Here is a 144,179-nt window from a genome sequence, read left to right on the forward strand (position 1 = left end):
AATGACAAAGCCAGGAGGCTTTTTATACAGAATGGGAGTGATGTATGAGAAAATTAATATATCTGAGAGATAAGGGACCAATAAAAGCAGAGCAAGTGGGGAAATCCTTTGTTTACTTAGTGTCTGGTGTTGAGGCAGAGGTGTCCAATAGTTGAAAATTAATTGCAACAGTGGCACCCAGTTACCAGAGTTAGCAGTTGGCAGGTTTTTCGATTCCAAGTGTCTCCCGAGTGCAGTATTTCTTTGAGAGGGTGGAAAAACACCCAACAACAACACCGTCCAGAGAATTCCAACTTAATTCGCAGGTTCCCCGCCCCCCACAAAAAAATAAACAATCAAGACCACTTTTACAGTATAAACACGCCAATTCATTCATTTTACTGATGGTTGCAAATATGAATTTCATTCTCGTGGGGAGGGTGAACAAAAGGGTGTGGAAATTAAGAAAATAGCTATTTATAGAAAACAAAAAAAGGGGGGGCTCAGACAGAAAAAGAATCAGTGCTGACACTTTTGATGAGCAGTCCCAAGGTGTCAGAAGGTTACCTGTGCAGTAGCAGCAGCAGGAGGAGGCATGCTGGGAAGCCTCGCTTAGCATCGCGACTTCGGTTCCGCATATCCGGACTTCCTTTTAATGCTTGCCGAAAAACAAAGAGCCCGGTAATTTCATACTGTATTTATTTAATAACTAAAATTCACAAATAAAAAGGTACTTGCAAAGTCCATATCATTGCGTCGTCCCAATTCTCCTCCATTTTACTGCTTTCAGACCCATAGGCATAAAAAAAATGGGCTTGGACTTTTTTTTTTTTAATTATAACTGTTGTATGATTGGTCAGTTGGAGCTGAAGCACCAATGGAGAAGATGCTTTATGGAGATGAGAGTACACCCCCCGGCCTTCCCACACACATTTTGGAGGAACGGAGGGAGATGTGCCAGCGCCTGGATTCCTCTGCTCCTATTTTCCCCACCCAGAGCAATCTTTGCGTTATTATATTTCTTCTTTCAAAGTCACTGACTGTAGCCTCTTTTACATTCCCCCCCTCTTCTGTCCCTGCAGGACTGCGTACACGATGGACATTGTTCGTTTCTTACTCCTCTAGGCCACGAGCCAGCGGCAAGCAGGTCCTGTCGCAGCTCAGTGCTAGATGTCGAATGGGTGTCTTTTCATTTCAGGTAGGTTTGTGTGTCTTTTCAGAAGGCTGCCATTCATTTCACTTCCTTTCATTTCTCTCTTGAGCTGCTGAAGAAGGCTACTCGTACTCCAGGAACTGTTTGTGATAGAACAGCAAATATCTGCAGGAAGATGACAAAAAGAGGAAGGACAAGGCACCATTTTAATGCTGTCTGCAGCAGCTGACTGACTGACATTCCCATACAGCTCTCTCTCTTTCTCTCTCTCAGCCATGTTAAAAGCAGGACTACTTCTCACAAGGCAGGAATTATTCCAGGGAGGCAGGACCGCTAGCTCTCTTTCGTGGTCATACTGTGAATCTCTAAATAATTTAAAGCCAATGACTCATCATGGTATGTGCCCATTCTAGTCTGGATCTGCACTAGACTGCTTAATGCAGAGACTGGTCTAGTTTGGTACCCAGAAAGGAGGCCTACAGGACGAGGTCAGAGCTACACAAATGATGATGCTAAGCCAGTAGGGGGCACCCAGATGGTTAACATTGTGGCCATCAGGCTTCTGGTCTCTACAGTTAAGTTTCACTCTGGATAAATAACCAGCATTTCTCAAACCTCTAACATTTCTGAATTAAAAACCAGCTCAAGGATTCACTTTGAGAGCTACCGAGAGAGTAAAAAATGCCTTTCTTCGGAGGAGACCGTTCCCTTCCCAAGATTTCAAATGAATTCTTTTTTTAAACTTGCAAGCTCACACATCTACCCTTTAAGTAAGCAGTGGGGAGAAAATGTCAGGTGTAATTAAGAAAACAAGAACAGGATGATGGGATCAATCTTATCATAGCCAAGAGCGTGGAATGCCAGAAGCGGAGGCAACTCCGGATTTCAAACTGTCATGCTTCTCCACACCCCCAATCCACCCCCCAAAATAGAATGCAGCTCTATAGTGATAAAGAACATCACAATATATTGCAGCCTTAACAACACCTAGCTATGGATGGTGGCAAGAATCATATGCCAAACCAGTTATAGGCCCTGGATGTGACATGGAGAGTGGCAACCCCTGGGTGTCTTGTACAGAGGGCTTTGTATGTCACAGGTCTGCAAAGTGCAGCTTTCAGCTTTAATTTTTTAAAAAGCCAAACACACACAAAAATACAATGTCTATTGACATCAGCTGCAAAGACAAGCTTGCAAACATATGTGATCAATGTGCATTAGAATCTTATAAACAAAAGGAGGCGGTGTATGACTTTTGGCAGCTGGGGGCGTGGCTTCTGCATTCTTGACTAATTGCAGAGTTTATATATAGGGACCTTTATTAGGTTCCCCGAGCACAACCTTTTAAGTTCTGTCAAGTATGCAGTCTGGATTCTGCTGGACAAAACAAGCTCAACCCAAGACAACATATGTAAGGGAAAGGTGCTAGAATCCCCGCTGCCTGTCCCTTGTGAATGTATCCAAAAGGTCAGTCTGAAATCTGACTTGCACATGTTCCTCTCCATTTCTCCTCATCTGGAGTCTGCTGCACTTTACACTTCATGAACGTACCGAAAAGGAAATGATTGAAACTGGCATTTTATGGCTTAAACAGGAGGCTGCCCTCCTCTGTGTTTTGCTCAAAACGTACCCTTCGCTGTCTAGTACATCCTTAATGCTAGCCTTGGTGATGATGGCGTCGTCACATTTGAACCACTGGTCCTTGTGTTGCCGGATGAAGCTGGTATAGTGCCCGCTCTCCAGGGTTCCTTGGTGATTAACTACTGCAAACAAGGAATACCTGGGGGCAAAACAAGTTGGGAGAAAGCAATTAGGTCAAGAGGAAATGCAGCAGCTATTTCAATCAATGTTACTTGAGTCTTTATAAAATACTTGCAAAAGCGGGGCATATCCATAAGGGTGCTTCCTGTGCTCTGCACCCAGAACTTTGGGAAATGCCAACAGTGTTTAAAACCAAAACTATAAGAACAACTATTAATAAGGGATATGATATGGAATGTAACTCTCAAAAGTCTCCTTGTAAGCAATACATATTAGAAGACTTCAGCACTGACTTGTTAATCCATGCAAAATTAGGTCACACAGCACTCACTCTCTACAGTGGCCAACTGAATGACTCTGGGAAACGCAGAAAACAGGACATGGAGGCACAAGGTCTCCATTGTGTAAGGGGTCTGGGTCTTCAACTATGGGCTGAAGTAAATGGACTCAAGCATCTCACCCTCTGCAGTTACCAGAAATGGGAGCTGCTGCAGAGATTCTCTTATGACGCAAGGAGTTTTACTTGGGCCTAGAATTCCACAATAATATACCAAATCATCTCCAGAGAGAAGGCCAAGCTATTGTCAGACTAAGCTATGTGCTTGTCTGGTTTCACATCCCGGACTGCCTACCTGGCTGAAAATCAGCATTTTGCTCACCTGGCTGCACTGGACCCACCAACATTGATGCCTGGATTGCTCCCAACATATAGCAATTAAGAGGAATATTGCCCCTAAAGAATGAGGTGCTATTTCTTGCTATGGCTTCTAACGAACATTAATAAACTGACGCGGCACATATTTTAAGTTAATTATTTTTCACAGCCCCCCCCCCCACGCTATGAGAGGCAACCTGTGAGGTGAATTCTAAGCAAGACATATAATGCTTATTTGTAATAAGGTTCTCCAAAGAGCACAACCTCACATCCTGTATCAAAAGCATTCACCTCTTTGCATTGTTGATAATGGGCTTAAAATGAGTTGGTTCCGAGTGGGATTAACATTGGCTACAATGCACAGCTAGGTAAGCACAGAGGCCAAGATTCATTTTACACAAAGAAGTATAACGATGCACCCAGCTTAGCCTGTCACTTGCAGATACCAGTCTCTCCTGCTGCTATCTACCCATTTACACTGCTTTCCTTTCACCTTTTAAATCTGGGAATAGCAGTTGCATTGCTCTGGTGGCTAACAGTGCAAACCCTTGCTTTAAAGGAGTAGGCCAGTCATTGGGCTAGTGCATGGGTAGACAAACTAAGGCCCGAAGGCCAGATCAGGCCCAATTGCCTTCTGGATCCGGCCCGCGGATGATCCGGGAATTGTCGCGTGGATCGCCAGTGCACGGGTTCTTTCCCTCTTCCTCACACAGCGCCACCGCCGCCTCCTCCCTCCCTCCTCCTGGCTTCTCCCCGCCCTGCCTAGAGGAGGAAGGGGCCTGGGCTTTGTTGGTGCCAGCAGCAGTAACGCTCAAGGGGCCACTATTTTAAGCAGCCCCTCTCTGGAGCCCTTTTGCGCACTGCTCACCGTCCCTCTGCTGCCGCCAGCCCCTGCCGCTCGCAAGACACAGGTAAGAAGCCACCGGGGCTCGTGGGGCTCTTACATCATTTTTTATTTTTCCCCCAAAATATAGTCCGCCCCCCCCACAAGGTCTGAGGGACAGTGGACCAGCCCCCTGCTGAAAAAGTTTGCTGACCCCTGGGCTAGTGGGTAGGCAATGGTGGTAGAGGCAGATACAGTACAGATGCTAAAATTGGATAGCTGACCGAAGGATTTGGAGCAGACTGTGGGATTTGGTAGCTGGCAATGGCAGAGGAGGCAAACGGAAGAGGAACAGAAGCAAACTGAAGCATAAGACCTAGCTCTTGGATTTTTATTATCAGGGCTGGTATATAATACTACATGCTCAACAGACCCACGCCTTTCTACACCTCTGCAGGACACAGAACAGATTTCTATTCCACTTCAACCAATTTAGTCCATCTCATCCAAGAGGGAGAGCCACAGAATTCAATACTACTTACTTATTATCATTGTTTAGACTATCTGCCGGCTGCTGGTACTGCCCATTCATTCTGCTCTCTTTACTACAGCAAAAAACAAAAACACACACAAATATTCAGAATCATTTAAAAAGACAAAGGGTTGTAAATAGTTCCTTGGTTTCTCTCAACAGAGTAGATTCCAAACATTGATTTGTATTTATAAGGCGTACATCATATAAGAGGGTTAAAAAAATCTTTGTTCATACTTATGAAGATGCTTCTCAGAAGGAGGAGGCAGGGGGCTTAATATAAACTGCCATCTGGAACTGGCATCACCTACCCATGTAGCAACAGAACTTGGTGTTTGCAGTACTAATAAAAAAACACCTATTGTGACTGGTGGGCTGTGTGGGAGGGTTTGTGTACTGCAGGGACCTGTACACCTCTCTCCACCTCTCCCTCTCTCCCCTCTCCCTCTCTCCCTCTCTCTGTGTGTGTGTGTGTGTGTGTGTGTTTGTGTGCGTGTGTGTTACACCTTTCTGTATGATCTCTGCCATTGAGGGTTGCACAACTTAGGGTCGAGGGCATTGTGCTACATATGGGCAATACTTTACTCCCACCCCCGGAATGAATGAGAAATCATTTCCCTATACAGGCAGCCGCCCCCTGTTTATGCGGGGGTTCCGTTCCAAGGTACTGCACACGTTGGTGAAATCACATATAATTGAAACCCATTGAAAAAGCCTGCAAACACTCAGCTACGCCCCCACCCCGCCCCTGTTCTGCCCTTTTAGTGATGTTTCACAGACATCTTTATGACGTTTCTGGGTCACTTCCAGGTTCACTGCAATGTGCGTATACTGTGTGTATTGAATGTGCATAAACAGGGGGGCTCCCTATACAGAGGAAACAAAGGAGCACTACCAGGGTGGGAATCAAGTCTACTCCTGGGCCCACAGTGATCTCAGCCAATCAGAATAAAGCCGCCTCTTAATCGGCAGGGCAGGGGGAGAAATCATAATGTGCCCATATGCTTCCAACGCTTGCTCTGCTCACCAAAGCTTTCGCCTTACAAAACTGAGATGGATAGTGAAGGCTAAGACCCTAGAACAGCCTTTGCCTACCTGGTGACCTCTAGATTATAGTTCCCATCCGCCCCAGCCAGTATGTTGACTTATAAACCACTTGCTGATGGAGAAGATGGGACACACTAAAAAGGCTAACACTGCTTCAAAAAAGAAAGAAAAAATCAAAACTTTTACAGACAGGGGATAGAAATTCATGCCACTGTCCCATGGTAGTTTTCAAAGGGACAATACCAGATTTCAGGCTGCCTATGTAAAAACTAATCAACGTAATGATTTTATTTTTATTAAAAAAGCAAGCACAGGCAAGTGAAATGCACCTGACATATAACGAACCGTCTGATGAGGATATGTGTGTCTGGAAGCTAAAATGCTTGAGGCCAAAGTACAGCCTTTTTTTACAGGTCATGTCCCCTTCTTATCTTTGAGGGAAGGGGAAGGACTGCTCCATATCCAGAATGTGGACTGGAGTCACATGGAAGCGTCCTGAAGTTAAATTCTAAAAAGCACACAGTGGGTTTCCCCCAGGGCATTTGGGAAGATCTGTAGATGTTGGATTACAATTCCCATCAGGACAAGCCAGCATGGCAAAGGTCATGGATGATGGGAGCTGCATCTGGCGGTCCACACACTAGCCACCCTTGTGGTCAATATAGGCCTCAATAGGTTCCCAGGGTGCTCTGTTATTACCATAGAATCACGGAGTTGGATGTGGTTTGTACTGTCTGGAAATGACAGATGCTGTAAGGGTGGAAAATATAGTTTTGACCAATTTACACTCATGTATATTTCTTCTTTTATGATAGGTAAAAGCAGTGCAGCGGGATGGCCAATGGATGGCTCTATCCACTCCAAACATGCCTCTCTCATTATCCAATCACAATGATGTCCTATATTTGATGCTTTGCTAAAGAAAGGAGCCCTGGGAAGCCCTTTGTGTTCAGATCATCCATGACAGATTTCATGACAATCTAAGACTAAGGATACTTCTGTGTAAATCCCAAAACTGAAAGGAAGAGAAAATTAATCCAATTCTTCACTGAAAAGAAAACCTTAATTGCATTAGCTCTCTTTACACTGCTGAACCACACTTGCTCTTGTTCATTAGCATATTTTATGTTTTCGACTATGGCAATTGGATTACTCTGTTTCACCAGTGAAACTGATTAATAAAGCTCCCTGTGTAAGGGGTGGAGAAACCAATAATTTCGAACTTACGATAGATATGTTAGCTAACATGTGAAATCTTATTTTTGTAAAATAGGAATAGGAACCCAAAGACTGATGTGAACTTAAGTATCGAAACACTGACTAGTTTTAAAATGCAAGGTTTCTACCCACTTCTGCAGGAAATGGCTTTGAAATTGTCAGTAGTAGACAACAAGTGTCAGCTGCCACTAAAAAGAGTTTAACTTTCACTTCCTATGGGCAAGTATATTTTGACGTGTCTAACAACTTATTAGCCTGAGCTTGTATGGCAGGAGTAATTTGTGAACATGCCTCTCCCTAAAGTATTCCAGCAAACAGAAGCATCAAGGAAGAGAGAATATATCTTAGTTAATTAGGATTAAAGCTAAACCAGGTATTCCACAAGTGGAAGTTTAGGTACTGATATTTTATTTAAATGACCTGAATGACATCTATGCCTTAAGGAAACGGGGGGGGGGGGGGAGCTGAATGAGACTCCTTTCAGTTCAGGAGTACTTTCACTTAATCAAGTTTTGAAATAAGTTTAAATTTCACCACCATAAAAACCCCAGTAACCAAATCGTGCTGCAACTAGTTTCCAACCGGAAAGCGACATTTACTCATTTCTTTCTGCGTGCTTTTCCACAGAAGGGGTTCCCAAACTCTTTTTAAGCCGTCTCCCCACACAAGAATGCATTCTCACAAGAACAGGCCCTGGAACATACCTGGAGGCCATGAAAGGCGTCATGTCCAGCTCCAGCGGAAAGGAGACATATGTAGTGATCTTTCGTCTCAGTTTGGCTGAGTGTTCAAACCGCTAGAATAAAGAAATTAAGCATGACTTATGTAAGCACATCTCACTGGATAGTATCATTTCTTTCTACCCAAGTCAATCCAGCGGACAGTAGGAGTAAACTACTGAAAAGGTGAGATCAAATGAGCAAGCTGCATTCTATTAGCATCATGTTTCTGTAGTCTCTTTCCAGCAGGAATTGTGACGGATGATAACAAAACACAACGGCCTATGTACAATTCAAGGCTGTGCAACAAAGCGTACAGACTTGCAATACACAACCTTTAGCATGCAAGGAAAGATGATACATCTTTAAGATCTCAATCATTAGGTCAATAATGACAATAATTTGAATTTATCGTTTATCAAGTGCCAGGGCCAGCAATCCAAGTTTCACCCATTCAACAAGCTGGTAAGAAGTCTTTCACTGTAATCAAGCATCTGTTTCATCTCAGATACACAGGTCGAGGAGATGAGAGCCAGTGGCGAAGCTGCATGCTCTGGCACCGGGGGCGGAGAGCAGGCGGGGGCATGGCTGGTGTGTGTCCCGGGGGCGTGGTGCCCGGCACGGTGGGGGGTGCACGGCGCGTGTCCGAGGGGGCGGCCGCAATAGTACCCCCCTCCCCGATAGTGCCGGGGGCGATGCGCTCCCCCTGCCCCTCCGCCAGTGACAAGAGCAGCACCGGCTTCATAATACGAGTCTTGGGAATAGAACAGACGGTTGGTCTGCCATTCACACGTTTGTGTAGATGCTTTTCCCGTTATGAATATTAATGAGCAGGTGGGATTACTGCAATGATCTTTGCTTTTGAAAATTCTACAGAAAGATCAGCTGGTCCAGAGTGAGGCAGCAGGAGTCTTGTTGAGTATCAGCCCTTGGGAACAAGCAACACTCAAGTGACCTGCAACTGCTTTGGTTTCCAATTTGTTTCTGGGTACAATTCAAAATCCTAGATTTTAAAGCCTTGAACTGGACAAAGGATACTTAAAAGGATCAGCTACTCCCTTATGACTCTGCTCACTCTAAGATCTGCAGGGGAAGCCCTTTTCCACACCCCAACAACAGCAAAGGCATGTTTGGCTGGAACACACGGGAGGGTCTTCTGTGTGACTGTGCCCAAATTATGGAATTCTCTTCCCTGAAAAGTTCAGTTGGCTCCTTCTCTCTTGACCTTCTGCTGTCTGCTCAAGGTTATTTTATTCTGAAAGGCATTCAACCTATTGGGTTGAGTAGTTTTAATAAGCTGATCTGGTTCTTTAGGTTTTCATCAATTGTTCCCATCTCTGATTTTGAAAGTTTAATTGCTATCGGGAAGTTTTTAATTCTTGATGTTTTACTATGTTTTTACATATGCTGCTCAGAGTGTAGATGGACGGGGTATAATAAATAAAATAAAATAATAGTGTTCCTGTGGATACTGCAATGGGAAAGCAGAGTATATAGTTCTAAATAAATAAATAAATGGCACCATTTGATTTTTGACAGGGGTTGAATTTTAATAGACAATAGCCCAGGTGCTACCCAGTGTGTCTGTATTGGCTTATAATTAAAGGCTTACTTCAGTATCAGGAAGGGAAAAACCGCAGCCAAAAAAGGGAAAGAAAAACAAAGAATACTCCATACTGAAGTGCCACATCCTGACAAGAAATAAACAGAAAAGGAAGGTGGAAAGAGACAAGGAGAGATTAATTTCTGAGACAATGGGAAGTGTGATAAGCGCCACACTTTCATCATCATTTAAGCAGAATGCCACAGAAGAATGAGTGCAGGGAGCAAAAAGATGAATGAATTGTTCTTTAAGAAGGTGGCACCTCTCTCCATTTCTCGGAACTCCTGTCCTATTTACACTCTTTGTTAATTATTCTCAGCTTACAGCACCATAACAATTCCCTAGCAACAGATCAGGCTGTTTAAAAAAGAAGAATCACATGGACTAGATATCCTTTTGCACTTCTCCTCATCTTTTTTCACAGCATTATTAACACTGTCAGAACATATGCCCCTCATAATGACTTTGTTATCATTAGTTAAGCTACAAATAACTTACAGTTTCATAATTAAACAGCTGGTGGAATTTAGCAAAATTACTTTCACCAGTGTCTGAATGCTGTTTCGATGCACGAAATATTAAATCTTAATTTTGGAAAGGATGGCACAATAGCTTGTGGCAAGAGATCCTCCTCTGCTATTCAGCACAGATCTACGAATACGGTTTCAGTTTGAAACCAGACTTCTCTGTACTTTGGGTCAAGCGGGAACTAGGTGTCTGCACAACTATGAATACACCTGAAAGTGCAAAAAATTAAAATACAAAGGCAGGTTCCCTACTGTGGAATCTGCTATCACAAGCATTTCCTCTTAATCCTATGACAAAATCAGGACATTCTTATTACAGTATTGGGAAATGCTGGCAAGCTACTTGAGGCCCATCACAGGTCTGTTAAGAATGTTTTAAAAGCATATACCTTGCGAGGTGTACATTAAATGCTTAACAGACCAACATCCTTGTCAACACCCAATTCTGCATGAATGTCATTTCCATAAATCACACAATGAAAGGCAGAGAGCATAGTTCCAGTAGCAAAAACCTCTGCCCGGTAGGGTCCTTTGGATCTGAGACTGGACCAAAAGTGGTTACTCCACTCCAGGGATTTTACAGCCAGCTGCTGGAAACCTTTGATTACAGCAGTCAAAAGATGCAGCTCTTTTGACCCAGCAACAACAGAAGGCCAGATTCCAACAATGCTGCACGTCCAATTTTCCACCTGTTCTTGGAGAGGGCTCTGAGACTTGAGCTTGCAGAGTCTTGGATGGACTAGACTTTTATATCAGATCAGTGGTTCTCAAAACTTTTTTTCCTAGGCCACTCTTTTAGAATAAAGATTTGCTTGCTCCACACGGAATGTTTTATTAGAGATACATTGGAAAACACAACTAGGATTCTCCTCAGTTGCACCTGCTCTCATTTTGAAAACATATCTATCCATACTCTGCAAATAAAAAAAAATTTTTTGGATACCATATACTGTACTACACCGAAATGCTTAAATGTCTGATTGTCCTTGAATTTTCCCACACTTGCCATCCTCTCCTGCCACATCCACTGAGAACTATTGCCTTAGATCTTGAGGTTCTTACATGTAGACTCATATGTCTTTGGCACATCCCAAAAATCTATCAAGCCTATAAGGGCAGGATTCTCTATCTGAAATCATGATTTGGTAACTTACTTTGAGATGAAAACAGGCCACAATGGGTAATTTCTTCATAGTGAGTTGTTTGGTAGATTCCTGGTAGCTATGGCAACCACTACATTTGATTTTGGCACTGCTTCCTAGATGTTCTGGCCTCGTAAACCTAAACAAATATTTTAAGAAAAGAGTGAACGACCAGCACCAGTAAATCATTTCTATTGCACCTCGAGTTTCCACTTACATCTGAAGCACAATCGCAGGCACGTTTATTCAGAAGTAGGTCCTACCAGATTAACTGGCTTACTCACAAGTAAGAATGCATAGGACTGTCAATATGGATGCTTACAGCAAATGGGCCACCGTGATCAAAGAAAGGCTAGCACTTGGTCATCCATAAAAAGAATAGGTAGCACTTTCAGCTCTTGGTTTCTCAGCAATTTTCCAAAAAGCCCTCAAATCCTGTTCCCCAGTACGTAACTGGCTCTTGGCATATGACCTGCTACTAAGACTAGTGTTTTAGAAAGAATTGGGGGAAATTATTGATATCAAAGACCTTTGTACAACCTTATGAAAAGGTTTATTTATGGAGACATTTACCCACACTGCTAACACTCATGAAACCACAATTTTAAAACCACATGGATTCAGTTTTGGTTCAGCCTCCAATTTGGATGTTTATCACCATGTGGCTACCATGAGGAAGGGGAGACCAGCCGTTGGTCATCCGCAAAAACTGGCTTTGATGCTTCTTACATGGCTTGGTCTATTTTTTCTCCTTGCCCATTACTGCAATAACTGTGATGCAAAGCTAATGATGGAATAGCTTGTGTTCTGTTACATGGCAAAACTACGGGATTCTATCCCAACTCCCAGCCCTGCAAAAGAGACAAGTGTTTGAGAAGGGGTGCTCTGGAAGAAGAGATAATGCATATAAGCATGGGAAATTGTTTCAAAATTTCATCTCGAGCTTCTTTTTCATGGTCTAATCTACAAACCCAAGACAACATGCTTGCAATTTTTTCCACTTACTCACAGTGCAATAAACAGAGAACTAAACCAATCTGTTTACAAATACAGTTGCTCAAGGAGTCTGTAGTTACTAAAACACAATCTTGACAATTCCTACATGGGTGTTGATTACATCTGGGTTTTTTTCCTTTAGACTTTCCACTCAATGACCTTCTTCTTAAAACAACCTTTGCCTTCTCACATCTATAAAGTCTCCACTACTTAATTTCCTTCATCTGGTTTCTGTGATGTTTAAAACACCCTGTGACAAACATGATAAAATTACATTCACAAAGCCTTCTTCCTTATCCAGAAAGAAGCCATCTGTATCTCATATGTACGCAAACTCTTTCCTAAAGAGATGCAACAATTACCTTTCTTTTAATCTAAGTATATTTTAAAATATGCTTAGTATTACCAAACTTTATCCGGGTTAGCGCCATCGGCTAATGGCGGATTCCCTCCGAGCTCCGGAGGGAATCGGCTCCGCAGGAGTTGGGTCCTGCCGCGGCGGCGACGCGGGGACCCTCAGAAATCACAGGCGGTGAAGCCTGTGAACTTGGTGACTCGGTGGGCACCATTTGCGCCCCCCGACCCGCGAAGGAGCCTTTTTAAAGGCTTCGGAATGGGGGACGGGGTGAGCGGCGCGGTGCTGAGAGTCGACTGCTTCTCCTGCGGAGTGAAGCCGCATGCCATGGTCGGAGAGCGCTGACTTCTTCTTGTGAACAATTGGACTTTAAAAGCAACAACCCGTGAGTAGCACGGAAATTGGATTTACAAAGAAAAAAATTTTTTTGAATTAGGCACGATCGGGGAAGGCGCAAACAGGAAGTCCGTCTCCCCGTCTTGTAAATAATCTTAAGTAAGGATCAGCTAACTAAGGTCGAGAGAATTTTTTTCTTGTTTGTTGGATAAAAGACATTAATTTCACGATTTGGCAGTATAAGTAATTTTACTGGAGGATAAGAGCTAATTTTGGGAGCTGAAGTGCCACCCCCCCGGACCCGGGAGTGATCCGCGAGAGAGCCTGTTGAAGAGGTATTGAAGAGTTTGACAGCTGTCAAATTAGCTGTCAAAGCTGAAAAAGAGAACTTTGTTTCTGTTGTCTCTGTTGGTTATATCTGTTACAATTTGGTTATAATTTGTTGAAAATAAGGAAGAACTGATACAAACTAACTTGACTTTTGGATTTGAACTGGAATGAATATTAAGTAACCAAAATCCCTCTAGAGGGGGTTTTGGGACATTACAAGAATGGCCGAAGGAGGGAAAATACAAGCTAAATTGGACAGAGTTTTTGTTCTCTTGGGAAAGTTACATGGCCAAATTGATGTTTTGGCTACAAATGTTGCAACTCTGGACTTAACAGTAAATAAATTCATTGAATTTGATAAGGACTTGACTCAGGAAGTTTATGCAGCTGGACAAGAAGAGAAACTTGAGAACTTTGAGAGTGTGGAGAAAGAGATATATGTTGTTCCTGAGGAAAAGGAAGGAGGAGCTGTAATGCTGCAGATGACAAAGGAGAGCCAGAGGCCTGACATGATGGCTACAAAGGAAAATAAGAACTTGATGTTGAAAATCTGGTTTGAATTGGAGATTGAAGAATGGAGAGATCTCCTTATGTGGAGATCTGAAGATCCAAGGATTACAAATCTGATTAAGGTGGAAGTTGGAGCTTTGGGGACATTTGGACTTGAAAGGAGTAAGAAACAAGATTCAGGCTTCACTTTTAAGTATGGAGGTCTGGCTGGAAGAAATATGGATCCCATTTGGCTAGAGCTTCTCCGAGATCTGGTGTTTAATATTAAGGACTATCAAAAAAACCGGCAGAGAGGAATTGAGAGAGAATTAAGAGCCTCGGACGTGAGATCTCCAGGCTGATAGTAGATCAAGACTGATGGACATCTGTTGGGGATTGAAACCGGGAAAGGGGGGGGATGGAGTTTGGGGATCCAAAGGGTGCATAATTACAATCTGTTTTTGCTTTTATTTTGTTTTGCTATTTGTATGAAAATTGGGGAAGTCGTGGAAGGGAATTTGGGTCGACTTTAGAAAAAAGTTTTAAGAATGAGAATTGATGTATAAATATTGATGTTTATAAGGTAAAATTGGCTTTTTTAAAATGAACTAAACAGAAAAAGGTTAAAAATTGGGGATAAGAACTTGTTGAACTAACAATTTGAATTGGAATATAAGAAGGGGTGGTGTGGGGAAGTCAGGGAAATATGTTATAGAAAAATAAGGATTGTAAACTTTATGTGTTTTTAACTTTTTTTGTTTTTTGTTTTTTGATTTTTTTAATGTATTAAAGTGGAAAATTTCAATAAATATCTTTTAAAACAACAACAACAAACTTTATCTACCTTGTCTGGAATTTAGAATCATAGAATCATAGAGTTGGAAGAGACCACAAGGGCCATCGAGTCCAACCCCCTGCTGAAATTTTAATTCCCGACCTCATAACCAGGCTACTTTGGTTGTTACTTTTCCTGACTCATTCTTTAAAGAAGCACATATAATATATAATAATAATAATAATAATAATAATTTATACCCCGCCCATCTGGCTGGATTCCCCCAGCCACTCTGGGCAGCTTCCAAGAGAATATTAAACTACAATAGTCTATTAAACATTAAAAGCTTCCCTAAACAGGGCTGCCTTCAGATGTCTTCTAAAAGTCTAGTAGTTGTTTTTCTCTTTGACATCTGGTGGAAGGGCGTTCCACAGGGTGGGTGCCACTACCGAGAAGGCCCTCTGCCTGGTTCCCTGAAACTTGGTTTCTCACACAAGCCTTTATAATGTCCAAACTGTAAGACACCACTCAGATGCAGTCCCGTCTCTCAATGAAACAGTGGGGGGGGGGATTATTCGTTTGTTTTTGTTTTTATTATATATTTTGTGTTTTTTATCTTGTATTTTTATGTTGTGAACCACCCTGAGATCTATGGGTGAAAGGCAGTATACAAATTTAATAAAAAGCCTGCATCTGCAATGTATCATTTCAGACTAGAGAGGGGGCCTCTCACACTGAATGTTCCTCCTTCCCTTTATATGTCAAGATGACCAGGCTAGAGCCCCTTTCTATATGGGTGGATTTATTTATTTTTAACTCTTCTGATTTTGCAACTGCGACAAGGTGCACTTAAAGCCTGAAACACCTTCTCTAAACTGATCACTTGTACGTCTGTTCTGAAGTAACTGTCCCAAATAATGAAATGTGTTCACCCAATCCACCGTGGAACTTGAGAATGAGGTTAACCCATGAACCTGCAGCAAACGACTTGATGGATATAATAAAATTACCATTTTTAGGCAACGTGCTAGTGCAGTTTTGAGGTAACACATGATTTAGTGCTATGTGAAGGAGTATCGAAAAGCCTGAGCAAAGCATTGGGCTTGCAAGCTCCTCCCTCATTTCTCCTCTTCCTGCACAGCTGAGAGGACAACTTCTGATGAGTTTTCAAAGATGTTGGCTTAGTGTTTCATGTGATTCAAGCCTCCTGGTTAATAACAAACAAGTCAGTATGATAACTTATGGTATGACGGTAGCATCTAACCTCTGTCTGTTTTAACCCATGATTCCTGGTTCATGGGTAACAATGAGATCTTTGAAATGGAAAGTGATCTCAGTAGCTGTCCTTCTGGCTGCACAGGAGGAGGTGGCAGGAAGGTTTCCATGTGCAAGCCTGGCACTTCCCTCGGACTTACTAAGGCATGTCTACATAGAGCTAAGCAGTGGTTTCATGTTATGCATGAACCAGTCTTATGGAACTTGCTTTGTCCAAAAGTTACCAGGTGTACTCAGCTGAACATTAAGAAACACATTACTTTGAAGGTAAGCAGGTATAGAATGCCAAGGTTTTTAGTTTTACCCAGCTAGAACTTGGTATTCCTTGCATTCTCTAGCCCAGAGGTTTTCAACCTTTTTGAGTCCATGGTTCCCTTGACTAACTGCCTTCTTTATGCGGCACCCCTGTGGGGCTCAGGAGCCCAGTTATGTCAGCCTTTGCATGCAGAGTTGGCAGCCTCTCACCCTTTTTCAAACACCCTCCCTTGTGGAGCGTTCCCTCAGCCTCCTCTCTACCTGGGAACCCTCCGGGCAACCGCTGCTGCCACCCCTGGTCTCTGAGCTGCCCCCCTCCCAATAGAAAGGTGCCTCCTCATGCTGCCCCACAGGGGCCTGGGCAGAGGATGCCCCCAGCGTTAGTGGCCCAACAGAGACTGGCCAAAGGTGAATGTGAGGCCAGGACCTCAACTTGGGAGGTAGCAGTGGCAGCAGCAGGGCTGCTACAACAAACAGCTGTGCAAGCCTTTGAGAGGCAGAGATCTGAGTGGGCATTAGAGGAGAGAGGGAAGGAAAGAGGGACAGAGGCCAGTGTTGCCCACAGCACCCCTGACCATCATTCAAGGCACCCCAGGGTGCCACGGCACACTGGATGAAAACCACTGCTCTAGCCAATGCTGAAGTGGCTTCATGTGAAGCCTAATGATGATGTGGCCAGCATCACAATGCTGTTATAAAAGTATTTGGTGCGGGTGCATTTGGAATACTGTGTACAGCATTGGTCACCCATTCTCAAAAGGATACTGGAAAAGGGGGGGGGAGTAACTAACATGACTAGGAGTTTGAGAACCTCCTTCTAAGCAACGACTAAAGCATTTGGGGAGGGGGGTTAAGTTTGGGAAAAATTATTAAGATGGGGCATAATAGAATGTGTGCAATTATTTATTTAAAAAATTAAGGAAGTGCTCCTCTATATAACAAAGTTCTGATGTCCACTGCCATAGGACGTGGTAATGATAGTGGCATAGATACCTGTTTAAAAGGGCAGATGATCTCTTAAAAGGTATAGATATGGTTTTAAGTCATGACAACTAAATAGAATCTCACATGTTCAGATGCAGTGTACCTCTGAATAGCAGATGCCAGGGGAATACAATGGGGAAAGCTGTTGCCTTCAAGCCTGCTTTCCAGAGGCATCCCAACAGCCATTGTTGGGCATTGGATACTGGACTAGATGGAGCCTAAATCTTATCCAGAAGGCCTGTTCTTATGTTCTTAGCTATTATGAAGGAGGAGAACTGAGGACCAAGTATTTCATAGAACTGACTAATCTGATGACTTGTTTTGGAATGTGCACTTGAGAATCCTGACGAGTGAGCAGGGACCTGGAGAAGGGGAAAGTATGGATATTTGTTTGCTAACACAAGTAGTGAATAAAGCAGAAAATCACCATCATACAGCAGTGGAGCATCTCTTTGGAGTGACTTTCCTGTAGCTACAGCAGAGAACTGCTTAGTGATGTCTTGATGCGGAAAGCCTAAACAGAAGGACTTCTGCAGCATTCAACCCGAGCTATGAATAATAATATGATGTCAGGACTAAGCCAAGGAGATATATGGAAACACCTCCTCACTCTCATTATTGAAATGGAAAGCTGCGGAACACAGTGGGAAGAATTTCCTGGATTGTAACCATGCTGAACTTGCTAAGACATGTAAGGCTCCTCTGACCCACCACCTTATTTGGAGATCAAGAAACTCCATGCAGTATTGCCTACAAATTCATGTATGTTGCTGGACAAATTCTTTGGCAAGGACCTTTTGAATCTCCTTGAGCAGTAGGTGGCTTCTCAAAAAGGGATGGAGAATAGCTGATTAACAAATTCTATAGTCTAGGCCTGGATTAATTTCTCAGCTCCATTGTTCAATGGTACAATCATCAGGATGGCTGGAATAGTGTGGCTACTCTGAAACCAGAACAAAACTTGCTTCTTGCTGGACTCTCCTCATATGCTGGTCTTCGTTACATTTACATGTACAGAGAAGCAGCTTATGTCAGGCAAGGTGAAGCAATGTTTTCTTTTTCCGTAACAAAGCAATCAATGGGCAGCATCCAAAAAGGTAGGTGAAGTTATGGGTCCTGCTGGTTTTATCCTCTTCATACATTTCATAGTTCTTTATGAATGACTTGGCAATCCTAAAGGAAGGAATAAACTAGGATGGTTCTTCCTCTTTTAATTGTTCTGGAAGCTGTCAGCTGCAACGCTGGACTGCATTGTTGAGCTAAAATCTAAAGACTATCTTGGTAGACAGATTTTGCTGCTCCCTTCTTCAATACATTTCAAGCTTTTCCCAATAACTGTAGTTGATCATTACTACTAGACTTTAAGGCTATCGGAATGACAGAAACATTGCTTGCAAGCAATATGGACTTATTTATTTTGATAGGCTTCTGGTTGTTCCAAAGAGGGCTATGGAATATGAGTCCTATCTTTTCTCTCCCGCAGTCATCTACACTTTGAGCTTCTATTATCACATGACTGCAGAATTGGGACTATTGAAAGGCTTGTTTGCCTTAGTGATATTGACTGACTACCTTCTCTAATTTTGTTCACAGAATATTGATTTCTTTTACAGGTTGATATATACAGTGGTACCTTGGGTTACATACGCTTCAGGTTACAGACTCCGCTAACCCAGAAATAGTACTTCAGGTTAAGAACTTTGCTTCAGGATGAGAACAGAAATCGTGCCGCCGCAGCGCGGCAGGCCCCATTAGCTAAAGTGGTGCTTCAGGTTAAGAGCAGTTTCAGGTTAAGAACGGACCTGCGGAACGAATTAAGTACGTAACCAGAGGTACCACTGTATGTTGTTATAACATTATTAGCCACATGTTGCCTGTTATTGCTTAAGTTCATCCAGAATAGTGGCAGGAATCCTCTCGCCAATGGGCCTCATAGAGCTCACCAAGCCTTCCCCAGTGGCCCAACTTTCTGGTGGTGTCTGTGTCATAATGAATGCAGAATCAAGCAGGCACAACCCATGATTCATTCCTCTGTAGTGCTGGGTAGAGAGGTATAAATTTTCTGCTTGGTCCAGAGCTGCTATGGAATGAAAAATTCCTCCTCCTTGCTCATCACATGAGAGAGGGAGGTAAATAAGGTGAAGGTTAAAAAAGGTAATTAACACCCTACTTCACAGCTGATCTGCACGTATCAGCTGGGGGGTGGGGGGTTGGTATGTCCATGTGCAAGCACCCACTTTGGCCACTCTCAGCACTGACAGGTGCCCCCCACCCAAGGGTGGGCCATGGTTGAAAGATGCCCATGGACTGAAAAATGTTCCCTACCCCAGCTTTGAGGGCAAGATGGCAGAAATATACACCCTATATCTGGCTGACTTTGCCCCCCCCCCCTTTTAGGGTTGATTCCTACCTAGGAATTGGAAAACCCACTTCCATTAAATCTTTGTAATTAGAGGTGGGAAGGGAACCCTGCATTTGCTATTACATCACCCACCACACACACCCTGCTTTCCCTAGCTGACAGAATTAAAAATCCTGTTCCATTTATAGAAATGTGCTTTTTTGGTGGGGAGGAGGAGATTCTGTGTATTTCCTCACATACGATCTCTGTGAGGATCAAGTTCCTTCAGCCTGGCCATTTATCAAATGTAAGGCAATTTAACATAAATAATTTTCTTTTGCCATAAAAATCTTAAAACTCAGTTTTCCCCACTGCGTGCAGTATCACAATGAACTCTGTCATTTGGACCTCTGCTCTTTAGTGGTGAATTAGCTGCCTGGAAACTTCTCTCGTATCTAGCTGTTCCACACTACAAGAACTGAAGAAGAGGTACAGAAGAGAAAAGGAAGGAGACAGTACTAGATTCTTTGCCCAAAGGCTACTGGGAAAACTGGCTGTTTTGCCCACCTATTCCTCCTCCCCAGTATCATAAACCCCTCCCTGTCCCTTGAGAGACTCTGTTTCTGTCCCGACAACAAGAATGTAAAGGAGTGGTTGGAAGTCTTGTGGGGAGCAGGAGCAATATTCCTATGTCAAGGTGTGCCCCTGATTCTCAGATATAGTGAAGTCCATAGTTCAACAGAATCTACATTAAAAATGTCTGGAAGAGGAGAGATCAAGCTCTAAGTCTCCTTTAGCCATCTGCATCTCTGCCGATTATTCCAAGAGGAGCATATTTTGTGCCAAATGAAGCCATATTTTCCGCAGTTTATACTTACAACAATGTGTGATCAGCAGTGCTGAAGCCTATCCACGGGGAAACTAACTAGTGGTCATCAGGTGGGACCACTTGAGTCTTGGTTACCTACCAGTTTGTCAGTTTATGCTACATGCTTAGATTTGTCCTGGTTTCTTTTTCTGCAAGTGAACCGAACTGCTCTGCAAGATGATTCAGCAGTTAATAACTGCAGCTGAGGTGCTGTTTTGCTCCTTGGCCATTTGCCCGAAAACTGCTGGTCTGCAGACAGCAGGAGGGGGAGTTAAGATTGCTCCTTGCTAAAGGCCGTCTGCCACAGTTTGTACCTTCGCAAGCAGTCTGTGAGGGTCGTGGTTCCTGACACGTGGCTCTCCCCATTCACCACACTGCCATCGCTGCCTGGGCTCAGAGGCCAAAACGGGGTAGAAGAACCTGGCAAGTCCAAACTGATGTCCCAGAATGGGTCTATCGTCGTGGAAACACCACTAGGGAGGAAGAGGAGAGACTGCAATCAAATGGATAAACTAAGCAACAGTTTGGGCAAAAATGATACATAGGAATGGTTGGCACATCCATTTTTTAAGCAGTAAAGGACTTTGAATGATTCACATGACAAAAGTGAATGTGAATGAGCACACATATGATAAAAAATATTAACAATCCTGTAAGTCAATGGATTCTGAAAAATTGTTCCTTCTTAAAAGTATGTATCATTTGATACTGACATACAAGAATGTGTTCAACAAGACAATTAAACTGTAAAAATTAGGCGACTCTAATCTCAAAATTGAATGTGTGGAACAGCCCTTACTTCAAGGCTTTGTTTACTTGGGAGGGGGGTGGGGGTAGGGAGAGATAGTACTTCACCTCTGGAGGGTGCTCAGACTACAGAAAGCACCTCCATCAAAACAGCTTCTTTTATTGTCAACTTTCTTTAAATGGACCTTTAAGAACATATTAAAGGGCATAGAATTTTGTGGAATTTACAGCAATAGCCACTCCATGAGATATACTGGCAGTGGGAATACGATCACTTAGAACAAGTAGTCCACGGGGTTTAGTGGTACAGAATTCTGGCAGTTCCAGTCTGGACCCCAGGGCGGTAGGGGGCGGGCGAGAAGAGATCTTCTTTCTTTAAACTAGAGGAGTGTGAAGCACACATTCTTTCATAAAAGAGAGTTGGCTATGTCATCTTGTGTTTTCCATGTTCATCATTTCAACATCAAGTGACAGAAAGGTAGCCGTGTTGGTCTGCCATAGTCAAAACAAAATTTTTTTTCCCTTCCAGTAGCACCTTAAAGACCAACTAAGTTAGTTCTTGGTATGAGCTTTCGTGTGCATGCATTTCGTGTGCATGCACACTTCTGAAGAAGTGTGCATGCACACGAAAGCTCATACCAAGAACTAACTTAGTTGGTCTTTAAGGTGCTACTGGAAGGAAAAAAAATTTTTGTTTTAACATCAAGTGAGTTATTCTGTATCTTAAAATGAGATTAATTAACTCATTATACTTACTGGCAGACTTGACAAGTGACATCGGACTGTAGTCCACCTGTGAAAATTTGGTCTATGATGCAGTTACAGTGGTTGGGGTTGTTGGCTTTCTTCCCATTATCGTCACCTGAACAAAATAAAATAAAATGGAACAGACTTTGAAACAAATGCCTACGTAATGTATATAGGCAGGTGTGCATAAAGGGCTCCACATACCAGCAATAGCACGTATAGAAAGTTCTTAGCCTCTTTGCTATTATAGAAAGCCAAGGTGAAAGGAAATGGGTGCATGCAGAATATGGAAAGAAAGGAAAAAACCCACCAAGTGTGAAAGTTACCTCTATATTATTGTTCCTGTTGCACTGAGTTCAATCAATGCAGAGTGGAGAGTCAGTTAATCCAAAATGTACTCTGACAGAGCCCATAGTAGTGTGGGAGGATAATCTATTATTATTAACCAGAAGAATGGCTTGACTTGGCCTAATTCAAGCACTGATTTCAGAATAGGCCGCACTGCCGAGGTGGTTAGTGAAAATGACTACTTAACCCCACTTAAGAGGACCAGTGAGCGACAAATGTACTTCTAGAAACAACAAGCATTTCCTCACAAAATGGTCATTTCCACTTAAGAAAACCACACATGCAATCATATACGCACTACCTAAGTGAAATTGCCAAAGTACGGCTAAGCAAGAAAAGAAAGCATCAGCAGCTTTAAACATAGTATAAATTCTGTAGAATAATTGGTTACCCTACCGTGTTCAATAAGCTAAAGGCAAGTTCTAATGTAAGAGCCAAGGCTAAGTTTCTTATTTCATGTTCTAGTCAAGTGGGATTCTTTCAACCACAGATAAGAGCAAAGTATCATCTAATCACTGTTAAAGCCAGGAGGGGTAAGGGATATGTTTAAACTGACTTAAACTGCAGGTAAACCTAGTCAGGTGCAAAGCTTGACCAAGAGATGAACTTTGTTAACAATCCTAGATCATCAGGGAACCAATCTAGCCATAACTATTACCTGTGACACAGTATCTACAAACTGGCATTAAGGTAGCTTTATTGGAGAGAGGAAAAAAGACAATACCATGACCCACTTCCAATCTCTTATATAGTTTGAAAAAGCATATCTCCTCTGGCTGCAAGTGGGTTGCAATATATTAAACCAGAAATAACCAGTTGAAAGCACTAAGCAGGTAAACAGATTTTTAAAAATAGACTTATCTTCAAATTCTATCAGAGTAACCCACTGCCACCAAAGTCAACCACAGTGAATACTCCATTAGCCAACATTAAAAATGCATCTACATAAGACACAATAGCAGGAAGACAAAATCAAGTTTTGTAAGAAGATATTTTTGCATTAGGCTGATTTAGGATGGATAGAGTTAAACTCTCTGCTTGACAATGGGCTATATTTTGCTTTTAACCTTTTTTTAAAAGTATTGTTACCTGCCCCCATATCATTGGAACTGGGGAAGCTAGAAATCCCACTGATTTGTAAGAAGGGCCAAGACCAGCTTGGAATACATTGTTTTTAGTGGTGAATTACTAAATTTGCACAGCATTTAACAAGTGAACTATTTTACTATGGAACAACTGTCAATCAAAAGGGATTTAACTTTCAGCCAGAAGACACAGTCCGCTGAATTCTTATTAACACACAATAGGTTCTCTGTTCATTTTTAAAAAGAAGTCATGCAAAGTTACATTGCTGACTCAGTTGTGGAGTGGAATAGAAAGAAAAAAGCTTCGCAGTATCACCTTGCTGCTTTGATTTCTCTTGTTTTGTAATGATTTTATATAATTTTAAAATTTAATTATTGCTTCTATTAATTATCTAAGAGGATCACTTTGATTCTGCTTCAGTGCAAAGAAACAAGACTTAATCCTTGCATCTGAAAAGCATTTCCTTCTTTTTAGGATTTCTGGTTCTCAGACAGAAGCCAACAAATGGCCTCTTCACATTTTCACTGTCCATCAGGCAACATCCCTGCTGGATATGCTTAATAGACAGCCATTTCTGCCCACAGGAGGATAAGATTGCTCCCTTTTCAATTACCCAAGTCAATTAGGTTCAGCAACTAGGGGGTCTCAAAAGACTATTTTGTAAGCTTGTTCACAGCAACACAGAAAGGTATTACCCACTCACTGGGCTTCCCATGGCATCTGGCAAGAAAGGGGGGGAAATGAAATTACCACCTACTTGCACCTGTCAATATGTAAAGCAGCAGCAACAGCAAAAAGGTGTATTATTCAACTGAAAGAAAATTATCACTTAAAGGAAAATGCTGCTCCATATGCCCTAATATAGGGGTCAGCAACCTTTTTCAGCCATGGGCCGGTCCACCGTCCCTCAGACCATGTGGTGGGCCGGACTATATTTTAGAAAAAATAATAATGAACGAATTCCTATGCCCCACAAATAACCCAGAGATGCATTTTAAATAAAAGCACACATTCTACTCATGTAAAAACACCAGGCAGGCCCCACAAATAACCCAGAGATGCATTTTAAATAAAAGGACACATTCTACTCAAGTAAAAACACGCTGATTCCTGGACCATCTGCAGGCCGAATTGAGAAGGTGACTGGGCCGCATCCGGCCCACGGGCCTTAGGTTGCCTACCCATGCCCTAATATATCTACAAAGGTAAAAACTGAAGAGGTTCAACTATGTGAGGTAGACCGGTTTTAAAAGCTCTATGTGCCCCACATGATGTGGCCAGATGGATCCAACTGAAAATTGTATTATTACATCTGCAATTAAAGTGTAAAAAGGGAAATGCTTCTCATATACTAGATGGAGAAGGAAACCTGGTTAGTGCTGAAATTGCTCTCATTTGAGAAGAGGCCATAATGGGAAAAACTGCCAGGAGAAAGCCTTACCTTTGCAGTGTCGATGTAGCACATCTAACGCAGCAATGAGGAACTCGTGTGCATCCTGTTGCTCGTACCCTGCTAAATGCCGTGCATGCGTCCATACCAGGTGCAATAACCTATATGGAATGTGAGGAGATCGGTGCCCAGAGTAGAACTGCTCGGGAAAAGAATATAACAAATGGTCAAATATTTTTCATTGGGATGGTTTGAATGCAATAATAAAGCATTGTTTAGTGGTATGAGAATGTGCCTAGCATCTGTCCAAGCCTTTTTGCAGCTGAAAAGGTAAGTTCAGAAGCTTTCACTTCCATCTTTGATTAACTATTGTATTCAATGGTAAGCGAGTTCAGAATTTTAACCTCTGTGTCCGTATCTAACCCACCATCCCAAGCAATTTACCACCATATCAGAAATGTTTTAGGTTACCTAAACCATTTCTGATATAGTATCTTATTTCATCCCTGTAACAAATACAATCTTGGGTTTCTTTATCACATGGATATGCAATGTCAAGTCAGAGCTAGCCTTTACTCTGCATTTTTTTATCTGGTACAGAATTCATGGCTGCCCTAGAACTAAGGGCAAGGTTGAAGAAAGTACCCAATCAAATAAGCAATGAAGAGCTCTGCAAGAGAGTTCCATCTTCATGGGAAAAGGCAGCTGGCAAGGCATTTCTCCCCCCCCCCAAAAAAAAACTGCAGACATTACTCCAATGGGTGGGTAATATCCGCTGATGGTTTGGGGGCGTGGCATTCAAATCTATGTTGACTGTGCGCACCAATGCCCCATGACAGAATGCTGTGCACAGCCAATGTAGAAGCATCAAACCATCCCCATCCCAATCATCAGCTGATGAGTTGTGGTTAAACCCTGCTCAGTTTGGTTGTACAGGTCAGTTCTTTGATCAGGAAGGGTCTTGCACAGTAACACTGCTAAAATGGAGCACAACCCCTTCATTTTTAGCAGGGGTTTCAATGCAAACATCTACAAAGATGATGAAAGGGCTTGCACTGAATCCCCTGGTAAAATGAAGTTGTTGTCCTTTTTAAAAACAACAACATCAACAACAACAACAACTCTGCTTTAGGTGTGCCATGCTGCCTTCGGGCTTTCAAAGTGTCAAATCACCTGGCACCACATCAGGTGATTGACATGTGGGCAATCCTACCACCTGTCAAATTTAGCCTGCAGGGCCAATCCTGATAAGGGTCTGGCCCATGCAGTCAAAAAGGTTCCCCATCCATTTTACAGCCTTCAAGCCATAAAATTAATACATCTGCAACTGACATACAGCATGCACACCTTTCTACATTATTCAAGTTTTCTTGTGGTGAATGTGGTTCTGTTCATTACTGGGACTGTAAATTATGTTCTTATTGTTGTGCACCGCCCTGGGATCTTTGGATAAAGGGTAGCATATAAATTGAATTACTACTACTACTACTACTACTAATAATAATAATAGCAGGCAGTAGACATCTTGCTCAGCCATCTTTAGAGAGGGATAGATGGGGAAGTAACAGCTTGTTGTATATAACCTTATATGCAATTCAATTAAGAAGGAAAGTTTGTTTTCTTGCACAGCTACCCGTATTTTTGGCATGAAACTACACTGCAGCAATGCAACAATGCACAAGCACTTTTTTTCATAAGAGGATCAATAGGCAACTCTGAGATGCCAACGAGAATGTCACCAAGGGACTAGAGCCCGGGTGTGGTAACTGAAATCTGCTGACACTGCTGCTGTGACAACATAATTCAGGGAACTGCAGCAATAAAATTTGTCACTTCTTACAATTAGCCTTGGCACTATCCGGTCACTCTACCCAGTAGCACTTTCCATAATTACTTCACTGCAGCTACCCTTTTTATATTATTTAGTGCTTCATTAGGATGAAAAGGAATCTGAAGAAGCAGCCTGCGCTAACCACTGGCTATTACCATGCAGAGGATGAAAATGTACCTAACCTGTATCTGAGCACAAGCCATGCTGTAGGTGCAGCAATAGTGCCTCTACATTCCTTTAGGGCCCCCCCCCCCGCCCCAGGACTTCAGCTTGGATGCAGTTCTTCATGTACAATATTTTCAATGAATAACAGTAAGCAGACAAAGAGGCAAAAATAGATTCTACCCTTTGATGTGGAAAAGCAGTTCAATACTAGAAAAGAGAGCCAAATGAAAGGTGAAAAGAGAGTGGGGATGGGTGCCAAAGAACTGCTAACACACACACATATAGCACACCAAGATTTTTATCCCAAGGTAATCAAGCAATAACCTGGTAAGCTTGTGTGTAGCAAGAGCCCAACACTGTCTCACCATATAAACTACAGAGTACAGCGTGCCCAGCAGGATTAAGACCTTGGAAGATTCTATACTCCAATCTTAGGCTTAATTTCTCAAAGCTTCCTTTTAGGAATCACTGTTTACATCTATCATCTTTATCCAGTCTCCATTTTCAGAATGGCAGCTGCCTAAAGAGGACATTTCTCTCTCTTGTGTGTTGCTTGTCAGCGTGGCTGCAGCGTCAAACAGCAGTGGAGGGCTGTGGAAATGCCCTGCATTTAGGAGAGAGGGTTTCACCTTCTCACCTTGGCTATGGTTTAGGGATATATCTGACTAAGAAACATGGTGAAGCAGGGAGCCAAAGTTTCTTGGCATAACCACACAAATATGGATGGAAAATAAGCCGAAAAGTCTTCCACACTGCCATCAAATGCTTGTATTTATTCTAGTTCCTCATACATCTTTATTTCAGAGACGGACTGTCAAAAAAGAACATTTTGAACTAACTAAAGCTCCCTTGGGAACAAGCCACTAAATTAATTTATTTGGTGACAAGAGGCTGCAGGAAAAGGGCACTACATGATTTCTGTTTCATTTGATTTGATGAACAAATTCTACATTATTATTATTTGTTTAGGCTGCCCTATGTTACAGATAGCCTTCTTTAAAAGTTTCTGAATGAGGCCTTGTGCGGTCACAGAAACCCATGCGTGTACCTGCACACTGAGGCCACAAAGAGCAGCCATGGTTAAGCAGTATGTCTGAATATGAAAGACATGGTTAAGGATGGGCAGCAATCTGAGGTGCAAAAAGTCCATTTCTAACTGTACACCAAGATGTCCTATGAAAAGAAACACCACATTTCCAGAACTGCATTCTTGTATTAGAAGACTAAATCACCCATCATCTACATACATGCACACTCATAAATATATTCATATTTCTCTCCTATGGCAAGAAGCTAATGAAACAATACTTAGATGTTCTAAGTATTCATCGCAATGTAAACCCTATTCAGTTTTTATGCAATTCTAACCATATTAACACTCTACCACAATAGACAGACAACACAACAGAACAGCTCCATTTGGCATTCACTTCCTTGATTGTCACCTGGCAGCAGCCATTCTATCAGGCTGCAGGCACACCAAGAGATGAGAAGAAGGTTTACTTCATAGGCTCTGCTGAGACACCAGCTATATTTGGCTCTTCAGCTCCCTGAAAAGCTTTCATTCCATCTCATCATTTGTAAGAACTACTCTTTAAGAACTATTGCCTTGCCTAAGATTTCTTTTTTCCTTTTCCCTCCTCATCCCCTTTTCTTTTTATGTCATGTCTTTTAGATTGCCAGCCTGCAGGCAAGGACTATCTTGCTTTTGTTAATTGTGTGTAAGCTGCTCTGGAAGTCTTTTCAGCTGAAGAGAGAAGTAGAAATGTTTTAAATAAATAATGGTAAAATATGGTTTAGCATGATTTCTGAACTGACAAACTCTGCTTTGTGATCAGCTAGTAAAACAAATTACAAACCATGTTTTCAAATGCGTTTTTGAATTAAGATTTGTGCTATTTGTTTTCTACATGGGTGCTATTTCTTATTCTTCCTTTTTGCATCTTATCTTACTCTGTGCACTTGTAATTATGTACTTTTTATCTTTCAATAAAGTATATATTTTAAAAAGAATTACGATTTATGCTAACCAGTTTGTTAAATCAGTAGACAAACTATAGCGATGGCCACTGACTGCACTGCCTCAAGAGGTTACAAAGCTTAAACCACAGTTTAGGTCCGCAACTATAACTAAAGCAACCCGCAGTTTGTCTTAGAACCTAATCTGAACCCAAAATTTAAAAAGTAATGTTGCCGTGTGTTACAAATGTGTCTATGTACAAGTTATAAGCGGAAAGGATGACTCACCTCCTGAAAAAGTGTAGACATTTCACAGACCAGACATGAGCTGGGGCTTTGCATTTCACATTTGTGTCTGTCAGAGAGGAAGAAATCTCGCAGTAGTGGAGTGTGGGTAAGTGCTTGGACAATACAGTTCATAAAACATGTGTTCCCAAGATTGATTAGCCCTCTTAGACCTATTAAAACAAGCAAAAAGGGGAGATTTTGTTAATTGTTCTGGTTTACAAAATTGTAGTTTGCTTAAGTTAACTGATTTTTAAAATCGCCACATTCAACACACAGCTGCAAATCATGATTTTTTAAGAATCAAGGCTGATGATGTACCCAGTGATATGGTCCATTCCACAAGGGAGAATTTGTTTCCTCCTCTTTGAAAGTGACTTTTAATGCTCTTATAATCAAGTCTTTGAGATACAGCAAGCAAGACATCTATATAAAACAAAACATTTCACAAAATGTGTATGCCTCATGTATCACGGCTACACGCACAGTTACGCACATTAAAATACTTTCAAATACTGTAAAACCTGAAAAACATTATTGCAGCTATATCTTGCACTGGGCTAATTAATCTAGAAACAGACTCTCCTGCTAAAAATGAGCTGATAAAAAGAAGGTACACGTTTGCTTTGCCCCTCACTGTTGTGCAAAAGAGTGGATGCTACCCAATGTGAACAATAATGAAAGTGAAGCTTTGGTCCCTCTACAAATAGCTGGAGACAGTCTACGAAGAGGCAACAAGGCTACACGGTTCTACAGGAGGCTTACTGCTGTGCTCCCATCCTTAACCCCCACTGGCACCAGCACTATGAACTTGATGCAGAACAAATTGCATCTTATATTGAAGTGATGGGTTTATTTGCTTTTTGAAATTTTGTCAGTCCTCTGCCTCCCGGCTCAAGAACCCTGTCCCCTTTCTTTCTTACACTTACACTTACACTTACACACACACACACACACACACACACACACACCAGGAAGCAGTTGTGCCCCCTCCCACCATTAACACCCAAAAGAAACAAAAACAGTAAAACTACAAACTGCTTGAATTGCTAGAAGAATATGTATCAGTTTGCTGCCGTGAGAGGATCACCAAGAACATTCAGTGGCTGCAGGCATAAGGCTATATTATGTTATTGAACTGCATCCGTAGGTATCCACTGGCTTATTGTGGAGTAGGTGATGTGAGCGGTGGATTACACCCAATAGTATCTTGGAACTGCAGTCATATCTTGTAAATCCAACCATGCTTATAGAAATGGAGATCACCAAGTGGATGTCAAATCCTGGCATAAACATATCAAACATATATTCACTTGTTCTGCTTTTTTAAAAGGACCATGGCAATATTCAGTTGTGAACAGTTGTAGTTGAGAAATGGAACTTGCCACCTTCTCTAGTGTGGAAGTGCTTTCCTATACCTTGCAGCTGGGTTAAGAGACAGGGTATCAAAGAGATCAATTCAAATCCAGAACTTTGCCCTCCGACTGCCTCTGTCCTGTGATACCCAGAAAGTTTCAAGAAAGGGAAGCTGGTACCCACATAACAAAGGGAATGGTGTGTTTGGATTTCATCTATATCTACAACTCGCTCTTTAAGAAGGAAGGAAGGAAGGAAGGAAGGAAGGAAGGAAGGAAGGAAGGAAGGAAAAATGAACGGCAATTTCTCTCTCATACAACTTTATGTATTATTATATCTGTGTCAATTCTATGTATTTTGAACTATTGATCAAAGTACTGCAAGAACTCTGGCTAATGCCTCCACCTTGAATTGACAATCCTTGCTTACGTAATGCAACAGCTCTAGTGAGCTTAGTTTTTGCTTCTAGAGTGGAGATTATGATGCTGCAGGTTCACAAATGTCTACCAGCCCATGAGGATACAATGTGATAGCACTGCTGAGATTGTTCAAAATACTAAAGGCTCTTGCAATACACAATAATGTGTTTGAAGAGCCCTTTAGCTTTCTTCACAAGGAGGGTGTGTAGCTTGTTGCTAGGTTACTGCAGACTGAAGACAGCAAATCACCGTGCTGGATTGTATACAGAGCATCAGTCGATGGATACTCAAATCTTCCCCAAAGATTGCCATTAGCAGAATATTGCCATCCTCTCCAACCTAACTGACAAGACACTACTTCATCCCCAAAGACCAGCCATTACCTAGTATAACCTCTTGTACAATGGTTTATTCTTCACTGTGGTTTATGGTACAAACATTGCAAATGCAGGTATATTTTAGTTCGTGTGTGTTGTGTGCCTTTGAAACAAAGAAGGTCCGAGGTATAGTATATAGTGAAGAAAAAATCTCTGCATGCATGCACAAATAAGTAAATTTATGAAGGGTGTGATGCACAGAACTGTCTAGTACAACAAGTTTCATGTAATAAAAAGAGCTGGGGGAAGGCAATACTGCAGAATTCTATTTCTGTAACAATTCCAAATTCTTCAACCAGAAAATAAACAAGCCAATTAAAAATTATTTATCCAAATCTGGCACATTTGCAGGAGTAGTAAAAAGGACATACAAACCAAATGATTGATGCAAAATGAGAAAGTCAGTGTAAACCCTATCCACATTCTCCCAGCCTTTGCTAGAGGTAGCTAGACCTTTGTGCATATGTAGTATGTGGCAACAGCACAACAACCCTGACTCCTATGACCCACCTACAAAGACAGTGAGGCTTCAGAGCCTGTCCTTTTCCCTTTCTGCCATACAGACGGCTTAATCACTTCCTGTTTTTATAGCATCTTCTGCCCTAATCTTGTTCTTGCAAAGGAGAAAAGGGCAAATTAGAAGCAGCAGCTTCAAGAAACAGGAAGTGATGGCATGATGTGGAAGAGGACTGTAGGTTAAAAGTCAAATAAGGCCAACCTTGAGGTGAGAGAGAGAAAGAGCATGTTTTATGCGTGTCTGAAAGCCCATGAAATCATCATATTTTCGGTACTCAGGAAACAGCACATATTTACATGTTTTCTCCATAAGCGCTTAAAAATAAGACAAGACTAAAGTTGACTTTCAAGAAACCACAAGCCCACTTTCATTTATCACCACCAAGATTTCTAAATCTCCCTTGACAAGTCATTTCCCATGATTACACAAACAAACACAGTACCGTACAGAAGAATATTGGAGTAGAGCCTTAATGTAAAATGTACTTCTTACGTATTTTGAAGTGTTGTAAAGTGCTCTTAAGTAAAGCTTGTACTGATAGTTTTTGGCACATATTTATTGAACATTGCTTTATTATACATGCTGGTGGCTACATCTGCTTTAGTACTGGTTGATCTCCTTGGTATCATTTCATTTAAATTTACACGTTTAGTTTGCCCCACATCTAATTTAAGTTCATAATATTCAATTTTTTAAATTCTCACAATAACTTTGTGAGGGAAGGCACAAAAGGCGGCAACACTTTTGCCCCTGCCCCGACAAGCAACTGCCGATGTGCAGGTCCTTTCGGACCCAGAAGAGGGCGGAACAGGGACATTAACGGGGCGGGGCAGGCTTATTTGCGCCCCACCGATGCTCACAGGGCCAGGAACGGAACCCCTGCACAAAATGTTCGCTGCTTGTGTTATTATTCAGTTACAGCATAATAAGTTAACCCTAAGCAATACAGATGTGCCCAAGATGCCACCCGATGAATCCATGGCTTAGCTGCTGTTTCAGTGAAGGCCACCTAGATCTAGGCTCTGCTGCTGCCCACTGAAATGCATTGCTTCAAACATGCTGTGATAGAAGGTCCACAGTTACAATCTGATCGCCGTGGCAACGGTTGACCTGCTTTCAGAAGTTCTTCTGGTGTTCATTTTTGTTTGTTTGTTTGTTTGTGGGATGGCAGGGAGGAACCTAGGGTTCTGATGGAGGTTCTTGTGGTCACATGGCAGTCCGATAGACTGGTCACAATGTAGCCTGTAGCACACAGAAAAACAGTAGAAGCTTTAGACACCATCTTATCTCATCAGTTCATATTTAAAGAAGAATCTAGAATTAAAGGTTGTATCCAACTAAGCTGTTCTAAGTAAACCCACTGAAAGTAATGGAACTAAGTCGACAATTTCCATTCATTTCAATGAGTCTGTTCAGAGCATGACTAATGTTGGATCCTATCCTAAATCTTGAACTTACTTGGGAAGGAGTTCAAACCTGGATTACAATAAGGAATCAGTAAGTGGAGGAGGCACAGCACACACTTTGAGACCTCACCTGAGAAGAAAACATATATTCAGTTAAGTTTAATATTACACAGCAGAACAACTGACTTCTTAAAATGACTACCATCCTTACCTTGGGGAAGAAATAGTCAAAATTCATGCTGGCAGCCAGTTGTGGGAATGGCAGAAACTCTCCTTACATAGAACTCCTGAAGCAGAAAGAAAGGAAGCCAAAGCAAAACTTGGTAATTAAACAAAATGCAAGTGTGTGTTGGTGCAGCACCAGTCTGTGCAATATACTTACGCCATTAAACTAACCACACTGTGCAGCCTATCACAGTAACCGTCAGAGGATTTTAAAGATGATATTTGATGTCCCCTGCAGCCTGAGTAGACAAAACCATGTAAATAAGCTTGCTATACACCACCCATGAGAGTGCCATAACTGGAAACTGTAATTCCAGATGCAAGTTATGAGGAAGTCAGTCTTTGTTTGCTGCCATTGTTCTCAGTCACAGGTATCCTCTAGTGATGCTAAGAGGGCTGAAACATTCTGTGCAGGTAGTGGAAGGCACTGAGTGGGTTATGATCAGGGCTTAAACAATTTCTATGGGCTGGATTCAACTGAATAGCTGTGCTAAATGGGAGCCAGAAAAACCAGTTATGCTGGCACAACGGGGCCTCCTCCCGAATTGGCTGGTGGGAATCAGAACTCCCCCCCCCCACCAGAACAGTGTACAGGGGGAAGAGAGGGGAGATAATTCTGTCTGGCAAACAGAAATACTTGCATTGCACTGGCAGAACAATTTAAATAGTGTGACACTGAATTCCACCCAATTAGTTCACAAACTAATACATTTCTATGTTCTCAGGTTGTCCCCCAAGTATGCAAAAAGAGGAAGCCATCAATGTTAGAAAACACTTTTTCACAATACATAAGCCTGGGAAGAGTATTCAATGCACCTTAAAACTGAAGGACTTCTGTTCTCAGATTTCAAAGCTAGTTCAAGAAAATCAGATTTCACAATCTGGGCTATAGCTGACTATAATAGTCACATAACTGCCTGCGCATTCACCTTTGCTACCTTATTTTAGCTGGCAATAGATCACTTAACACACTGAAGACAGGTACATGTTTTATGGCAGTCTGGTTCAAGTACAATCATCATCACCACTTGTAGTCCATCCAATATGATTCCACAACAGAGTAATGACTGCTTACCATTTCCATTTCTTTATACACTATCAGGGCTGGTCTCCACAAAATGCTTGCTGGTGCTTGTGTGCATCTCTGCAGTTGTAAATTAATTACCATGTATCTGTAAATGTTCTGATTTACGGAGTTATTCATGCAATAGTCTGGAAGAGCATCATTTTTAGTCACTTGAATACATCCTTCACTTGTTGGCAAGATGCAATTCTGTGCTTCTGTAAAGGATTCAAAAGTTTCGGCCATACACCAAATCAGACCACTGGTCTATCCAAGTCATTACTGTCTACTCTGACTCACGATGATTCTCCAGGGTGTCAGGCAGTGGCCTTTCCAAACTCTGCCAGCTGGGGACTGGACCTAGGACCTTTTGTATACAATGGAGATACTCTAGCCCTTGAATTATGGCTACCTCTGCAAATTCATTATTTGTTTAGTTTCACACAGGACCATCAGTCCGGAGACTTAAAAAGCTCAAGCTATTTCCTCCAGGGAATGCAAGGTGTATTTAGTGATGTACTAAAGGCTGTAATTATAGGTCTGTTTACCTTATTAACACCACCATTTTGCTCCACTTGTGCAAGTATGCCCAGTTTCATAAATTTCCCATAGTTGAGATAAGCAGGGCAGTAAGTACGAAACATGACACCTCCCTGGCACAGTCCTGAGTACAACATAGCAAGGGGAGGGGAACGTGTTTGTGGGTTTTAATTGAAATAAATTGAACAAAAAAAGGTATGCTGTTTTATAAAAATTCCTCATGCAATTGATTCTATTTCTCAACACCCATTTTTTGTTTATAAAGATTTGTGTTGAACTGGTGGGTCCACAAATTCACTTGTCATGCTGGTGAGCTTACACTGTGTTTTACAGCACCATCAAAGATCATTATGCCAAAGACAAAACTTTGCCCTCGGGGTCATGGCAACCTGAATTTTGGCTGGATACCAAGGTCAGCCAAACTTTGTGCATCCCTGGTAAACAGTTTAGATTTTAAAATGTTCCCAAAAAACTACAGTCAATGTTAGAATAGTAATTAGCACATAAGCTTCTCATGGGTTTATACAATTTAGGACTGTATTATGGAAAATAAGGCCTATCGTAAAAAATAATTTCACAGCTGACTTTGGTGCATAAGGCCCTGACAAAATATAACATTGCATTACTAATTCCCTTTGTGTTCAATCAATTTTATTCTTCCTCCTCTGCATTATTCTGTTTAAATAACACTCAGAATTGGCATGACATCCAAACATATAGACATTACATGGCAACATGAACCAGAGGAGAGCAAGAACAGCTATATTCAGACTGGTAGGTATTAAGCATTTTGGACAGCTCCTTCTTCACTGATATCCACAATCACACAAGAAATCCACCAATGCATTGCCTCCATATTTCTCTCTTGTGGTCAGACATTTTCACCTTCTTCTTCCTTGGTTATAGTACAGACCTGATGTTCATGATGACTTAACCATGGTTAAACAACTGGAAGTGAGCTGTGGGGGTCACAGTTTTTTCTTAATCACTACAACCACCACTAGGGACGCAGGTGGCGCTGTGGGTTAAACCACAGAGCCTAGGACTTGCCGATCAGAAGATTGGTGGTTCGAATCCCTGCGATGGGGTGAGCTCCCGTTGCTCGGTCCCTGCTCCTGCCAACCTAGCAGTTCGAAAGCACATCAAAGTGTAAGTAGATAAACAGGTACCGCTTCAGCGGGAAGGTAAACGGGGTTTCCGTGTGCTGCTCTGGTTCGCCAGAAGCAGCTTAGTCATGCTGGCCACATGACTCAGAAGCTGTACGCCGGCTCCCTCGGCCAATAAAGCGAGATGAGCGCCGCAACCCCAGAGTCGGTCACGACTGGACCTAATGGTCAGGGGTCCCTTTACCTTTACCTTTTACAACCACCGCTGGCCTTAATCAACCTTTACCAATAAAGTACACAGTTGAATGAAGTAATGAACAACTCCACCATTCTTCGCAACAACGCAACAAGGCTAAAAAGATGGTTACACTTTGGCTGATAAAATATTAAAGGTCCTAAAATCTGTAGAAAGTGGCTTGGAGATACAGCAGGCATTAAGTTCCCATATTCCAGCCCATACAAAGCCTTCTGCTAGAAACAGTGGAGACAGTTAAAGTTTGCAGCCCTCAGCAGCATTGTAAATCAATACTAGAGGAGCTCTGCAGTGACCTTGCATCTAACTGTGCGCCTTCATTTAAAATCAATCCCAAGGCAGTTTAACAGCACTGGACTGAGCCTGCAGGGTGAGCCTGCAAAAGCAGTCAGCTAGACAACACGGTTTCATAACGTTGCTTAGGCTGTTCGCAACAAAAAATGTGTAAAAGAATAAGCTTCTTCACCTTCCTCAGTAAATCTGAGAAATAAAAAGTATACCAAGTATTTAAGGCTCCATTCCATGCCTCCATGCTTCAGAAGCATTCCTGATGGACACCAAGGGCACAGGATTTGCATTTTTGTCTCGGATAGCCAGGAGATGAGGATGCAGCATGCAATTCAAGAGACAAGACCCAGGATCCCTTGCAGCGCTGCCACTCCAGAACCATGCTGGCCTTTGCAACTCAAAGGTGCCCCCAAAATCCATGTAATATTGCAAGGAAGCCTGTGAGCACACTGGTTAGAGATGATTCAGTTTGAAACTGGGATCTTCAGCATACAAATTGTGTGCTATGCCACTAAATTACAGCCAGTGTTAGAAATCCCCCAGGTGCCAATGTGTTTTGCGACCGTCACAGTTCCAATTGCGACCATATGGTGATCTCTGGATGCCAGATTGGCAACTGACATCTCCCTCTGGCTTCTCCCTCCAGCTTTCTTAAGCAGGTATACAGAACAGCTTATTTATTGCATGTATAGTCCACCTTTTTCTCCAAGAAGTACATGGTTCACGCCCTTCCTCAGTTAATCCCTACAATGACCCTGTGATGTAGATTAGGAGGCTGTGACTGGCCAAGGTCACTCAGGGGGCGTCATGACTGAGTGGGGATTTGAACCCTGATCTCCCAGGTCCAAGTCCAACATTCTAACCACTACACCACACTGGCTTCCTGGGGCAGCTCTATAAATTAAGCAGGTAAATAAGTATGTGGAAAGCAAAATGTCACTTAGAGAAGAATGTGAAATAATTTTGAGGAGGCTTGAATTTGTTTTATTTGGGATTGTTTTATTTGATGTTTTAATTTGTTCTAAGCTGCTTTTGAATTCTTTTCTTTAAAATATAAAGCGGTATAGAAATGAAATTAATAATAATAATAAATCTCATTGCAAAAAAGGGGGGCCTAGACATTCCATTGTTGCAACCATAACCTAGGTTTAAAGTGCAATTTGGTGCTTAGCTTATATATTGACGATTTTCTAACACTGGAACTGAGAGGGTTGATACTGGTTTTTTAAAAACCCACAAAGATGGAGTGGGGAGTCTGCAAGCTTTGATAAAGGGAACCGTTTTGGCAGAAACACAAACAAATAATGACTTGCCCCTGGAAAAAAAAATCAGGTTAAAATATTAAATGTGCAAGAATAGTTGAGGAATATGTTGTGCTTCTATTATTACACTGAAACACACTGGAGAGTGAATCTAGAGCGAAGAAAGATTCGTGGCTAGTTCCTTTATCCTGATAGTGTGCAATTGGCAGTAGCAAGGTTAAGAATAATGGCAGGGTCAATGCAGAGGTAATTAGGGTAATCCAGTCCTTTCTCTGACAACAAGCAGCAACAAGGCACTTATTTAGGGAGGGAATACTTAGGTGATTATTAAGAACTTCAAGTGCCACTGAAAACACTGATCACTGTAAAGTGCTTCACTAAGAACCCACAAGATGCTCAAGGAAATCTGAGCACAGGAGTCACTCTTCAAGGCAAAGGGTTAGTTCAGAATCACAACTGAAGTGCTAGAACATTTTGTTACCTAGAAAGCTAGATGGAGACAAACCCTTCCACAACAGTGCCAGAAGTAACCACCCCGAAAGCCAAAAAGGCATGTCAAAAGATACAAAAAGTGCCTTTGCTAGAAATCAGGCACTTCCAAACCAGTCTTGAATTGGCAGGTGGCCTCACCTGTACATGTGCAAATAAGACTGTAGTGGTTGCAGACAGATTAACACAACTATGACACAAAATGAGCAAGATCTACGACAAAATATACTGGAACTGGGAGAAAGGGTTAACTAGAAGGCGGAGTCAACACAATGACTTTTTCCCCTCTTTGGCAGTGGGAAGAACTTTACTTCAGGATGAGAACAGAAATTGCGTCTCAGCGGCAGGCCCCATTAGCTAAAGTGGTACCTCAGGTTAAGTACAGTTTCAGGTTAAGAACAGACCTCCAGAACTAATTAAGTTCTTAACCCGAGGTACCACTGTTCCTGCTAATGGGGACTGGGAAACATTGCCTTGAGTCCCCAGTTTTAGGAAAAGAATGAGGAGCCTGTGTTACTCAAGGTAAGAGAGAGATAAGAGAGAGCCAGTTGGCCTTCTGGATGTCTAGCTTTATTTTATTTAATCCATTTCTATACTGCTTTATATTTAAATAATAATAATCTCAAAGTGGTTTACAATCCAGTTGAAAACATAAAATAGAACATTACGAATTATTAAAATAAAGTATTGCACATAAAGATCAAATACAAAATACACATTTAAAGCAGTATGATTAGCAGAAAAAACTTAGAAATGTCACAGAAAAAAAATCAAAGACAAAAATACAGTGAAACTACACAAAACAGCATTATTAGCGACAAAGTAACTCAAATAAGAACTGCACCCATGCTTCCTTCACCTGAGTAACCTCTCCCAAATACATCCTTAGCAATTTCCCACATACAAACCTCATTCTCAAGAGTTCCTGCCAACCATACAGATAACACAGCTAATCCCCAGCCAACCATTTGTTGCAAAGCATATGTCTGGTCTACAAAAATCCCTAGCAGCATTAAACATAATTTACAACTATCTCTTTCACCCACCTCCATTTAGGGCTATATCATACAAACAGCAACTTAAATCACTCCCTCCCAGATATGGCCTCACTCTATACCTCAGCTACTACAGTCAAGTGAGGCCAATATGCATTGAAAAGTGTGGTGCAAAGTTGGGGAGAGGAAAGGGTCTCCACTACCCTTAACAACAATGGGAATGGGGGTGGGCTGGAGGAAAATCCCAACTCCTCCTCCTCCTCAACTCCAGAAAGCGTGTGCTCTTCTATGCTGCCATCTGAACAGGACTGGTGAGCTAGTTCCTAATTATTGCTGCGTTCAGACTATGTACTAGCTTGCTTCTTTTACTGACAGCTCTATCTGATACTTCCATGGAACCATTTTGCTTGTTTCAACAATGCTACCTATATGCTCCAACCTGCTAGTATAGAGAATATTACATGATTCAAAATTCTTCCTGGTGCAGCACAGAGCTCTTCTTTTTCTCTGAAGTTCCCTGGGTGTGGTGGCTGCTTTCTGTTTTCTCGCCTATTGTTACTTATTTGTATAAACACGTTGCTTTTCCTTCCATGGGGCCAGAATGGTTTGTCTTGTCTTCTCATACTGAATGAGGTTACAAGGGGTGACTGTTTCAGACAGCAATTTAATTTATCATCCAAAAGACCTATGGTTTACAAAACCGTATTATTCTGTTCTATAAAATACATCAATCTAAACTGGAAAAGGAGGTAGGGAATTCATCTACGGAATTCATATCTAGAGAAAAGCATATTTGAAGTAGAATCTGGAGCCATCCACTCTCAGGCCTGACCCTTGGTTTCTCAAGATGGGTAGCTTAATCAGCTGTGCAGGTTATGAGCAGGTGTCCACACATTAAGCAGTCCTGTTGCAGTAGCAAACAACAAGAATTTCCCCATCTGTTCAGGGCTGAACAAGACTACGATAAACTTGCTGAACTATGCAAACCTGGAAAGCAACCTAAAACTAAATCCTAAACCCCAAAACCTGGATTATGCTGCACTATACACTCTAACCCAGGCATGGGGAATCTTTGGCCCTCCTTATGTTGCTGGACTGCAACACCCATCATCCCTGACCATTGGCCATGCTTGCTGGGGCTGATGGAAGTTGTAGTTCAGCAACATTATGGAGGGCCAAAGATTCCCCACACCCGCTCTAACCTCAAACATGTAAAGCACAAGAAGCAGATAAAGAAGCTTCCATAGAAATCCCTTGTGTACCGTACTGCCAAAAATCACTAGGTTATCAAAATTCCCAGCACAGTACAGATTGTCCTATGTGTGTGCCTACATAGAGCAAGCCTACAACTAGTATTCAAACGGTTTATCCTCTTCTTTAACATCCTGGCCCCCAGCTTCTTTACTCCATGCTGGAGCAACTCACAAGCTGCATGGAAAGGCCTCAAGGTGTCAGCGTAGCTGTCACTTAACTTGGCGTCCATGTGTAAATGCTGCAAAGAGCACCATAGCTCAGCTTAGGAATGGTTTGGGTGTTGCTCAAAGAGGGACACAAATCAAAACACTGCATGCCTTGGAGGCCTGCACCCTGCGTAACAAAAAATTCCAGTGTCAAAGACAGCTATACAACTGCATAAAGACCGTAATGGTAACTGCTACTATAAACTATTATCTATGTAACTGATCAGCCAGCACTTCTGAGCCTTTTGACCAAATGTGGTAAGGCTGGCCTAGCTAGTAACACCTTGTAGCTCATAAGCCTATGTAAGGGCCCAGCTGCAGAAACTGTGGGCAAGTTATCATACTGGAGTTGACGTTGCAACATGAACACTCGACTGTAGGGCTGGTCAGTGTTAGATTTGCAACACTGCAATGTATCACCAACCAAACATTGTGCTTTGGCGATAAACCACAATGTTGAAGCAAGCTGCACACTTGCCTCAGCTAGAGATGCACAGGGTGAAACTGCCTCAGCTCTCACCGCGGGAACTGAGGCACTTTAACCCCAGCGCCTTGCAGGCTGGGGAACAATGCAGCTGGCCCCAACCTGCTGCTCAGATGGAGGGAGGGTCGGAAAGGCTCCTGCCCCCAGGTGAGCGAGCCCCGATGTCCTTGCCACTCACATGCAAGCTATAGGGACCACGGGGCTCCTTTCTGAGGCTCACTTGCCCCCCACTCCCCAAAGATGGACCAGGCAGTGACAGCTAAGTGCACAGAACTCGCCAGGCTCCGTGTGTTTGACTGCCTTTGCCCGTGCGGGGGTGCTGCCTCTTTTCTCCTGGGGTGGTCATTTACCCAGGGAGGAAAGATGCAGCCCACCCTTCCAGGTGAAGTTCACAAGGTGAGGCTGCTGGCAAGCACTGGGCCTGGCAGCAGCATCAGAGAGCCCTTGCACTGCCTGGCTGAGGCCACCTGACCCTGAATGAGGGAAGCATGTGCCAGCCTGGGCAAGGCAGGGGGAAAGATCTAATGGAGTCTGCACCTCCCCAGCTGCGCAGCTACAATCCTGCTCCTGACGCGGGCAAGCAGGAGCTGGATCCAGGCTCTCTCAGCTGCAGGCAGTGGGGGGAGCACTTTAACAGAGGGTCAGGGGCTTGGTAAAACTGCTTGGCTGAAGCAAGGGCAGTACGCACTCCTCAGCCAAGCAGTTTAAAGAGGCAGAGGGAAGAACAAGTTGTATTGTGCCTCGCCGATATATCGCCCAGGCCTACTCTAGTGAGTAGAAGAGACCACTGAAGGGTTGCCTGCAATACACACAAAGGTTCTTGAAAGTCAGCCATGGAAAAGCTGATGCATGCAACTTGGCAGGTGCTCTGTGGGCTGCATCAAATCACTCTGTATGGAGGCTGCCATTTAAGACAAGTGGGCTGGCATGTCCCCACTTGCCACACAGAGCATACTTTTTCCCCCACCAAAAAAACACCACCACAAACCTTTCATTTGGCAGTTCACAGCGGCCCAAATGGCTGACTGCATGTAAAAAGGCAAAGGTAAAGGACCCCTAACAGTTAAGTCCAGTCGCGAACGATTCTGGGGTTGCAGCGCTCATCTTGCTTTACTGGCTGAGGGAGCCACAGACAGTTTTTCCGGGTCATGTGGCCATCATGACTAAGCCGCTTCTGGTGAAACCAGAGCAGTGCATGGAAACACTGTTTATCTTCCCGCTAAAGCGGTACCTATTTATTTACTTGCACTTTGACGTGCTTTCAAACTGCTAGGTTGGCAGGAGCTGGGACTGAGCAATGGGAGCTCACCCTGTCGCAAGGATTCGAACCACCAACCTTCCAATCGGCAAGCCCTAGGCTCAGTGGTTTAGACCACAGCGCCACCCGCGTCCCTTAGGATGTGCATGTAGGACCTTCCTAAAAAGTAACTTACAACAATCTGCAGACCATCACTTCTTCATACACATTAGCCACAGTTTGGGCATATCTGCACACAACTGATGAGTAGAAATACCTGTTACTGACTCAGCTAAGTACTGTGCTGGGAGGAGAAGCAGCGGTTTCAGAGGAGTGAGGCTACAGAGTATATGCAAGCACACCCTAAGTCTTTTAATTCTCATCTAAATATATGAGAAGTGGGGGGACAACAACAACGACCGAATAATATGAACTGTCTAGGAGATGAGATGCTTCAACTAGATTCTGAGGTACAGAGTAATCCTTTACTTGAGATATACCTTTCCTCCCACCCACATTGAACAAGTGACTCATTAAAAATCATAATAAAAGGCAGGTGTGGTACAGTTAACATTGTCCTGGGTGCACAGATAATTGAAGACACACAGAGAGCTCTGTGACTCACTGATTTATCACACAGTTGTTTCACCAGTTAAGTGAAAATATCTGCGTCAAAAAGTTGGCTTTATAACCGATGGCCATATGTAACTGCCAAGATTCTTTCAGTGATGCCTTAGCTCTGGAGGAGGGAGGAGATCTTCAGAAAGCTTCCCAAGCAGTTTCCAGAATGCATGAGTACCACCACCACCACCACCACATGTGCGGCTTCCAAAATCCCCCATAATATCTAGTAAGATCCATCCCTTTAGGAATATTTTAGTTAGGTTAACAGTCATGTATCAATATTTCATTTGTTTTAAAAGAAAGTAAGTACAGCTAAAGGCATCAAGCATATGCCTCTAGGAAGAAAATAATTGGAACAGATTGCAGATTAAATTATACCCCATTGTAACATACAAAGACACTCCTCCTCACTTTCAAATCCCCAAGTTAGCTGCTAGGGGTTATATGATTAAGTTGTTTTCTATGTGAAGTATATGCATAAGTTTTCTTATAAAGGGTAAATGCTGTTGTGGCTGAATAAATCAGACTTTCTCACAAACAAATTTCATGAAGTTTAAATCTCACTCGGTCTTCAGGCCTTCAGCCAAAGCAAAATTCCCTTCAGCAGGACATTTTTTACTTCAGTGAATCTGATGCTTGTAATCTTCAATTTCATGCTCTGCAAAATGTGTATGAGTAAATCAAGTTTGCTGGTCCTTTCTGAGTAGGATTTCTTCTACTCAGATTAGACATCCAAAAGTGAAAGAAGCTAAAGAGATCTCATCAACCACTTGATTCCAACAATATGAGACATGCACTCCTGAAGAGAATTTAGTGTATTTTTAAAGGATTAAGATTGGCATAAATCGAGACATCCAACCATATTATACAGAGAGGGAAAACCTTCTTGCCCCCAAGGGCCAGGAGCTGTGGGGAGAAAGTTGCGGTTGGTATATGCCAGCGGACTTTGAGGAATGTAAACCTTAACAGGGAGGAAGCAAATTCAACAGGAGAAATTGGCCAAGAGTGCAGCATGGGTACTTCCACAGGTTGAACTGGAGATTTCTGTGGGTCACACATGGCCCATGGGTTGCCGAGATGTATATTGTAAACCTAGAGCAGCAATTTAAAAAGGATCATCAACTGAACCCTTCAAGCAGACCACTTACTGTGTAGTATTTCTGCCAGACAGCAATTGCTCTCAGCAGTAGAGGTGGATGGTGGCATTAACTCTCTTTTTCAACATTGCAAGGCTATTCTGAACAATTTGAAACATTAACATCTCCCACATTCCACTGTCAACGTTCAATAACGTCTGCCATTGGTTTGTGGGTTTGCTGGTGCTGGCCTTTAAAACCTTGAATGGCTTAGAACCAAATTATATCAGAAACTGCTTAGTCCCATATGAACACTCTTACCTGTCTTGGAGGTCTTGCTCTATCCCATGTACTTGTGAGAACAGGTATGCAAGCACAAGAGATGGGGCCTTTTTGGTGGTTACAGAGAGGCTGTGGCATTCCTACTTCTTGGTGGGGTAGGAGACCTGTGGCCCTATACAATATACCGTATTTTTCGTTCTATAGGGCGCACCGGCCCATAGGACGCACCTCATTTTTGGGGGGGGGGAATGAATAAAAAAAAATTATCCCCCCCCCAGCCGCGGCTGCTGCCCCAAGCCTTGCGAACACTCACCCGAAGCATGGGGAGCCCTCTGGAGGGCTCCCCGTGCTTCGAGTGACAGGCTGCCGCCCCAGGCCTCGCGCGCCCGTCGGGACCTCCCGCCGGGCGCGCAAGGCTTGCGGACACTCGCCCGAAGCACGGAGAGCCCTCTGGAGGGCTCCCCGTGCTTCGGGTGACAGGCTGCCGCCCCAAGCCTCGCGCGCCCGTCGGGACCTCCCGCCGGGCGCGCAAGGCTTGCGGACACTCGCCCGAAGCACGGGGAGCCCTCTGGAGGGCTCCCCGTGCTTCGGGTGACAGGCTGCCGCCCCAAGCCTCGCGCGCCCGTCGGGACCTCCCGCTGGGCGCGCAAGGCTTGCGGACACTCGCCCGAAGCACGGGGAGCCCTCGGGAGGACTCCCCGTGCTTCGGGTGACAGGCTGCCGCCCCAAGCCTCGCGCACCCGTCGGGACCTCCCGCCGGGCGCGCAAGGCTTGCGGACACTCGCCGGGGCTGCAGGCTGCTGCCCGCAAGCCTTGTGAGCCCGCGGGAACTCCCGCCGGGCTTGCAAGGCTTGCGGATAGCTTCCTGAAGCCTGGAGAGCGAGAGGGGTCGGTGCGCACCGATGCCTCTCGCTCTCCAGGCTTCAGCGAAAGCCTGCATTCGCACCATAGGACGCACACACATTTCCCCTTCATTTTTGGAGGGGAAAAAGTGCGTCCTATGGTGCGAAAAATACGGTATACTATACTGTGGCCCTATACTATACAATAGCACATGGCGCCGAGCCAAAAGGGTGCAAAATAATAAAAAATAATTTATTGTGAAAATAATAAATATATGGGGGGCACTTAATTTTGTCTTTGCTCAGGGCACCATATTACCAAAGTCCACCCCATTGGATGGCACAGAGCACATGCTTTCTGTGCAGGTGGTTGCACATTGAATCTCCAGTAACTTCAATTAATAGGGCCTAGTATCAAGTGATGGGAAAGATCCCTGCCTTACGCCCTATAGAGTTGCTACCAGTCAAAGTGGATGGTACTGGGTTAGATGGAGAAAGAATGGAACGTCATAGGCTGTTTCCTACATTCTAAAAATGGTTCATACATGAGTCATCACAAAATAAAAATCTGTCGCAAGATCCAGAACTAAATTACATTGTATAAGCAAGTGGATGCTACACTATTTGTTTTCCTAGGGAGCAGCTTACTTCCCGGGAGTAAGGAAAAGAAGATGCAACAAAAAGGAGAGCAGTTTTCATTCTGAGTACATTGCAACTACAGAATTAAGGTATGCATTGTGATTAGCAAACGTATTTATTTCAAAAAGCATTTTGAAATATGTACTTCTGGACTAGATTTTGCAGACTGAACATTCATCCATGAGAAGGTACACCAGAATGTCTTTATTCATTTAACTAGATTTCAAACGGAATCACAGATATATTTTGTGGGGTTTTAAATAAACATGATTGTTACTTGTGTTCCAAGCTTTAGGGGATGTGATGAACAAATGAATGTGATGAACAAAAAAATTGCAGCAACAGAATTTATAAGTTCATTTATGTAAAAGAACTACAGATATTCTCAGGACCTGGATATCACATTATTTATGTATGCCCCCTTTCTATGCTCTCAAGAACTCAGCTTCCAAAAATGCCCAAATCCAAAACTGGAAGTGGGAAACAAAGCCACTGCTGCTCACATTCTGTATAAAGGAAAAACCAAGTCTCAAAACCAAACCAATCCAGTATGTGCTCAAATAAAGAAATAATTCAAAACTTCCACAAAAGCCAATGGTTACATAAGCATAACTCTCTTGACTAAAATACAAACAAATGTTATGAGTGTGTTTTGCATTCCTAAACAGTAAAATCCTGATAACAAGCATGCATTGGAGGCTAAATCAGATATAGGAAAACAGGTAGCCAAGAGCAAAAAAATGAACCAGTAAAACTGTAAACCAACAAGCAAGCATTCTGTCTCTTTTTACATTACACAGTTCTAAATGCCATAATATAAGGAATGCTGGAAGTTCTTCATAAAACAGGGGTGGGAGAGGAAGCAAACATTCAGAACAGCAACAGATCCTATATAACTTAGCATCTATGCCACAAACTTTTTGAAGAGTTAATTTCTGAACTTCTGATTTATCATCCAATCCCCTAAATGGAAATCTGTAAGTAGCGTCACTAAGGCGCATGATCACACCAGACATATGAACATCATTAGGTATTGAAAACCTAAGCGAACTGCATCCAAATCACCAGATTAGACACATCCCGTTAGGCAGCAAATCTGGGAGCTTTGATTTGACTAAAATTTAACATCAACCACAGATTTCTAGAAGCAACAAACCTCTTAGAACTCTGAAGCAGCTGTGTGATTCTTCTTTCACAGATGGCTGGTACAATTGAGCCTCCTGGAGCAGGCTGCTTTCAGAAAAGCTTTCTGGCCATTTATATACATGCCTTTTTCTTCTCTTTTTTGGAGGAAAAAAATACACATCAAGGTTTTAAATTCTCTCATTATTACTGTATTAGTCAAAGATGACAAGCAAAGGCCCAAGTATTAGAAAGACCGAAGAGATAGTGGTAACTGAAAGCACAAAACTACCTTTCTGCCTTTTTTTAAAGTAAAATGTTACGGTGCTGTCAACTTCAAAAAGAGAAGTGTTTAGATCTTTGTATCTGCTGTAAAAAAAACTGGTCTATTTTAAAACATTCTCGGCGAATAAAAGGAAGGTGTTTTTTTCTGTTAGTTGATTCTACTGGAAAAACTTGAAGTATTTACTGGTATAGGGCTTTAAATGTGAATTTTACATTTATTTTATAACCAAAAGTCCCCTGTGAGAGGGTGATTTTGCTAATACTGCTGTAAGACAGTTTATGCAAGGAACTCAAACTGTTTTCAGAAATATGAATAAGCCTGCAGTTTGGTCTGGAAAATATCGGTCTTAATTATCCTTACATCATATGTGTAGATATAAAATATAAATTTCAGCAATCTGAAAGCAAATCAGTTAATTAAAAAGCTTAATTAGGGAACAGCTCTAATTATTCATTTCCCAGTAAATTTAAGCTATACTACGCAAATTAAAAATATTTAGGCAGTATTTTATGCCACTCTTGACTCAACATGTGTATTCTAAGTCAAAACTGGAGTTAGCAAAAACCACTTTCAACCATGCTTGTTAAGACTGCCACTTCAGTAAAAAAAAAAACCAACACTTAGCCCACCCCTTTTAAAATTTGTAACCAAACTGATGGTTCGTTACTCTAGTTCACCTCTGAGCTAGATATTGGAAAGCAAAATAAACAGGCAAAAAAGTAGCACATTTTCTACTTTTAAAAGTAGGCAGTCTTCCACATCTTCCCCACATCTCTACTTAGGCCCTTGTGTACAGAAGCTCATGCATAGTTTATACAATACTGAAAGATGAAGCAGTGTTTCTGGTTGCTGCCTAGAGAACCAGAAGTAATTTCCAGGCCACTGTTCTGCACCCCCCCCCCCCGCCTGTGCCACCTTTATGCTGAAGAACTATTGCAATATTTATTCCACTCATGCTTCACTCTCAGGTCATGCGGCCCGAGTGTCACACAGCTGCAAAAGCCACCTGCCACTGTTGTGTTGCCATTGTCTGTGGCACCTCCCCCAGATCTCATCATTCTTCCTGAAAAGGATTTGAATTCCTTCCCTTTTCGTCCTCTCTCTCTCTCTCTCCTTCTTTTTTGGGCTAAAGTAAAACAACAACAACTAAAAGTTTCTTCTCGCTGCCTTTTTAAAATTATTTTTTTCTGGCAACAATGCAAATGGGAATCCCAGGTGGCTCTAGCTAATTACCCATGTGCTTTGGGAACCTAATGCCACCTATTGTTAATGCAGTAGAGTCTTCAGCCACAAAGTCACTTCATATGCTAATCAGAGGCAGGCTGATCCCTAGCTAATACCTCAGTCTGTTGAGGAGCACTGATCTTATGGAGGAGAGGGAGGGAGGGAGGGAGATGGTACAAAAATGTAAGTTGTGCTAGGAGACCAACAAGAAACTGAATTTTCCTCCCTCCTTCCACTGCTTCTATCACTACTGCTGTAAATTAGTTTGAACGTTGAAAGAAAACAGGAAGAAAAATAATAATTCCGTTTCAATCAACTTTAGAAAACATTCAAGAGTGATCCAGTCAAAACATTTTCTGTCTTCCGATTCAGAGTATGCAGAGGCTGTCTGGTATGCCACAACAGAACAATTAAGCCTTAGACTGGAAGCCAGGGTTCATTCAGAGCCATGTCTATAAAGCTTGTTTTATATCAGCTAACCAGCTATGTTTTGTTGCTTTATGCTGTGCTCCTCACTTGCGCGATTTTTGCTTATGTGTGCAGGGACCCGGAACATAACCTCTGCGTAAGTGGGGGTGGGGGGAGATGCCTGTATTTCCTCTACGCAAGCAAAGATAAAAGTACACCATGTGTGGAAACAACCTGTCTATACTATCACCAAATGTTTATAGAAGCCACAGAATACTATGGCTTCCAATCATTAACATGCAGGGAAAAGATACCTTGCTAGTACTTCACAAGAATGTACATACAGTGGTACCTCGGGTTACATACGCTTCAGGTTACAGACTCCGCTAACCCAGAAATATTGCTTCGGGTTAAGAGCTTTGCTTCAGGATGAGAAAAGAAATTGTGCTCCGGCGGCGCGGCAGCAGCAGGAAGCTCCATTAGCTAAAGTGGTGCTTCAGGTTAAGAACAGTTTCAGGTTAAGTACGGACCTCCAGAACGAATTAAGTACTTAACCCGAGATACCACTGTATTTGTTTCCTCCCCATACTTGTAAGGCGGTCCCTGCCTGTTTAGAGGCTTATCTAGTCCAGCTTCCTTTCCCTACAACAGGGGTTTTCAACCCTGGGATGTCTTGAATGATGGTCAGGGTGCCATGGGCAACGCTGGCCTCTGTCCCTCTTTTCTTCCCCCTCTCCTCTTATGCCCTCCCAAAGGCTTGCACAGCTGATCCTTGCAGCAGCCCTGGCTACAAGCTCCCCAGGTGAATGGTGCCTCTGGGGCTGGCCAGAGGTGCTGGTTGCCAGGAGCTGAGGCAGCCTCGGAGTAAGCAAGTAAGCGGGTGAGGGAGCCCAGCCAGCCAGCCCACTAGCCCTTGCTGCTGGGAATGGAAAGACTAATGGGAGGCCAGGCAGGAAGGCACTGTTCTCGCCTTTCTTGTGCTTGCTGTGTGCAATGCCTGCCTGGGAGCTGAGTGTCCACCGCTGCCATTGCTGCTTCCCAAGGTAAGGTGCTGGCCTCACAATCACTTTCTCCAGTATCTGTCAGGCCGCTAAGGCTGAGGGCATCCTCCTCCCAGGCCCCTGGGGGGCAGTGTGAGAAGACACCTCTCTTTGGGGTGGGTGGGGAAGCTCAGAGACCAGGGGTGGTGGTGGCTGCTGCCCAGGACTCCCAAGGAGAGGGGAGAGGAGGCTGAGGTAACACTCAACAAGGAAGGGTGTTCGAAAAAGGGTGCGGGGCTGCTGGCTCTGCAGGCAAGGGGTGACATAACTGGCTCCTGAGTCCCACAGGGGTGGCGCAGAAAGAATGTAGTTGGTCAAGGGAGCCATGGACTCAAAAAGGTTGAAAACCTCTGCTCTAGAAGAATTAGCTAGAGACCTCTAGTAAGTCCAGAGGCAAGGCATGCGGACAACAGCCCTCTCTCACAGCTCCCTAGAAACTGGTGCAGAGGTATCTGAACCAGAAAACAGCAAGCAGTCGTGACCATAGCATTATCCTTCATGAATCTGTTCAAACCGCTTAAAAAACCATCTAAGCTACTTGTAGCCACCACATCATCTAAAATCAAATTCTGTAAGGTAACTACGGTTGGCATTCATCCGTCTCAGGAGACAATGGAAGAGTGCACCTTTGGGGAGTGAAGTCAAACCGTTGGGAGTGTTACAGGGCCTGGTGTGGCTGTAGAGACTGATACAAGACAGGCATGTTTTGTTGCAGCTAGAGCAAATGAAGGTATCCGGTTGTGCTGGTGCAGGTTTACCAAGGTGTCTCTTCTTTCTGCACTCCTCCCAGCGGTCTTTCCTCCTCTGGTCACTGTTGCAGATACACAACCTGACTGATCATCTGCAGGCACTGCCGTCATCTGCAAGGGGATTCCCACATGGTGAAGTTAATGTTGCCAGACTTCATGTCACATTTGCGGACATCTTTGAAACACAGAGCTGGTCTGCCAACAGGCCTGGTGCCTGAAGCCAGCCTCCCACAGAGCATGTCTTCCATTTGGGTAAATGACCAAGCCAGCGTAGACGTCACTGAGACAGGAGTGCAAACATGCTAGGAATGTGAGCTTGGGAGAGCACATCTTTGTTTGAGACTGTGTCCTGCCATGTGATGCCCCAAATCTTCCTGACACAGCACATGTGGAAGGCTTACAGGCGTCACTCCTGGCAGGTGTGAGCTGCCCACGTCTCAGTACCATAAAGCAATGTGCTCAACACAGAAGCCTGGTAGACATTCATCTGGGTATTGATCATTAGCATCCCATTCTCCCATACCCTTTTGGAGAGGCAAGCTGTTGCTGTAGCCGCCTTGCCAATACACTTGAGCAACTCAGCGTAGATAACTACGCATCAACCACACAGCTACGCATTATGTGAAATACATATTTTTGTCTCTACTGAAACTCCTCCCCTGCCCTTTAATTTCATTGGAGGACCCCACGTTCTAATGTTAAAAGAAAAAAGCCTTCTCCTTACTCACTTTTCCCCACATCATGCATAATGATATAATTCTTGATAATGTCCCCTCTTACTAGCCTTTCTTTCTAAACCAAACAACAACAACCTCCAAACCACAGGAGAGGTACTTCAGATTTGTGAACAGTGTGTCAGCCTTCTCTGAATATTCTCTCATTCTACAAATTCTAAGATTTTAACATCTTACAATGTGACAACCAGAACTGTATGCCAACCATGGTCACATCTGTATAAAGCCATAAATTAGAATTTTATTTCTGAACCATTTTTCTAACTTTCCCAAGCATAAAATTTACCACCCACGCCACTTGCCACACATCAGTTCTCATTTTCATGCCATTCACCACAACCAATATATATTTCCAGTTAACTCGTGAAAAACTGTGTTAACAGCAAGTTTGGCCATCTTACTGTACTCCCTGAACCCCAGATCATTTAAAAGGCAATGGCCCCGATACAGATGTCTGGGAAACCTCACTTCTTACTACACATTGTGAGACTTGTCCATTTTTCCTACTCCCTACTCTCTGCTTTCTGTTCTTTAACAGTTACGAAACCATAAGAGGACCCATCCTCTTATCCACAACTGCTAAGTTTATTCAGAAGCCTTTGCGTGAGAGACTTTGTCAAAAGCTTTTTGAAAGTTCAAGGACTGTACAGTCTTTGGCCTGGATCACTCCTATCCACATGCTTGTTGACACTTTCAAAGAACAGTAAAAGGTTACTGAGAAGCTCTTACCTTTACTCATGTAAATAAGCATCAATTTGCAGGAAACAGGCATACAGAATTTGAAAGAAAGGTTAAAGGAAGTCCAGTATTTTGAATTTTCTGTTTCAAAGGTGTAAACCTTTGTGAGCCATTTTGACCAATAGGAAGTATAGAAATGAACTGTAACAATAAAAGAATGCTCTGAAGAGGGAGGAGTGTGCATGAAATAGGGCAGGTAGATTGCCAGAGGAGTGTTCCTGAGATAATCTACCCACACCAACCAGTACATGCATAAAACTTGATGATGAGGTGTACTATCAATGTCACAAGCACTAAACAACAAGCCACCCGGAGTACATTTATGCAACCTCATTCCTTATGACATTTAATCTTTATAACTTCCTGATTTCTTTTAAGCATTTCCTAATAATATTTAAATTTTCTTGGTTTGCAGTGATAGCAATCTCTGATAAGATAAAACAAAAAAATTTTTTTCCTTCCAGTAGCACCTTAAAGACCAACTAAGTTAGTTCTTGGTATGAGCTTTCGTGTGCATGCACACTTCTTCAGATACACTAGTATCTGTGCATGCACACGAAAGCTCATACCAAGAACTAACTTAGTTGGTCTTTAAGGTGCTACTGGAAGGAAACAATTTTTTTTGTTTTGACTATGGCAGACCAACACGGCTACCTTTCTGTATCTGGTAAGATACTTTGCATTTTCATTGCAACAAAATATTGAGAAATGCAATTTCCTCTGGGGTTCTGTTGCTCTTGTGGACAGTAACTGGATTGTCTGCAATATATGAACAATTACACTTCAAACCTCCCTCTTCACAAAATAAAAGGATTGTGATCATTTCTTACATTGCCTCTTCAGTCTGTAACAATTACTATACTTTCAGCTGATGGGGGGGGAAATCAGACTTGCAATACTGGGATATTCAAAAATTCAGATTTAAGAAACACTTATGCACAGAGCCTGCAACTAAGCAGGACATAGGAATTCAGCTCTTGGATAAAGAATAGGGGAAACCTGTTATACAAAATGGGCTTTGTTAACAGTTTCAAGTAATAAAAAGTTGATCATGTAATTTCCTGTTCATAAGAACCTGGCCTAAGTAGCATATACATCTAGAACAAAAATCCCAAAACAGAAGGGAAAGTAAATAAATAATAATGGAGAAGGGAAGGGAAGAGAGATGATGCCATAAGATTAGGTATGAAGATAAGAATCCCAGGCTTCTCTTCAGATACAAGAGTGCATAAAATAAAATCATAAATGTTTAAATATCTGTGTAGCACAGTATTCTTAATCACTTTGACGAATATAATTCACAGGTAGTGTAATCAATCAAAATTTTAAGCTAATCAATGTATTACTGGACATTTCGAAACGGCAAACTTTCTTCCAAATTGAACAATAGGGCATGCAGATATTTTTAAGAAGCTGATAGACCAAACATGACAGACGTAAACAAACTGTCTATAGCTTGCCAGGGGGTTGGGTGGGGGGAAGATTCAGAAAACACCCTCTGCCACCATTGCCTTCCCAGTCCCACTTCAACACCCCTTCTGCAGAACACAGCTGGCTCTAGGGAAAAGGGCCATCTTGAATACTCTCCCCGCCCCCATCAGTAAGGGAAAGAGCAAACAGCAGAATGTACAGCAGCACAGGAGAGAAAGGAGGATGGGTGAAGGACTGTTTAGCCAAAGGAGGATGAAACTCTCCCCTTCAACCTACCATCTGCCCCCACCACTCCACCTGTGAAATTTCATACGCCTTTGGGAAACCTATAATAGAGTCTATACAAAGAAATATACAAGTCTAGAATGTGACAGATAAAGAAATAATGAGGTAAAGGGGAGGAAAGCATTTCTTCTCAATTATTTCTTACCAAAAAGGATTAAAACAGATTCACTAATGCCTACTGCAGGCAAGCCATGTCGTCTGAATAGCCAACAATATATACAAACGAAAACATGTGGAGGGGCTGTCCAAATAACAGCAAATTGTATCTGTATGCAATGCTGATGAATCAGTATGTAAGATAATACACTGAGAAATGGTTGGAAGCAGGTACTCAAGAAAAGTACTTTAGTGGAAGAAATCATTTTTTTTCCTGTCAAATGTAGCCCTAAACCCCCAACTCTCTGGGCACATAGTTTTAGATACTTTTAAATCTTGACACAGACAAAATTTGAAGGCTCAGTAGAAGACATTATTAAAAAACATGCCTTCAGAAATAAAGATCAGTCATTTCCCCTAATGCTTTGAATTTCAGGAGCCCCCCCCCCCACTATGGCACAGAAGCTTTCATGGAGTCAAAAGACTTTTCAGAGGCACTGAGGGTAGAATTTAATGTTGCACTTTTCCATCTACGCGTACATTGCAGGTTGCCAGATGGAGCAATCCTCCTTTCCCTCCATGCACTGTTCTGGGGTTTTCCTGACACACACACCTGAGGCAATTTGGGAAGGCGTAGGAGTAGGACAGAAGGGAGGGCTGGTTAGGTGAATCTCTCCCTAAATACTTTTAAGGGCAGCAAAATACAGTGTGGTAAACTGCAAATCTCAAAATAAAACTTTCAGCAATCAGTTAAACCATCTCCAAACAACTTGACCATTCTTGGGGTACAGGAATGGCTTCACACACCATCCCTGCTATTCAGTATGGATGGAGCTTCTGTTTTCTATTATATGTTAACTATTTCTTTGAACCTACATCATGCATTTTATGCATTGTGACTTGCTTGTATTTCTGTTGATTATAGTTTGATAATTATTTATTGTACTTTCTAAATTTCTATTTAATTATTATTTGCTGATATTTTGAGAGCCAATGTTATTGTGTACATTACTAATATATTCTAATGGATTGTTGAATGTTACTTTATTTTATATAAGTTGTTTATTTTAAAGCTATGTTTTATTATGGTGCATTTTTTTATTGGATCGGATTATTATGTGACCTTTGATGTATATTTTGTTGTAAACCACCTTGTGTATAGCAATATGGAAAAGCGGTATACAAATTAAAAGTGGAATGAAATGAAATACATTGTAGCCACACAACCCCAAGGTTACACATGTGAAACTTTTTCATTATTTATGCAATAGGCTTCTAGAAACAGACATTTCAAAACATCAACACAGTATGGCAAAAGCAATTATGAAGCCAAGGGGAAACTTGTTTCCATATACATAGGTTGAAAGTGTGCAGTGTTATTTATAAAGAGCCAGCAACTAAGGACTATACAAAGAGAGGCAAGCCCTGCCCACAATTATACAGACAAATAAGAACAGGAATTGTAACACCAGAAAGGAGCCAAAAGAGATACCGGGTTAGCAGGGAGGATTGATTTAAAATGACAAGATGTTTCATTTAAATCACATTTCCACCGATGCTTCCTGTCTTTTCATATATTTGTACAATGGTGTAAATCTGACCACAAAATCATGTCAATTGACACTGTTTCTCACAATCTTATATGAATACAGGAACCTTTACACTGGGAAATTTCATCTTTTCTTCTTTCTAGTGTTGTTCCTTTCTTTTCCACTCTGCCTTGGTCCACCCCCACCCTCAAAAACCAAAACAGCAAAACAAGAATGAAATATATACTTGACTGATAGGTAAAAGTAAGATAGGGGCAAAGTAGAGTAGCTAATTTTCATCAGATCAAACCTATGGTTTGTAAATATTCATATTTGAGAAACTATCTGGAAGAGGCATTGATTCAGTTTAGAAAGGCTAACAAGTTTAAATCAAGATTTAATATTAACCAAATTAGTATTTGAGAAGCTTTGTATTTGAAAAAAGCTTTGGTAAAAAATCCAATTTTAGATATAAAAAACTATTTTTAAAAATCATTAAATTTTATTCACCCTGTTGGGTAGGTCTGAAGAAAAGGAGATTAACAACAAAGAAAGTGACATGAATATCTGAAAATGCTTATCTTTGCCCCTTATTTCTTGGGAAATAGATGAATAAACCTTAGAGTCTATCTTCATCAATGAACCACCAGAATGAAGCAGATGTGTAGGTGTCAGCAAAAGTTGAAGTGATGAAAAATAAACAAAGGTGATATACTGTTAAAAAAAAAAGTAGAGTAAGAGGAGAAAGGCTGAAGAAAAGGAAGTTAGGAGAGAGAGAGAAGAATATGGCTAAAGTGAGAAACAGAAGAGCAAAAATAGAAGAAGTAGCTGAAGATAGAAAAAGACAACTATAACAGCTGGTCTTGTTCGGACATAACACTTAGCCAAATCATGGTTTAATGAGAACAAACCAGCGTGTGAGTTTCCATTTTCTTCCTCTCTGGTTCTGCTGCTGCTGCTGTGCCACCTATAACTAAGTCATAATTTGGCTTAGTGAGACATACAAGCCCAGGTTTGAGATTTGTCTCCCCAAAATAAACCACGAACCCAGGTTCACATGTAATGCCAAGTGTTGAAACAGATAGTCCTATCTGAGGACTTTGATTCTTTTGAAAAATGCCAGTGAGACATTGTGCCCTAGAAGTGCTGAATGTAACCCTCATCTTGACATGAACATAGAAAACTGGGCACCCAATGGTTCTCAACTCAGTCGCCATTAAGTCAGGCACTTGGCTGAGGTCAGCGTACATGCTGCTTACAAATGTTTACAGATGCAACCGCAATGACAATAACCACAAACGCCAAATTACTAGGATTATTTTACAGGAGGTACTTTTGCTGGGTAACATGGAAGGTTCTAACTCGGAATTTATTTATTTTTTTAATTAGGTCTATAAAGGGCTTTTATAAACCTGTGAGGTATGGTTGAGCCTAATGCCATTTGTAGCAATGTTAAAAGACAGAGTAATCGGTCTATGACGAAAACAAACAAAAACTTCTTGTCATGCCCCATGCTCCTTTCCCATGAGACTAGGAAAAAACAGGTTAAACATCTGCAGACATGACAACAAACAAATAAATTTAAACAGCATTTTGCTACTTTGACCCTAGCAACTTGTGTGCATGTTGTTTCAGCTTTGTCGGTCATTCCACAATAGGAGTCAAATTGCCCCCAAAAGATGAATGAATTAAAAGCACTGAATTGCCATAAAACAAAGGATGGGGCACTGAAATAATACATGGCATAGCTATGCACTATGTGGAGCATGAAGACTGGAAGAAAAATTCTTTCAAATATTGTCGAGTGTTGTCTAGATGCATTTAATCCCACCTGACGGTAGAGGGTTAAATTCCCTCAGTGCAAGGCAGCTTGCAAAGTGAGCTGCTTTGATGGGGCTATACAGCTCTCAAAGACTGTAGATTGTTAAACAGACTTTTCACAGGTAAATGCATAGCTAACTTTTGTGCAAGTTGTGCACAGAACTGCTTGCTGCTGCAATCTGTAGCTCAGGGTAGTAATGCCACACTGGCATAAGGAAAATAAAGCAGGGTATCTGTGTTCCCCTGTTAAAGCCACACACAGAGAAATACATAGGAAGTAGCAGCTCTTTTGGAACTCCTCCTTCCCAAAAAACACTAGGTTGATGGGGCAAGCAAGTGCCCCACTCAGCCCCACAAATCCAAATGTGATTAGTGCTGCAGGTTCATTGCCAGGGGTGCTCAATCTAGACAGGTCTTGGCTGGTGATAAAGGTACTACTTGCTTTAAGACATATCTGTCCTTGGGACTTTACCATAGGAACACATCCAATCTCAAGAAACCTGAATTTATCCCATAGTTTGAGAATGACTGGGCTAACTTTTAAAGAGCTTGTAAAGAGAAATTAAAGGATAAGTGATTGAAAACAAAATAAGGACCAATAATTGAACACAGCTGCATCACCTACAATACTCATGAAAAATGAATGGGCATTTTTTCAAAATTGTGTATACTGGAGTGACACACCAACACACACTCCAAAATCACTTTTGCATTTTTGGCAGAAGCTCCAGTCAACCCTGCGCTTTACCATCATGTAACTTTGCAGTGCATGTGGAGTTCTAGCCAGATTGCCATAACGAAGCTTGGGATGCCTGTTGCTATTGCCACTGGACCTTTGCTCCACCACCCTGCCAACTCATAGCTTGGAGTAGGCACAGGAAAGTTATTGTTCATTAGCTCCTGCAACACTGATAGCAAGGACAGTTAAATATTCTCATACAACCCCAGTCATTCCAGACCACTGACCACGCTTGTAGGGACTGATGGAAACTGTAGTTCAGTAGTATCTGGACAGCCAAAGATTCTCCAAACATGCTCTATACAGTGTTATGTTAAATCTACATCATGGGTCAGCAAACTAAGGCCCGGGGCCTGGATAAGGCCCACCAGGGTCGTAAATCCAGCCGGCGGAGCCTGCCGCCCGCTCGGTCAGTTGCCGCACCGGTTTAGCTCCAGTTTAGCTCTGCAGAGAGGCGCTTTCCCGGGACTACATCTCCCAACATCCTCTGAGGTTGCTCAGACTTCCACGACGCTGGCCAATCCGAAGCCTTAGCAACCTCAGGCCTCCCCTCCACTGGCCGGTTTGATGCAAGCCAGCAGCGAATGGCAACCCTTCCCGAGGCTTGCTGCTCCAATTGGGGCGAGGCGCAGGGCACGGCACCTTGTTGACCGCTAGCTCCGAGAAGGGAGGAGAAGTGAAGGGGCAGGAAGAAGCGGGAGGAGAGAGCCTGCGAGGAGGGAGGAGGAGGAGGGCTCCTCTGTGCTGCTCAGCAGTGGCACATCAGCAGTCTGAACAAGGTGAGTGGAGGTATCTCAGCCGCTCTGTCTCGGAGGGAAGGAAGGCATGTGCGCATGCGGGCACACACTGGCCCGCCACAAGTTCTGAGGGACAATGAACTGGCCCCCTGCAGAAAAAGTTTGCTGACCCCTGATACATGCACTGAAGAAGCAGGGTTTTGCTCACCTATCCTGCTCTTAGATCGTCCAGCTGTTTCCATTCTGAACTCAAATAGTCCCAAATCCATGAGTTTTGTTACCCTCTGAAAACTGGGGATATTTTTGTATTAATTGGGCTCCTGAAAAAATGTCAGGTGTGCCTTATTAGGTGGGGCATGTAATTGCAATCCCTTCCCCAACCACACAAAACCTTTAGACAGTTATAGTCAATTCTACACAGGGCACAAATGACTGACAGGCAGATCATCCATTATTTAAAAAGGGCCCAGAAGTAAAATTGTTTTATGCAAATCCTCTTTTCCTGGAAACTTCTAGTCATACCTGCCTTTCAAATTAGCCCTTCTTTAGGTCTAAAGTGAACATACAAATGATTAAAGGATAGAAATATGAAATAACCAAATTATATAATCAGTGAAGAAATGCAAAAATCTGAAGAATTCCTTTTGAAGTCTGTCACAAGCTGAAGCAGAAAAAAGAGCCACATGTTACACTTTGCTAATGGTCTACAGTCGTAAAGTTAAGCAAACGCTCTGATTTGGCTGTGTGATTTGTACCCGCACAACTCACTTGTAATGGAAACTGCAGGAGTTGAAACAGGATAAGCAAAACTCCAGACGCTTTTTAGATTTTCTCCTATTGAGTCATTACATTTTCACACATTTGCTCCTTACGATTAGTAAATAGAACTCAAGTCTCCTGCTTTGAAGACTTTCAATGAAGATTCATTGTCTTAAGTATTTTAAGTGACAGGGGAGAGGACTGAAGTCAAAGTGCAGTCAAACTAATGGGGCAGGTCAGAAAACAATAGAAAATAGATATGCATTTAAACCTTGAAAAGGAAAAATGTTATTCTGAAACATGGATACTGACCACAGTACCGTAGAATGGCATGGAAACAGAAGACTCTTGCTTACCTATGGTGCAGTTTGTAGTTATTTTTCTCCGCTTGGGGTTGTGTCGAAGCAGCTCTAACTCTCGTTTGGTTGGCTCCCACGTTGAATACTTCTCTCCAATACCTGAGTAATGAAGAGAAATAGATATGTACTTCAGAGGGTTGCTTGAAAAAGAGCTACAAGGGTACATTGCAACGTAAACTGTACCATCCATTAAGCTGGATTCCCCATACATATTACCCCAACAGTAGGCTTGCTTTTCTCTATAGTTCAGAAAGGCAGCAATTGACCTTCACACTATGTTCCCATAAACATGTACTAAAAGCACACAAAGGCAGCTACTTGTATAGAATTCCTACCCGTTTCCAAGTAACAGTTCTCTCTCTACTCTCCACCCACAACAATGGGTGAAAAAACCTTCAATTAAAATCACAACAACAGATTGCCCTTCATGTGGGAATTTGTTTTGAGCACCCACCATTCTCTTTGGGTTCACAGAGGTCATTCTGCCAGCACAACTACTCATTGAAGCTAAATACAAATGGGTTAAAAACAGCCCCACTATGTCCAGCTCTGTTCAATAAAAAATGGCAAATACAGCAAAAAAGCAACCCAACTTCTTAGACAAGCTACACACCTATGTTTAAGAGACATAACATAGAATCAGATATGTAAGAAGGGATACCAAATAGTGTATTTCCAAAGAAGAAAGAAAGAAAGAAAGAAAGAAAGAAAGAAAGAAAGAAAGAAAACACATTTTGGGATGTATATATCAAGGAACACCTTTTATTTCCTTGAAACTGTCACTGCAGACTGGATCTCCACAAATATATGTCAGGACCCAAAGAACCATAAATTAAGTTATATGACCTGAAGGCAGCTTTAGACTCATCCTTCTCAAAGAATAGTCCCCTATGGATGGTAAAGCAGCTTTGAAACAGAGACGTTTCAAAGGCCATTCTGGTGATCAGTATTCAAAGAGAAATCTGGCTAGCATGAACCCCTTGGGTGAGTCTAAGCAGCTCTTTGGGTTCCAGGCTTCAGTTAATCTACATGCTCCTGAATAATATTTAGATGCACTGATTTTAATGTATTAGGGAAGTTATCATCTCTCAACAAGAACAAAAAATAAATACCATCCATCCTTATCTCAAAGAGCTATAGCTGAAAATTTGTCATTCCAACAAAGCAATAATGCTTGTGAGGAAGAAAAGCTGCAGTTTGAAGAGATCGTTCTTTAGAAAGGATGCTAGCAAAATGGACTAGATGCAGGAACCACGTGCACAAGATTTTTAGTTTGAGATACTAAGGGACCAATAATGATCTAAGAAGGAACCCAACGGAGAAACGTGCAAGACTGGCTACTGTTAATCATAAAAGCATTTGGGTACTATTATGAAATGAACTATTGTAAAAAGGAGGTTTAAAGCCAACTAAAGTTCACCTTGTTCTGTGTGGAATACATATTGCTCATAGTGGTAGTACAGAAAGCAATCAAGTAAATGCATTGTGCAAGACCAGGGTAAAACGGGTGGTAAGCATGTATAGCAGGCTTCCTCAAACTCGGCCCTCCAAATGTTTTTGGCCTACAACTCCCATGATCCCTAGCTAGCAGGACCAGTGGTCAGGGATGATGGGAATTGTAGTCTCAAAACATCTGGAGGGCCAAGTTTGAGGAAGCCTGATGTATCATGTGCTGTGAAGTGTAATAGTTATTTGATATTCCATTTTTAAAAAATGTTTTTTTAAATATTTTTATTCCAATATTTTTTCATGGTTGTTTTTTTAATTTAACTTGTGCACCACATTGGGTGCCATTTTTATGGCAGAGAATATGGCCAAAAAGAACTCCACATAAGTGATCTTCCAATAAATGGAATGTTTCTCATGTGAAATTCAACAAAGCATACATCCCATCAACATCTTTTTCTCCTAACAATTGAAGAGAATAAGAAAAATAAATATGACCCACAAAACTAATTCCCATTAAATATTGGGCTAAGCAGCTACAGTGTTTCAGTACATTATACTGTCTGCATTTGCAATGATGAATGAGGTACCATTACAAATATGTACCTACAACACAACTACTTAGCCAGATGCTTCTTGCTTATCTTCACTACAGCATTTAAAATTGTCCATCAGCACATATATTACAGAAACTCATCTGCTCCCACAACCCAATGCTGCTTTAACTAATTGAAAACATTATAAATCTAATATTAAGTTATGCTACAGTTAGCATGAAGGAGTTAACCTGGTACAGCCTGTTAAAGAGGCTTCAGAACAAAAATTATAAACAAATATTCAGTATGTAAGGAAAGCATGTATTAGGGCAAATCAAACAGAAATAGGCATACACGTTTGTGTGGATTAGTGCCCAATTACTTAACAGAAACAATTGGCCAGCTCAGGAAGAGAAAAATAACCACACAGTTATATACATGGACAAATATTTAGAGCAAAACAGTTTGGGTTTCTAGGTTCTCTTTAGAAAATGAGTTTTGTTCAGTTTTAGAGTGCAAGCCAACTGTAATGGCGCCTTAGGTGGTCTCCTATTTCTCTTGGGAAACACTTAAAACCAAGCAAGGTACCACTCAAATAAGCAAGAATGCTGATGCCAATATTTTAGGAGATATACAACTGCTTTTTCAGCACATGGTCTGTTGTGACATAAAATTAGGCGCATTAATATAACGACAACAGTAGTGACTAACCTAAAACTAGAATCACAGAAACTGACAGACTGAAAATGATCAAAGAATACTGTAAGCCCAGTACTCTCCAATTGCCAGTGGCTGCTTCAGACAGAGACTTTTAGTAGTGTTAACCACTGAAGCATTCAGGGATTGGTTCTACAAATTTACAGAATTTAAAAGGAATATAGAGATAACTGTGTGTTGCTAAGGTTTTACTTCTAAATGATAAAAACACCACACTTTGAATATAAAACTGTCATTTTGCAACGTAAAATCAGTTGGAAGGGACCTTGAAGGACATCCAATCCGAACCCCTGCTCAGTGCAGGGTCTGCAATGCAGGATGAGACTCTAGAATCCATGGCAAATGCCCATCCACCGAGTGACAGCCATCATCCTCAAGGCAGCCTGTTGCACTGTTGAACAGCTCTTACTGCTTAATTGTAACAAAGCATTCACAGAGCTCTCTGTGAGCATTCCAAACAGTTCCAATGTATTAGGAAAGCCAGTTCAGCATAGTTGATAAAGGGCAAGACTTGGATTGGAGAGACCTAGGTTCAAATCCCACCTAAGCAATGATGCCCACTGGGTCATCTTATGGGTTAGTTAGGCAAATAGTCTTAATGGGCTATAAAAAGCTTCCTCTATAATTTATCATTACAACCTTAAATTAGATGAGTATTATCCTTATACTGAAGGTAGGTGTTGAAGATGAGAGGCAGCAGCTTAATGGAAGCCCTAGTCTTATGCTGAGATGATTAGATCACACTCTTTACCACTACACTAACATTCTACATTCTCATGTGCTTCAATTCTAATTCTTAAAATACTATTACTATCTTGCAGCCAGTAATATAGAAATACAGTATTTACTTGAATGAAAAGCACACTTTTATGGCCAAATTACGTCGCAAAATTTAGGGTGGGCATTAGATTTGATGGCACTAAACAAATACTTTTTGGGCTTCAAGGTTCTGAAAACTGAGGTACGCATTAGATTCGATGGGGCATTAGATTTGCGTAAATATGGTACACTGGCCTGCTGTTCCCATACTAGGATAACAAACAATATACCTCAACATTTTCTCTTTCCTTTGCAGTATGTTTTTAAACACACCCAACCCTGGGGACTCATGAAGGATATCAGCTGAACTCTAAGTAATATTTACAACTATAAGTATGCCACACAACCATTAATGAGACCTGGCTGCATGTTTTGTGTTGGGCTATCAATGCCAGACTACAAGTGACCAATTTATATTTTTTGTCCAGTGCAGCTGTTTTGCTCTTTCAATTTAATTGCTTCTTGGGCCAAAGACAAGTGCATATTAACACATTTAACAGGTTATTTGATTACCATACACAGAACACAAGGTTAAAAAATACCTTCACAAATATTTATTGTTGGGTATTCTTCAGCACTGTTAGTTACCTTAAAATGAGTTTTGCATGAAACATTGTATGCTATGATTTTCTTGTTCTCAAATCCACCACTCTTCCCCACCCCTTTCTCTGCCTGAACTACTTCAAATTATTAGTAGTCATAATATTGGAGATTGACACAGAGGTTCTTTAAAAAATGATTCAATTTGGCCAGAACAATGTTTAGTTTTGCTTTCCTCTCAAAAAATGAAAGGCATATTTTGGAGTAGGTCAACCATAGAAAGTTCATGCAAAAGTTTACCACCCTTTACCTCCTGATACACATTCTCAATAACAAGAAAGCAATCTATAAATGAAAAAGCGGCATTGTAAACCATGATTCTTGTCTTAAAATGGCAGATAATCAGCAAAGGGACGCTTGTTAGTGAAATGCGTCGCCAGGTCACACTTCTTACCTGTCATTGTACACTGGTAGTGAGAAACCATTGTTGGGGTGAAGGCTAAAAAAGAAAAAATTAGGGAAAGCAAACTGAATAACAAAACAAATGTGTGTACATATACTTGTGTGTAAATAGTTACAGATATACATACTATATGTGTAAACAGAGTGTGTGCTTATAAAGCTGGCACATTCTATGAGATAATCACGCAGGGATAGAGGTGACACTTTGTAGGAAGGGAACAGATTTCTTTTCTGCTATGATTAAAAGTAGATTTATTCTATCTTATCCTTAACTTTGCACAATCACAAGAGAAGGGGTTACTTCATTGAAAGTAAATTTTAAAAGTGTAGGTTGGCTGAAATTTTATGAGGTGTGCATGTTAAGCAGTCTAGCCTCTGAAGATAAATAATCTCTACATTTGTTGCTCCTACAACTTGCATTGGTACCCCATTTCCCTATTATTGATTTCTACCTTTTGATGGGTGGGAGGGCCAGGTATAACTAAGAATGAAAGCGAGCATTCTTTCAGCAGATACTTAAATAAAATCAAACCTTGTAGCTTCCAAGCCTTCCGTTGTTCTTCTTTGGCAATTTGTTCCATATCTTTGTCGTATATGTAATCTTGACACATAAAGCAGTATATACCCCCATACAAAAGGTCTATGGCTGCAGAAACATAAGGTGGTTGGGAAGGGGGTTGGAGAGAGAAACACACAAAAATTTAAAATTTAAAAATGTAGGCATTGGCTTCCATAATAGCATCTACACACATATCCCATGACCTCCAAAGGGGGAAGGAAGAACAAAAATACCAAATGTTACTATGTCACATGACACTTTTAACGCCAACAACCTTTTCTACAAACAAGTACTCTCAGACAAATTAAGGAATGAACATTTAAAATATATTTCTCAGATTCTCCTGGTAGTTAAAGTTATTCATTGCCATGGACTTTCAGATTTGAACTCAACATGGACAACATGATAAAAATTCCTTCTTTTCAAATATAAATACAGGCAAATCTCTAATAAGGACTAAGATACAGAAAACAAACAGCTTGCAAATAAAAAAGGCAGTCCACTAGTGTTATATAAAAAAATATGAAATATGTTCAGTTATAGAAAGCTGCATCAAAGCTAGGCTAGTGACAGAATTACTGTACTTCTCCTGCCTGAGAGATTGAAGTGGGCAAAAATCTATATCCCAAAGCATATTTTTTCTAAGATGAACATCAGCACATTCCTCTCAACATTTTAAGGGTTCTCAATTTGGTAAATAAATCACAAATCACATCTATCTCTATTGACTGATGTGTAAAAAACACAGATTCATTATTTTCCAGAGTTGCCATGGTGCAAAAACATGGATCCAAGCCACTTATCCATTAAATCTTATGTCACTTGCGTCAACAGATGTATTCCGCAATTTGCTGGTGGTTTTGCTGTTATCCTATGTAAAATTTAAGAGAATCCATGAGCACCCATGCCTTGGACCAATGTTTTTATGGTGGTGACAAGCGCTACATCTGTGCTTTTTACTGTACAGTCCATCACTGTTCGGGGTGGTGGTTTGGGGTGGGAAACTCATGTAAAATCAAGCAAATGCAAGAAGATCCATTTTAATTCTACTGGATACAACTTTCATCCAGACACTATGGAAAAGCAAATAATTTGTTCAAACGTGTGCTCTCTTTCTCTCTTAGTCTGGGGAGGGGTGTAGCAACCAGAGCAGTTGTTGCCCACAGTATTCTGTTCCAAATGTTCTAAATATTCTAAATGTGCCCACATGTCCACAGATGTCAACAAAATATTTACAGCTAACAATGTAGGTGTACATTTCTGGAACAATGCAGAATGAATAGTCCACCACCTAGAAAATGCTTCCCAAACTTTTTTGGCTACTACTCCCCTTGGTTCCAATAAACTCATCCCCAGTGCTTTCTACCCCACCCTATAAAAAGCTTTATTCAAAATAGTGGTTTGCATGACCTACTAAGGAAGATTAACAACACAATTAAATTCAAAACAGTAACAACTGCACATTTGTTCAAAGTCTAATTTAAAATCTTTAATTTAATTAAATCAACAAAATTAATGAACTTGATCCAGCGAGACCAGCTTCTCAAAGTCTGGTAGTCATTTACACCTCCAGCACCCCCTGCCACACCATCTTAGCGACCCCAGTTAGAGTAACCGGACATGAGAAGGGGGTGATTAATGCATATCAGTTCAGCAGACTTAGTCTGTGACTCATCAATCTGTTGGTGTTCCTTGCTTGGTGTTACGTCTTGAATTGCTGAGTTTATTTAGAGCAAGGGAGATTTTTTTTGTACTTGTATGTATCTGTATCTGCAAAAGCCTAAAAACTATGTCCAGAACTGTTTTACTGATCTTCTGCAACAGAAAACTATTTGGACCTTAAGCTCCTTCCTTGTGGTGAATGGTACTGGGAGCAACTTCCTCTGTGAATCGTATCAGATTCTCAACAATATTTTGCTATCCCAATCTTCAAACAGCTCTTGAAGTCATACACTTCTTTAGTGTTCTTATATGAACTTCAAAACCTACAGGGCATTCTTACACAAAACAGATTCAATCTAATTAATCAGCTGGTTTTTAATCTGCTAATACTTACTTCTTGCTGAAAATGGAGGTTCCAAAGTTGCCCTCTAAAGATGCACTGAACTCCAAAAACAGAGCCAAATCAGTCTCTTCCCAATAAAGACAACTCAAGCTATTTACATTTTCTACAGATATTATATACAAAAATCCATTAAGAAATTTCAGTTCTGACTGATGTAAGACACATTTAAAAAAATCTTGCATCAGTTCCACATCCTAATTTGGCTTAGATTGGTGCCACACTGACCCATAAAAGATGAGAACCAGGATTTCAAACCTCCCATGGGTTCAGGTGGCTGCCAGTGTGTTCTGTCTCATTTTACAGATAAATGCCCTATTTCTCAGCTGAAAATTAAGTTGACATGGCTAAAAACAGATGCAGTGGTACCTCGGTCTACAACAGCCCTGTTAACGAACTATTCTGTATACAAACTCTGCAAAACTGGAAGTAAGTGTTCCAGTTAGTGAACTTTACCTCGGTCTATAAACAGAAGCTGAACGGTGGAAGGGCACCGGCGGTGGGAGGCCTCATTAGGGAAAGCACGCCTCGCTTCAAGAACAGCTTTGGCTTAAGAATAGACTTCCGGAACGGATTAAGTTTGTAAACCAAGGTACCACTATATCTAATTCACACATGCCAGAGGTACAGTAAGCCTCCTCCATCAGAAGAAACCAGGTTGACTTAAATGCAATGCCTGCATGTGACAAGAGCTAAATGAACCTCAAGATACAAGTCCAAGCTCCTTTTTTCTCATCTTGTTTTGAAATAGAATGTGAACCACAAATATCCAATTTCAAATCTTCAGGTATAGCAGCCCTGAATTCTGAAGGACTTAATGTATGCAAAGATTCAGAGCAGTATCTGAAAATATCTTAAATTAGATTTCCCAAAGCACGTTTTGAGAGAAGCTGTTCTTCCAACAAAGCCAATACACTGTGTTTCAATGGTGGCCAGGTACCTTTCATAAACTTTATCTTTAAAATAGACCATTGAAAGAAGTACCACTACAGGCATTCCAAGTGTGCACTGCTGTTGCTTCTAAACATTAGAAATCATTATAAGTCTAACCAAAGTAAGTTAGGGATATTATGTATCTTAATCTTCAAAAATTACTATAGTAACTAACCTACAAAAGATGGTTCCTATTTCTACCATTCTTGCTTATTATCAGTGTAGATTTAAAAAATAAAATGCCAGTTTTAACTGTTGCATAGAATATGGTTCTTGCTTATATAACAGTTACATACAAATTAACTGTTGCCATAGCAATAGGGTGGGTGGATGTTAGGAGCCTCATAAAGTGATATCTGAATGTTATATTTTAAAATAGTCAGATATTTTCAAGTGAATTATCATAGCCCTTTATATATATTATATACTACAACTTTATATTAAATCAAGGAAACCTCTGCAATTAGTTTAAATTTAAAAACAGAAGTCAATTATTACAAAGTCCTCCAGTATGTTATATGCAGTATATTGAGATTTGAAGGGAAAATTGATATTTATGGCTCTCATTTTATTATAATCCTGCCTCATGAAGAATTTTCAAAACAAGTTGGAACAAAACAAGATGGAAAGGTGGAACAAAGGCTGTTTTTTCGCTTGCAATTACTTTAACTTCTTCCATTAAGACCTATTTAGTACTCAGTATCTCTGAATTGACACCAATTTTGCAAGATGATTTTACCCAAGTACGTTTAAGGATTATGGGGCCAAAGCCTTCATCAAGCCTTAGAAACCTTTTTCATTAGCAGTACATGTGACAAGACAGCTTTGCTAACAGATTCTTTGAAAGCAATCTAACTTTGAGGCTCATGATACACATTGCCAAGTCAATCACTAACAAACTGCACCTGTACATTCCCTCTCATCTGCTCTCACACATCGCTGTACCTGCAGCTATTATTCCAGCCATTTATTGGCTGAGACTAGCAACATGAATTTCCTCATGCCTCAGCTCCTCTCTCAGAAATAACAGCCAATATTTTGGTTGGCTGCCCCACTTCTATAACAATGTGCACTGTAATGTCCAACTTTTTTTTTCACATAAAGGGTAAAAGGTAAAGGGACCCCTGACCATTAGGTCCAGTCGTGGCTGACTCTGGGGTTGCGGTGCTCATCTCGCTTTACTGGCCGAGGGAGCCAACGTACAGCTTCCGGGTCATGTGGCCTGCATGACTAAGCCACTTCTGGCAAACCAGAGCAGCACACGGAAATGCCGTTTACCTTCCTGCCGGAGCGGTACCTATTTATCTACTTGCACTGTGTGCTTTCGAACTGCTAGGTTGGCAGGAGCAGGGACCGAGCAACGGGAGCTCACCTCACCCCATCGTGGGGATTCGAACCGCCGACCTTCTGATCAGCAAGTCCTAGGCTCTGTGGTTTAACCCACAGCGTCACCCGTGTCCCCAAATAAGGGGTAGGGGTCCAGATTTTCAAAATGACTATAGTGCCTCCTGCAAGACAGATTTTTGCAAGGCTTAGGTGTGCACATTCTCTAGACAATGTAATATAAGCTCCTGTGGTAGGATATATAGAGCCAAGGACACAGCAGAAAAGATCCTGCACATTATGGGTGTGAACTCCAAACAAGGACATACTGGTTCTTTTCTACTTTATGTTCTTCTGTATATTCTGTTCTACCCTCTTACAAAGAGGGCAAGAATTTGAACTTCATCCTTCCCCCTAGGAACTGACTTTTGTTTCTCCCTTATTGTAAGTACTCCATTGTAGGATGGCCCCCACAATTTTCTATATATGGGGTGTTTTTACTAAAAAAAGTTTTACCAACTTTGGCTCCATCCCTCCAGCAAAAATCCTGGCTGTGCCCTTGCTAGGATGTTTCATAGTTGGCAGGGATTTGAACCTGGATTTGCCACATCTAGTCACTGAACCACACTGGCTTTCCAACAGAGCAAAGTGCTACTGTGCTACTGTGGTAGGACATCTAACCATTTGGTGTCAAACACAGTCACAGATGATGGTGGATCTGAAATAGGAATGAAGTTTCCTCGGGATTCAGGATTCGGTTGTTGAAAACTGCCTAAACTGTCTTGCATTCTGGCAGAAGAGTTCATCTATCTATCTATCTATCTATCTATCTATCTATCTATCTACTGTATACTGCCCTTCACAACATAAAAATACAAAATGAAAACACAAAATGCATAATAAAACAAAAACAAAATGAACCATTAACTCCCCTCTCTCTCACACACATTTCATAAGCCCTAGAATTTGCCACATGCCGGTTGAAGAGTAACATTTTTGTCTGGTGCCTAAAGATATGTAATGAAGGTGCCATGCAGGCCTCCTCGGGGAGAGCATTTCAATGCGCGTAAGGCCTGTTCCCACACTGCCACCCTCCAGACCTTACGTGGGGAAGGCGCCCAAGGAAGGGCCTCAGATGACCACAGGGTCTAGGTTGGTTCATATTTGTGTCCATTTTCCTTTTCGCACAAAAAATCCAAAAGGGGTTCCCAATTCAATGTCAGCAATAGTTTTTCTCTAATTAAAAGTATCAACTTTGCCTCCAACAATTTCAGAAACCATGCCTCCATATTAAATGGTAAATGCTTCCCTCTTGGCACATATAAGAGTCTCTCCACTGTGATCAAATGTTGAGATAATATTCCATAATTCTTTTGTATCCATTTGTTCACACCCAGTTCTGTCTCTTCAATTCCCATTTCCTGTTATATCTGCCATGCTTTCCCCATGTTATCTATTAATGACTGTTCCATTTGTGGTCCCTTCCATTCTTTTTCTGAATTCCCCCCCTCCCCGAGATTTAATAGCTTTATCCTCTGGGATTACTCTAAATTGTACGTAGAACTCTTTCTCTCTCTCAATTCCATCAATGTCAGATTATCCAGATCTTTCTCCATCCATAACTTCATAGTTACGCATAGTGGGTTCTTCAATTTCATCAGTTGTCCCTTCTAGTTTTGCCATAGTTTCAGCTCTCAGTCCTGCCAGTTCCTTGTCATCTAAAGCCTCTATGTCATATCTGATTCCATTTTCCGTTTCATTCATCTCTGGTTTAATTTCATTCCTCACTTCATTGACTGTTCTTTTAGTCTTGTCAATTTTTTATCTATTCCCCCCCCCAAGCCTATATTGTTTCATTGAGAGACATTGTTTGCTCTGTCATCATCTGCTTAAGAACATCCACAGTAAGCAAGGACCCTGAAGATCTCCTATTTTCTACTTCTTCCCCCCCCCCTTCTGCCTTTTTTTCTTATTTTTTTCTTATTCTGAATGGGGAGGCTATTTTCCTGCTTCACTGAAGTTATTAGGGCTTCTGTCCCTTAACGGCTTCCATCACTTCAGCAGCATCACAAGGTTAATTCCATTTCCATGGATATAGTGTCAGTTGGCAAACTAACTTTCAATTTCTTAAACACACTTTCTTCAAATAAAAAATGAAAATGAAAAATAATCCACTTAAAGCTTCACAGAGATTCCCCTTGTCCATTTAAAACTTTCTCATTTCACACCATAAATCCAGCTTTTTGTCACTTTTACTCAATGCTATAAGCAGTAGCTTTCTTTCCTTCTCCTCCTTTTATTATGGAAAGTTAACTCACCAGGTGGCGATTCTCACTAACAGAAGCAGAAACTCTTTTAGGCTGTAGGTTATGCTGTTCCAAAGATGATTAAGAAAGCGAGGCATTTGCAGTCGCAGTGCCCATATTAGGGCTGCAGGGTGGTTTGGGTAAGATGGTGGCTTCCAAGCACTGGACCCACAGGACAGGAAAACAACCCTCCAACAGTCTCTCTAAAGTGTGAAGAGCAAATTTTCAAGCAAACAAGAGGGGCAATCCCTTCATTTCAACTTCTTTGTGGAAGTGAAAGCTGACAGCAAAACTTGTATCTGGCTATCATCAAACACCATGCTGCTATCTCCATTGGTAAGGAACAAAAAAAAAAAAACACCTTCCATTTGCCTTGGTCCCTCCCCCAGAAAAATGTACCTAACCATTTATAATCACCCCAGCAGTCGCTCCACCAAGAATGAATCAGAAACAGCAGCAACAATTCATCAGTCTGAACAGAAAGATTTAAAGCCATCCTGTGAAAGATGGCAAGTGAGTAAATCCTACCAGGCATGCAGAGGCAAAGAGGTACATAAGAAACGTATCTGTGACCGGTCTTCTGGGATCAGACAGGTAGCTACCAAGGGACCTGGAGAAAGGCATTCCTTTGTGATCAAGAGTCCACAGGTTAACAAATGGATGCCTAAAGTCCTTCAAATTACTTGAAGTCAATGCACTTCTTTGGGAGGAGGGTCACCTACATCAGAACCAACTCTTTCCAAGTGAGCAATACAAACCTGATTAAAAGGTATTTGAAAAAGAAGAGGTCTGCAGTGTCAATCTCCACAGAATGAAACTGGAGGTGTTTAAAGATCACAATACTGCCTTGTCCATAATACTGATTGCTGCAGACTTTCAGTTCCTCTGGAAAATGTAACTTAGTACCCTCCCCCCCCGAAAGTTGAACTAATTTACGATTTCTGCTTCTCTCAGCCATCTATGGTTCCAGATGCACCCAGAAACTCATTATTTGCTTATTTACAAATGTGTATGTTAACTACACTGGAATATCCACTTTCACCCTCCCATACAATAGAATTGATCTAACTATGGCTCAGAAATTAAGCACAGATGCACAAATCACTGTATTTACAAAAACAACATGCATCTTGGCAGCAGCTCTTATATAGGTCTTGTGGCACTTTGCAGTCTATGTAAAGGAAGAGAAAGAAAACATGAACCTCCTGCAGAATTTCATCTCAGTTGGTTATTTTTAATGACTAATTCACCTTGACTACATTCAAAGTAAAATACCCTGTTATTAGTTTTTGTTGTCTCTTATCTCATTTAGCCATTACGGGCAGTTCATAGGACAATTACTATGGAGCTGAAACTAACAGGAGCCAGTTCTATTGTTTCTAACTCTTGAGTCGAAAGCTATTCTAGGTCAGACTGTTTCTCAACCTAGCCCAGCAGTTCTCCAGGGTCTTGGAGAAGCGCCTCTCACACCACTAGCTATTCTGGAGATAGCAGGGACTGAATTAGAGACATTTTTCATGCAAAGCATGAGGATTCCATACTCCCATTTTAATCCTAATTTATGATATTTTCTGCATAGCAAATCCGGTACACAGTAAACCCGGCTCAAGGAGCACTCCAGTTGTCCACCATCACTGAAGAAGTAGCAGGTGGCTGGAGTGGAGACCATCTTTTCAGTCCTATCAAACATGCATTCCTTCTCAGAAAACAAAAATTTTGCCTCTATCTGCTATGCCTTTGAAAATCCAAGGAATTAATATTGCAGTGTGGTCCAGCAGGCCAAGGGCTACAAAATGAGACTCACAAAGAAGAGGACTGCCACAGGCTAGGGTCTCACTGTAGAATACAGAAGCCTATAATTACCTTGTCCGCAACTTGCATTCTTTTTTCAATCAAGAGTCGTATTTTCAACTGATCAAGGGCTTGGGGGTGGACTAGCTCCACCCACCAACTCACCTCCTACAAAGCATATGCACCAGCAAACGGCTCCAAGTTCTTTCTGCCCAGGAGGAACAGTAACAGATGCTTTGGCACAGTTCTTCCTATATGCACCTCCGTACTGACTTATACACACAGGACAAATTTAGGTTGCTTTTAAAGGCCATAGAAATCAAGGTGTTAGAGAGTTCTAACTATATCTCAGTTTTGGAGAAAAGTAGGGAGATGCATAATACTGAATGAGAAGGGAACCTTGCCCTCAAGCTCAGGGGTTACACGCTGTGGGTGGATTTCACCCCTAGTACATGCAAATACATCATTCTGCAGCATATATGTAGCTGCTTCTGCTAAAGCTTCACAATTTGTTATCTGGAGCTTGAGGTTCTGCTCGTCTCCATGGAGACTGATGTAAGCTCAGCAAAGTCACTAAGTGCTACAAAAATAATTTCAGTTCATTTTGAGATGTGTATGCATGTAACATGTTTTTTTTTGGGGGGGGTGATCAAATGGCATTCCAACGGTGCTGTTTCAGGCACTGCTGTAAAGAATATTTTCATCTGACATTTCAGGGCTAGCACACATTAAAAGAGAGTTTCCCCACTCGTAACCTTGGCCAGAAGGAATTTTTAGAGTAAGTTTTAAGACTTATATGCACTCTAAATTTAAGCATAGATGATTTATCTATATTACTACCATATACAGTAGATCCCAGGCAATTAATTGTAGACCACACACAAGCTAACGGCCAGTTCCCATTGGATAGCTTCCTTTACCTCCAATAATCCTCTCAACCAAAAATGTTACAGGTATGTCACTCTTATTCCACTTGGTTGCAGATCTAAGCATCCCCACACTTTGCTGCTGTATGTTGGCACCACCAATTTGTCAAGCAACTAAATAATAATCATTACATTTTAAAAAAGTATTTCTTTAAAAAAAACCTGTGTGGCAAGGACCATCTTAAGAGACACCCACCCCTCACTCTCACACAAGAAGGAACGCCTTTTCCAAGATGTATGCCTGCTGTGATATACAATATCTTTTTAAAAAGTATGCTTCCTTTCTCCAAAACTTATGTTAATGATATGTAAATTTATGCTAATTTAAAATGAACTTATTCAAGTAAGATTTCTCTGATCATGCAATAGCCTCATTTTTCTCATACTGAAACCCACGTTACCCTCAGAGTATAGGTCAAGGTGGTGAGCCACTGGCCAATGGGCCTGCAAGATCCCATTTAAGGTAACAGCAGCGCTATAAAAAATAATAATCATGAAGCAACACTGGGAACCCCTTCCCCAAGCATTCCCAAAACAGGTAGGTGCACTCTAGTCTGCCTGCTCCTAATTCCTGCAACTGAAAAAACTCCTTAGCTGGTGAAAAGAAACACACACATAACTTTTAAGAATTCTGGCCCTCCTATTATGGTTTCATTGTGACAGCTCACATGCTATTTTCCAAGCCACTACAAGTTGACTGCATTTGATATATATGCAGCTCTCGTATACTGGATCCGATCGTGCTCTTTCTAGACCAGTATGTAGAACATAAGAAGCTGCCTTATACCAAATCAGACCCTTAAGTCCATCTAGTTCAGTACTGGCTGGTAGCAGCTCTTCAGGGTTTCTGACAGGGCCTCTCCCAATCCTCCCTGGAGATGCCAGGAACTGAACCAAGGACCTTCTGCATGCAAAGCAAATCCTCTACTGCTGAGCTATGGTCCTTTCCCAATATTTTCCTGTATTCTCTAACTGGCAGTAGCTCTTAGGGGTCTCAAGACAGAGGACTGCAACCAAGCAATTGGTCCCAGCTAATTTGGATACTGTAATTTGTCCTTGAGAATATCTCAGCTGGTGCCTGGATCACTAGGAGTTCCTTCAGTATCAAAAGTTTGAAAACTAATGTACTTTAGAAAGGATACGTCATGCATGCAACCATGCACAAAATGTGGGCAAAATGTCTGACTTTATGCATTGATAATTAAGTGAACAGGTAATTCAAGCTTTGTGGTTTCAGTTAAGCCTTTTCAAGATGTATAGTAAGAGTAAGAAGTACTATATGTAATAATTATTTAAATAATAGGGCATTTGCATAGACATTGATAAGATAATATGACATACTGTTTGCTGACTCCTACCAGGCTGAGCATCTGACAAGTCTGGGAAGGTGAGGCAGTAGATGGAAAGTTTTTAACTAACGAAGTAAATACATGACAATCAAAATTCGTTTTTAAAAACACTCAAAAACACCTTCAAGGAGGTTGTCTATCCAAGTCACAAATACAGAGCTCATACATTAATGCAGGCCTAACTGGAAGTCCTGCTAGGTGAACATGTTTACTTCTTTATAAATAAAAGGGATTTAAGCATTTTAAAAATGAAGGTTTTCCAGGATAAACCACCAAAGACCTTTTGATTTTAGGCAGGAAATTATAAAATTTAAAAGATATCAAGATCCAATGGAATTAAGTGTCTAACATTTTCTGTTAAAATCAAGAGATCAGCTTTGTAACTGTAACACTCGGTTACACCAACATCTTTCATGATTACAAATGAGCTTTGCATCATAATAAAATGGAAAACATAAATACCACTCTCCTTTCCACTAACTAGAAAGCAGTTAGCTATTTTCTCTCTCTCTCTATATATATATGTATGTATGTATGTATGTATGTGTGTGTTTGACTTATTTATTTTTAGCTACCTAGTCTCAATTAATCAAGGCCATAATTGTAGGGTAACTTCAGACTGTAAATTACCAGAAAAAATGAGTGGGTTGTTGTTGTTGTTGTTGTTGTTAAGCATTCCCTAAGCAACACCCTCTGGAAATGACCATCCAAGTAGGATTGGAACCACTGAAAAGTGGTGCCACCCACCCCTAGTTCGGACAGTCACTCCAGCAGAATACCGTGGTCAAGGGTATCGAAAGCCGCTGAGAGGTCAAGAAGAATTAACAGGGACACATTTCCCTTGTCTCTCTCTAGGCAGGGGTCATCATACAGAGTGACCAAAGAAATTTCTGTGCCAAAACTGGGCCTAAACCCCAGCTGAAACAGATCCAGAAAATCTGTTTCTTCCAAAAGCGCCTGGATCTGGTCTGCAACCACTCGCTCCAGAACTTTGCTCAAGAAAGGGAGATTAGCAACTGGTTGGTAGTTAGTTAGGTTTTCCAAATCCAGGGAAGGTTTCTTAATAAGTGATTTTACCGTTGCCTCTTTTAAACAGGCAGGGACCACCCCCTCTTGAAAAGAGGCGTTGATTACCTCCCTGGTCCAGCCAGCTGTTCCGTCCGTGCTGGTTTTTATTAGCCAAGAGTGGCAAGGATCTACAGCACAAGTGGTCGCCCTGACTGATCCAAGCACCTTGTCCACATCCTCGAGCCTTATCAACTGAAACTCATCCAACACAACAGGACTAGACTGTGCTCTGGGCACCCCATGAGATTCACCTGCTGTAACAGCACAGTCAAGTTCTTGGTGGGATGCAAGCGATTTTATCCTCAAAATGCTTTGCAAACAAGTCACAGCGAGATACAGTTGGTTCTACCACCTCCTTTGGGCCAGCCTGTAAAAGGCTCCATACAACCCAGAAAAGCTCTGCCGGACGACATAATGAGGATGCAATGGAGGCAGCAAAGTATGCCTTCTTTGCGGCCTTCACTGCCACTAGGTAGGCTCGATAATGAGCACTTACCAGAGTTCAGTTGCATTCATTCAGATCTTTCTTCCACTTGCATTCAATCTGTCTCCCAGCCCTAAGCTCTGGAGTATACCAGGGGGCCAAACGGGCTCCATGAAGTGGGAGTGGGTGCTCAGGGGCGATTGTGTCAATAGCCCAAGCCATTCGGGTGTTCCAGAGGTTGGCTAGGGCTTCGACAGAGGTGCCAGTCATATCAGCCAGAAAAACCTCTATATGAAATATCCTCTATAACCAGAAGAGTCAAGTTGTCTGGGTTCTGATCTAAATGTAGTGTTTTCCACATTGTAAAAATCATGCATTAGTAAACAAGCAATGCTATTGCAGGAGTCTAAAAAGATTGCTTACCTAAGTTGTGTCGCTTTGCCTTTGCGTGCTCGTGGATGTGTTTCTTTGTAAAACAGCCAAAGAAAACACAGTACAGGCAAGAATGAAGTCTGTTCAGATGGGCACCACACATATGACAGATGCACGACTTTGCCTGAAATACAAAGATGATATTCATTACAAATAGCAAATACTTTATTGTGTAAGTTCATCCACTCTCTGATTAGGTTTGTAAGTACTAACATATGTGTGACATTTATTTCGACTTTCCAGTATTAAAATGAGCCAGACTGATAGCTAGAACTGAATTCTCCATCCAAAAGGGATATGCAGACAGCTATTATGCATGTTTTTCCGCTAATGAAACACTTTTATAAACCCATACCTCTGTTGGTCCATCCCTATTTAATATGGCACAGATACAATCCAAAACGGTACCTATCAGAACAGCTAGAGATTATTAGAAAGTGGTGCAACATCCTGTTAACCTTCTGCTAGCCAATCAGATGTCTTTAGTCAATTAAGATTTGCAAACTGCTAAAATGGATAGCTAAGCAGATAAAACTCATCAGATGAATAACTTGCTTATTTGTTTATTTATGCAGCTAAAGTTGCTGGAGAAATACTCTCTGATGCACTGAACTCTTATTATAAAGATGTGAGAAAAGACAGGAAAGACTTTTTTTGATAATATAAGGAGAGAGTTCCCACCACTGTGCAGTACCACAACACATTTTAGACTAGCAAAATGTCTCTTATATGTATGATGGGGACAAAGGATGTCTTCACGTGTACAACAAACATATATTACACACATAGTTTGCCAGCAAAGGCCTGGCCACCTGCTGCCAGGGATGTTGATTTGTTTTAACCCCCACTGCAACTCCATCCCCAAGTATCCTTTTTATTTTAGTCCATTCATGGATGATGACCATTCATTCCTACTGAGAAAAGAAAGGGGTACATACAGAAAAATCACTGCAGTGGAGGTTAGACATGCTTTCTGTTTGTTTTGATCCCAGCACTCAATTCAGGATTAGTCTCCTCAGCTGTGTCACAGTCTGTTTACTTTGCCCCAGAGAAGTGTGAGAGTTCCAATCTGCATCTCTTTCCCCCGAGTTTTACTTTCCGGATACGTTAAAATATTGGGAACTGAGTTTTGTTTTGTTTGTACTTATTATTCTATGTCTACCAAAAACCCTTTTGTCCCCATTCCATTTGCCAAGATTTGTACAGAAGTCAGAAGGTACCAATTTAAATTGCATGCTGGTCTAGACACACAGACTTTAGGAAATGGTTAGGTATTAAATTCAGGTGGGAGGTTAACCATTTAAGCACTCCATTAAAAAACCAAAACCATTTAACCATTGCAGCCAACCAAGTTCTGTTCAATGCAGACTCATTTAAACTAATGGACCTAAGTTAGTAATGTCTGTTAATTCCAATGAATCTACCCAGAGAAGAACTTAGCTGGATAAAACACTTTAAGTCCAACTTTGACTTAAGCATCGCATCCAAGCTGAGAGGTGAAAACAGATCCACTTACAACAGCTCCCAGGGTGGGAGGCCGGGAGAAGAAAGGGAAGTGCCCAGGTGAGCTGAGAGAGTTCACCCCTTTCTGTGTGACACAAGGGTTAAGATCTACCTTTGAGAGAGCACTCCCCCCCTTTCTTTTTCATTTAGATTAATTTGTTTTTCATTGTATTGCATTATGAAAAAGCGTCAATATTTTTTAAATGGAAAACCGATCCTCTTACAAACCCAAAACCACCCATCTATTTTATGGATTATTTTTAAACATAGATACAATTCCAACACTTATTTACATAAAAGTTGCAAATTTCATAATGCATCAATACAGAGCTGTAATTCTTGGGTACAAAGGGCTAAAATAAGAGCCATCTCTCTGATGAAAGGCACTATGTCAACAACTTTTGACAATTTGGTTTCTAATTTGATTGTACAGAACACAATGAGGTAACAGAAAAGAACCTACTTTGTTACAGGCACTCAAGAATGACTAGCAGAAAGTGACATCATTTTGTTCCTGGCAGTCTTCAAAAGTAAAAAAAAAAAAAAAAAAAAACCATGTGAGAAGTAAGGACAGGAAAAGGAACTCCCAAGGAGGGTGGGCTAAGTAGGTATAGGCAGGAAGAAGTTGGGCTTATTCTAAAGAAATGTTACTAACCTGACATTTCTCAATGAACAATAGACCATTTCCATATTGAGAATGCCCAAGAATTAGAATGCCCACTCACATTAGAATGTTTGGGAACATTCTATGACATCACAGCAGACTAGTCAATGGCAAGTAAGAAGCCAACGTATTAGTAGAGAGGCAATAGCCATTCTGACCTCACATATATAAAAAAGCAAATTCTCAAACTTGCAGGCAAGTACTAAACAAATGTTTTTATTCAAATTTCTATACTGCCCTTCATCCGAGGATCACAGGGTGGTTTGCAAAATAAAAACACAAAAATATATACCATTGTAACAAACAAAAACAATACTCCCCCCCCCCATTTTAAAAGGCCATAGCTAGTTTAATTAGGCAAATGTTAGTTATGAGCCAATATGCACCAATGTGTCAGAAAGCAGCTTGAACGCTGGGTTAGACAAACTGTCAGCTGCCTTGGATAACTATTTAACTGCCAAAATTATTCCTGGGAAAAGAGAGGGAAGGAATAACACCCAGCGAAGCAAGAACTCCTGTTCAAATGAATGCTAGCCCCGCCGCCTAAATGCCAATACATGTGTTGACTTTGTCCCTGACTGGTGTGAGGCCAGCATCCTTTCAAGAAGACCTAACACAGATGCAGAGATTGCATCCTGATGGAGGTAGTTCTTCGGTCAACCACTGACTACAGCTAAGAGGCAAGTAGGCAGCATGTTCTCAGAAGCCCTTTCGTGTGTGTTTTGTTACCAAACACCCGAAAGAGCGCTAACAAATCTGTTCCTATTCTAATCAAAGAAAAAGCTCTTCTGATATAAAATACTGCAAGACTTACAATGATTTATTACTAGACAGACACTGACCTCAACTGTATTCTGTAATCCTAAACACGTTTAAGCTAGGAGTCCTACTGATAATAGTTTCTGGGTAAACAGGCTTAACAACAAAGTGCAGTTCTAATGATGCAATTCTTTTTCAAATCACGACTTTTTCAAAAGCTCAAGGAAGTTTGGGAAAAGATAGAACATGGCAACATCAAGGTGGCTTATGAATCATTAGCCGGGAGTGTTAAAAATATAGACGGCTGCTATTTATGACATTCAGCATTGCAACTCACAAAACTAAAGTTTAAAGAAATTATGCAAGCCTGTAACATAGCACTTGGGACTGAGATCTTAATTTTTCCAGCTGTTGACAAATAGCAATGTTGTTTACTGGTTTAACCATCTAGAGTAGGGGTGGGGGACCTTTTCCAAAGAGAGGGCTACATTCCCTCATGGGCAACTTTCCAAGGTCCACATGCCAGGGATGGGCAGGCTCAGATGCAAAAGTGGGTGGGTGAGATACGTAAGTGGGCATAGCAACAAATGTGATTCTTACCTTTCTACAACAGAGATCATTTCAGACTTGTGGAAGTGAGAGGTTTCTATACACACCAACCCACATCTCTTCACCCTCCATCCAGGCAAGGAAGCAGCAGCATCTCAGCCTGGCAAAAGCAGTGGAGGAAAGTGCAGAGCAGAAGGAGGTAGTGTAGCCTTGGAAGAGGGTGTAGCCTGGGGAAGTTTCAGGAGCTGAACAGAAGTTAGGAGGGCTGCATCTGGCCACTGGGCCTGAAGTTCCCCCCCACCATGATCTAAGAGACAAATAACATTGTCCAGGAAATTTAAATACAGTGGTACCTCTGGATGCAAACAGGATCCGTTCCGGAGCCCCGTTCGCATCCTGAAGCGAACACAATCCGTGTCTGCACATGCCACGATTCGCCGCTTCTGCGCATGATGTCATTTTGAGCAGAACGTAATTAGAAAATGCTCAACCTGAAGCATATTTAACCCGAGGTATGACTGTATGCCAACTAGATGTCCTGGTACAATATTGCAGCCAGTGCTTATCAGACCTCGCTTTAAGTGTCATGTGAATTTCCTTGGTTAACCAAAGCTCCTGCAAGGAGTGGGAAATTGAGTAGACCCGGGGGCGTCTCAGGGTGGTTCACAGAATAAAATCAAGATATAAAACCACAAAATACCTAATAAAAATAAAAACAGCAACTCAATAACCCCCCCCCAAAAAAAAACATTTTAAAGAGGCATGGGTTGTAAATCAGATCAACCAAAGGTCTGGTTAAAAAGGAACGTTTTTGCCTGGCACCTAAAGGTGTGTAATGAAGGTGCCAGGTGAACTTCCCTGGGGAGAGCATTCCACAGACAGGGAGTCACTGCAGAGAAGGTTCATTCTTGTGTTGCCCCCATCCGAACCTCTTGAGGAGGGGGCACATGGAGGAGGGCCTCAGAAGATGATCTCAGGAAAAGGAATAAACTTTCACCAAATAACCAAGTTCTTCTGGCCCATGTTATGAAGTGGTACAACTGAACTGTAATCTAACCCACAACAAAATGATATGCAAAGCAATCCTATGCATATCTTTTTGGAAATAAGCCCACTGACTGAATGGGACTTACTCATAAGTGTACTTAGGATAGCAGCCTGAAAATTTGAATGATTATGATTTATTTCATTTATGAATACTTCCTATGAAGTATCTCAAAGCAAATTCACAATAATTAAAAATAAATTTTAAAAATTCCAACAGTACTTAACATACCTTACTAAACTTAAAGCTACTTTCCAAATACAATGTATTAATTGAAAGGAGGATGGGAAAGTAAATGGTTAGTAGATAAAACACCTAATAAGAAAGTCATGAGGGCTTCTGATAGCCCTGTCATTATGCTTATTTTTTTCTGCTGGGAATTGGGTTGTACAGTATGTGATGCTACTACAGTATATAATCTCCACAAGTAGGACTCTTACATAAATATAAACACAAGAATATCAGGAAAATAATGGGGGGAAATAACAGAAAAGCAATACTGGCCAATACACTTTGCCATACTAAGGTCTACCCAGATTCTCCAATTCTGTGATTGTATAGAAAAATTTACAGAATCCGAATGAAGAATTCACCAGCCTTCCTGAGAATACCACCTAATGGGAGGGCAAGGAACCAAGTTTGTTTTTCACAGCTTTATATCATGAAAAGCTCTCCAGCAATATGGCTTTACTTTGATTGCTAATTTATACTAGAATTTGGTGTAGAAATTTTTCTTATTTTTTTTTTAAGAGTACAGAATACAGGGAGTACCACTAATGTGAATTAAAGGGTTAGAAAATGCTGGGCTCTTAAATAAAAAATATTCACATAAAACCTAAGGGTATTATCCTACAGTGAACAGCTGGATATAAGATTCCAGTGTATCCTACTAGAAGAACTCAACACTTTCCTTGACAGGAATGAAGCTGACAAAGTCTTTGCTGCATGGAGAAGATAGTGAAAGTAGACTGATGGACCTATGAGCTTACCTGAAGGTTTTCTACATTTGCCACGATTAGAAGCTCTCTTTCCCATTTCATGTTGAATATAAGTTCTACAGCAATAAGCTATACTAAAAAAAAAAGGTACCAAAATACAGAAGGCATATGAAGAAAATACATTTCATGTCTAGGTTCTCAATACTAAATGTAACCAACCTTCTAGCACAAAGGCACAGAATGGGGTAAAATAAAGAGAAACGGAAACTTATGTTTACCAAAGCTTTCTTGGACTCTACATTTAATTTTTAATTCTGTTTTGTACTTTGCTTAGTTTTGTTCATTATAATATACTTTTGTTTTAGTTTAGGAAATTACTGCCCATTATTGTTGTATGCTTACGGTTTTTAAATATTTCATTATAATTTTTCATAAATAAAGTTTCTTACATTGGTTTTCGTCAACACAAATGTAGCAAATTTACTTTAGAAGAGTAAATTTCAATGGCTCAAATTTCCACAAAAAAGTTCTCTAGTGCAGTGGCTCAATAAACCAATTCCTAATATAAACCAGTCTGATTATGGGGGGGGGAAGATTTTTTGTAATGTTTTGTAATAAGTTTAATAATAATGTTCAACCTTATGCTATTTTTAACCAGCTGTAAAATTATGAGTGTTTCTTAAGACTTTTTGGTTTCATTTTATTTACTAATAAAAACAATGAGAAAAATAATAAACCAACTCCTCTAGGATAAAGAACCCTTGGCAATGTGTGAGCATATGTCTAAATAATGGCTGAACAGCTGCATCTCTGTACGAGGAACCTTCTTTCTTTACAAGCTAGGAGAAGATGAGAAATTGCAAATCTCTCTCTTTTCAGGAATACATATATACAATCATATATATACACACACACACACAGAGCCCTACTTATATTTCAGAATGCTGATTTCCCCGTTTTCTGCAATGCACCACTGCAGTAGCCAATTTCACATGAGAACAAGATGATTGCCAATACCGCAGTAGTGTGTTCTAAGATAGAGTATAAAAATCTATTACTTTACCTCATTCATTCCCCTGTGTCAGCAAATCGTGAAAATGTTTTTAAACATTCTATTAGGTAATGCATTGATCTAATCTTCAGGGACACGTGACTTGAGAAGTAATGCAGCAGGCAAGCTAAGCAGCCTAGCTAAGCAGCCCTGCCTACCTGACATTGTGCAGGGTGTCTTATTCAATGCTGCCCATGGAGCTAAGATGTTATTTGCAAGGTAGGAACACACAGTGAATGAAAATTTTATTCTTACCAGGGATTTGGGGAGGAGGGAGAGAGAGAAAGAAATGTATGTTTGGGGTAACCTGGGGTAACACTAGTTTCATTAATTACAAACCCCAAAATTTGGGATCCCCTCCAAACTGGTGCCAAAGTTTTGCAATTGTTTTGCAGTGTGAACCCCACATTTTCCAGTGTCCCACAAACTTAGGAATTGATAACTATGACCCCTGGTTTGGGTATCACCCAAAAACCTGACATTGTCCTATTCACTGCAAACCAGTCCCAAAGTTTTGAATTGTTTTCCAGTGAAAGCACCATGTGTTGCAGTGCCCCCCAAAATGCAGAGGAAGAGATACAGGAATCCCCCCACTTATGTGGAGATTGCCTTCTGGGCCCCCATGCACATAAGTGAAATTGTGTAAAGGGGGGGGGAATGTGGGGAAAAATGAAAGAGATGCTCTCCTGGAAATTGCTCAGGACCACCGCCTGGCCTGTCTCGAGACCCCCTGCCTGCTGGGAGCCAGTGTGTGCAGCGGTGATGGTGACTGGCCACAGAGGCCAAGGGCTGAGGAGGATACCCAGTGGAACTGGCACCAGGATGGGGGCATGGATGTGCAGCACAGGTGGGGCGACGGCACCTCCCTTCCTGTTCCACTGTTGAATCTCCACAAATAAACAACAACAATGAGGCTGTGGGACTTTAAGAGGTGTTTTTATTATGACAAAGTTTTCTTGGCCAGAACCTACTTTTTTTGTATGTGTATACATATATAAAATTGAGTTGTTTGCGACAAACAACTATAAACAATCATTTTGGTGATATTCTTCTTAGGACAACTGGAGTCCTGTGCCATCCTGAGATTGTTCTGAATTTAAGATCTTGTGTTTCTGAGGTTTTATGATTTTAAGATCTGTGACTGAATGGCCAGGAATTTGAAATTGCTACGGTTGCATTCACTCAGGGGTTTTCTCCCGTTAGTTTCAATGATTATAAAGCTAGCATTTCGGTTGCATTTTCTAACGTTCTTTTCTTGCCTTTTCAAGTTGAATCCAACATCTTATCACACATAACACATTTCAAGACATTATTTTAAGAGGAGATGATGGGAGTGTGCACGGGTGCCTAAAAAAACCAATAGTTTTGCAGGCAATTGGGCAACATTGGATTTGAAAAGACCAGAAAGGCCACAAAGAGAGTGGGTTACAGTTTTCGGGGTGCTGAAAAATGATTGCAAAACTTTGGTACCTGTTTGGAGTGAATCAGACAGTGTGGGAATCTGAGTGTTGTTAACTACAGTGGCATTAACTAGAACCCCCAGTTTGATGCATTACTGGGCTTTTTTGTGGGGTGCTGCAAAATGCAAAATGATTGAAAAACTTTGGCACCAGTTTGGAGTGAACCAGGTTTTTCAGTGATACCTATGACCAGGAGCCCCAGCCTGCAGCCCTCCAGATGTTTTGGCCTACAACTTCCGTGATCCCTAGCTAACAGAACCAGTGGTCAGGGATGATGGGAATTGTAGTCCAAAACATATGGAGGGCCGAAGGTTGGGGTTGCCTACCTATGACTCTCTGAGTATCAGTGGGGGGGGGGGCGCTGAAAAACGACTGCAAAATTTTGCCAATGGTTTGGAGGGGGTCCCAAATTACGGGCTTTGCAGTTAATGAAGCTGAAAATACTCTTAAGCACAATCTTTTCTGAAAAAGAAACTTAATGGAAATGTAGATCAAAGCTTTAGCAACTGAATGGTTCTTATGTAGGCAACTGTAGACCTCAGTTCCCTTCTGTTTTGTTTTAAGCACTGTAAGCTGTCCACAGAAAATGTGAACTTAATTAGTCCACATCAAAGTCACTTCATTCCTGCTAGCAGCGAAGATAGCTGCAATATAGATCCTCTACAACATGATTTATTTATGCAACATGAGGGAAAGTCAGAAAAGGGGGGGAAATGTTAACTCCCTCAGAGTCAGTTTCTTTAAAAAAAAAATGTCCTGTGTGATTTAGGTTAAACTCAAGTATAAGTCCACATCAGAATCACTGCAATTCTGCTAGCAGGAAAGATCACTGCAGTACAGATCCTCCACATGATTTATTTATGCAGCATATAGTTTAGACTGGTCTAGGAGTTAATTGTCTCCCAATTTTCCAGTCCTTAAAGTTGTCAAATTATGCACAATTCTTACCAGTGGTCCGGTTCTCACGTCATGCTAAATCAAAACATTTTGTTTTGTCTCTCCTGGAGAGACTCTACCCACTTTGCTCCTCCTCAGTCATTCTGCTGCTGTGCTGCACTGAGCTAAGCCCTAATTTAGCTTAGCACAGGGGTTTGGAATCTCTAGCCAATCTTGGCTCACCAAGGGACTAATTGGACCTACAATACCATTTCCCCCAAATCACACCCACCTGTCAACCAGTTGATATCAGTTGATGAGCAGGGTCCAATTCTGCTATATGCTGCTTTGCCAGCATGTTCCCTGTGGGGAATGCCCTGGCAAAGCAGACTCCTCCAAAAAACAGGATTGAATCCTTCATTCATCAGCTGATCAGTACATTAGAGAATGAGTGTTTCCAGGATGGACCTACAGTCATATAAGATACATGCCACTCATTGGTACCCTGGACAATGCAATACTTAATCCTTTAAAAACCTTTTTTAAGGAACGCCTGCAAGATGTGAAATCTATAAATGTATGAAGCGAAGGAGTTTTGGAGACTAAAGACACTATCAGCAGCTTCATTTAATGCATTTATTGTTAGAAGTTCTGCACTAAGTGGGGTTCTCATTGAGTTTCCATGAGAAAAATTAAAACACTGGCAAAAACTAGCCAAAACAACAAAAGGTTAAATATTTTATGTTTAGCTTCACTTCATACCCTGCTGGTATTATCTCCACATTTTCCTATCTACTAGACAGTAATTACATAATGCCACCCCCAGAAATTAGTAAATTATAGTGTTTTCATTTATGGACACTTTGCATTAAATGCCAAAGCATTGCTTAGTTAACTGAAAACAAATATACAAACTCCCAAACTGCCTGCTGGGATTAATGGCTAAGAAAAATTCCTAGCAAATGTGTTTCTACAGCAATTAAGTTTTGACTTTTAAAAAAATACTACGCATATGTACAAAAACACTTGCCCACATTCCTAATATACCGAACTATTTCAAAGATAGTACATTTAAAAAGCAACCACTACCATCACATGAACATTTAACACAATGCACAGGCCTTCTAAAATCTGTTCAGCATCCAAGACCACAAAAGCCAGCATCTAACATCATGCAGCCTACTTACAAAACACTGCTTTTCATTGGTGAACAGTAGGATTAATGCTACTCACACTAGGGAAATGCAGTTCAACACTACATTGCACGGATGGAAGCAAAAGCCAAGTCATCTTCAGAAATGAACATACAGCTTATTAGATGCAAAAGGGTAGGAGAGGAGAAGAGCGAGCAAGAAAATGCAGAGGGCACACTTAGCGTTTTCCACCATTTGAACAGTAGTTTAAGGACTCTTTTGAAGCAGTGTCAGGGAGCACGACTGTCAATTCTCTGTGTCAAAACAAGCCGAATTTCAGTCAAAGTGGCCGATGAAAGCAGTAGCACTCTTTTTTTACATCAGAAAGTTGTGTGTGTCTCGTTTTGACCCTATGCAAATGAGATAGTAAGATTCTTCAGGTTTCTTTTTCAGTATATATTTAAATCCAGCAGGACCTAGTGAATGGTCCAAGGTCATCTGATTTTGCAGAAGTGCTGAAGCTAAGCAGATGTTGACCTGATAAGTCTTCGTGGAGGCAGACCCTCACCCTTCTGCATCGGAAGCATGTAGCAAGCAATCAGGCTGTAGTGATATCACCCAATATTTCCCCTGAAAGAATTGTGAATTTTGAGAAGGTGATCAAAGAAAGAGGTGCCATGTCCAGAAACTTTAATTCATGAACTATTTTCTCCTAGAAGTGAAAGGGTCTGACTGCCTCAGCTGGAGATTTCTCACTTGAAGCTAACTTATGAAGAGGCTTGGGCATCTCACTTTTGCAGTTTCTAATATTTTGCATATATGCTTGGGCCCACTGATTCAGATAGTATTATATCTCACCTCTTCTCTAAGGAGCTCAGGGCAGATTACCTAAGGGTTCTTTCATTTTATTCTCAAAGCCACCCTATGTAGCAGTTAAAACTCAGACATGACAACTGCCTTGAGCTTATCCAGTAAGCTTTGTGGGTTAGTAGATTCTGTATTCCAACTACTGTACACACAGTACACTTTCCCCCTAGGAATCAGCATCTGAAGGCCAGATTTGGCTACATTAATGCAATCACCCTAATCTGCCTGAGGCATGTGGAGGGGGCGAAGACAAGGACCATGGCAAGGCAACTTTCCCCTCAAAGTGAGCTAAGTATATTCTTACAATCAGGAATAGGATAATCACTGTTCGTAAGTGTGCCATGTCAGTATAGGCTTCCAATATTATTTCACTTGCTTCTTGGATGCAAGTTATCATCAGAATAAATATTCACTCACCTAGGAGTTAAAAGGGGAAGCTGATTAAAAGCTACATCCTGAAGTTCCAAAACCTAAACTCTCACCTTCATCATGGCTACCTGGCATAAGAAAGGCACCACTTACTAAATACAGTGGTACCTCGGGTTACATATGCTTCAGGTTAAGAACTTTGCTTCAGGATAAGAACAGTTTCAGGTTAAGAACAGACCTCTAGAAAGAATTAAGTACTTAACCCAAGGTACCACTGTAAGCAGAATCTTTTCAAGGTGTTTGCTTTTAAAAAACAACTTTATCTTGGCAGCTGAAATAAAAACCTTAATGTTGACTCCTAACTGGAATCCAAGCCAGTCGACTTTTGCAACTACTGTATCTCAACAGAAACATGCTTTTTATGGGCAATTCTGCAGTTAATGTTGGTTTGTTTGTTTTTACTATATTCCTTACTGGATTGTTATTTTAACTTCATAATAAAGTCTTTTTTAAAAACAAAAAACACAAACAGTTGGTCAATAAATAAATCCTGGGATACATAAGAGTACAAATAATAGTATACTATCATAAATTATTCTATACAATAGAATAAACTTTTAAAATAGGTTTAATTCTCCTTCCCCCCTTTTCAAAACAGCATTCTGCAGAAAATAGCTGCCTGCAGTCCTTCTGTAAAGGCACCTGCTATTTAGTCCACAAAGAAAGTGAGAAATCTGCATTGCTGTCTGACATTTTTCCTTGAAAAATGCTTTTTAGGAATGCACTGGGAAGGGTGGCATGCTTCTAGAAAATGAAGCTACTAGTCTTTAAAAGAAGGCAGGGGGATGGGACCCAACAAAGCAGCTGTCAGAGCCAGTTCTTGTTCAACTAGGGTAGAACAAGGCCAAGTCATTGGGGGAATAAGATGAAGGAAGTCCATAGCCAGCAAGGAAGAATGACAGCAGAGTATGAGCAGTGACTTTATCCGTGTAGTAAAGTAGCATGCCCTCATGCACCATCCCATCCTGCATACAAATTAACATGTGGCACATTTTAACAATCCATCCTCAAAAAAGGAAGGTGGGAAAGAACTGCATGTGCCCCAATACGTGTATGTGATTGTGGTAATGCAGGTCTCTCCTTCTACTACTCACTGGACATTTATTCATATATATATATATATATATATCCCCAAAAAAATTGGTCAGTCAAGATACTCACAGAGGAGCACTAACTCATTTAACATATGTGCCATATTTATTCTGGAAATACTATTGTTACTTTGCCTCAATAGCTTGTTACCACAGATAAACCATTTTGCTGTGGCTGCAAGTCAACATTTAAGGAGCTCAGAAAGAGGCAGGAATACATTGTTACAACGGGCTATGTTCACTATAAATCTAGTACAACTATCCCTCATATATTCTTCAGAATTAAATCTATTGTATTTGAGCAGGGGAATGTGATTTTTAATCTGGTCATGTCTGGGGTGCAAGAGAATATATTTGGATGCAGGAGATGCAATCCAACAGTTCCAAGGCAAAAGAGGAAATTTCTATGCTAGAAGAAAAGAGGTGTGGCAGAATAGTTGTTTAAATGGTCAGACCACCTTTTGAGAAAGGGTATACAAAATACATTAATAATAATAATAATAATAATAATAATAATAATAATAATAATTTATTATTTATTATTTATACCCCACCCATCTGTACCTTAAATGACAAGGTTTCAACCGAAGCATAATCTTATTTTTGTGACTGTATTTTTTGTAACTGTAGTTTTTAAATCGTTTTTCATGATGTATTTAAATTCTTGTAACCCACCCTGGGACCTTAAGGAGAAGGGTAGTTAATAAAAGCACCAGCATGCTTAAGGTATCTAAACTGAAGCATTCTGGAGTCTAGAACTAGTATTTAGACCATCTAAGGAAGCAAATTCTAAAACAGTCAGGAAAGAAACCATCCCATCAAAGAGTACCAACAGAGGGATTGATCGCCTTTAAGTGAAAAGAGATTCCCTTTGCTTTTGGGAGCATAGCTGAAACAGTTAATCTTTGCCAAGTCTTAAGCAAGTCCTATTCAGCCACCAGTTGTGGTTTTTTTAAATCCATGCTTACACATACACATACAGATTCACCTTTCTTTGTTAGGCAATAATGTTTATAACATCATGTTGTAGAAAGGACTACTAGACAGAAGAGTTCAATTTGGCACGCTTGTATGGCTGTGGAAGCACAAAGCGACAAGACCAGCAGCATGAACAGTTACAGAAGGACTCTGCCATGTGGCACAGAACCAACTCTGCTGGCTGGTCTACACCTCACTGCCCTGAACAAGGCAGGGGATTAAAGTGTTGGTTACTGCCAGAGCATGGCTGTGCACCAGGCTTTCCTTGCCTGGCAGACAGTCTACTTGGAGTCATTGCCAGCTTACAGAATGTCCAGCAGCCTTCAGGCTGTTCCTTTCTACAAGAGCAAGAGCTATGGCAAAGCAAATATCAGAAGTGGGTGCTTCAAAACTAGGACGTAAATACATGCTAGCATAGTTTAAAAAGAAGACCAAAGAGGTTCCACTACTATCATGAATAGTAATTATTTACATCCAGAATTGGGGGGAGAACTAAGCAAGACAATAAAGTACACTTACTATTTTCCCTGTTAAATCTGAAGAGCAACAGAAGAAGAAGAAGAGAAGAGTTTGGATTTGATATCCCGCCTTTCACTCCCTTTAAGGAGTCTCAAAGCGGCTAACATTCTCCTTTCCCTTCCTCCCCCACAACAAACACTCTGTGGGGTGAGTGGGGCTGAGAGAAGTGTGACTGGCCCAAGGTCACCCAGCAGCTGCATGTGGAGGAGCGGAGACACGAACCCGGTTCCCCAGATTACTAGACTACCGCTCTTAACCACTACACCATACTGGCTCTCTCACCATACAACAAGGTCCTAATGCATTGTAGAAGCTAGAGAACCTAAACCATGCTTAAGAGGGACTATCCTTGTTCAAAAAGAGTTTCTCTGCAGCAATATGAGGGAAAAGTTGTCAAATGCATGATCAATGAACACTGAAGGTTCAACATCAAATCACCAAGTGTAGTTTCTGTAGCCTGTATCACTCCTCCAAACGACCCTTAGTCCCTCCTGCCTCCTGCAATTTTCTTCCTTGACATCCATTATCTTAGCCCTTGGCAGGAATTATGAAGTATAACAAATGCAGTAAAATGCAGTAATTTTCCAATTAGCAGATCTACACTAAGGGTTGTAAGCAAACTAATTTCTACTCAGAGTAGACCCACCAAAATTAGCGTACTTAAGTTGGTCGCATCCATTAATTCCAATAGGTCTACTCAAATTCTAACCAATGGTGAATACAGTTCTAAGCATGCAAGCAGCAAATATTTGTAACGAAGGAGCACCATGGCAGGAATGAACATGCAGGCACCTAGGATTTGAAATATTTTTTCAAGCCTGTCTAATATAATTTCACTTTCGGGATAAGACTGGAACAGACAAATTGGTATCAAGCAATGGTTTACAGGTTCCCCTAGATATCTGAGAGCAACAGACTTCACTGGGTCTCCCCACCCCACCCCTTTCCAGTTGCCCTGAAGCATAAAAATAACAAACACAAAAGAGGCATTCTTTCTCTCTCTCTTTCCAAACACACACACACACACACACACACACAGTGTCTATATGTATATATATTTATTTATATATACATTCAGTGGTATCTCGGGTTAAGTACTTAATGCGTTCCGGAGGTCCATTCTTAACCTGAAACTGTCCTTAACCTGAAGCACCACTTTAGCTAATGGGGCCTCCCGCTGTTGTCGCGCCGTCAGAGCACGATTTCTGTTCTCATCCTGAAGCAAAGTTCTTAACCTGAGGTACTATTTCTGGGTTAGCGGAGTCTGTAACCTGAAGCGTATGTAACCTGAAGCGCCTGTAACCCAAGGTACCACTGTACTGCATCTGCTTCCAGAGTGCACATTTCTACTAAAAGAATATTTCTAAGTTTTGACATTCTCCCCTTCTATACAATACTGTATGCATAAAACACATCTATGTAGCTTTGCATGTTCTTTGTTATAGTCTTAATATTTTGCACACAAAAAAGAGCAAAAAAATCTAAGGTAAACACTACAAAGGGCCCAAGAAGGAATTTATGAGTACTGCATGGCAAGCCAACAATTTAGCTTGCTAGTCATTTTCATAATGGTACTACAGTCCACAAACAATGAATCAGGTATTCTAGATGCAAGGTTCTGCTACAGTGACTGGACTAAACAGTGTAGCTCGCAACAAAGGAAGTAGTACTGTACTCTGAAAATGAAAAGAATTCACAATATTCCTGATATACAGGCTAGATACATGCATCTTTTTTGATACCACATCAATAAAGAGATTGGGAAGATTCAGAGGAGCAAAGAGGTTGATTAAAGAGTCTATAGAATGCTGGACAAATGATATAAGTAGATGAAAGCAAGTAGGTTTGGCACACAAAAGAAGCAGTTTGAGATGGCAAGGGGAGATGTGAAATCCGATCTTCAATTATTTAAAAGGCTGCCATGAAGATCAATGTTTGCTGGTACTATCAGTGGCCCCAGAGTGTGTACAGAAAAGTAGATTTAATATAAATTATTAGTAACTGCTTTCAGAACTGGGCAATGTAACAGGTTGCCTAGCAATCTCATCCACTGAAGATATTTTAAGTAGCAACTAGGTAAACAATGGGGATGAAACAGAAATGTTGCAATGCCAAGGATTGAATTAGGGAGACCTCGAGTTTCCTCAAAGTCGTAAGGATAGTCTTTAATTCTCAACTTTTTATACTAGAAACTACAGAGTATCTGGGACGCGGCTGGCACTGTGGGTTAAACCACAGAGCCTAGGACTTGCCAGTCAGAAGGTCGGCGGTTCGAATCCCCGCAATGGGGTGAGCTCCCATTGCTTGGTCCCTGCTCCTGCCAACCTAGCAGTTCGAAAGCACATCAAAGTGCTAGTAGATAAATAGGTACCACTCCGGCGGGAAGGTAAACAGCGTTTCCGTGCGCTGCTCTGGTTCGCCAGAAGCAGCTTAGTCATGCTGGCCACATGACCCGGAAGCTGTACGCCGGCTCCCTTGGCCAATAAAGCGAGATGAGTGCAGCAACCCCAGAGTCGGCCACGACTGGACTTAATGGTCAGGGGTCCCTTTACCTTACATAGTATCTGGCTACTTTATTCCGGCCTGAAAGAGTACCAACTACTCTGGAGACTGATACCTTTGATATGCCACATCTCAAAATCTTCACATATTACTGTAACTTCTGGGAAATGTTTCTGAAAACTGAACTGACATCACTGATGATTCTCAAGATTCCTAGACAGAGGAATGTTAATTTCAAACACCATTAAACCACAGGCAAGGCAACCAGAGAACAGATGAGAGAAACTTACCTAAATAGAATGTTGGTTAATGTTGATTAATAAAGTTCACAAGTTCACATTTATCAACAAAATATTATATGTGAACTCAAAGCAAAGCTTGATTATGGACTAATGTCTGTTCTTTAATGGGAGCGAATATTTAATTATTTGTACAGGACATAGCTAAGGGAACTGCCCTGCGAGTGGTAGTTACACATAACTCAAGTCACCTTTCAAATTGCCAGAAGCAAATCAATTCATCAGAATTACAGCACATTTACTTGTACATGGAAACAGTTAAAAATATGCCTAGACTGAGGCATGAATGTGCTATTTGAATTAATGAATCATATGGCTTTAATTTTTTTTAGGTGTAGATCTGACTGCCCCAGGACCAATGCAGATGTGTTATTCCATATACATCTTCCAATTCTCTCATCTCCTTTTACCACTTTACAATTGCTGCAGATGTATACATTGAAGTGATTGTATCTCAGTAATATCACTGACCAACGGGGGTGAAATACAGATCACTAATCCCGACACTTACTAATTGCTATGCTTATCCTATGAATCAGTTGTTTATATTCAGAACCCCCATGTCAAGGAATGCAGCTCCACCTAAGCTTGTGATCACTGCAACTATTCTCTCAGGCATGAAACTTAAAAAAGAAGTGCACTGCCATAAATGTATTTCCTTTTGCTTCTTCATAGTGGAGATGGGGATCTGAACAGGTTCAGCAACTAGCCATTTTCTGATCCGTTGTCTTACTTTGTCCAGCTTCTGAGATACTTCACACTAGCCAGCAACCCCCTGCCAAAGGTGGTGATCAGGTGTACACCATCCTGAGCTCCTTGGAGGTCTTTATAACTAAAACTTTATAACTAAAAGTTAAAACTACTTCAGGCATGCCCAATGGTTCATGCACACATAGCAGGATTTTCTCATTTCTTTGAACCGTGAAACATTATGCTACATGTACAGCCAACTTCTGTGTTAACAGGAACCACTCTTACTTTCCAGATTGCAACCCAGTAACCAAGAGATATATGTTGCCATACAACCTGACTTCTTTTTCCCACCCCTTGATGCATGCCAGTTAAGACAGTGATACACAACAGCTATAACGGAGCACATGGCTATCAGCCGTGACAAAGCCTCATGCATGCTAAAGAGGGATGCAAACTGCTTTTGAAGCTGCTTCGGATTCACTATATAGTGCTACCTCTGGCTATGTACTTAATTCGTTCCGGAGGTCCGTTCTTAACCTGAAACAGTTCTTAACCTGAAGCACCACTTTAGCTAATGAGGCCTCCTGCTGCTGCCGCGCTGTGGCAGCACAATTTCTGTTCTCATCCTGAAGCAAAGTTCTTAACCTGGGGTACTATTTCTGGGTTAGCGGAGTCTGTAACCTGAAGCGTCTGTAACCCAAGGTACCACTGTATAGCATAGGAGCTGACTAGATATTTCTTATCATTTATTCTTCTCAGTAACCATTGATTTTGCCTCTCTCCTCTCTATACCCCTTCCACTAGGGTCTCCTTCCTTCCAATGGTACCTAAGTAGTGCATGTTGTACAGACACACTTGCACTCTACAACCACCATGACTGCTGGACAATCAGTTCTCTCATTATAGTCATGACTCATGACCCTGGACAAAATCTCATCAATAAATTTTAGTATGAAAATACTTACATGTCTGGCAGTCATATAATTGGTACATTTGCATATACAAGTCATTGAACAAGGAAGCTATCATTTATATACTGACATTTTAAAGCATATTTTTAAATAGGAAATGAAGCAGACAATCAAGGCTCAAAGCAGAAGGGTGTCTTCTAAAGTAATTTGTACTGCCTATGTTAGTGTACAAACATAGCTTATTTTTGTTTCTTGTGACATTCATTCTATTAATTATTTTATTTTAAAGTGAGACACCCTGGAAGGAAACCAGTCTCCAGGAAATGTGCACAGCCATAGCACCACAATGATTCTAGACTTTAATGTGGTTAATTATGGAACACATTTTAGCATTTTAAGTGTTCCTCTCCAGGCCTCTCATAACAATTGACAGACAATTTCTCATACCTCTGGAGTGTTCTCCTTTGTTGCTTAAAAGAGGAATAAGTGGCAGCTAGCAGGAGTGTACCCCATTGTCACAAATGAAAGGATCTAACAGAAACATTAGTGGAACAGGAAAGAAGCAGTCCCTGTTTGTTCCTACTCTTTTTCTCTTTCCAAAATGAAATATATATTGTTTAGCCCTACAGCAAGTCACACACAAATACTAACAAGACAAAAAGTACATTTCAAGTCACATCTATGTGGAGCTAAACTTTCCACTTTAGCCATCAAAATTCTAATTTCTCTTTAATTGTTCAAATAACAGTATCAAATATAAAGAAAAGCCTCAAGTAACTGCTGGAGAACTTCAACGAGAACTATTCCTATCAGACTAAATTCAAGAAAATTCTTTTCCTTTTAAAAGAGTATAAAAATGCAATCCAAGTATATTCTCCTATTTAATAAAATAAAACCAAGGAATTAAATGATGTACCTATCACTCATATCTATTTACTTATATAATTTTTCCTTCTACTAATTCATTTTGGGTGGCCTTGCTCTTCCAAGCAAAAGGAGATTAAAAGAAAGGCAAATTAATCCTAAATTAATTTAGAGAGTGCTCCTAAATTTAAAAAAGGGGCGGGTTGTACTTCTACAAAGCTCACTACTGGAGAGAGTAACAGCTGAATATATCATGGATCTGAATTTATTATGACTAGATGTTTATAAGTTAAACATTAAGGGTAGTAGCTTAGCTCTACTCAGAACAGATTCATTGAAATTAATGGACCTAAGTTAGCCATATCCATTAATTTCAAGGGGCCTACTCTGAGTGAGAATAGCATTAGATTTTACCCTAAATTTAAGTAGACAGCAAAGAATAAGAGTGGGTGATACATAATCCTCAAGCTAGGTAATGTGCAGTGAGACTACCAATACAGTTGTACCTTGTACTCAGAAGTGAGTCAAACGGACTTCCGAAAGATTCCGTTTGACTTCTGAAGTACCACTGTATATAGGTTCTATCCTAACATTTAAAAAGATTATAAGACTAGGGATCCAGAAACAAACCATAGTATAGCCTAAATCATGGGTAGGCAAACTAAGGCCTGGGGGCCAGATCCACAAGTTCCCACCCCCACCCCCCACATCCAATCACAGATCACGTCTATCTCCATTGAAAATCATGGATATTATGCTTTCCAGCACTGCCATGGTGCAAAAACATAGATTAGAGACACAGATCCTTATGAATCCTCACAATTTTTACAAGGGCTCTTTTTAATACCATCACCAAACATGTCACCTCAGTGGGCACAGGTGGGATCTGTAATTTGCTGGAGCTTCTATTGTCATCCTATGTAAAATTCATGAAAATCCATCCTGATCTTCTGTGTTTTTATTTTTTGACTATGCAGTGCAAATATGCAAGCTTTAATTTGATGGTAGTGTTTGGAGATTCTGTTTAAAACCTTTCAAATTCAAGAGGAAAGAGGAAAATTCTACTGGAACTAGTTTTTTACCCATACTCATGGAAAAGCAAAGAGTGTGTATGCATTCTCTTTTTCTCTGTTGGGAAGGGGCGCGAGAAACAACCAGACTGAGGAGTATCCAGGGCACTCTTAAAATCCAAGTGTGCCCAGGGGTCCAAAAAGGTTTTCAATCTGTGGACAATAAAAAATGTTGTTTAAAATGAAAGCTAACCACGGAGAGACAGAACATTTGAGGTAGAAGTTAAGAGCTTTTAAAATACAATACCTGTTCCTGAATAAAACTTTCACTAAGGAGAAAGGAGCACTTATTTATGCCTTTACTATCAGACAAGAGTATGTTGCAACTAAAAAAAGGTAGATTGCTACCTCCATACGGGTACAGTGGTACCTTGGGTTACAAACGCTTTGGGTTACGAACTCCGCTAACCCGTAAGTAGTAACTCAGGTTACAAACTTTGCCCCAGGATGAGAACAGAAATCGCGCACCGGCAGCAGCAGGAGGCCCCATTAGCTAAAGTGGTACCTCAGGTTAAGAACGGACCTCCAGAATGAATGAAGTCTGTAACCCGAGGTACCACTGTATTTGACAGTTGTCAGGCGCTCAGATGCTCCATCAAATAATAGGTAAACAATCAACTGGCATTTTAACCTTATTTTTCATCAGCTACAGAAATACAAGAAACCAAAACATCCTGCAGTGCTGAAAGTACAAAGCACACAATAAGCCTCCCCAGGAATTATTTCTTTACACTATCAGGGACAGTGTCACATCTGTCATAAGCAGATTACCAAAACTCACCACCCATTCCAGAATGAAAACAGACATGTCCTGCAAGTTATAGGCAGATTTGACAAATTAACTCAACTTGCTCATTTCCAGTCAGTTCTATTTACGTCACTCTTCTGATAACAAAGCGATTCAGAAACAAGTCTTCAGAATCCTTAAGATATGAAGATGTACCAACAGCAATGTAAGCCTCAAAAATCTGCACTGGTAGAAAATAAATTTCCAATGCAGGATTAGAGGATTCAAAATATATTAGCCACTTCTTATTAAACTTTGGTGCCAATTCATTCCTTTCCAGTAAACTCGCAAACCATCAGATACGTACCACTTGGCCAAATATTTCCCTCACGCCCCCCCCCCAAATTACATTCCTACTGCACTTACAACAAAACTGAACCTGTTAGTTTCCTGTTCTTGACTTCAGCTAGTCAGATTTTTAGAAGAAGAAGAAGAAGAAGAGGAGTTTGGATTTGATATCCCGCCTTTCACTCCCTTTAAGGAGTCTCAAAGCGGCTAACATTCTCCTTTCCCTTCCTCCCCCACAACAAACACTCTGTGAGGTGAGTGGGGCTGAGAGACTTCAAAGAAGTGTGACTGGCCCAAGGTCACCCAGCAGCTGCATGTGGAGGAGCGGAGACGCGAACCCGGTTTCCCAGATTACGAGACTACCGCTCTTAACCACTACACCACACTGGCTCTCATTATTGTGAACTGTAAAGCCTAGCCAAATTCAGTAATAAAACAAGAATTATATAGAGGCAACTCCCCTTTTATGCAGGGCTTGCGTTCCGAGGCACCACACACATCCATGGGACATACATAAGCCCATCCCACCCCCTTCTGGTGTGAAAAATGGCACACACATCAGCAGTCGCACAAGTGCCAAACACGTGCAAATGTGGAGTTGCCCGTATATGTATGTTTCTTTCTCTCTCTCTCTCTCTCTCTCTCTCTCGCTGTGTTTGTGTGTGTGTGTGTGTGTGTGAGAGAGAGAGAGAGAGAGAGAGAGAGAGAGAGAGAGATCTAACAAGAAAGCATGTATAATACAGCTGCCTCACACATTTCAAGATGGAAGCACATGTGAGGAAGTGGGCCCACCTCTTGCACTCCAGTGAGGAAAAGGAACTGAAGTCCTAAAAAGCACAGAATACCATCACACCCACACCACCAACCAGCTAAGCATGACTATACAGCTACTGTGAAAATCACTTGTCAAGTAAAGAGAAAGAAAGGCAACATGGAAATAGCTGGAAGCTAGGCAAGAAGGTGGAGCACTGTGAGAGAAGAAGCAAGTACATGCATGTGTATCATGTACAGAATGAAGAAGTAGCAATGGTGGCAAAGGAGTGTTCTTGGACAGGTGTAGGTAAAAGAACACAGCCATTGTTACAATAGCTTCTGCAGAATCAAATTCTGTTGAAAGTAGAAGGCTTATTTCCATTTTAAATGAACGCTTTAGAATCATTCAGAATTGTGGTCTGAACTCAACTAGTTTTTGTCATTTTTAAGTAATTACAAAATAAACCATGTACATAACAGTACACATACCAATTAGTTTCATTTAAAACCATTTCAGGTTTGGCATAATTTAATATAAACTTTGTTTTACTGTTGTAAAGTCAAAATCATAGTCTACATATACAAAGCTGCTGTTATTCATGTCATTTTGTATTGCAGTTTAGCTATGCACATTTCCCTACAGTAAATACCAGCAACAGCCATGATTTATTCTGGCTTCTGCAAGCCCCCTCCACAACCTCTGCAACAGAACTACTACTCTTGTCTCATAAGGATATATCCATAACTAATCCAAAATAATATTTATAATATGCAGTTAAACTGTGCAATACCAATGTCAATAAAAATCTAAATTCTGCATAGAGCCAAGGTGATGCAGTGCCACAACAGGTCAGAGGAAGTGGTTGTTAAAAGAAACAGGCCTAGCTTCTAAACAAGCCTCGCAGATTTTCTAATGATAATCATAGTTCATCTAACATTCAGGCCACTGAATTACAGTAGCTGTTATGTACTTTTAGTTAGGCAATCCTTTCACTTCTAAAACTTGTAGAATCATACCAATCTTACTATGTTAGATACACCAAATGTCCACTTAGCAATTCTTGTTAATTTCTAATTAAATATTACTGGCCCAAAACACATATGAAATAAAACTGTCTTGATTGAGATCTGAGCAGTTTCCAGATTCTCAAGCTACGAACAACTCTCAATTTACATGCATTTAACTTGTGCACATTCAGTTTCACGCGCTTGGCAAAAATAATTTTAAAAATTAAAAAGAGGATGACTGTCAGACACGAAATACTATAGCAATCCCACCCACTATAGCACCTAATGTGTTTTGACGATTTTGGCTTTATACAATATCCTTGGAACGTAACCCCTGCATAAGTTGAGTGTCACCTGCACTCAACTCTTGTCTTGCAAAGAAGATTGTTAAAAATTATACACGTTGCAGTTTTTATGACATAGTAACTTGCAGTAGTACAAAAATTAATGCGGAAAACAGCCTTCTTTCTCTGTAATAAAAAAATGAGTTAAGAATTTAAGACCAAAGCTGCATTAACTGGTGGCAGCAGGGGAGAATAATTGAAAGTAAAAGTAGCAACATAGTACAGAAACAGCCTTTCAAAATCCAAGGCAATAAGCAATGTTGGCAGTCGAGTAGGGAAGCAAAAATTGACACTTTCTGCCCCCTGCAGTTTATATTGATATCTGGATTTTTAAGATGCAAAGCCTAGAAAGAAATAAAACAGGGAAGCAGATATCAAAAAATCAGATGATACAATCTTTCAGTTATTTATTGGATAGTCCATAGAGTAAAATGTAATTTTGCAAGGCTGTGTTCCTTTGACAAGGACTGTTTTTAATTACTGAATCTTATACCATCAATACTGCTGGAGACAGATGTTGGCAATTGTATGTTTCCTTTCCCATCACTGAATCTTCAGTGCCTGAGTTCAACCATCTCAGCACCCATTTACACTATTTTTCCTTTCCATTTTTGCATACAAAGTAGAATAAAGCAGTAGAAGTCTCTCCTACGAAGAATGGCCTCCAAAATAAACATCTACTGACTCCAACACTGCAGCATCCTTCTAGAGAACAGGTTAGCTATCAGGCTACTTGAGCAGAAAATGCTTCCTCTTCATCAAATGCACACGTATTTTATCCCTCCACCCCACATGATGAAATTATGGGTGTAATCAACAAAAGGCAACCTTCCTTGAAATTCCAAAAGTTTGGCTTTAGTACCTAAGCTTACAAATGAAGAAAATTATTAAATTATGACAGTTTTAAAAAGAAAAAGGCTCAAATTAAATATTGTGCAAGATCTCTAAAACAGCCATTAACATTGTTCTCTGCCTCCAACATTATAGTAAGAACCATTATTGTATTGCTTCCCTCAACAGTGTCAAAGTACAGTAGTTCAAAAATTATTAGTGTTAATAAACGTAGTAAGATTTAGAAACTCATTCTTTTGAACCATCCCAAAAGGTGCAAAGCATTGCCTGGCCCAATCCTAAATGCAATTATCTGAATCTGCAGCACAATGAGAGGTAGAAAAACTGGTAGAAGAACTGTAGCCCTTTGAAACGCAACCAAATATTCATATTTATGAATTTTACCTATATGAATTATGAATTTTACCTATATAAAAGAACAGCAAAAAGAGATGTGGGCTAATATATTTTCCCCTGTGATACTAGTTTTCTATCAGCAGGAAAGGGTTGGGGGGGCATGCAAAACTACCCCCTCCCCACAAAAACCTGCAGTCTGAAGTCGTCCAGTCCACTCTATCATCCCATTCTGCTGCATATGTAGACCAAGTCTTGGTAATTTGCAGGCAGGTTTTAGGGCCTAATGGTGCATAAAAACAACAAACTCCCAAAATGCAAAATCTACAAACAGCTAAGTAATCATTAGGTATGAAACACACACTTGTAGTGGCTGTTATTTTCATGAAAAAACAGGTACACTGATTCTTCTTGCATCATCAAACCAAGAGAAATGCCTGCCTCACTGACTCCAAATCAGCAACAGTAACCACCTAACCTTCCCATATATCCCTTCAAATACTCCTCCATATAACACTACACAAATCTAACATATGTCATTCTCATATAAACCACTGGCATAAATTACTATATTCAGTTGACATAAAAAAATTTAACCCAAGCACATCAGAATCTGAAATTTGCTCATTCCTGACACATAGATGTTTGGCACTGACTTGGCATCTAGAATTTATAAAAACATATTTTCCAGTTGTATATGTTTTGTACCACTGATTTACTGATTGTGTTGTTTCTCAGTTTGCAAAACTTGATTTCATCAACCTCTACATGAGGTACTATGAGTAAGACCCACTCAGAAAGCTGTTGGAGACTAGTGGAGAGGGAAAGAAGGAAGGGGGAAACATATGTAAGAGAAATGTTTACAGAACTGAATTATCAGGAAAGCAACAGAGATAGTTTTTCTTCACAGTGTATATTTAGTTTGAATTCCCTCTAGACTAACTATGCAGTGAAATTAAATGTGACTGAAGCACTTCCCATCTGTATAAATTCCATTTTCCCTCACATATACCTTTGGTCCCCCCCAACACACTCAGATGCTGTCCCATATGATTTTTAAGATTATTTTTTTAAAAAAAAATCCACATGCATCAATGGTGTGCAGAATCATTTCCACCTTTTGTCTCCTTGGAAACAGGACTTGCTTCCTCTGCCTGCCTAGAAACTCCAAGTCCAGTCACAGCTTCTACCCCAATAACTTGCTCAAACCGCAGGGCGACCTCTCCACGCCCATCCCACTCCCCCAACCCCACCCCTTCCTCTTCCCTTCTGCAGCCTACACCCACCCACCTTTCCTACCCCCTCCAAACCATCCTTCATAAGTAACTCAGCTCGATAGAGCCACCCGCTGGGGGCAAGGATTACAGAAAGCCACTTCCCCCTTTTTCGGTGTTCCTCCACTTAACTTTTAAAAAAGGCAGCTATTTCCGTGTCAAACACAGCCCACGATTGAGAGAGGCAGTCTGAAGAAAATACTTCAGCAATGCCTCCCCTACCCGCGCACACACACGGGGGGGGGGGAGCCCACAAGTGCACAAAAGCAGGCCGGACATGCTATTTTGCCCTGTCTGGGCAGCTCTCGCTTCTCCCTCCCTCCTGCTCTATCCCTCCCCTTCCCAGGCGTGCTCTGCAGTTGTCCGATTCCGGGAAACCCTCACGCCCTCCGACACCCACAACAGGAAAGGAGGCGGCGGCTGCTTCGGCCACCCCCGTATTTGAAAGCCTCGACGTCTGGGGACTGGGAGCCCCAAGAGCATTCCTTCTCCTGCTCTCCCCACGGCCGAATAAAAGCGGGTTTAGGGGCAGGGAAGGCAGAGCAGAAATTTTTGACAAGCGATGCGGGACTAGCTCCCTGATCCCGTGGGGGAAGAGCTAAAGGCATATTTTGGAAATGGGGAGGGGGAGTTAGAGGGAGGAATCCTGCCCCCCAGCGGGGAATCGCAGCAACCGAGAATTAAAGGGAGAATCTGCCTGGACCGAGCCTGCCCCGCTTTTGCTGCTGGGGGTTCGCATGGCCATTTGCGCGCCCGTCGCTCTTTCCACACACACACACCTACCCCAAACCCGCTTACTCCCCCTTACCTTTCGCTTCCTGGTCTCGGCCGACCCGCTCCACACGAAGCACTGGTAGATCACCCTCAGGTTCTGCTTCCAGTTCTCCACCTTGAAGCCGGTCACATGGCAGCACCCGGCGGCCGGCGGACTCATGTCAGACCCCCCCACATCAATCCGCCCGCCCCGCCGGCACGGCTTCTGCTAGGCTACGGGAGGAGCAGGAAGAAGCAGCAGCAGCAGCAGCAGCAGACGAAGGGGGGGAGGTTGAGGCGGGGGAATCCCAAATCGGAGCTGGGTGGGAGCGAAGACCGGGAAGGGGAGCCGGGACGGGAGGGAGGGATATTGTCGGGGTGGTGGGGACGACAGGGAGGGGAAGGAGGGGTCTCCTCAGTCCGGCTCCTTCGTCGCTGAGGGGGGCGACTGCGGGCCGCCACCCCCCTCAGGGCTGCTGCGCGGCCTCCGCCGCCCCCGCCGACTGCAGTGGTGGCGGTGCGCGGAGGGGGAGGGGAGCGGGCGGCGTGAGGCGGGGGGGAGGGGAGCGGCTCCTCTTCCTCCTCCTCCTCCTCCTCCTCGGATTCCTCCTCTTCTTCCTCCCTCTTCACTCTCCTCCTGCGCCTCTTCTTCTCCTCCTTCGCCGCCTCCTCGCCGCCGCCGCCGCTTTCGCCTCAACCCCGCCCCGCCCCCGGCTGCTCCGAACAAAGCGCCGACGCCGACGACGCCACTGAGGAGGCAGAGCGCCACAAAGATGAGGGCAAAGAGAGGCGGGCTGAGGAGAATCTTCGCTGCCCGCCGCCGCCGCCGCGCGCTACCTCATGGAGGCCTCACGGGAGAAGGAGGAGCGGGGACGAGGGGGAGAGAGAGAGAGAGAGAGAGAGAGGGAAGCCCTGGCGGCGGCGGCGAGGGGCGCGGGTGCCGCTGCTGGGCGGCCGGCTCGGAGGGGTGTGTTCTTCGCCTCCGGTTCCCCCTCAAGTCAGTCAGCCTCGCGAGCTCGCTGGGGTTCGTGTCTCTTTAAATCTCTCTCTCTCATCTCATTCCCTTTCTCGCCCCCCCACCCCTTTTCTGCGATGTGTAATGGTCCTCTCCTCAAAAGACGGAGCGAACTCAATCGAAGCCCCGCCAGGCCCGTAGCGGGACAAACCAACTGGGAAAGGAGCGGGGGTGCGGAGGGGGGGGGGAGAGAGGGAGAGAGAGAAAAACGAGAGAGAGGGAGAGAGAGAGAACAGCGCTTCGCCCATGAACCGCAAGGAGGCCCGGCGGGTGCGGCCCTATTGGTAGCCGTCGGCTTATGTCCCTCCCCTCTGCCGTTTCCCATTGGCCGCCGCCGCCTTCCCTTACAGCGGGAGGAGGCGAGGGAAAGAAAAGGCGGGTTCGCCTGGGCCCGTCCCACCCTCGGGCCCCGTTGATTGACAAAGGAAGTTGGGAAACCGAAAAGGAGGGGGAGGGCAAGGGGGGGAAAGGAGCACATGCTGCGGTGCGGGGTTGTGGATTGGAGGGGCCGCCCGCCGCTCTCACGTCACCGGGTTGCGGATTGGCTGGGGAAGCGATGTCAGGGCAAAGGGGCCGCCTTCCCCCAGGCAGCAAGCAGGATGTGCGGGATGGGGGGGGGGACACAGCGCCGCTGCTGTCATATCCGCTTAACTTTGCAGCTTCTCTGTTACCCCAGTGATTCCTTGCAAGGAGGGAGGAGCTGAGCTGGATGATGAGGATGATGCTTAATTAGCCCTTGTCAAAAGCCCCGTTTTCTTCTTGCCCGGCTCCGGTTCTGCAGATTCAAACCTCAGCCCTGCTTGCCGACACACCAGTGCAGCCAGAGCAAGCCCTGCTGGGCAATTGCGTTTCCTCCACCCGGCTGACCTTGCTGCCGCCTCCCTTGTGGTTCTCCACGTGCTGTTTTTGCGTTCTCCTGGGCAACTCTTCCTTCACACGAGCAATGGAAGAGTAGAGGCTTCCCTCCCTGTCGCCGCCGCTGTGCCTTGCATTTGTAAAATCTAAAGGATTTTCTTCGGGTGGTGTGAACATATACAGTAGCGTGAAGAGCCGTTTCTCCGCCCTCCTGAACCATGCCCCCCATATAATAGTTTCTATATTCTGTGTGTATATGTGTGTGTTTGCCTATAAAATACAGGAGTGCATTCGGAGTTAATAAGGCAGCAGAGTTCTTGTTCCGCAGGGGTAGGAGTGTTTAGTGCATTGCAGCAAACAGCAAAGAGTATTTTAGGCATCTCAAAGACTTAACACAAATTTTATGATGGCATGCCTTCATGGACTAGCACAAAGTTAGTGCTTGGGGCCTCCAGTGGGTTGAGGGTTTGGGGGTGTGATTAATAAGATGTCACTTGTGTTTCAAAGCCCTGTGATATAAACAAACAAAGCTCACTTTTGCTGAACCAGACCTTTGATCCATCTAGCCCTCTTGTCTCCCCTGGCTAGACATGGCTGTCCAGAATCTCAGGTAAAGGAGGAGTGGGTTTCCCCCCCTAGCCTGCCACTGGGGGGGGTGCTTTAAAGGCCAGGGTGGTGAACATTTTCCCATTTGAGGGCCACATTCCAGTGGGTTAAGAAGCAACAGACGTGAGTGGAGCAAGAGACGTGATGCTAAAATTTGTGTAGTAGACTAGATGCCAGCCATACAAAAGTCAGCGGTTCCAAACTTCCGATCAGCCTTGCAAAAATCCTCAAGGAGTGTGTAGAGCAGGGCCAGTGAAGGATGTGGCTTGGGGAAAGTCCCAAGGTCTGGAAAGAGGCACCTGGGTAGGGGCTGAGGATCCCACCCCTGCCTTAACTGGAGGTCATATTTTTCCTTGGACGTTCAGCATACAAAATGATGTGCTTTGGCACCTCCACACATTTCATGTACAACTTCTTAGTATGCCAGCTACCCTCCAATAATGGCATATGCCACAGGTGGTGTAAATAGGGCTGTTTTATTTTCATAACACTGAGAGGTGGGCTAGGATGAGAAGCGGAGTACAAGCAATACTTTTAAAACACTTCCAGAGCACTCAGGATTCTGGGCTCTGTAGTTTACCCTTCGCAGAGTTACAGTTCCCAGCAAACCTTAACAAACTACTTTGGGACAAGCTTGCTCTGGAATTTAGGATAGCACCAACAATTCAATCTTTAATTTATTTTTAATCAACCAGACTTTTTCAGAGTAGCACTGTTGTACATTGTTCCTGTTGGCTGTACAGATGGATTTAGTGTATTGTTATGAGTTTGTGAGTGCTAGACCCCTCTAATCCCTGGATCCAGCAAGTGCTAAAATCTAATCAAGCCAAGCCAGTTTCCTGGTGAGGTGATAGCCTGGGTGATGAACCATTAAGGGGCTCTGTGGGAGGCAGCAAATAGGTGGAGATAAAGCCAGAGATTGCAGAGGTAGCAGTGATGTGATCTAGAAGTAAAGCAGAAAGTTTGAGAGAGGGTCAAAGAACAATATTTGATTTCTGTTTGAATCCAAAGCTGCAGCTAGGGCAGAAACAGGAACCTTTGGGGTGTTGATGCTATGAAATCCTCCATCACAGACTCAGGTTGTCTGTGCGTGTAAATAAACCATATAGTATAAAGACACCACAGTCTTCTCTGTGCCTCATTGCCAAAAGGAAACATGAACCCGGGGTAAGCGCCTGGAACCCCTGGAATCTTGCACTGCTCAGAGATTAGGGTGGCATGCAACAGTGTTTTTATGCTTTGGATTTTATTTACGGTATTTCCTCTTTGTACACTACCACAATGTTTTAATGAAGCATGGTTTGTACATTCTTTAAATAAATATAAACAATCTGTTTCAGCTGTCCTTGGGTACGCTGAGATCACCAATCAAGTCCCTCACCTCACCTGCTAAATACCTGTATAGCAGCTGGCTATTGAATGCAGGAGAGCAAGCTAATAAAAAATGTCAGCAGCAACCATTCCTGGAAAATACAGAATGATTGCAATGAACTGAATAGATTGCCACCATGCATTTAGTAAAGAGCAAGTGTGCTCAATTTTTTTTTACAGGGTAGAAGAGTACCAGCCAGGATAGAGCCACTCCCTATTTTGCATGGCAATAGCTGCCCTGTTCCATATTTGTTGTGGCTGAGGCTGTAAACTCAATACACATTTCTGGGAAGTACGTCTCACCAGGATTTATTTCTGAGCAGGCAAGTATAAGCTTGCACCTTCAAAGTACGTTATTTCTTGTGAGCGTTGCAGAGGTCCATGCGACTTCTACTTTCAGAATTGCTCCAGGTCCTCACCCACAATCTTTCCATACACCGAGGTGTGTTTCTGCAAATACCTGCCTGTCATTCAAACCCGTACAATCAAGCCAAGCGTAATACTGCTGAACAGCCGTCAAAACAAAAAACGAGGGAAACAGTGGCATGTTTTTGTCACGCAGTTAATTGTCACATCGCAGCCTCCTTCCTGTTTATTTTGGACTCTGCAGGTTTGTGCTTGTTGAAGTTACACCTGGGCTCAGAAAAAGATTCTACCTTGCTGAGGCAGGCCTAATGTTGGGGTGGCGGAGGGAATCTGGGGAGGCAGCAAATCGACACCACTAGGCCTTGGGGAACCTACTGAAGAAATCCTGAAACTACTGAAAAATTAGCTGTGCGTTAAGAGACAACAAGGCAGATGGAAGCGGCTTTTATTAATTCTGCCTCCCTCTTTCACCACTTCTACAGTTGACTGTTCCTTCCCAACACTCCTGCTAGGCTCCCAAATCAGGTGTAAGGCTGGCTGGAGTAGAGAGAGGCAGAGGTACACTTAATCTTAGACTCTGGACTCAGCGCTTTTACTTGAGGGAAGAGCTCTTTAGATGGTAACGTGGCCTCGCTGCGTTTGGGGGACCTTGTGTTCCTTCTGCTGAGTGGAGCCCTGGACACGCGTTCCCCAAAAGCCTGTCCTGATGGTGCTACAGGGGGGAAACGACCTGTGCAAGGATGTTGTGGGGTGGGAATGACCAGCTAATTCTTCCCTGCAAATGCGGCTTGTTGAAAGTGCTGTTTGGCTGCAAAGACCTCTCTGTGAGGAAGCAGGTCAGTAAAAGCTCATGCGACGTTTGTGAAGTTAACTCTTTATTCAAAGGAACAAACAGCTCTGGAGCCTTCGTGATTTGTCTAACACTGGAGGCAGGGAGCAGGTATTGTGAATACCACTCCACCTTTTCTCCCATGAATCAAACACAGCGTCAAACGATGCAAGACACCAGATTCTGGCTACAGAGCTAGATCTTCTTAACTCAATACTGATGGCAGCCTATCTGATCCAAAACACCTCGTCACCTGAGGAGGGCATTCCAAACCCTGTCCCACAGCGCAGTAAAAATAGTATATTGTGATTATTTAATTGTGTTAATTAATCACTTTACGCAAAAGGAAAAGTCTCAAAGCTGCTCAACAAGATAAAATACCACAGGTGAAACGATTTAAACCAGAGAAGTTAAAACGATGCAAAAAGACATAAACTGCTCACGCAATAACATATTAATAAGGGAAAGTCTTTGCAACCCTGTTAAAGAAATGAGTACCATCATAGGGGCCCACTTAATTAAGGCCAGAGAAAATGTAATGGTCTTAGCCTGGCGCTTGAAAACTTAAAATGATGGTGCCAGCTGCGTTTCCCTGAGGAGAGTATGACAGGAAAGGCCTATTTTTGTGTAGCCACCCTTGGGTGGGGCACACAGAGAAGGGCTTCTGAGAGAGACGATGGCAGCATCCATACCCACCAACATTTCTCCAATGAAAATAGGGATGTCCTATTCCATAACAACAACAGCAACAACAATTTAAAGCACATGACTCCTCCAAAATAATCCTGGGAACTGTAGCTTCCCTCTCACACAGCTACAATTCCCAGGATTATTTGGGGGAAAGCAATGTGCACTGAATGGACTTTGTGGATCTGAGGCCATGGAGCATTAACGGAGCCTGGAATTTCCCAGTGGTGTAGTCAGAACAGGATTTGGGGGCAAGAAAGCAGGCCCCATTCACTGGAACAAGCAGTAAGACCACCAATCTCAGCAGCACCTGCTTACCGCATTTTGAAATAAGTTTGAAAGAAGATACGCATTACCAATGAAAGAGGCACAGGACCAGGCCCTCTAAGCGTCCCTATTTTCCAGGGACATCCCTAATTTAGAGAAGCCATCCTGGTTTCTGATTTGATCCTGGAATGTCCCACTTTTCCTTAGGATGTCCCTATTTTCATTGGGGAAATGTTGGAGGGTATGGAGTTATTCAACCCCCGAATGGTCTGAAGACAATCCTGTATAGGGAAGTTTTTTAAATGTTTAATGTTTTATTGTGTTTTTATATATGTTGGAAGCTGCCTAGAGTGCTGGGGCAACCCAGTAAGATGTGTGGGGTATAAATAGTAAAATTATCATTATGGGATGGGACATCCCTATTTTCATCGGAGAAATGTTCAGGGTCTCAAATTATGGTACCTAAATGCAGCTCTGAAACTACCTGTGGAAATGTGTCAAAGACCTGTGAAATGCTAGTATGTGAATAAATATCAGGGTTTTTTTTCCCCTTCCCTTTTTTTTTTAAAGCCACACAGAGAAGAGAGCATACAAAACATGTGGTTAAAACAGCGACCTGAGGATCAGGGGTCCCTGCACTGAGCAGTCTCAGGCTATCATGTTGCACACCTGCACAAAAATTATTCCCCCCTCCCCATCTCCACAGGGAGGCAAACAACCGCCCCCCCCCCAGCTCCAGTAATCAGTAAGTCTTAATTCCCAGCATTTAAATCATTAGCTTTCAGGATTTTCCTGATTAATGAAGGGAGCTGGGTTTCACTGAGCAAACCCATTAAGGACTTGCTAATGCATGGTTTGATTTCACTGCCTGCAATTGAGCACATGGTTCCACAGTCCTTTGGGGACCACAGCAATTCATGCCGGGCTCAAGAGGAATCTCCAGACATCCAGGTCTCTCTCTTTCTCTGTGTGTGTTTTAATTCAGAAAGTAAATTCAATCCAATCTCTCAAACACTCCAACTGTCCCTGTGTACCAAGGACTATCCCCCTGATTACATGGTGCCAATTTCTGAATTGATGTCCCTATCAGGTCTTTTTTATTTTTATTTTTGTAAAAACCTATTGTTAGCATGCATCCATTTCCATTGGCTTCCTTTCTGCTTTGTTTATCCAGATAGCAAATGCTGCTGAACGCCTTCAAAATCTGCAAGCACTTCTGTGCATTATTTTTGGTGCTTTATAAAGCACTTGGTTGATTCTGTATATTTTTATTTATCTACATTGCTATGTATTTCTATATCATATTAGATGGACTTGATTTTGCATAACTTACTTTATGGCCGCTTTAAAATAAATGGGGTGTGTGCGCTTAGAATGAGGAGGCCTCCAGATGTTAGTGGACTCCAATCCCAACCATGGCCAGTGGTGAGGGATGATGGGAATTGTAGTCCAGCACTTTCAAGAGGACCACAGGTTCCCCACCATTCTTTAAAGCTGTTGTGGTAGCTTTGCTATGGTCAGGTGTGCTGTGATTTCATTGCTGTTTTATTTGCCACTCAATACACAACGCACAAACACTATAACGGTCTGTGTGGGGTGTCCTGCTCAAATCAGGACCCTTTCAGGGGTGTGGGATAGGGCTTCACTGTAAAGTTAAATATAATATGTAATTGAGGTATGGAGTATGTAGAACTAATAAAGATTATATTTTTTTAAAAGCTATGGTTTTCCCAGTAGTGATGTATGGAAGTGAGAGCTGGACCACAAAGAAGGCTGATTACCGGAGAATTGATGCTTTTGAATTGTGGTGCTGGAGGAGACTCTTGAGAGTCCCATGGACTGCAAGAAGATCAAACCTCTCCATTCTGAAGGAAATCAGCCCTGAGTGCTGACTGGAAGGACAGATCCTGAAGCTGAGACTCCAATACTTTGGCCACCTCATGAGAAGAGAAGACTCCCTGGAAAAGACCTGGATGTTGGGAAAGATTGAGGGCACAAGAAGAAGGGGCTGACAGAGGACGAGATGGTTGGACAGTATTATAGAAGTGATCAACATGAGTTTGACCAAACTGCGGGAGGCAGTGGAAGGCAGGAGTGCCTGGCATGCTCTGGTCCATGGGGTCACGAAGAGTCAGACACAACTAATTGACTAAACAACAAAAAGCCCTTAACAACTCTGAATCAATTTACCTGTGTGATAGGGCGAGTTTGCCTTACCCCGTATAAACCCATTCGACCACTTCAATCTCCTGAACTGACACTGTGACAAGTGCTGGATAATAAGTGTTCTGCATTTGTAATAAATCATATTTTTTTAGCACAGCAGCACCTACACATTGGAACTCCTTGCCTATTGACACCAGGCAGGCACCTTTGCTATACTCTGTACAACAACTGCTTAAAACATTTTTGTTTAGACAAGTCTACCCAGATACGTAGAATATTTACAGTTTTAGATTATTGCTGGTTTGTTTGTTTTTTACAAAGGTTTGAAATAGTTGTTTTAAACTGGTTTTGCCGATAATTTTCCAGTTTTATTCTTGTTGCAAACCGCTTTGAAACAAATAAATTAAGAAAGCAGGCAGGTGGGGACCAGCTGAGCCTGATGGTCGTGGGGCAGCATCCTAATGGTAGGGCCAGCACTGGCTGTGCTGAAGGTACAAGATGCACTTCAGTATGCAAACAAAGAAAGAAAGAAAGGCGCTTTTAGAGTAAAGGGCTAGGCTGCACATGCAACGTACATATATAAAGCAGGCACCCACACAATCTGCAGAACTGTAGTTTACTCTTCACAGAACTACAATTCCCAGCACCCTGAAGAAACGACATTTCCTAGTGTTCTTGGGAGGAAGTAATGTGCTTTAAGTGTCTGGTGAAACCACAGCCTTGCTGAGCAGAAACAGGTGTGCTTTGGGGCCCCCATGTGCTATAAGTGGCGCATTCTCCATCATTTGTGAATCATCATCCTTGTATAACAATGTTTGCCTGATTATGTCTCGGATCATCTTCTTGGTGTTTATATGCTAGTTAAATTAAAAAATAAAATCAAATCCAGACTTTTATTTCCTTGCCACAATGATCCTGGAGAGAGGAATAAACACTTTAATGGCCTTCTTTGTGGAGGGAAAAGAGACTTGAAATCCGTGGATGGTTGACAGCAATCCATTCCAACGCCTTTACCTGCTGGAAGCATTCGTGAAAATCAATGCGGAGTCTTGCAAAGGGGAGGGAGACTGCAAAACAGGAAGGCACATTGACCTTGAAGAGGCACTCCTCTCTTGAATTTAAAAGCAGATACAAAAAAAAAAAAACTCTAGCTGCTAGTTTAAATTTCTTTAATCTTTCACAAAGAAAGAGGCAATGGTTGCCTTCCTGCATTTTTAAACTTCCCTTAAAGGCCTGCTGCCACCATCAGAGGTTGGGGATGGGGGGGGGAGGTTCTTCTCCCCCTCCGCCGTCGTCTTTGAAGCTGTTTCCTTGTGGGAACAGAAAAACATGGAAAGAATTCAATCCCGTACCGCAGCAAAACAGCATCGATACATGCTTTAAAAAGCAGGCTGGCGGGTGGGGGGGTGGGGGCAAGTGTGGGTGGGTTGCTAGCTCACCGTAGCATCCAATTATACCTGTCCTCTCTCTCTAGCATCAATAAGTATCCCCCCACAGGGATGGTGGAGGGAGGCAGAAGGGGGAGAGAGCGAGATCTATTTATTTTTAAAGGCTCGCTGGGAAGAAATAGCTGCAGTTGAACCACGGATCCAAAGCGCCATCTCATGGGCAAAGCGCGCCGCGCTTCCTCGCCCGGATGATGCCTGTACTCTCTGCAAAGGAAGGTTGCGGAAGGGCGGAATCCTTGAGAAACGCTCTGCAAGGCTGAGCATTTTCTGCAGCTCAGGAAATCCGTCGGCAATTGTCTGGGGAACGCTGCGGTGCTGTAAGAATGAAGGGGAGCTTCTCCAAGCTCCGTCAAAGGAGCTCCGTTTGCTCAGATGGCGTGAGGTGATGATGATGGTGCAGTGGAGAAAATGGGAGAGACCACAACAACTGCAGCCCAACCATACAGACATAATCAATGTGATGCTTATGAATGTGTCTGTTTCACTGTCTGCACAACCAACGATGCGGTGTAGTCAATCGCAGTTTCCCAATGCATGGCTGATCTTGCCGTGTTTAGTTTTCATCTCCCACAGTTGTGGCTGAACCCTGGTGGGGCAAGTGCTGGTGTCTCTTACTGCTCTGACATTGGGTTGCTGCATAAAAAATACAGTGGTACCTTGGGTTACATACGCTTCAGGTTACAAATACTTCAGGTTACAGACTCCGCTAACCCAGAAATGTTACCTCGGGTTAAGAACTTTGCTTCAGGATGAGAACAGCAGTGGCGTGGTGGCAGTGGGAGGCCCCATTAACTAAAGTGGTACTTCAGGTTAAGAACAGTTTCAGGTTAAGAACGGACCTCTGGAACGAATTAAGTTCTTAACCTGAGGTACCACTGTATGCTTTCTGCTGCCTTGTTATTTTCATTTTTAAGTGAGTGTTTAGGCTGTGTGATAGGTAAAGGTAAAGGACCCCTGGACGGTTAAGTCCAGTCAAAGGCGACTATGGGCTTGCAGCGCTCATCTTGCTTCAGGCCAAGAGAGCCGACGTTTGTTCACAGACAGCTTTCCGGGTCATGTGGCCAGCATGACTAAACTGCTTTGGCTCAACGGGACACCGTGACGAGTACCAGAGCACACGGAAACGCCATTTACCTTCCCGCCGCAGCAGTATCTATTTATCTACTTGCACTAGTATGCTTTTGAACTGCTAGATTGGCAGAAGCTGAGACAGAACAATGGGAACTCACTCCGTTGCGCGGATTTGAACTGCCGACCTTCCGTTCAGCAAGCCCAAGATGCTCAGTGGTTTAGGCCATTGGTCCAAGGTCACCCAGTGAGCATCATGGCTGTGCAGGGATTTGATCCTGAGTCTACCCAGGCTTAGTCCAACAGCTCTAACCACTACACCATCATACTGCTTGAGAGCAGCCAACCCACTTGAGGGATTTTAGGTATTGGATGATTTATGCCCTGCATATTTTGCTTTGCTTTAGCAGAGTTTCCAGTTCTAATTGTGAACATCTTTGAAACTAGAGGTTTGCTCCTGAGTCAGTGCAAGTCCCAAGGCAGCTATGAGCACAAGGCTAGCTGCCATATGGAGCATCCAGCTGGAGGTGGGAGGAATGCCCTGGGGGAGCTGCAGTTTCAACTTTACAGACAGGCAGGTGGCAGTGCTGGGCTGACAGCAGTTAATTGATGCTAAGCAAGGCTGAGCAGCAGATGTGACGCTGGTGACCATGAGAGGTGGGATATCAGGTCTTGCAGTGATCTGACAGAACCGCAGGATGGGGAATACAATCCTGTAGTAAAGATTCTGCTCATTCCTGTGTAGGGCTCAGGTGTGGGGGGCTCTTAATGTTTCTGCGGACAATTATTGGTGATTCAGATAATTAGTCCAATGTTCAGAGTATTTTATTGAAGTGAGAATTGAGTGGATGGAGTGATATGAAGGGTGTAAAGAGATTTGTATCTGACGTTTCATCCAAGGAGTTTAAGGAGGCATACATGGTTCTACTTCTGCATTTTATTCGCCAAGATTAAGGAAAAGGAAACTGACGGGCACTGTCACCCACTGAACTGTTGTTAAGTAGGAAGGCAGGCAGGGCAGACGGAGGTTAGTGGGGCAACCACATTTGTCCTGATTGGCTAGCTTTCACTGGGTCATGGGCCCCTTACCTTTTATAATGCTCCCTGCCTAGAAGCTGGGATAGCTCAGTCAGTAGAGCATGAGACTCTTAATCTGACAGTCATGGGTTTGAGCCCCATGTTGGGCAAAATATTGCTGCATTGTGGTCCTTTCCAATGCTATGATTCTATAATGCTCCCTGCTTGCGCTGCTGTCCTTAGAAGGTTGCAAAGGGTCATGATATGGATAAAATTTGGGGGAAAGTCAGGGAACATGGCTTGTTTATTTTATTTATTTTTCTTCATTTACACCCCACTTCATGTTTCAACAGAAATCCCTACCATTTACAAACAAAAAGGAATCAATATAAGGTATACAATACAAATTCCACATTTGGAACCAATCTTTACTACTAACAATTGTCATAGGAATGCTGCATTTTAAACCACGTGATTAAGTATCTCTAAAAAACAAACATAGAAATTATATAATATAATTATTATTATCAATTTAATTTCTATGCCGCCTTTCATCTGAGGACCACAGGGTGGTTTACAATATAAAATCACAAAATATATACCATAGTAACAAACAAAGACAATAAATCTTCAGTTTAAAAGGTCATACGGATTGTTTAATTAGTTAATTAGTAGAAAACTGCAGGAGTAAATCCTACACAAATCTGGAGCAGAGTCCCTAAGACAACTGGATGGAGCCTTGTATGCCTTGTTCCAGAAACTTCTGCAGCCAAGTGGGTGCCAAACAAATTGCTTTCCTTTGGACCACATCAGTGAGGCTGGGAGTGGGGTCCTCTCTTCTGGGCAGCCCAGGACCCACACACACACTGCCCAGGCTTGCACCCCGGGGAAGTCACTTCAGTGCTGCTAATGCAGCAGTTTGACTTCACCCCCAAAGGCACCCTCCATTGCCTCTCGAGACAGAGGGATGCAAACAACAACAAAGAAAACTGCAACATTTGTGTCATTCGCAGAAGACTGCTGTAAGTAGAGTGGTACCTCGAGTTAAGAACTTAATTCGTTCTGGAGGTCTGTTCTTAACCTGAGGTACCACTCTAGCTAATGGGGCCTCCTGCTGCCGCCGCACGATATCTGTTCTCATCCGGAAGCAAAGTTCTTAACCCCAGGTACTATTTCTGGGTTAGCAGAGTCTGAAGTGTCTGTAACCTGAAGCGTCTGTAACCCAAGGTACCACTGTACTGTAAGGACTTTGAATGGAATGTAGTTTAAGATCGTATTATACAAAATGTCAGAATATAGCATCAAAATGTGACCGGATTACATCATAAAAACGTGATTAATATTACGAAAACACAAAATACAACCATCATCATCATTCAACTACACAACAACCCTAGACAAAACTGATCAAACCACACACACACCCCACACACAGAGCCAGTGGAGTGCAGTGGTTGGAGTGCTGGACTAGGATCTTGGGAGATGCTCGGTTCAAATCCTCACTCAGCCATGAAATTTGCTGGGTGACCGTGGTCCAGTCACAATCTCTCTGCCTAACCTACCTCACAGGGTTGTTGTGAGGATAAAATTCGGTGGGGGCATATTGGCTGCCTCCAATTACTTGAATTTTATTATTGATTTAGGTTGGGTTTTTTTTTAAAGCAACTGCATCTGCACACGCAGGCACACAAAAGGATTACAGTGTGTACTATACTGTACTAATTTAAGTCTGGATCCTACGGAGCGCTATTGGGTGGCCATGAAGAACCACTCAGTGGAGATCTACCCCATCTAAAGAGTGATGCCAATTTGCGCCTAACAAGCTCAGCTGTCCCCCGCAAAAAACCTCCCTCTTAGAAGATTCTTTCCCGTGTCTTCGAGGCAGAACTCTATACGTGGAGCCTCTGTTTCCGGGAGGGAAGCTAAACACGGGGGGACCTTCCCTGGCTTCTCCCGTTTGTGTTCTCTTTTTTTGTATATTATAATTTATTGACCTCGTCCCTCCGCGCGCTTGCTTCCTATTGGCCGCTTTCCCTTGCCAGTCCCCGCCTTCCGCCTGAAGGGAAGCTGCGTTTTGATTGGGCGGGCGGAGCAAAGGTGGCGGAGCTGCTTCCGGGTGCGTCGTTATGGTGACTGTGGTTGCCAGGTAGTAAGCTGAAGGTGGAAGCGAGGCGCGCGCGCGCGGGGCGGGGTTCGCTTTCTGGGCCCCGTTCGGTCAATACGGGAGGGTGGGGGGTCCCCACAGGCGTCGGTCCCGCTGGGTGGGGTGTCATGTCTAGGTCCGAGGGCGTCCGGGTTCAAAGTCCCAAACAGGCCTGCAGCAAACCGCCACTGCCTCTCAGACCGGCCTACCTCACAGGGTTGTTGGGAGAGGAGGGAAGGGGCGGGGAAGGAGCCTGCATGCTGCTTTGTGGAGGAAGGGTGGGATAAACAGAGCAAGGGATAAGGGGCCACTGAGGCTCTCCTAGTCGCAGGGCCGGATTTAGGATTGATGAAGCCCTAAGCTACTGAAGGTAATGGGGCCCTTTATATGTCCAGCTGTCCTTTGTCAACAACAAATGTTTTTTTTGCGTTGAATATATGCTATATGGTAATTTATGGACCTAATAGGTATCTAAAGCCAATTGCACATAACAAAATATGTATTTTATCAAAGTAATTGTTGAACTGAAATATAATTAAGAAGCAGTATATTAATAGTGGAACATGAGTTTGACCAAACTGCAGGAGGCAGTGGAAGACAGGAGTGCCTGGCATGCTTTGGTCCATGGGGTCACAAAGAGTCGGACACAACTAAACAACAACAACAAATATTAATATTGAAAAATTTGGGGCCCCCCCAAGAGAGTGGGGCCCTAAGCTATAGCTTGTTTAGCTCAGGTATAGGCAAACTCGGCCCTCCACATGTTTTGGGACTACAACTCCCACCATACCTAGCTAACAGGAAAAGTAGTCAGGGGTGATGGGAATTGTAGTCTCAAAAATATCTGGAGGGAGGGCCGAGTTTGCCTATGCCTGGTTAGCTTATACGTAAATCTGGCACTGCCTAGTTGTATGTCGAAGCAGCGGTGAGAGTGGCCACCCACCTAGGGCGCTGGAGGGCTGCTAGCCCTTTCCATGAGGCACCATGGAATTGCGCAGAAAATGGGAAGGGGGGGGGGACTTGGGATGTTGGGAGGACAGGTTGTGCCCATATAGAACTGTAGAGTTGGAAAGGACCACAGGGGTAATCTAGCCCAACCCCCTGCAATGCAGGAAATCTTTGCCCAACTTGGGGATTCAGACCTTCAGCTCCTGAGATTAACAGCCTCATGCTCTAGCGACTGAGCTATGCCGGTAATCTCTCAGGCCTTTGGCTAATCAGATAACTCATGGCCTTTAGAACTGGGTGGTGCTGGTTTTTTGTTTGTTGCTGTGTTGTGTATTTCTGTGTTTCTATACCGTAAACCACCTCCTGATCCTCAAATGCAGAATGCGTAGAAATGCAATAAATAAAAATAATATTTAAGGAGAAGTGGGAAGAAAGACCCACAAGCAAGTGTTCCAAAGTGTTTTTGAACTCTTTGCAGCTTTACAACCTTCACGTGTGGTTTGAACTACGACTTGGGGCTGCCTGTATGTTTTCAAGCTTTTTTTGGTAACCTTGGCAGTGCAGTCCTATACATTTTGTGGCAGTCAATCCAGTGGGGTGTACTCCCAGGAAAATGTAAGCTTAGTTGTTATAACAATCCTCATTTTAAACATAGTTATTGATGAGTGGGACTCTGCGACAAAATGCAGCCATGTGGAACGCTTCTGTTCAGGGTTCCAGCTGTTCCATTCCATTCGCTGCTGGTTTTCCCCACCCAACACACACACACAACATTCTGTGATATGTGCCCATTCAGCAAGCTTAATTTTCATTGCCCTTATTGGGTGTTTTCTCTCTTTGGGGAATTGAGGTGTGCAAACTTGTGCCCAGTCCTCAATACATTAAAATCTTCGATCCCGATCCCCCCCCCCATTGTCAGCACTCACTTCTGTCCCTGGGGATGTTTTAATCAATGTCAGGTGGGAAGGACTCCTCCTATCCTTTACATATATGTGTTGCCTTCTTTTTCCAGCCACTCCATTTCCCCTCCCACCTGATTTTCAGGGTTTTTCCTTCCACTCAGCATTCTGTGCCATTGTGTTCTTAGGGGGCTGCTTTTTGGTGTTGCCTCTTTGACAGTTCCCCCTAAAGGTTCTTTAGGTAAAGATAAAGGGACCCCTGACCATTAGGTCCAGTCGTGGCCAACTCTGGGGTTGTGGCGCTTTACTGGCCGAGGGAGCCGGCGTTTGTCCGCAGACAGCTTTCGGGTCATGTGACCAGCATGACTAAGCCGCTTCTGGCGAAGCAGAGCAGCGCACGGAAACACCGTTTACCTTCCCGCCGGAGCGGTACCTATTTATCTACTTGCACTTTAACGTGCTTTCGAAGTGCTAGGTTGGCAGGAGCAGGTACCGAGCAACGGGAGCTCACCCCGTTGTGGGGATTCGAACCGCTGACCTTCTGATTGGCAAGCCCTAGGCTCTGTGGTTTAACCCACAACATTTGCAAACCTTGAGGTTGACTCAAGTTGGCTGATACCTCCGTCTTCTGTGTTGGTGATGTGGTTTTGAGTAGGAGGACTTGGAACTGCCATTAGAAAGAAGAGTTATATTGTAGCACTTTTTGGCAGCCTGATCCTACTAATTACATTAGGATTAACTTCTCTAGAAGCCCTTCTTTTAATTATTTCTTGCTTGATCCTCTGTATGTTTGTTGGAAATTCTGTAGATTCTAGTGTGATTTTCAGCACAAATCTATTGATTCTGTGGTAGACAGTTAAATCCTGATGTGTATCGTGGTTCTGGTAGGATGTGCTGTGTTGGTAGGTATTGTTTTAACAGGATAGAGACAACTATGACACTGAAGAATCAAAAATAAGGATGAGCTAGTTTGGTAATTCTCTGAATTTTAAAATACTATTTTGTTATTTAACAAGCAGGTGCTATTTTTCTAGAAAAATAGGTGTCGGAGCTCACCATGAACTTCTCCCTTGTTCTCTTAGGATGGCATTTGTGCCTGCCTGAGAGGTGCTGGAGCTGAGTAACGGGTAACTTCCGGGTTTCGGCGCTTGCACATTAGCGCTAAATCACGCTTTGCACATGTGCAGAAGTGCCGAATCATGACCCGCGCGTGCGCAGACCCTGCACTGCGGGTTGCGAATGCTGCGGGTGGCGAACGTGCCTCCTGCATGGATCACGTTCCCAATCCGAGGTTCCACTGTATAGCAAATCAAAGAAAGGCTACTGGGGAGGAGAGGAATAAGCGCCTCTGAGCTCATCTTTCCAATTCTTCTCTCTAAACTTAAATGACCTCCTCCATCTCAAATGCAGTGGAGTGTTTCTGAGCCTTGTTCTTGGAGGCCGACCTTGATCACTTGTGCCAATGCTGGACTAAAAGTGTAAGCTGGGCTGCCAGCCATTTCCTTTTTTAAATCTGTCTACCCTCTGTCAAAACGTTTGATACAGATATAGGGCACACTTCAGGGAAGGCAGCTCTGTGCAGAAAGGTAGGATCTGGTGTGTGCGGGTGTGCGGGGTCACACTGTGTTTTTCACACTGCGGGGGGTGACCCGACAAGGCCTTGTGGTGTTTTACACAAATAGAATAAGGCCCAAGGCTGTGCTGCTTACATTTATTTTTATAACGGCACCATTTTACTTAAGGGCATTCCCCTCCCTTCTCACACACATGAGCTCAAATCAAATCCTCTTCGAACCTCTCTTGGTATTTGTTATAAGTGTCTCATTCTCTGCAAAGCAGAACAGAGAGGCAATTGTGTTTCTACATTTAGGTTTCTAATGTCTATAAGGGAGGGCTCTGCTTTGCAAACCTAATTGTAGCAAGCCACTTTAAATTTCACCTGCAAAGACTCCCTTTAAGAATGTTTTAAAGCATAGTTGGTTGATGCTAGCAGGATAAGTCCATAGCTGTCATGTGCTACGTTGGACTACCTTTGAAAGTGACTCAGAAACTACAACTAATCCAGAATGTGGCAGCTAGACTAGTGACTGGGAGCAGCTGCCGGGACCATATAACACTGGATGTAAAGGATCTATATTGGCTCCCAGTATGTTTCTGAGCACAACTCAAAGTGTTGGTGCTGAGCTTTAAAGCCCTAAACAGCCTCGGCCCTGTATACCTGAATGAGCGTTTCCACCCCATCATTCAGCCTGGACACTAAGGTCAAGCTCCAAGGGCCTTCTAGCAGTACCCTCATTGTGAGAAGTTACAGGGAACCAGGCAGAGGGTCTTCTCAGTAGTGGCCCCTGCCCTGTGGAACTCCCTCCCATCCAATGCTGAATTTCCTAAAATAACTGAAGGCAGCCCTGTGTAGGGAAGTTTTAAAAAAAGTTTAGCTGAGGCTCAGAAGACTCTGCTAGCCTCACCAAAGCAACTTCAACAAGCCTCTGGCTGGTGAGGAGACTCACTGCACCCAGGAGCCCGAAGATATCCTCTTTGGGCTCTGGGGTAGGTCTTCTGAGAGAAGTACATTCCAGGACCTTTTTTCTGGAAAAAAAGCAGAGTCCAACAACATCCGGTTCCCCCACCTCTGGAGGAATAGGTGCTGATACCTATTCTGTAGGTAGGTAAAGGTAAAAGGTCAAGGACCCCTGGACAGTTAAGTTCAGTCAAAAGCTACTACAGTGGTACCTCAGGTTAAGAACTTAATTCGTTCTGGAGGTCCGTTCTTAACCTGAAACTGTTCTTAACCTGAGGTACCACTTTAGCTAATGGGGCCTGCCGCCGTTCTGTTCTCATCCTGAAGCAAAGATCTTAACCCGAGGTACTATTTCTGGGTTAGCGGAGTCTGTAACCTGAAGCGTCTGTAACCTGAAGCGTCTGTAACCTGAGGTACCACTGTATGGGGTTGCGGAGCTCATCTTGCTTTCAGGCCGAGGGAACCGTCATTTGTCCACAGACAGCTTCCCAGGTCATGTGGCCGGCATGATTTGACCATTTCTGGTGCCACGACGGGACACTGTGACAAGTGCCAGAGCACATGGAAATGCCGTTTACCTCCCCGCCACAGCAGTACCTATTTATCTACTTGCACTGGCGTGCTTTTGAATTGCTAGGCTAGCAGCAGCTGGGACAGAGCAACGGGAGCTCACCCTGTTGCGTGGATTCGAATCGCCAACCTTCTGATCGGAAAGCCCAAGAGGCTCAGTGGTTTAGACCACAGCATACCTACAGAATAGATATGAGCACCATTCCATCAGCATTAAGTGCTACTGAGACCCAGTGATTTCATCAGGAAGAGTTCAGCATGTGCTCAAAATAGGTGGCTTTTTGAAATAGTTGAACTTTGCTGGGGAACTTTGCTTGACATCTTGTACTAATAAACCAACTCCTATCTTCCTTGTTGGTTTCTGCTGTCCTTAACCAGCTTATTCATTTCCTCACACCATCCTAAAATTTAGAAAACACAACACTGTTCACTTGGTGAGGCATCCGGGAGATTTGATGTGCAACACAGTGTGAAATGGAAGTAGCTTTGTTTTATGAGTGGCAATCCCAGACTGCTTTGTGGGTTTTTAAGCTAGTTCCCAGGGTGTCCTTATAAACAACTTTAAACAGAATGCTTCCCTTTTTTTCTTCTTTTTTTTACAATAATGTTGATTGAATACTCTCCCTGTAGAAAATTAATTTCTAAAGCGGCGAAATGGAACTCCTTAATCTGGCACCATGTTTATTTGGGGCAAACCCTTCTCCAGAAATGAGAGACCCAGAGTGTGGTAAGGAAATTTATCTGGCTATGGATCCGGAGGCTTTTATCTCCTGGGCACGGCTGTCTAGAAGGTGGTTTGCTATTTCCCTCCTTGCCTGTTTTGTGTATGTTGCTGCTCTTCTGCTTTCAATGGAGTTTGTTTCATATTTTTTTGGCATTCCCCTACATGTGTAGATCATTGATCTATGGTAAGACTGAGAATCATCTGATTATATTTTTTTCCGACTAGTATGTATTGGTAATATAACCCCTTTAATTGCAAACTCTGGTAGTGAGTACCCACAGGACTGGAGCCAAAACACGAAGAAGGTATCAGCATGCTAGGAGAACCCAAACATTTGCAGAAACACGAATAAATGTGTGTTTTTTTTATTTAAAAAAACGGCTCAGTGAGATTGAGCTTTCTGAGTAGCCACAAAATGTTGAGTATATGTTGAAAAAGAAATGGGGTGGGCAGTGGAATTCATTCATTCATCTTTACATTTGTAGTCCGCCTTTTCTGCAAGGAGCCCAAGGCACACATAGTTCTGCTGCTTCCCATTCTGTCCTCACATCAACCCTGTGAGGTCAGCTGGGTCGCTGGTCCAAGGTCACCCAGTGAGCTTCCTCCCCAAGTGGGGGGTTTGAATCCTGATCTCCTAGGTGTTACTCCAGCACAACTTTGCCAGCTCAGCATGAATGCCTTGCTTGAGCTCCTTACAGCTTTCACTAGCATGTGTGAGTAGGGCAAAGCTGGCAGACAGAAACACTTCTGCTAGATGGTGAGGGTGTATTATAATGTTTTCTTGCAGGTCCTGTGTAAATGTCATGAATCGCATATGTACAGTGGTACCTCGGTTTAAGTACTTAATTTGTTCCGGAGGTCCGTTCTTAACCTGAAACTGTTCTTAACCTGAAGCACCACTTTAGCTAATGAGGCCTCCCGTTGCCGCCGTGCTGCTGCTGCAGCGCGATTTCTGTTCTCATCCTAAAGCAAAGTTCTTAACCTGAGGTAATATTTCTGGGTTAACGGAGTCTGTAACCTGAAGCGTATGTAACCTGAAGCTTATATAACCCGAGGTACCACTGTAAGTGATATGAAATGCTCATAAAGATAAGAGGTACAGAAGTGATTTTGCTTCTCTATCCACCTTTCTCTGAAACTGCTTTAAGAAACACCATTACGCCTAGCATTGTGGTATCTGGTTAGCCCCGCCCCCTGGAAGTCTGTTTACTTCTGTTTGGCAATGCCTGTGGTCTGTGGGTTTCTGTCCTGTTTTTTAAAGTGCGGTTGTTCTGTGTCTGGTGTCTGTTCTTCCAGATCATGATGTTCTGATGAATATGATAGACACCTCTCTCTCTCTCTCTCTCTCTCACACACACACACAGAGAGAGAGAGAAACAGAAACCAGCTGTCTTTATTTCTGCCTGGTTGCCTAGAGGTAATTCTTACTTGCCACAGGCAACCAGGCAGGTGGTTATATTTACAAGCCTGACTTAGTTGGCATATTTGCATTTGAATATTGACTCCCTGGTACAAAGCTTGTATACAGGCGTCCCCCCACTTATGTGGGGGTTATGTTCCAGGCCCCCACGCGCATAAAGGAAACCATGTAAAGTGGGGAGCACCCATTATATGCCTTCTCTGCCACTCTCTCTTCAACCCATACCAAAAAATACTCTGATCAAAGATATCCACAACTAGAATGGAAGCTCTGGGGTTGGCAGGAGGCTAGAGGTCATGCAGGAAAGCGGCTGTTCTTGCTGTGCAACCCCACACATCAGCTGTTAGGAGGGGAGGCTGAGCAGCATGTACAAAGCCTCCAGCCTCTTGGGGGCTCCCTCCGCCCTCACTGCTGTCCTCTTCGGGCTCTGGGGAGGGTCTCCACGAGAACTGTCCAGCTCTCTCCCGCGATTGCAGGTTTGAATTGAATTATTTAATAATTTCCTGGCACCGCGCATATGCACGGTTGTGCGCAAATCTATCAAGCATAAGTGGGGGAATTGCCTTGACTCCCTGATACAAAGCATACTCTGTTCATTTCCATGCCAGTGATTTGAGAGAGAGGTGGAAGGCAATGTCCCAATACAAAAGAGGCCAGAAGGCAATTTGCACAGCTGAGCCCAGCCCAATTGCTCCCTTGTAGACTGATTTTTACATGTTGTGAAACAGGCCCTGGAGGCTGGGGAGCTGCTATGTTGGATTGAATCTGTTGTGTGTGGAAACAGGAGAGTGGAAGGTGGTTTGTGATCAGTTTGTGTAATGTGCTCTTGTTCTCTGCTTCTTTCCTGTAACTCCAGGACGAACCCTAGAAGAAAAGTGATGGATCTCACCTCTGTGATGATTCTTCCACTGCTTTTTGGCAGCCTGGGGGTTTTTGGGCTCTTCCGGCTGCTTCAGAGAATGCGTGTGAGAGCCTACCTGAAGGATGCAGTGGTGGTGATCACAGGAGCAACTTCTGGACTAGGGAAAGGTAGGTTTCTGAGACATTTGGCATGGAGATGGAGAGGAGAACAGCTTGTACAGGACAGCTTGTACATTACTCAAAATGTTTCCTCGGAAAATAGGGTGTTACTAAACTCTCATCTCACACCACGAAGGTCAAGCTTAGCCTTACAGGATCAGATTCCTTGTGAAGGAGGAGGGAACCTGAGGAGTCTTGGTTTTTTAATTTTATTCTTCAGTAGCATCTCTTAGCAAATATACAGGTTGAGCAGGTGGGAGGCAAGTCACAACAGAACTTCTGGATTTTACAAATGTTCAAAAAATGGGGACTTGGCCATTGTGCGTGTCCTCATCCCTAGATGAAACCCAAAACCTGCATTGCATCTAAACTGTTCAATTTGCTAGTTTACTCATACTCAATTTAAATATGTACCAATTCATATTTTAGGGCTGTAACACCAGCCTGTTTTTCTCTCTATCCTTCCCCACTTTGCTTAACCTGCCCAAGGCTTGGAAAACTCAGAAGCTCCCTCAATCTCTTGTGCCATTTTGATTGGCCTTATACAGATGTGGCCCTTTTCTGTGTTTGGGAATTTTTCGTATGGGTCTACATGGCAACCTTTGCTTCTTAGTGGCAATGTGGCAATCCCAAAGCAGCACCAAACTCCCCAGTATCATTTATATTACATATACGCACACACAGCAAGCAGAACACCAGAACAATAGCTGCTTCCCAAAGAACACATGGCTTAAGTAAAACAATAGAGACTTCCACACGATACAGAAACACCTCATCATTTAGCCCTTCTGGCTGGTCCTTCATGTTTCTGGGGTGGAAGGTGGCTCCATCCCAGAAACATTAAGGACCAGCCGGCAGTCTGTTCTGACTTATTCCCTGCTACTTTGTTCCCCATCTCCATCACCTTGTTAATTTACTGGAAGCACAGGAGCATGCATTGGCAAGGGCATGAGGTGAATCAGGACCTCCAAACTCCAGGTCTTCTTTGCTGGGCCTCAGATCCCCTGTCCTCCCCCCCCCCCCCAATTTTTTGGGTAAAACTTTAATGCAAGGTTTCCTAAACTTGGGTCTCCTGCTGTTGTTGGGCTACAGCTCCCATCATCCCTAGCTAGCAGGACCAGTGGTCAGGGATGATGGGGTTGTAGTCCAAAAACATCTGGAAACCCTTCTTTAATTTGGTGACTGGGAGACTAGGTGCCCTGTAAAGTGCAGTGCTGGTGAAATCCCAGCCACCTGCCAGCTTGATTTGCCCCAAGTCACTCTATACATACTTCAACTTCCATCAATCTCAGCGAGCATGGCCAATTGCCAGGGATTATGGGAGTGGTAGTTTAGCAACACCCAAAGGTTCCCCACGCCTGCTATTGGTTCTATGAGTCATGGGGCCTGTGAAAAGTACCTAGCAATGCCAAACCTTCCCTGGTGGGGAGGACTTTCTCAGTCCATGGCATTTTCAGTCACTCCCACGCAAAAATGGGGAACCTGCCCGTATAGTTGGGTAACACCTGCCCTAACCTGTTTTTTTCCAGCTTGGAGGCAAGTCTCAGCCAGTGATTCAAACTCAGGCACCCCACTCCAGTCAATTCGCCCATGAGCCGAGAACATCCTTAAAATGGGTGGGGAAAGGGAAATAGTTATGCAGCCTTCTGTAACTTAATTCACCAGCAACTGACGCATGGCCCCCGGTGGAGGTGCTTTCCTGTTCTCTGCAGAACAGCGTTGAAAGCCCTTTGGGAACGGAATGTCCTCACTGCCTTATCGTAGCTGTGTGCTTGGTCGTTGGTCCAGCCACAAGCTTAGAGCATGGGTTTCTCCTCAAGGTGCTGTGACTTCTTGGGAAGGAAGAGCTACCTTAATGCATCATAGTGTACTAGTTCATCTGTTCCACGGCTATGTCTCCAGATTTTGTTTATTTGGTTTTCCCCCTGCCCTTTTCCTCGACAGGGACTCGAGGCAGTTAAAACTGAAACAGCTAAAAACATGGGGGTATTCATTGAAACACACAGATTATTGCAATAAAAATATCACAGTACCAGCCCTTTCCTTAAAACCAGTTCCCAAAAGCCCGTTGGAACAAAAAAGTATTCACCTGCTGGCAGAAGGACAGCAATGAGGGAGCCAGTCTGATTTCTCTATGAGGGTAGTTCCAAAGTCTGGGAGCAGCCACCGAGGCGGCTTACTGTTGCCTGAGATACTTTTAATTAGAAACAAAAGGGATTGAGCCCTGCTTTGTTGAAAATGAGTTCTGGGCCACTGAGCTGTTATCGCCCCCCCCCCAATGTGTTTGACAGATTCGTACAGGATCCCAATGAGAACTGAAAAGGGCTCACAGTTGAAATGAACCTAGGAAACTGCCTTACACCATTGGCTTCAGTGTCATCTGTTCTCTGTTGGGAGTGGTTTTATAAAGTCTCAGGGCAGGGAAGGGGTTCTTTCCCAACCCAGCTCACTGGCGATTGATCCTGGGACCTTCTGCATAGAATCATAGAAGAATCATAGAATCATAGAGTTGGAAGAGACCACAAGGGCCATCGAGTCCAACCCCCTGCCAAGCAGGAAACACCATCAGAGCACTCCTGACATATGGTTGTCAAGCCTCTGCTTAAAGACCTCCAAAGAAGGAGACTCCACCACACTCCTTGGCAGCAAATTCCACTGTCGAACAGCTCTTACTGTCAGGAAGTTCTTTCTAATGTTTAGGTGGAATCTTCTTTCTTGTAGTTTGGATCCATTGCTCCGTGTCCGCTTCTCTGGAGCAGCAGAAAACAACCTTTCTCCCTCCTCTATGTGACATCCTTTTATATATTTGAACATGGCTATCATATCACCCCTTAACCTCCTCTTCTCCAGGCTAAACATGCCCAGCTCCCTTAGCCGTTCCTCATAAGGCATTGTTTCCAGGCCTTTGGCCATTTTGGTTGCCCTCCTCTGGACACGTTCCAGTTTGTCAGTGTCCTTCTTGAACTGTGGTGCCCAGAACTGGACACAGTACTCCAGGTGAGGTCTGACCAGAGCAGAATACAGTGGCACTATTACTTCCCTTGATCTAGATGCTATACTCCTATTGATGCAGCCCAGAATTGCATTGGCTTTTTTAGCTGCCGCGTCACACTGTTGGCTCATGTCAAGTTTGTGGTCAACCAAGACTCCTAGATCCTTTTCACATGTACTGCTCTCAAGCCAGGTGTCACCCATCTTGTATTTGTGCCTCTCATTTTTTTTGCCCAAGTGCAATACTTTACATTTCTCCCTGTTAAAATTCATCTTGTTTGTTTTGGCCCAGTTCTCTAATCTGTCAAGGTCGTTTTGAAGTGTGATCCTGTCCTCTGGGGTGTTAGCCACCCCTCCCAGTTTGGTGTCATCTGCAAATTTGATCAGGATGCCCTTGAGTCCATCATCCAAGTCGTTGATAAAGATGTTGAATAAGACCGGGCCCAAGACAGAACCCTGTGGCACCCCACTAGTCACTCTTCTCCAGGATGAAGAGGAACCATTGATGAGCACCCTTTGGGTTCGGTCAGTCAGCCAGTTACAAATCCACTGAGTGGTAGCATAGTCAAGACCGCATTTTACCAGCTTCTTTACAAGAATATCATGGGGCACCTTGTCAAATGCCTTGCTGCAATCAAGGTAGGCTACATCCACTGCGTTCCCTTCATCTACCAGGGTTGTAATTCTGTCAAAAAACGAGATCAGGTTAGTCTGACATGACTTATTTTTCAGAAATCCATGCTGACTATTGGTGATCACAGCATTCCTTTCTAGGTATGCTAAACATGTTAAACATGTTCTCAATCTTGAACCTGTGGTCCTTATCCAAAACAGTTCTTCTAGCTGATTTATTCATTACAATATTTCTCTCTTCCTTTTTAGGAAATGGTAAATATCATCATCATTGTTGTTTATTAAATCTCTATACTGCCCTTCAACCGAAGAACACAGGGCAGTTTGCAATATGAAAACATAAAAACCATACCCTGATAACAAACAAAAACAATAACCTCCTCAACACATACACACCGACCGTTTAAAAGGCCATTTGTTGTTGTTGTTTAGTTGTTTAGTCGTGTCCGACTCTTCATGACCCCATGGACCAGAGCACGCCAGGCACTTCTGTCTTCCACTGCCTCCCGCAGTTTGGTCAGACTCGTGTTTGTAGCTTCGAAGACACTATCCAACCATCTCATCCTCTGCCGTCCCCTTCTCCTTGTGTCCTCCATCTTTCCCAACATCAGGGGCTTTTCCAGGGAGTCTTCTCTTCTCATGAGGTGGCCAAAGTATTGGAGCCTCAGCTTCACGATCTGTCCTTCCAGTGAGCACTCAGGGCTAATTTCCTTAAGAATGGATACGTTTGATCTTCTTGCAGTCCATGGGACTCTCAAGAGTCTCCTCCAGCACCATAATTCAAAAGCATCAATTCTTCGGCGATCAGCCTTCTTTATGGTCCAGCTCTCACTTCCATACATCACTACTGGGAAAACCATAGCTTTTACTATACGGACCTTTGTTGGCAAGGTGATGTCTCTACTTTTAAAGATGCTGTCTAGGTTGGTCATTGCTTTCCTCCCAAGAAGCAGGCGTCTCTTAATTTCGTGGCTGCTGTCACCATCTGCAGTGATCATGGAGCCCAAGAAAGTAAAATCTCTCACTGCCTCCATTTCTTCTCCTTCTATTTGCCAGGAGGTGATGGGACCAGTGGCCATGATCTTCGTTTTTTTGATGTTGAGCTTCAGACCATATTTTGCGCTCTCCTCTTTCACCCTCAATAAAAGGTTCTTTAATTCCTCCTCACTTTCTGCCATCAAGGTTGTGTCATCTGCATATCTGAGGTTGTTGATATTTCTTCCAGCAATCTTAATTCCGGCTAGGGATTCATCCAGCCCAGCCTTTCGCATGATGAATTCTGCATATAAGTTAAATAACCAGGGAGACAATATACAGCCTTGTCGTACTCCTTTCCCAATTTTGAACCAATCAGTTGTTCCATATCCAGTTCTAACTGTAGCTTCTTGTCCCACATAGAGATTTCTCAGGAGACAGATGAGGTGATCAGGCACTCCCATTTCTTTAAGAACTTGCCAGTTTGCTGTGGTCGACACAGTCAAAGGCTTTTGCATAGTCAGTGAAGCAGAAGTAGATATCTTTCTGGAACTCTCTAGCTTTAGCCAAAGGCCTGGGAGGAGTGTTTTTGCCTGGTGCTTAAAGAGATGTCGTGAGGGTGCCAGATGAGTCCCCCTGGGGAGAACATCCCACAAGCAGGGAGCCACCGCAAAGGCCTGTTCTTGTGGTGCAGCCTTCTGGGCCTGCCATGGACACCAGTCCAGTCTTGTGATGCTCATGCCCAAGTAGTTTCAAGAGTGTTGAAACACTGACTGTTTTTGAGGCCGTTCAATGGTCCCACAGGTTCAAAGAGCCTTCCCCAACTTGGTCTCTCCCCTCAATGTTTTTGTACTGCAATTCTCATTCAGCTGTAGGCAGCCTATCCAGTGGTCAGGGAAGATGGGAGTTGTAGGAAGAAGGCTCCCCCCCCCCCCCATGCACATAAAGGGGAATTATGTTCTGCAGTAGCAGCGATACAGTGCAGTACTCTGGATAAAGGTCTTCTGCCGAGGAGATCAGTGTTCAAATTTTACTGGGTGCCCTTTGACAAACCAGTCTCTCTCACGGCAATTCTATCTCACTGAAATGCTGAATCTAAAATGTGATCATAGATCCATGTATGCTTCCCTCAGCATTCTGCTTTATTTAATTCACCACCTCCCCCTTTCATTTACCAGCAGAACCTTTGAATGAAGAAATTAAATATAAAATTGGGCTGAGGCCAAAGTGTCAGATATGTACCAAAACACGTGTCTATAAAGAAAAGAATTATGGGATCTGTGGCTATTCAGATGTTGTTGTGCTACAGGTCGCCCACCCCGTAACTGATCCAAAGTCAGCTTCATTGGCCGAGCCTGGGTTTTACAGTGATTGGGAAGGGGAGCTTTAATCCATTTCCCCACAATACAGCATACATAATTTTGTAAACTGCAATCATGTCCCCCCCCCCGCCCACTTGAGTTCTTCTTTTCCTAACCAAAGTAGTCTCTAACTTAATCCTGATCATTTGGCCATTTTCTCCACTGATTCTAGATCTACCAGTATCCTTTCTGAAGTGCATTCACCCAAAAGAGCATTCCAAGTGTGGTCATACAAGAGTTGTGTAAAGGCTTTTTTTTCCCTGTCCCCCCCCCCTCTCTTTTTGCCAAGAATGTGCCAAAGCTTTCCATGCTGCTGGGTCAGAACTGGTGCTGTGTGGTAGGAGCAAAGAGAGACTTCAAGACCTTCTGCAGGAGCTCTCCACTGCTGCTGGCCACCCAAAGAACGTAAGCAAGGGGGTGAGGGGGAAGGAAGAGACGGAGGTGGAGAGACCGTAGGTCAGGGATGCTTTTCACGCAGGTCACAGGTTTATGGAGTTGTGGGAAGAGGAGAGGTGGAGAGGGAGAGAGGTGGAAAGGGGAAGACAGTAAAATGTCATTCTTTTGCATGGTACATTTGCAGAGCTTTTGTGTCAGCATCATGTACACAGGGATTTTGTTTTGCTGGCAGTGCAAGAGTCCAGAGGGTGCAGGGCATGGTTGGTTGCAATGTGTTTTGTTTCTGTGTGCTGCTGGGTCAAATTAACCCTCTTAAAGCCAGGGTCGGCATCAGGGCTCAGCATCATTGAATGCTCACTGAAGCCTGTGTCCCACTGCCAATCCCTGGTGCCTCCCATCCTTGCTGCCGCCGCTGCCTGATCTGTTCTTTGAGCAAGCAAGCAAGCAGCAAGAGGAGCAACAATCTCTGTAATAATAATAATAATAATAATAATAATAATAATAATAATAATTTATTTGTACCCCACCCATCTGGCTGGGTTTCCCCAGCCACTCTGGGCGGCTTCCAACAAAGATTAAAGATACATTAAAATGTCACACATTAAAAACAAGCCTGGTCCTTGATATCTCTGTATTGTGTGTTAAGGAGATAAGCTAACTAGGCCTGAAAGCACCTTGCCCAAGGTCCATCCCCTCCCCACCCCAAACAAAAACCTGGAAGCAGCCCTGTTTTAAGCCATATAAGCCAGTTGCTCCTTCCTAACATGCTGGTAACAGGGGTGCCAAGCCCTTTCCCCCCGCCCCAATATTTTTTTGGGAGGGGGCTTCCCTCAAATGTCTAGAGCATGCATTGATTGATAAACATTTCCCTAGATCCCTGTGGCATGTATATAATGCCATTTTATCTTCCCAGTATCACACTGTGAGAGAGGATAGGCTAAGAGCGTGGTTTCACCAAGGCTACCCGATGAACCTTGCAGCTGAATAGGTTCATATACGATTAACTGTTTTTTTCTTTTCTTTTCTTTTTCAACAGCCCCATAAACACCACACTGTGGTCTTTGACCTCGCTGACATCAAAGCAGTCGTTGGCGCTGCCGCGGAGATTTTGAAGTGTGCAGGTCATGTGGACATCTTGATTAACAATGCTGGAATCAGTTACCGCGGCACAATTGTGGACACCCTGGTGGAAGTGGACAGGAAAGTGATGGAAACCAATTACTTTGGCCCAATTGCTTTGACAAAAGGTACACTGTAACAGCCTCCTCCTGTGTCTTTCTGCACACATCCTAACGTTTCCTGCGGTGGTTACTGTGCCCCACTTCTTTAGCAGTTACACCTCTGCAGTATTCTAGATTTGCTTCCTGCATTGTAGGGGGTTGGACTAGATGACCCTCGAGATCCCTTCCAACTCTACAGTCCTATGATTCTATGTAGACCACTTAAGTGCTGTTCAGAGGGCTTACAGCTAGGTTGCAAGGCACAAGGAGTTACATTTGTCTGGCTCTCCCTCCACCCTGGAGTTCTTCATATGGCCTGTGGGACGTGCTTCATGCAACAGTATTGAAAACGACCATGGTGACACAAACCATAGGCTTACTTTCAAGCTAAAATGGTCCTTGCTTGCCATTTTAATACCTTCCTGAGCTGGAGGAGAGCTTGTAGAAAAGCAAAGCGGGCAAGCATCAGGCAGTCGACTTTTGGCTGCTGATCCCTCTTTCAAAGCAACTCTCCCTGCCCTTGTAGCATTTCTCTACATGGAGAAAATCCTAGAGGGCAGCAGGAAACTGAAAGAGGTCTGGGGAATTGGCTGTTACACACTACACTGGTGGGGAAAATGTAGATGCAGCTCCTCAGCTGTTGCTTGGTGGAAACGTTGGCCCACAAGCCCTATTGAGTCTTACATTCCTTGCTCATAGTCTGTGTCTGCCTTTAAAAGCTCTGGGTCCCTATATGTTTTTGGACTACAACTCTCATCCCTTAGCCACCATGGCCTGTGGAGAGGAATGATGTGAGTTGTAGTTTGAGAACATCTGGGGACCAAAGGTTGAGAAAGGCTTGTCTATATAATACAGGGATACAATAATTTTGTTTGCACCTTCCTTACTGAGCTTCTGGGAAAGTAAAAATGGGACCCACCTGTGCCAGCTGACCCTTCTCCAGTGTGCATCCTATTTTATGTTCAAGGAGATTTCTTAAGAAAAAAGGACTCATTTCTTTCACTGAAATCAGTGGAACTTTGTTCCAAATAGTTTTTCAGCATCAGGGTAGGAACATATCCTGCCTTGGATAAGAAGTAACTGCAAGGTCATCTTTTGGATCCCAGTGTGATTATTTTGCCTCTCTCTTCAGGAAGCATTTCTACAAATATTGCAACTTCAAGGTCCTCTAGGAATCCCCAAGAAATTGTGACTAGGATAAATTAGGAAGTTGAAATATATTTGCATAAGACAGTTACACTTATACACACGATTCTAGGTATCAGCATAAGGAAGAAACCCTGGTCTCCCTGGATCGAAGCACACATTATTTCTCATGGCAAGATTGTGGAGTTGCATTCTCATTCTCTCCCCCTCCCTCCTCTCTCTAGCAATTCTGCCTTCCATGATCAAGAGGAGAAAAGGCCACATCGTCGCCATCAGCAGCGTTCAAGGCAAAATTGGCATTCCTTACCGCTCAGCTTGTAAGTATTCTTCACAAGGCTTGGGAGGGGTTGGCTACTCTGGAACCACCAGCTCACCGGAAAGGGGCAGCCAACACATTATAGTAGATACAGCACATATAGAGCTCAAGGGAGCGGAGCCTCAGGCCAGTGTTCCTCAAACGCGGGTCTCCTGTTCTTGTTGGACTACAACTCCCATCATCCCTAGCTAGCAGGACCAGTGGTCAGGGATGATGGGAGTCGTAGTCCAGCAAAAGCAGGTGACTCAAGTTTCAGAAACACTGGCTTAGGCGAACCTCAAACATTGGGAAGAATAGTTTCTGCTCTCCCTATCTTCATCTTTGCTTGTCTCCAGAGCTGGGTGTGACTTCCACAGGGCCAGTCCTACTGCACAAAGAACTCAATTTCTACGGGTGCCAGCAATGCAGGGTCCCATTTTGGAGGGGTGCTTTGGTATCTTCTGCATCACCAGAAGGTAGCATACGTCTTGCATCGTGTGGTCCAAAATGCCCAATTTCATTCTGGATAATCACTGCCCTTACCCAGGTATTCCTCCCCCTACATCACATTTACGATAAGAATGCAAACTTTGCCATCAAAATCTGCCTAAGTAGTTGTGCTGAATCTGATTATAGCATTCATGCTAACCTAACAGACTTGGAACTTCTCTGCATATATTGAAATCTAACCCTCCAATCCTAAAATAAGAAATTGGAAAAGGAACAGGGTAGTGCCATTGTCCATAGCCTGTAAAAAGACACCATGCTCAAAAGCTCTTGCTTCATTTGTTTGGCATAAGCCTGTGTGATTCAGCAAAGAGCACATTGGAGCTGACCTGGGCAAATCACTCCTTTTCCCCTCTCTAAAACAGAAGTTAAGTCTTTCCCATGATTATGAAGATCCTTGCAGAGACCCATGCCAGTTTACAACTTGGTTTGGAATTCTTAAAGTCCCTTTAAGATCCTCCCAAATTTTCCTTTAAGAAGAAGAAGAAGAAGAAGAAGAAGAAGAAGAAGAAGAAGAAGAAGAAGAGGAGGAGTTGGATTTGATATCCCGCCTTTCACTCCCTTTAAGGAGTCTCAAAGCGGCTAACATTCTCCTTTCCCTTCCTCCCCCACAACAAACACTCTGTGAGGTGAGTGGGGCTGAGAGACTTCAGAGAAGTATGACTGGCCCAAGGTCACCCAGCAGCTGCATGTGGAGAAACGGAGACACGAACCCGGTTCCCCAGATTAGGAGACTACCGCTCTTAACCACTACACCACACTGGCTCTTCAGCAGCTGGCATACTATTAAAGTCTACCCATCTTGGGCTGGACCAAGGGCCTGTGTGCTCCAACACTGGCAAGATGTCATTGGAAAGCTTGTAAGCAGAGCAGAATCAGACATAATCGCCCTTGTTGCTTGCCCCAGCAAAAGCCTACTGCCTTGGAATAGGCTGCATTCAGTTCTGGTAGCTAATAGCTATTTACGCTGTTACATGCCTCGTGCAAAAGGCAACTATGCATTTTGACTGGGAAGCTGCAGATTGGAAATAAACTGAAATTGTGTCACCTTCGGGGTTTTTAGATGCTGCCTCTAAGCATGCCACCCAAGCCTTCTTTGACTGCCTACGAGCAGAAGTGGAGCAGTACGATGTCGACGTCACAGTTGTGAGCCCCGGCTACATTCAGACAAATCTCTCACTTAATGCTGTAATGGCAGATGGATCCCAGTATGGAGGTGAGGACTAGCTTTGCTTGTGTAAATTATATGTATCTGTTGGCGTACAGGGAGTGCCAGTGGAGGGAAAGGGGAAAACCCGGTTTCTCAAAGTTTGGCATTGACTGAAAAGGCCCAATATAAAAACTAGCACATTTAACGAAGTTGGATAATCTTCAATGGCTTTAGTGGCCCATGTTCAATGGTCACAGACTTGTTTGCAGAGTCTCACCTCTGCACATCTCTTGATCTATGGGCTTAATTTGTAATCTTGAGCCTCCTGGATCCACCAACAGAAAATAATCTCTAGAGGGAGGTAGTAATTTGTTGTTCTTTTCAGTAATGGACAAGTCAACTTCTGAAGGCAAGGCAGCTGCAGAGGTGGCTCAGGTGGTTCTGAGTGCTGTTGGGGAGAAGAAGAAGGAAGTTCTGGTTGCTGGCTTCATGCCTTCTCTGGCCGTGTACATGCGAACGCTCTGTCCCAGGCTCTTCTTCCACTTTATGGCATCTAGAGCCCGGAAAGAAAGGAAACCCAAGGATTCTTAACCAATTGGAGTTCATTTTAAACCATTGGTTTAAAACCAGAAGCTACCAGCTGATGTGTCCAGGGTCTGTGGGAAGCATGAACTTCAGGATTGTTTAAGTTGCATCTCTCGCTTGCAGTGAAGAGTCGGAGCCAGGCTTTCGCTGCTTGTACATCACTGATGGCATCTGAAAAGCTGCTTTCACCACTTACAGCTTTGTTGGCTCCCTGGGACAAAAGGCTTCATCTGCAAGGAGTTAGGCCACGGGAAAATTCTCCTGCGTGTTGAAATGAGCAGGAACTGCACACCTCCACAGCTCCCATTCATCTTATTTGGGCTTGTCCACAAGACAACAGGCTACTGGCAGCTTATGTTTCCTTTGGCCTAGGCTCTCATCAGCTGAATGTAAAATACTTATTGAGGGAGAACGAAAGACTACCATTGCCTCCAATATCATTCTCTTTAAAAACCTAAGTGGTTGCAGGCTGCTTCTTTCTGCCAGGGTGGGGAGAAGGGATGCAGGCAGCTGAAATTAAATAAGCTTGTGCTGCACATGCATTGCCTAACTGCACTTACTGCATTTTTGCCAGGACTAAAAAGCTACCACCTCCACTACCCTTATTCCTAGTAGCTTAGCTTGGTATTCTCACCTGTTGAGCTCAAGAGTAGGTCCTGGGTAGGAAGTACAGCACTACTAGCACATCCAAGTATCGGAAAGCTGTTGTCCCCCCTCCCCCAAGTTATAAGGGGGGCGGGATGCTGCAGCTTACCTTCCTTAGGCAGATCCGAGTTGCTAACTGCTATTAAAATAGACATGAAAGAGGAACTACGTACACTGTTTGCTCTGCAGCTCATCTGAATGTAGATTCTAGTGCGCAAAGAACATCCTTGCCTGATAGTAGTACCAGCCTCCATCCCCATTCAGTCTTACTGATTCTCTAATGGCAAATTCAAAAGCCTGATTCCTGAAAGCAGAATTGTTCGTAGACAGATGCAGTTTCCATGCTTCTGATAAGGCAGGTAACACAAAGTTTCCTTGCAGCAATCACACAACTCCATAGAACTAACAAGATGGTTCTCACAATTCTTAACCTTGAGAGTAAATAAATGAACATTAGTGATTGCTTGTACCAACAGAAGCTAAAACACTTTACATAATATTTGTGCTTTTTTTCACCCTTCTGGTTTATAATTTGAGGGAATTACTGCATTAGTTACTTGCAGAATGCCTGTTATAATCCTGGTCTCCAGCAAGCAAATACAGCTACAGGAATCTGCTTGGTGCACTCAACAGATACTGTGACCAGAAGGCTGCAGGATTTCAACCCTTGGCCAAACTGACCTACTGAACAGAAGCAACAGCAAGCTCTCTGCTTGCTGTACTGGATTCCAAGGGCTAAAGATAGCACTGAGTTCTGGCTTTGCCCTTGTGGGATGCCATTCCAAGGTCACTCTACATTGCACAAAGGTCAGGTTGCAGTTATCACGCTAAGCAAGAGAATATACCTGTACGTGATCTGAGCATGTTCACATGCTTCCATTCGCAAGTTCAAAGCTTGTACTGGAAGTCACAATAGTCTTACTCTTTCCCAGAGCCTTGCGAAAATACCCAGGGGTCCTTTTAGGATTTATCAGTTAAAATGTGATCAGAGGGAAGACTTCTTGTTTCCAACTAGGAAATGAAGACTTATACACAATCCACAGTTCACTGAAAAGTTAAAAGGAGCAGGGGACTTGACTAAATACTGCAAAAAGGGCAGCTCTGCCTCAAGTTCCCCATCCATAATGGCAAGTAGAATGTACCTCATGCCCAACTATCATTACACTCTTATGTCACCAAGGTTAGTCAGAGGAGGCCCATTCATTTCAATGGGTCCACTCTTAAGTGTGGCTAGCACTGGCTTCATCCCTGAGTTCCCCATCACTGGGTACCAGGCGCAGGATCCAAGATAGGTTGAACTAGATGCTAGGGAGGGAAGAACATAACATGGATTTTTTCTGCCAGATAACAGCAAAGTTTAAAGAGGGTGCATGCAATAATGATTGAAATGAAGTCCTGTTATAGAAGAGCAAGTGGTCTGCCTACAATTTCACTTGTACTTGGGGGGGGGGGGGAATTGCAGGCGCCAAATGAGTTTTTGTGAGCGTGTCATAGGGGCTGGCAGTTTATGGAAGATCATTTGCTTACAACGTTCAGAAGCAAGTTTTAGTGTTATAAAACACAGAAAAGGGAGAAAGAGATATTTAACAGTGTACTGAGACATTCAAACAGCACATGCTTCCCTGGGCATTAGTATTCAGAATAAAAAATAAATTCTGGAGAAGTGCTTACAATAGGGCAGTTACACTATAATCTGCTATGGAGGATATTTAAATTTGCCATTGAAGTGCTACTTTTTACAAGGCTGAAGTCCATTATAAAGGTTATTTAATCCCTGTACAATTAAATGAAGGGAAGAATTGTTCTTTGCATGCTAACAGCATAATCTTAACACCAGGTAAAATCCAGCAGAATTTGCAAGTTCAGCCTTGTCTTAGTTAACATTTTAAGTTTTGCTGCGACTTTCCTGCACTGCAAGGCTTACTAAGCTTTGAGGGCAGGTAAGCCCCACGCAAAAGGGCATGGCTTATGTTTCTGTGTTCCAGCAGTACAAATATTGGGCAAGTTAACATCAAGGGCTTGCTCTGACGAAGGAAGCACCTTGTAAACAGTGAACCCTCCTCAAGGAGGCCATCTACTCATAACCAAAAGCTGCACTTCAAACTCACGAGTTAGTATGATTACAGCCTTCCTTAAGAGTTATTCCTCTAGAAACAACTTTGGCACCAAAAGAAAGCAAACCACTTGAAATTCTCATCCTTTAATGAATTGTCAGTGATAACTTTGAGCTGGTTCTGTAGAATACAATTAAACAATATACTTAAAGGTTTCTTGGGGGGAAAACAAAAAACCCAGACTCCCTCTTAGGTATCTTTCCGTTCATTGACATTCCATTATTGACTTCAGCTCCCACAGTGTTCCTTTTCATGGCAGATCCATGTCCGAGGTGTAAGAAAACTGAAAATTCCCTTGATGCACCCAGTGACATGTTATTTTTCTTCTAAAAATAACAAAAAAATAATAATATATGGATAAACCAAACTGCTTCCCAGGCACCACTTCAAGAAGAAAAGTTGAATGTCACTGTGGGAGTCTTAATACACTTTTTTTTTGTCTTTGCGGATTTCTCCTTCCTCTGCCGCAATCATACGGCGTAAAGTTCATAAATCTTCTTTACACAGTACACCAGGGCAGCGAGTGCTATCGTGTTATGCAGTCTCTTTCTGTGCAGGTCGTCCTTCCTCACCAGAACCACGGGAGTGGAGGAGGTGAGTGTATGCAGGGGCAGGCGAGAGAGTTTATAGGCATTATACTCCACTTGGTACTTGCAGCAGGGGTCGAATTGCCAAGAGATCCCATAGAGGGTGCAGCAGGCTATGCTGAGGACGCCAGCAGGCAAAGAGATGTAATGGGAATAATCTACGGGAACAGCCAGGGGGGTGAAGAGGCAGGCTGTGCCCGCTAGCACGGCCGTCTTGTGTAGGCAGTTCCCAACAGTGATCCAGCGGGCCGTCTCGTCCCCAATGCGCGTGGGCTCAATCACAATGTATTTGTACTGAGCCTCTAAGGCCTGTTCCAGCTCGTATTCAAACTGGTCCTGAGCATTCTCGCCGTTGTAAATTTCGTGAACAATGTAACAGTCCGTGGCAGACAAGGTGACCCTGTCGGAAGGAAAGGCAAGTGAGTTACTTGAGGGTTGTGAACTGGCCTTGCTCCCTGCCTTCCCCCCCTCAGTACAACCTATAAGCTTGCCTAGGGGCTGTAGCCAAATTAAGAATTCTAGGCAAGCAAGCCTGGCAGTAGAGGGAAGGATGACTGATCCTCCTCTGCGTGGTTTCTGTTCTAACTGCAGAGGATGAAAAGGCTCTACAACCAGCATGGGGGGGGGGCGACGACCCACAGTGGTCCAGCAGAGAAGGAACTGACCTCCCCTTCATAGAAACCACACACACTTTTTTTACTAGCCTAGTAGCAGTTCAGGTCTTATTTACTTGGTGGTCATAAACCTGTTGCTCTGCAGTTCTTATTTTACTGTTATAGTGCACTGAGGACATCAACATCTTGTGCTCCGAATTTAAGGACACCCATACAAAATTTGTTTGAGTCACAGTATTCCTAGCCTTGTTCCAACATGAACTCAGGCATTAGAGGGCCAGGTAACATGAGCTCATGAAAATTATCAACTGATTTGGGAGACTCGTCATAGTACATGGTACAGAAACCTGTTAAGATGGGAAGACTTCTCCAAAAATCCCTTTGGTAACTAAGCCTTCACAGCAGGCACTAGCCACATGTTTTCAAACTTTATTCCTTAATCACATGGGCTAGATAGGAACTTCTGCACCAAATGCTTCAAAAATGATGGCAGGTCACCATATCAGGGTCTGGCTGAGCTCCTTTCCAGGCAATTTTCCATATTGAGTTCCTGGGATCCCCTTGATGTAGGGCAGTTTAGAAATCTCTCACAAAATTTTGGTGTTGCTTTTGGTGATGATAAAGATCTAGGGATTGCTACTGGACACAATCTACACAAAACAATACTTTTAAACCCTCAAGTAGTGGCAACCAGATCTTGACTTTCACTGTCTTTCCCTCCCTAGACATCAGCTTCATCCTTTTATCTCTTTTCCTCAAAACTGACCACGTTTTCTAGTGATATAAAGCAGTGTGTGTTATCAGTATACCTGGCCAAACTGACCAGGTGGCCGCTGACATTAAGAATTAACATCACAGGACTGTTCCTGCAAGCAAGGTGTACCTACTTTTTCAGAGACCAGTTTCTGAAGGCAAAAAGCTTTCCTGAGGAAGATTTCCAAAACACCAACCTGGAGAGTGGGACCATTTTGCTACATGGAGCTTGGAAATTAACCAATCCACACTCACACTAGAAATTAATGGGCCTGGAAGGGGAAACAGATCCTACCTCTTTCAAGTTTAGAAATTCAGAACATTTTCTGAACCAGCAGTACTTTGCAGTTTTGCTTATGGATCCTTCACGGGTCTGTGACTAGAGGAAGACAAATAAATGAAGGGGAGATCCTCTTTGGTTCACTCCCAACACACAAAACAGTGCTACCAACGCCACATTGCACCACATTCCCTGCTCCCTTGTCAGTGTTCTACTATGAATGTTTTGCTGTTTTATTCTACTCGTCTCACTGTGGGTGGGTGGCCACTGCCAGCTCTCCTGCAGGTCCTGTTGAATTGAACTAGTGTAATGACTTGAACATACACATATTTTGCATTCGGGAAGTGATTCCCCACATCAAGATGCACTTCGGGAGCAATCCAAACCCAAGATCTGATCTGCCAGGAGTTTGGGATAGGTGGATCTCCAGTTGAGTCAGGGCTCAGCTAGGTAAAGCCCCTCATTCTAGCTCAGTCAGAGGTGCACCAGTCCATCCTCCAACCCAGCTCAGCTGGAACTAGTCTCAAAAAAGGAGCATTCAGGCAGATTTACCTCTATTCCAGACTCTGTCATATTACCTAGCAACCCAGCACAAATTACACTGATGAAAACAGTGGTTTAAGTCAAACTCCATTTCTAAATTCTTCCTTTCCCATTGCTAGGTTCAGCCCCACCCCTGAACAGTTTGCAATAGGGGTCAGTTACATCAGCATTATTTACCCTTGCATAAATGACTCTGGCCTCCTATGGTTAGATTGTTCTGCCCCAGATGTACAAGGCTACGGCTCCTCCCCCTTCAAGATACATGGTAAGGAAATCCAGTCATTTCCCTGTTGTTGCTCCCACGTGTTTCAAAGGAACAGCCACAATTGATACACCTTGATGGCCTTCCTAATGTGTATTCGCAAAACCAGTTCCCAATCACAATATGCAAGGTCCAAAGCAAGTGTAAAAACAGAACTCCAGAAACACAAGCAGCAAGAGAGGCAATGTTAAGAAGTCATCAACCAGAACAGGACACACTGCTGTATTCATTAGCAGACTATGAGCAAGGATTAAGATATTGGATGCTACTGAAAGCATGTCTGAGAACATCAGCAGGGCAGATCAATACACACTAAATCAAAAAGTGCTTGTTGGGGGGGTGCTATTGAAATAGTTTCCACATTCCTGGGAAGCCAAGAAAAGCCCACTGCAAAATGGCTATCAGTGAATTTGGACAAAACATTTCAAGCTGCTTTGAAATTTTAAAACTTTTGATGCTGCGGTGAGGTACACCATGCAAAACAAGATTCAAGGAGCAATCTTGTTTACTTGACTTGGACGGGGGTAGACTCTTTTAAAAGGTACCTCAGTTTTGAAGACCAGGAATATGACTGCCACATCCCCCATCTCCTCTTTAGGATTTATTCTGAACAAAAAGCCAGTAAATAGCAATCTCTTGAAGAGGGACTTTAAAACGTACTCTCCTCTTTCTATAACAAGCAGGGATTGAAGCACCCTGCTAGTATTGTGCTTGAGACGCAGATCAACTTAGCCCATTTTAAAGCCACCACGGCAGGGGAAAGCTTTTTCCAGACCACATAGCCAAAGGACACCTTTGTTCAAAATGGGATGGAACAAAGCTTTGGAGCAGCTGTGTACTCTACACATTCTTTTTCTAGACCCTCTCATCCAAAACAAAGGGAAGCTTTGTGTGGTGTGGAGTTTGTTTAGCGTCTGCCTGGAATAACGTTCCCACCGATGACACTGGGAGGGGGGTGCAAATTTTAGCACTGTTGCAAAAAAGCTCAGCACACCCAATTCTCTCTCTAAATCAGAGCGAGGATTAGAATCTCGAGAAGCGTGTGGAGAAATCCATAGAGGCTATCCATCATGTGACAGCCTCATTAGGAATTCCTTTTAAAACAACAACACTGTATTCACCAGTTGCGAAAACCCATGGGCTTCAATACATTGAAGATGAAAGTCTGTACACTTGTCACC

The 144,179-nt window shown here is 42.8% G+C and overlaps 3 protein-coding genes across 18 annotated transcripts in view; 1 reads left to right on the top strand and 2 right to left on the bottom strand.

Moving 5' to 3' along the window:
- Positions 1-661: 661 nt before the first annotated feature.
- USP22 (ubiquitin specific peptidase 22) lies at positions 662-105,204 on the bottom strand. 4 transcript variants are annotated; one of them, XM_053365508.1, is made up of 14 exons: positions 104,060-105,202; positions 77,403-77,535; positions 64,771-64,884; positions 64,231-64,275; positions 59,716-59,817; positions 28,725-28,894; positions 24,533-24,680; positions 21,667-21,772; positions 20,478-20,636; positions 11,172-11,298; positions 7,873-7,964; positions 4,914-4,976; positions 2,763-2,912; positions 662-1,297 (listed from the first exon to the last, which is right to left on the bottom strand). In XM_053365508.1, exons 1-14 carry the CDS (start codon positions 104,183-104,185, stop codon positions 1,255-1,257), a joined length of 1,578 nt encoding a protein of 525 aa, XP_053221483.1. In that variant the 5' UTR covers positions 104,186-105,202; the 3' UTR covers positions 662-1,254. The 4 variants fall into 4 exon arrangements, with proteins under 4 accessions (XP_053221483.1, XP_053221484.1, XP_053221485.1 ...); XM_053365509.1 differs by lacking the exon at positions 64,231-64,275 and having other exon boundaries at positions 104,060-105,204; XM_053365510.1 differs by lacking the exon at positions 4,914-4,976 and having other exon boundaries at positions 104,060-105,204.
- Positions 105,205-117,724: 12,520 nt separating this feature from the next.
- On the top strand, positions 117,725-137,658 carry DHRS7B (dehydrogenase/reductase 7B). Of its 2 annotated transcripts, none has more exons than XM_053365536.1 (7): positions 117,725-117,845; positions 125,778-125,950; positions 132,191-132,306; positions 133,334-133,544; positions 134,888-134,980; positions 136,529-136,681; positions 137,001-137,658. In XM_053365536.1, the coding sequence occupies exons 1-7, from the start codon at positions 117,826-117,828 to the stop codon at positions 137,204-137,206; spliced, it is 972 nt and encodes a 323-aa protein (XP_053221511.1). In that variant the 5' UTR covers positions 117,725-117,825; the 3' UTR covers positions 137,207-137,658. The 2 variants fall into 2 exon arrangements, with proteins under 2 accessions (XP_053221511.1, XP_053221512.1); XM_053365537.1 differs by lacking the exon at positions 117,725-117,845 and adding an exon at positions 117,969-118,212.
- Positions 137,659-140,029: 2,371 nt separating this feature from the next.
- TMEM11 (transmembrane protein 11) overlaps positions 140,030-144,179 on the bottom strand; it is an 11,503-nt gene continuing 7,353 nt past the window's right edge. For 6 of the 12 annotated variants that reach the window (XM_053365540.1, XM_053365539.1, XM_053365541.1 and 3 more), the window contains one exon: positions 140,030-140,946. In XM_053365540.1, coding sequence (XP_053221515.1) covers positions 140,430-140,946 — 517 coding nt within the window. In that variant the 3' untranslated portion in view covers positions 140,030-140,429. Of the gene's footprint in view, positions 140,947-142,208; positions 142,293-144,179 lie in introns of all 12 variants that reach the window. The other 6 variants (XR_008327565.1, XR_008327566.1, XR_008327561.1 and 3 more) reach the window with 2 other exon arrangements.

This window comes from Podarcis raffonei, chromosome 14, assembly GCF_027172205.1.
Source record: "Podarcis raffonei isolate rPodRaf1 chromosome 14, rPodRaf1.pri, whole genome shotgun sequence".
Lineage (NCBI taxonomy): Eukaryota > Metazoa > Chordata > Lepidosauria > Squamata > Lacertidae > Podarcis > Podarcis raffonei.

Excerpts from the sequence above, each read along its gene's own strand:
- USP22 (XM_053365508.1), bottom strand. The coding sequence starts at position 104,185 with ATGAGTCCGCCGGCCGCCGGGTGCTGCCATGTGACCGGCTTCAAGGTG. Across the intron at positions 24,681-28,724 it reads TGTCTACACTTTTTCAGGAG|TTCTACTCTGGGCACCGATC; the intron begins GTGAGTCATCCT and ends TTTCCCGAGCAG. Across the intron at positions 20,637-21,666 it reads GTCACTTGTCAAGTCTGCCA|TGGTGTTTCCACGACGATAG; the intron begins GTAAGTATAATG and ends CTTCCTCCCTAG.
- DHRS7B (XM_053365536.1), top strand. The coding sequence starts at position 117,826 with ATGGTGACTGTGGTTGCCAG. Across the intron at positions 117,846-125,777 it reads ATGGTGACTGTGGTTGCCAG|GACGAACCCTAGAAGAAAAG; the intron begins GTAGTAAGCTGA and ends CTGTAACTCCAG. Across the intron at positions 132,307-133,333 it reads CTGCTGGCCACCCAAAGAAC|CCCCATAAACACCACACTGT; the intron begins GTAAGCAAGGGG and ends CTTTTTCAACAG.